General features: G+C 38.6%; 8 protein-coding genes across 14 annotated transcripts; 4 read left to right on the top strand and 4 right to left on the bottom strand.

Moving 5' to 3' along the window:
- Positions 1-67,277: 67,277 nt before the first annotated feature.
- cdk13 (cyclin dependent kinase 13) lies at positions 67,278-76,816 on the bottom strand. The gene is made up of 14 exons (XM_058060036.1): positions 74,928-76,816; positions 72,729-73,319; positions 72,491-72,649; positions 72,274-72,413; positions 72,035-72,205; positions 71,778-71,967; positions 71,645-71,701; positions 71,450-71,551; positions 69,925-70,002; positions 69,728-69,844; positions 69,522-69,653; positions 69,255-69,451; positions 68,684-69,169; positions 67,278-68,599 (listed from the first exon to the last, which is right to left on the bottom strand). Exons 1-14 carry the CDS (start codon positions 76,073-76,075, stop codon positions 67,953-67,955), a joined length of 4,215 nt encoding a protein of 1,404 aa, XP_057916019.1. The 5' UTR covers positions 76,076-76,816; the 3' UTR covers positions 67,278-67,952.
- Positions 76,817-77,212: 396 nt separating this feature from the next.
- ralaa (v-ral simian leukemia viral oncogene homolog Aa (ras related)) lies at positions 77,213-83,736 on the bottom strand. 2 transcript variants are annotated; one of them, XM_058060043.1, is made up of 6 exons: positions 83,530-83,736; positions 81,751-81,810; positions 81,470-81,668; positions 81,179-81,387; positions 79,197-79,371; positions 77,213-79,133 (listed from the first exon to the last, which is right to left on the bottom strand). In XM_058060043.1, the coding sequence occupies exons 3-6, from the start codon at positions 81,581-81,583 to the stop codon at positions 79,011-79,013; spliced, it is 621 nt and encodes a 206-aa protein (XP_057916026.1). In that variant the 5' UTR covers positions 81,584-81,668; positions 81,751-81,810; positions 83,530-83,736; the 3' UTR covers positions 77,213-79,010. The 2 variants fall into 2 exon arrangements, with proteins under 2 accessions (XP_057916026.1, XP_057916025.1); XM_058060042.1 differs by lacking the exon at positions 81,751-81,810 and having other exon boundaries at positions 83,530-83,734.
- Positions 83,112-89,064, top strand: zgc:111976 (mediator of RNA polymerase II transcription subunit 1-like). Of its 4 annotated transcripts, XM_058060038.1 has the most exons (17): positions 83,113-83,310; positions 83,941-84,080; positions 84,424-84,499; positions 84,560-84,614; positions 84,681-84,807; positions 84,878-84,906; positions 85,410-85,481; positions 85,559-85,633; positions 85,697-85,773; positions 86,792-86,845; positions 86,918-87,029; positions 87,096-87,220; positions 88,011-88,099; positions 88,173-88,374; positions 88,434-88,529; positions 88,597-88,699; positions 88,764-89,064. In XM_058060038.1, exons 2-17 carry the CDS (start codon positions 83,997-83,999, stop codon positions 88,975-88,977), a joined length of 1,590 nt encoding a protein of 529 aa, XP_057916021.1. In that variant the 5' UTR covers positions 83,113-83,310; positions 83,941-83,996; the 3' UTR covers positions 88,978-89,064. The 4 variants fall into 4 exon arrangements, with proteins under 4 accessions (XP_057916024.1, XP_057916021.1, XP_057916020.1 ...); XM_058060041.1 differs by lacking the exon at positions 83,941-84,080 and having other exon boundaries at positions 83,112-83,310; XM_058060037.1 differs by lacking the exon at positions 83,113-83,310 and having other exon boundaries at positions 83,660-84,080.
- A 3,526-nt stretch (positions 89,065-92,590) lies between these two features.
- On the top strand, positions 92,591-112,220 carry LOC131109137 (F-box/LRR-repeat protein 7-like). Its single transcript, XM_058060800.1, has 4 exons — positions 92,591-92,951; positions 99,205-99,294; positions 108,886-109,500; positions 111,156-112,220. The coding sequence occupies exons 1-4, from the start codon at positions 92,915-92,917 to the stop codon at positions 111,890-111,892; spliced, it is 1,479 nt and encodes a 492-aa protein (XP_057916783.1). The 5' UTR covers positions 92,591-92,914; the 3' UTR covers positions 111,893-112,220.
- Positions 111,035-116,563, bottom strand: LOC131109138 (TNFAIP3-interacting protein 1-like). The gene is made up of 8 exons (XM_058060801.1): positions 116,381-116,563; positions 115,765-115,833; positions 115,583-115,648; positions 114,300-114,386; positions 114,075-114,200; positions 113,922-113,999; positions 113,726-113,851; positions 111,035-112,421 (listed from the first exon to the last, which is right to left on the bottom strand). The coding sequence occupies exons 1-8, from the start codon at positions 116,420-116,422 to the stop codon at positions 112,347-112,349; spliced, it is 669 nt and encodes a 222-aa protein (XP_057916784.1). The 5' UTR covers positions 116,423-116,563; the 3' UTR covers positions 111,035-112,346.
- A 2,135-nt stretch (positions 116,564-118,698) lies between these two features.
- On the bottom strand, positions 118,699-124,030 carry LOC131108935 (ADP-ribosyl cyclase/cyclic ADP-ribose hydrolase 1). Of its 2 annotated transcripts, none has more exons than XM_058060383.1 (10): positions 123,186-124,030; positions 123,021-123,114; positions 122,825-122,948; positions 121,451-121,577; positions 121,241-121,376; positions 121,079-121,161; positions 120,174-120,247; positions 120,007-120,099; positions 118,926-119,012; positions 118,699-118,863 (listed from the first exon to the last, which is right to left on the bottom strand). In XM_058060383.1, the coding sequence occupies exons 2-10, from the start codon at positions 123,067-123,069 to the stop codon at positions 118,767-118,769; spliced, it is 870 nt and encodes a 289-aa protein (XP_057916366.1). In that variant the 5' UTR covers positions 123,070-123,114; positions 123,186-124,030; the 3' UTR covers positions 118,699-118,766. The 2 variants fall into 2 exon arrangements, with proteins under 2 accessions (XP_057916366.1, XP_057916367.1); XM_058060384.1 differs by having other exon boundaries at positions 123,021-123,041.
- Positions 123,808-136,420, top strand: LOC131108937 (inositol monophosphatase 1-like). Its single transcript, XM_058060387.1, has 10 exons — positions 123,808-123,883; positions 124,282-124,352; positions 124,468-124,575; positions 124,895-125,028; positions 125,164-125,268; positions 125,515-125,560; positions 125,657-125,765; positions 125,843-125,951; positions 126,099-126,250; positions 127,918-136,420. Exons 3-10 carry the CDS (start codon positions 124,513-124,515, stop codon positions 128,037-128,039), a joined length of 840 nt encoding a protein of 279 aa, XP_057916370.1. The 5' UTR covers positions 123,808-123,883; positions 124,282-124,352; positions 124,468-124,512; the 3' UTR covers positions 128,040-136,420.
- Positions 136,421-136,454: 34 nt separating this feature from the next.
- On the top strand, positions 136,455-140,032 carry LOC131108936 (inositol monophosphatase 1-like). 2 transcript variants are annotated; one of them, XM_058060386.1, is made up of 9 exons: positions 136,455-136,513; positions 136,786-136,874; positions 136,985-137,124; positions 137,192-137,296; positions 138,741-138,786; positions 138,876-138,984; positions 139,068-139,176; positions 139,466-139,617; positions 139,773-140,032. In XM_058060386.1, the coding sequence occupies exons 2-9, from the start codon at positions 136,812-136,814 to the stop codon at positions 139,898-139,900; spliced, it is 852 nt and encodes a 283-aa protein (XP_057916369.1). In that variant the 5' UTR covers positions 136,455-136,513; positions 136,786-136,811; the 3' UTR covers positions 139,901-140,032. The 2 variants fall into 2 exon arrangements, with proteins under 2 accessions (XP_057916369.1, XP_057916368.1); XM_058060385.1 differs by having other exon boundaries at positions 136,459-136,519; positions 136,794-136,874.
- The last annotated feature ends 4,147 nt before the right edge of the window (positions 140,033-144,179 follow it).

The following is a 144,179-nucleotide window of genomic DNA, read 5'->3' as shown; positions in this document are numbered from 1 at the left end:
AACCCATGTTGGTTTCATCTTGAGGTCACCAAATTATCTCCTGCAGGATTTTTTGGTAGAATTTTTGCAGAATTCATGGTCCCATTTATCACAGCAGCTCTTCTAGGTACTTAAACAGCAAAACATCCCCAGACAATCACACTACTATCACCATATTTTACCATTGGCATGGTGGTCGGTATGATTTTGGCTGAGGAAAATGAGGCCTGCAGTTCTTTGGATTTTGTTGTGGGGTCTTTTGTGACCTCTCAGATGAGTTATCGCTTTTTGGTAGACAGCAAAATTCATGGTCCCATTTATCACAGCAGTTCTTCCAGGTACTACAACAGCAAAACATCTACAACAGACCATCACACTACCACCACCATATTTTACCATTGGCATGGTGGTCGGTATGATTTTGGCTGAGGAAAATGAGGCCTGCAGTTCTTTTGATGTTGTTGTGGGGTCTTTTGTGACTTCTCGGATGAGTCATTGCTTTTTGGTAGACAGCAGAATTCATGGTCCCGTTTATCACAGCAGTTCTTCCAGGTACTGAAACAGCAAAACATCCATTGGCATCAATGCCACCACCGTATTTTACCATTGGCATGGATGTTATGTTGTTGTGGGGTCTTTTGTGACCTCTCGGATGAGTCATTGCTTTTTGGTAGACAGCAGAATTCATGGTCCCGTTTATCACAGCAGTTCTTCCAGGTACTGAAACAACAAAACATCCCCAGACAATCACACTACCACCACCGTATTTTACTTGGGGTCATTTTGGTTGGTTCACCATGGCTCTCACTGTGGTTTGCTGGAGTCCCAAAGCCTTAGAAATGGCTTTATAACATTTTTCATACTGATTGATCTCAATTAATCTCAGTTATGTTTCAATGGGGTTGTGTTGATGATCAGTGAGACTTTTTCATAAGCAACCAATCAGATTACGTCGAGGTTGCTCACAGCCACTAGGGGGCATATTTGCCCCTTCTTATTGAATATCGAATTCCGTTGGTCGGGAGGTCATACTATACCGTAAGTCCATTGCGGTTCCATCTCTTGTCTGTCAAAACAAGCTCCGTTTAGATTTGTCACTGCCATCTGTTTCAGGTGAGCCCTGAGTTTATTGTCACATTTCCCAACCCTGGTGATTTGTACACTAATTAAAACACTAATGAGCCTAGCATATGGCGTCGCCATGTTGTTAAAAGCGCCTCGATGTGTCTACAACAGCTGTACGGGCCTTCAAGTGAAGACAGCTGGATGTCACCTTGACACTTTTTGAACATTTTTGATGGTGTCATAAAGCAAAAACTCCAAAAAACGAGGCTGCTTTTGCCCATCATAAGGTTTAACAATGCTTCCAGTGACAATGTAAATAGAAATACTATTCTGCTTCTATTAAATATCACTGCTGATGTGCTGCTATCCAAATATACAAATGAAAAAAAAACCCTTCCAACATTCTGCCTGAGCCTGAAGAAGACTTAAAAGCTCCGACATGAGAGCGAACTCAGATAAGAGACGCAGGATTACGACGCTGACGGCCCAGAGAAGCTGTCAGCGCCATCAAAGGTCATCTTTACTGCAGATTAACATGCGGAGCAGATTACGACGCAAATATCGGCACGGCGGCAGGAGGCGCACACGCTGGCTTGTGTCCTACAATTAGAAATGGGCTTTTGGAGACGAGCACAATGTAGCCCGATGGGCATTTTCTGGATTTCCAATGAATGTCGTGACTCTATACTGCAAAAGTTGGAAAAATGTCGTCAAAACTGAATAAAGAGACGCTAGTTACCAAATCTAATTTCATTTTTTGCCACTTTTTATCGAACTATCACGGCTACAAAACCAACGTGAGAACTAAAAGGGGTTCAAACAGTAAATTAAGATTAAGATTAAGATATGCCTTTATTCGTCGGTCATATAATACAAATACACAATAACATTATGTTTACAAATTCGTGTTTATCATTAACCCTTTTTCTTTACAATCATGCAAATAAATTTGCCACATTACATACATTCAACATATATCAACAAACAACCATCACATGTGCAACACATTCATTATTAGCATTAGCTGGTACAGCAAACTAAACTAAAACACTAAAAGACTGAAACGAAAATAATATAAAACACATATACTGTACCTTAATGGCTGCACACATGCCTTAGTAGGGAATTATAGAGATTACCTTGAACCATTAGCACCTATTAGCATTTGAGCTCTAAATAGTGTGGTAACAACGGAGCTTATTTTCTATTGGTGTAACGACTAAATGTGCATGTGTGGAAACGACGATTCGACAGAAAACTAGTTCCGCCTCATTAACTTATATTATGCATCTAGGTAGGAACCAAAAACGACACACTCATGACTAAACATTAGCTGGTACAGCAAACTGTAAACTAAGACACTAAAAGACTGAAACGAAAATAATACAAAATACAGATACTGTATCTTAATGGCTGCACATATACCTTAGGAGGGAATTAAAGACATTATCTTGAACCTTTAGCACCTACGATTAGCCTTTGAGCTCTAAATTGTGTGGCAATAACGGAGCTTATTTTCTATTGGTGTAACGACTAAACGTGTACGTGTGGAAACGAGGATTCGACAGAAAATTAGTTCCGCCTCATTAACTTATATTATGCATCTAGGTAGGAACCAAAAACGAAAATAGTAGGAACTTAAAATGCTAAACATCGGCCTCCATAATGGAATACAGAAAGCTCATAATATTGCCCTGTGTGCCTGACTTTGCCTTCGCCCTTGATATTTACCACTCAAGACAGATGCTCACTACCTTTTGGTATCCCCCCCGTTACCGCACCGCTGCTTTATTTTAAGCCAATAACGCCCCTCGGCCAGAGCGAAAAGCATAGCACTCATTAACGTGAATAAGTAGAGGTCACCTCATTCAAGTCACATGACGTCCACCCCTCGTGAGGGCAAGAGGCGAAGGAGGCTAGGATATAAATCAAGGCGTGACTTTACAGCGGGATCGATTTTTCCCCATTTGCGCTCGGCAACATTTGCAACAAATAGGAGGAGCAGTCTTATCTTTTGTACAGGATAATGAGCCTCTCTCGACAACAACACATTCACTTCCTAAATTATATTTACACACTTTTTCAACAACATTGCAGCATCGGTTAATGTTCCATGAACACAGAAGATGATGGCAGTGAGGGCTCTTCTTTGACTATCGTCCATTTGCCATAGATTCATAGAAACAGTAAACCACATCTGTTATATAGAAGATCTTTGACTGCTGTTTTTGCTGACAATTCATTTGTGATATGAATCTTTGACCAGTGTTTTTGCTCTAGATTCCTCCATCCATCCATCTTCTGGCGCTTATCCGAGGTTGAGTCGCGGGGTGCGAAGGCCCCACGCAAGGAAGCCCAGACATCACCCAGCTCCTCCTGATGGATCCCGAGGCGTTCCTAGGCCAGTGGAGAGACATAATAATAATAATAATAATAATAATAATAATAATAATAATAATAATAATAATAATAATAATAATAATAATAATAATAATAATAATAATAATAATAATAATAATAACAATAATAACAATAACAATAACAATAATAATAATGTATTGTATTGTATTGTAATGTAAAAATAAGTATGAATGTGAGTGTGAATGGTTGTTTGTCTATATGTGCCATGTGATTGGCTGGCGACCAGTCCAGGGTGTACCCCGCCTCTTACCCAAAGACAGCTGGGATAGGCTCCAGCACCCCCACGACCCTCGTGAGGAAAAGCGGTAGAAAATGAATGCATGAATTAATGAATTTTTTTTTAGTTGGGAACTGATATTTTCCCAAAACTTCCAGATGTTCTACTACTGATTACTAAAGAACGGAAATAGGTAGAAACAAACTTTTTGTGATGAAAGAAGGGGGGCTGCACGGTGGACGTGTGGTTAGCGCGCAGACCTCACAGCTAGGAGACCAGGGTTCAAGTCTATTCTCGGAGTTTGCGTGTTCTCCTTGTGCATGCGTGGGTTTTCTCCGGGTACTCCGGTTTCCTCCCACATTCCAAAAACATGCTAGGTTAATTAGCGACTCCAAATTGTCCATAGGTATGAATGTGAGTGTGAATGGTTGTTTGTCTATATGTGCCCTGTGATTGGCTGGCGACCAGTCCAGGGTGTACCCCGCCTCTCGCCCGAAGACAGCAGGGATAGGCTCCAGCACCCCCGCGACCCTCGTGAAGATAAGCGGTAGAAAATGAATGAATGAATGAATGGTTGTGTTGTGTCGTGGGGTTTGACTTCTTTTTACACTTCACCATTATCACCATTAAGAATGTCAAGAAAATGACATTTTTTTGCCGTTATAATCTTCTTTTTACACTTAAATGTGGTTCAAATATCATTAAAATTGCCACACTTTGACCCAGGGATGGCCGTTATTATTTATGTTTGTATTTAGCATGTTTTTTTTTAACATTAATTATATGCTAAAATGAGGTGGTGTAATTGGTGTATTGTGTAATTCCACAATAGCTCAGTTCAGTGAGCTTCAAGTGACTTTTTTGTTGATTTTTCTTTGGCTTTTTGCATCACTCAACAACAAAAAAAAACTAAAACAATTGTCATAGCCACAGTTTGACCCTGGGACGGACAATTTTTTTTATTTTCTATGGGGAAAAGTGTCTCAGTCAGCCCAGCGGTAGAAAATGAATGAATGAATTTTTACTATATACGAAGATCTTGCACTGGAGGTCCATAAAAAGCTCATAAGAGGATCTTTGATGTGAGCCTTCCTGTTGTATAGAAGATCTTTGAGTAGCTGTGAGATCCTTTTTTTCCTTGTGTACGTTTTGACGTCATGTAATACTGTATAATATTCTGAAATGTGGTGTGTTGTATGATAAAAGGTTAAAAACTAGAACACATCAGTAAATGAGGACTATTGTTGGCTGTTTTTGTTGGGGAGGGAGAGGGGGGTTCTACCGAGGACGCTCGATCTGGTACACAGTCCCCATGTGCATGTGTTATCTTCCTGGTATTCCCTCCTGCTCCATCCTCAGTAATCCCTAGAGTTGTGTTGCCAGCATGGATCCAAGGATGGGCTTCCTCTTGATCCCAGTCTTGTATGTATTCCCATGATGATTCCGGAAAAAAATGTGCTGATTTCAGCATCATGTGTCTTGTCGGGATTGTGCACCGTTCCCCTTTCTCCTAGATTTGATTTATTTATTTGATCAAATCCATCTTTCTCCAGTAGCTTCTTCTTCTCCTTCTTCTGTTGCTTTATTCATGCACTTCCCTCACGTCACCTGCTTGGTGAAACATTATCCCACAGAGAGAATGTGCAATCCGCCTACAAGTCAATGTTCGCTAGCATGAATAAGTAAAACGCTCCGCTAGGGCTAATAGTTGAACGCCGACAATATTGCCGCCGTTACATTTTCAAGATGGCAGACGCCTTCCATCTCCAGAGCGTCGCATGTCAGCACCCTCAGCTGAGGTACAACTTGAAACTTACTAAAATAAAAACCGACATGGTGGGACGAAATGGGTTCGTCACGAGGCCCGGCGCCTAAGTGGGCGCCCTGTCGGGTCGCATCAAAACTTGTGATTTTGTGGTCCACGTGCTGTGAAGATTTTGCACTGAGGTCAAGTCAGGATCCTAAAGTTTTGAAGATGTCAGAAAACACCAAAGGCCCTTACTGACCTTTGGTCTTTACCTTCAAAAAATGCATCGGATTTGAGAGATGGCGGAACGAGATGGGTTCGTCACGCGGCGCATCAAAACTTTTGATCTTGTGGTCCACGTGCTCTGAAGATTCTGCACTGAGGTCAAGTCAGGATCCTAAAGGTTTGAAGCTGTCAGAGAACACAAAAAGCCCTTACTGATCTTTGGTCTTTACCTTCAAAAAATGCATCGGATTTGAGAGATGGTGGGACGAGATGGGTTCGTCACGCGGCCCGGCGCCCAAGTGGGCGCCCTGTCGGATCACATCAAAACTTGTGATCATGTGGTCCATGTGCTCTGAAGATTCTGCACTGAGGTCAAGTCAGGATCCTAAAGGTTTGAAGCTGTCAGAGAACACAAAAAGCCCTTAATGATCTTTGGTCTTTACCTTCAAAAAATGCATCGGATTTGAGAGATGGTGGGACGAGATGGGTTCGTTACGCGGCCCGGCGCCCAAGTGGGGGCGCCCTGTCTGGTCGCATCAAAACTTGTGGTCCACGTGCTGTGAAGATTCTGCACTGAGGTCAAGTCAGGATCCTAAAGGTTTGAAGCTGTCAGAGAACACAAAAAGCCCTTACTGATCTTTGGTCTTTACCTTCAAAAAATGCATCGGATTTGAGAGATGGTGGGACGAGATGGGTTCGTCACGTGGCCCGGCGCCCAAGTGGGCGCCCTGTCGGATCACATCAAAACTTGTGATCATGTGGTCCATGTGCTCTGAAGATTCTGCACTGAGGTCAAGTCAGGATCCTAAAGGTTTGAAGCTGTCAGAGAACACAAAAGGCCTTTACTGATCTTTGGTATTTACCTTCAAAAAAAGCATCGGATTGGAGATAGAATGAAAATTACGACGGCTAGAACACCGACTAGAATCAGACTTGTGTTGACCATCACATTTACCAACTTGCCTCTTTGTTAAAATCATTAAAAATTGATTATATCAGACCAAGCTCCTGTCACATAGAGGATCTTTGACTAGCGTTTTGGCAGTAGATCCCTAAAAACAGCAGAGTGCTCCGGTTGTATAGTAGATCTGTGACAGCTGTCAACTGTTTTAATTAGGACTGACAAAAATACAAGTACATTGACCTTAAATTACGTAATGTCTTTGAAAGCAACTTCTCATTGCTCACTGTTTAAAATGTGTGTCCAATGTTCTGCTATCATGAAATGAGATTCTTAGACTTGTCTGGTATCTTTTAGCTTGATTGACATATTCCGTTCACAAATATACACACACAAATATATACATTTTCATTAACTCATTCAATCCCAGACATTTTTCAAAAGCTGTCCCACTTGGTACCGGCCATTTTTGATGGTTTTGACTTGATTTTTCAAAGCACACAGAATATTGTGTCCTCGGGCTACATAGACATGGAATATACCAAAATAAAGATCAGACGCTCTTCTTTCATCAGAAAAGTTTCAGCAAAATATCAGTTAACTGAAATGTGTGTGTGCACGTGCATGAACATAAATAATAAATAATAAATAATAAATAATAAATAATAAATAATAAATAATAAATAATAAATAATAAATAATAAATAATAAATAATAAATAATAAATAATAAATAATAAATAATAAATAATAAATAATAAATAATAAATAATAAATAAAATACAATTCCGGTTTCCTCCCACATTCCAAAAACATGCTAGGTTAATTAGCGACTCCATATTGTCCATAGGTATGAATGTGAGTGTGAATGGTTGTTTGTCTATATGTGCCCTGTGATTGGCTGGCGACCAGTCCAGGGGGTACCCCGCCTCTCGCCCAAAGACAGCTGGGATAGGCTCTAGCACACCCGCGACCCTCGTGAGGATAGGCGGTAGAAAATGAATAAAAAATAAAAATAAAAATAAAAATAAAAATAAAAATAAAAATAAAAATAAAAATAAAAATAAAAATAAAAATAAAAATAAAAATAAAAATAAAAATAAAAATAAAAATAAAAATAAAAATAAAAATAAAAATAATAAAATAAAATAAAAATAAAATAAAAATAAATAAATAAATAAAAAAGTAAAAAATACATTAAAAAAAATAAATAATACATTACAAAAATAAATAATAAATAAATAATACATTTTAAAAAATAACACATACATAAATTATAAATTATCAATAAAGTGAGGGTGGAGTTGAAATTTTTTATATATGTATTTTGCAGATTAATCACAGATTCATCACAGATTAATAGAATTTACATTTCACAGCCCTAATTTTAATTTTGACTTCATCTATTTCTGACTAGCCATTAGTAAATGATAGCACCCTGGATCGATGTCCATCTGACTTCTGGCGGAAGGTGGGGTCCACCCTGGATTTTTCACCCGTCAATCGCAAACCACCTTGGATTGATGCTTTATATCAAATAATAATAGCGAAGGAAGACGTCAGGGCCCCTTTGGTTCTCAGCTTTCTGAAAATGTAGAATAATTGAGTTGAAGCGCCCTGTCAAATATTGAGCATAATTGGGCTTGAGAAAAATTGTCAGAGTGATTGATTTTTTTGCCAACATGCGAGTGAAGATTCTTAGTGCAACATTCCTCAGGTTCACAGAACTCCATTAACCTCTCAGGGAAGACCAACGCACATCAGCAGAACCTGGACAAGTTAAAAAGTCTGATTTTATGACTTTATATTAAAATAGCACATCAAAGATTTTTCACTCTTGGTTGAGTAAAGATGGACTTTTTGGAGTAAAAAAAAAAAAAAAGACATTATAACTTCTTTTTTATCATCTAATTGTCATCAATGTGAGTGTTTGTTGTCACAAGAAGCCCTTTGCATATTCAAACATGCAAATGAGGCCCAAAGACGGATTGTGCAGCGCGTCAGATTAGCACACGGCAACAAGGGAATGTTAGATGTGTTGACGCTGACTGTTTACAGTTCCATAAGCAAACATTTGCATCTGAATGATGTTTTCTCGACACTTTTTGGCAGTTTTTATTTTATTTACTGTCATTTGGAGATCTGCTAAAGAGCTTTGTTTCTTTTGTTGCTTGGTTGGGAGCTGCGGGAATTGTGAATTATCCGTGGTGTTAAAGTCATTTTAAAAAAGTCAAAAAAAATGTCAGAATCAACAGTTTAAGCACCAGTGAGTCTCACACACACACACACACACACACATTAATGCACACAGACGAGGAGGTCATCATTAATATTTGCCTGAGGACACGTCTCTCCAAAGCTGCTTTTCATTCAGGAGCACAGTGTTGCACTTATCTCTGATGGCTTCTTATCAAAACCCGGTTCTTTCGACCTTTAGCGGAAATGACTCAAAAACACCCGAGGAGAATAATGAAGATTAACTGCGTGTAATTAATCAACATTAGCAGATTGGATGAGCAATTAAGCGGCGTTCATAATTTTAGGGTTCGGTATTCATCCATCCGTTTTCTATATCGCTTATCCTCACAAAGGTCGCAGGGGGTGCTGGAGCCTATCCCAGCTGTCTTCAGGCGAGAGGCGAGGTATCAGCAAATGATTCATGGTGTCATCTAACAAAGAACATTGAACTAATCACACAGTAACTTAACACTCACAAGGTGCACCTAATAAATACACAAACATGCACCAATACGAGTTTCATTCATTCATTCATTTTCTACCGCTTTTTCCTCACGAGGGTCGCAGGGGGTGCTGGAGTCCATCCTAATTGTCTTCGGGCGAGAGGCGGGGTACACCCTGAACTGGTGGCCAGCCAATCACAGGGCACATATAGACAAACAACCACTCACACTCACATTCAGACCTATGGATAATTTGGATTTGCCAATTAACTTAGCACTTCTGCATGCGTTTTATTGTTATTTTAAAATCGGTCCCCGTCTTCAAAATGTGTAGCATCATGTCCTACCAGCTAAAGATGGCAATTTGACAAAGTATAGCAATTGAATGATGATTATTTTATGCTGGTAAATTGAAAATGTATGACAAATTTAATGCAGTTTATTCATAATTATGAAAAATATCGACTTTTAAATCATTTTTGGTAAAATGTTGCTACATCACTGTTCAAAAATCACTGTGCATGTAGAGAGTTCTCCCATTCCGTGTGGAAGTGGTAAAGTTTTGGCTTCTTATTTTGTCCTTTCAACCCCCAACCCCATTTGAAACACTTTCATAGGTTTAGAATACATAAATTGGAGAGGCTAACTCGGTAACTTGCTATGCTAGTGCTATGCTATCTTCAATGTGAACATAGACTAAGTCTTTTCACACTGGTCTTATTTTATTTCATTCATTTTCTACTGCTTATCCTCACAAGGGTGAGTCACAGAGATGGCCGAAGGTGGATTTGAACTCGGGTCTCCTAGCTGAGGCCTGCACGCTAACCACTCAGCCGCTGTGCAGCCTTCTTATTTTATTAAAAAAAATAAAACTATTCAAAATGCACTCATTGTACACTGTCGCCTCAGTTAACACCCGCCCCGGTTAGCGTGTTTTTCGGTTAACAGCCAAAATGTTTAAAATTTTGCCTTGCTTTGTGTTCGTCCACTTGTTTAATGTCCAAAATACCGTCCGATTTGTGTAGACCTCTATCATGGGTCACGCGCACAAGACAAAATTTAACGATCATGCATTGCATTGTGGGCCATGAGTGCCATTTTAGAGCATCGTATGTATTTTCTGCATTTAAAACTATCTTGTAATTATTGTCTCCAAAATGTGGGTGTTCGGAACAGATTCATTTGATTTACATTGTTTTCTATGGGGCGGCATGGCGGTCTAGTGGTTAGTGCGCAGACCTCACAGCTAGGAGACCAGGGTTCAATTCCCACCCTCGGCCATCTCTGTGTGTTAGCAGTTAGCATGTTATCCCCGTGCATGCGTGGGTTTTCTCTGGGTACTCCCACATTCCAAAAACATGCTAGGTTAATTGGTGACTCCAAATTGTCCATAGGTATGAATGTGAGTGTGAATGGTTGTTTGTCTATATGTGCCCTGTGATTGGCTGGCGACCAGTCCAGGGTGTACCCCGCCTCTCGCCCGAAGACAGCTGGGATAGGCTCCAGCACCCCCCGCGACCCTCGTGAGGAAAAGCGGTTGAAAATGAATGAATGTTTTCTATGGGAAAATTTACTTTGGTTAGAGTCTGTTTTGGTTTGAGTCAGACCTTCCAGAACAGATAAATGATGTTAACCCAGGTTGAGTAGTGTTGAGTGTTGTCACTCAACAGTTCTTAGGAATGGTAAAGACTTGCCTTAACCTGTCTGGTCTTGACTTGGAACTTGACTTGGACTCTTAAGTCTAAGATTAAAGACTTGTAAAGACCTGTAAAGCACTGACTTGCTCCCACTTATGTACTGGGAAAGCTGAATGTCAAAAGTGATGGAGTGGCTAAGTATGACTTCCACCAGCTCCTACCAGGGATCATGGAAGACTGAAACAGGATTCCAGTCACAACCTGTGCAACTATGATGAATTCCATGCTCAAGAGGTTAAGGCAGTGCTAGATAACAGTAATTGTTAGCATATTGGACACGATTTCAACAATTTAACGAGTCTTTTTTATCAAGCTACATGCTGATGGATGCGAGAATTAAAACATGGGGGATATGCAGATGTATATTTAGCTCCTGGAATGTATTTCCATGTTGTAATTTTCTTTTGATTTATGGCTCAGGCGATATGCCTGTCCCCCAGCTGCTTGTATTCGAACCTACAGCTAATTGAAAGCGCTGTAAATCATTATTTGCGACTGCGGCTGAGACCTCTGCGGTGGCAACTCCTTTTCTAAATATCGAAGGGGAAGTTGTGTCGGTTTTTTAATCAGTCAGGGTGAACGGGAGCAACGTTTTAGCAGGTGTGGAGTCGCAGTTTAATCACGCCGATGCGACTGATCATTGCGGAAATACGACAAAAAACATCCTGGTGGATTACAGGCTAAGGAAAGATAAGTAGGAGGAAATCACTTTCAGTTTACTAAGTGGGTTCGGGTACATGCAACACTTTTTTACTCTGGTCTAAAATAGGGCTGGGTTAAATGATTATTTCTGTAATTAATTAATCTAGAAAATAGTTTTTCGATTCACACTCACATTCATACCTATGGGCAATTTGGAGTCAATTAACCTAGCATGTTTTTGGAATGTGGGAGGAAACCGGAGTACCCAGAGAAAACCCATGTAGAGAATTATCCCATTCTGTGTGGAAGTGGTAAAGTTTTGGCTTCTTATTTTGTCCTTTCATTACGGATGAATCGATGCATCAATTAATCCCTGAAAGTCCCTGATTAGTCCCTGAAAACATAAACCACAAACACATGCACAGGTTAATAAAAATAGATATTTCTAAATGATCTGCACATATCAATAAAGTATAATAACATGAATAATACAAATAACAATAATAGAAATGTATTGTATGAAACTTGTTGCCGCGGCCGCCGCCATGTTTTGATTCTGAGTAGTGGTGTGGCGTTCGTGAACGAACGGGTCAAAAGAACGAGTTATTTTTTGCGAATGAATGAACCGCCCATAAAATACCCGTTCAGTTCACCGGGCTGTTTTGTTCATGACCGATGCACAGCACTAGTTGGTGAGCTGTTGAGTCGGAACGAACGTGAACATGAGTGAACGGACTGACTCGACACGCCTGACCGGGTCTATCACAGGGGGAGATCACATATGAGACATAAATACATTCACACATTAGCATTGATAGTTCTCATTGGGAGTGACCAGGATGGATAGGATCAGGAATGAGTACATCAGAGGGACATTACATGTTATAGAGGACTTGGAGATAAAGTCAGAGAGGCCAGACTGAGATGGTTCGGACATGTCCAGAGGAGAGATGGAACTTCTTGTTGTTCTTTCTCTTTGGGCTTTCCCCTTCGGGGGTCACCACAACAAATCAATCAAAATGAAACTAAAAGGAAAGGAAAGGTATATAAAACTGTGGTGAGACCAGCCATGTTGTTTGGTCTGGAAAAAGACAGGATGCAGAACTGGAGAGAGCAGAGATGAGGATGCTGAGGTTCGCATTGGGAGTGACCAGGATGGATAGGATCAGGAACAAAGTACATCAGAGGGACATTACATGTTAGAGGCCTTCAGGGGTCATCACAACAAATCAACCAAAATGAAACTAAAATGAAAGGAAAGGTATACAAAACTGTGATGAGACCAGCCATGTTGTTTGGTCTAGAGATGCTGAGGTGCTGAGGTTCTCACTGGGAGCGACCAGGATGGATAGGATCAGGAATGAGTACATTACATGTTTGAGGCCTTGGAGATAAAGTCAGAGAAGCCAGACTGAGATGGTTCGGACATGTCTAGAGGACATGCACAGGGGGGAGATCACAGGCTAATGACCAATTGACCGAAATGAACGGCTCTTTTTACTGAATGAAGCGGAATGATCCTGTTCACTGAAATGAACGGTTTTGTCCACCACTAATTCTGAGTGAAGGCGCATCGACATGCAGTTCTGTGTCAACGTATTTTTTGACTCATGTCCCTCAAATATTCACCTTCCAAGGGCTGGATAATATTAATAATGCGCATGTTCAGATCATACCTTTTCAAAAATTGCTGGCTTTTAAAAGACTCAACCTGTTATGTGAACCCACTTAGAACACATTAGCTGCATTTTTTTTTTTCCTCTCCAATCGACCGCCAGTCCCTAATTACAAACGGCATCTCATACGCATCTCCCAACCAAAGTTAGAAAATGGCAAACATTTTTCATTTTGCACAGATTCATCTTCCGATTTGGGCATTTTCACGGCGTCATCAGTCATGCGAGAACAGAGCGCAGAGACTCTTAATTGCTTTTTCAAATTGCCTCTTTGAGCACTCGCTGACCCAATTAGATGCAAAGATGTGTTTGTTAGCTAACTCATCCGGGTGAACATTTCACACCTACACCGGCAAGATGGAGATTGCATCCCTTTGATTTACAACAAGATGAGTTCATTGAGTTTTGCCGATGATGAGCCGTTTGATCGTCACAGTTGGATCGGCAATTTGGGGATTTAGTGCCTTCCTCGTTTTGGCTTAAGATAATCCCAACATGGGCTGCATGGTGGATGAGTGGTTAGCGCGCAGGCCTCACAGCTTGGAAACCCAAGTTTGATTCCAGTTTCGATACCAGTGTTACATTTATTTATATAAATGTTTTTAAAAAGTTGTAATGGTACAGTAGTTTTACTTTATTGTTGTTTTCTTTTATGATGTCAATTATCATTAAATAAATACATAAATTGCGGCTGCACGGTGAAAGAGTGGTCACAGCCAGGAGGCCCGGGTTCAATTCCACCCTGGGCATCTCTGTGTGGAGTTTGCATGTTTGGAGGTAAGGTTTTCGTGGGTTTTCTTCGGGTACTCGGGTTTCCTCCCACATTCCAAAAACATGCTAGGTTAATTAGCGACTCCAAATTGTCCATAGGTATGAATGTGAGTGTGAATGGTTGTTTGTCTATATGTGCTGTGTGATTGTATATAACAGTATAGTGTATAAAAATATTGTATATAACAATATAACAGTCACTAAAGTCATCATACAGCAACTTCACACTCAAATATACAATCATGTACCAATATGAGTATAAAAACCCAACTCCTTAAAAGTTTTCCCATACTGTATTGCATTTGAGCAACGCATTGATTGGGGTGCTGCAATGACGTTAGCCCCTCTCTGGGCTCCTCAAATTAAGACACACATCATCAAAAGTATAAGATGCAGATATATTTACTACACTAAAACGGTCTGAAAGTTTAGTAAATGTTAAGGAATGTTTCCTCCCACATTCCAAAAAACATGCTAGGTTAATTAGCGACTCCAAATTATCCATAGGTATGAATGTGAGTGTGAATGGTTGTTTGTCTATATGTGCCCTGTGATTGGCCGGCGACCAGTCCAGGGTGTACCCCGCCTCTTGCCCGAAGACAGCTGGGATAGGCTCCAGCACACCCCCTGATCCTATCCATCCTGGTCACTCCCAATGAGAACCTCAGCATCCTCATCTCTGTTATCTCCAGTTCTGCTTCCTGTCTTTTCCTCAGAGGCACTGTCTCTAGACCAAACAACATCATGCGTCCTCATAATATTCCAAGTTTATTCTCGTAAAATCTGACCTTTTTCTGACTTTTTTCGCCTTTATTGTCGTAAAATTACGACAATAAAGTCAGCTGGGATAGGCTCCGACATTACACCCTAGTGAGGAAAATGGATGGATGGATGATATTACGACTTAAGAACATCTTTAAAAATGTAACTTTATTCTGGTAAAATTACATTTTTTTAAGGATGTCTGATAACTATCAGTATAGATAATTATCAGCGCAATATCATCATAAAAATGCGATATCGATATCTGATTATTTTCACTTTTTTCCAGAATCATGAAAACCGATATTTTAAACATCGGTATCTGAAATTGACGGACAAAAAAAAAGTCGGAACATCCCTAGTCACAAATGGCCCCCTGGGTGCACTTTGGACACCCCTGTTCTCAACTGAGCTTCACCGTCTCCAAAATCGGTCGAGGATGTTTTGTCATTTTTAGTCATGCAAGTGAAGAAAAAATACTTTCTGAATTTTTCCACCAATTCAGAACTGCTGTATGTCATATCTTTGTTTGGTAAGTCGACTGCAGTTATGAAAAGGCAGCTGTTGCACTTGCAGTTGTCACTATCACAGCACAGGTGACAGACATCGTGGCGACGGCGGCGGCATCCAGCGCCTGCTGTCAAAACATCGAGTCAGTCAGATATGTCACGAAAGAATAAACAGCTATCCGTTGTTACTTCCTGCATTATTTATACACCCCAACCCCAAGTTCCTGCTGACGGATCCTCACTACTTCCTGTCAAAAGAGGCTACAGTTGTCATGTGTCTCAGCCGGCGTTCCCCTCAAGAGCCCCTGCAGTGTAAGCCTTAAACGCAACTGCTTAATCGGGCCTGTTAATGACCACCCGCGGGCAACTTGGGTGAGCTCCACACACAAAAGGACTGACACCTAGACACTACCGCCACCGTGCAACGGTGAAATTGATTCCGCAAAGTGAATCATGAGCTCATCTTAGTTCGCAAAAAAACAAGGTGGCTTGGTCTGCACATAAATCACCCCGACCGGCAACGCTCGCAGGAAATGTTCTGACTCTGGTCCAAAGCTATTTAATGACATCGTAGAAAGGCGTGTAGGCTTGGTTGGAACTCCACTGGTCTGCTAAATTGTCATTATGTGTATGATTATATCCGATGATCCACATTGGATCTTTTAATAACGTTCTCACTGTAATATGTGTCCGTAGAGGCTGTTTATGAGCACCGAATGTTCTAAAAATAGACGTCTGGAAGCACAGAATTCCTTCATCAGGCTTCGCTACACATCTTAAAGTAAAACCCGAAGCCCTGCTAAAACAAGTACCACATACATGAGTATTTTTGCTTGTCCAAAAGTGTATTTTTAACACTCTTCTGTACGTACATTTGAAACCCAAAGACCGTACCGTATAGAAAACGATACAAAACACAGTCGTCCCTCATTTAGCGTGATTAATTGCTCCCCGATTTTGACTGTGATAAGTGAATTTCCACAAAGTAGGATTCCAAAAATGGAATATTAACGTAATTAAAGCTTCTAAAATGTGTTTCGTAGCGTCTAATTGTGGTTTATTATTAGAGCCCACTACACATAAATAACACCCCTATAGTCCATTCATTCATTTTCGAGAGGCGGGGTACACCCTGGACTGGTCGCCAGCCAATCACAGAGCACATATAGACAAACAACCATTCACACTCACATTCATACCTATGGACAATTTGGAGTCGCTAATTAACCTAGCATGTTTTTGGAATGTGGGAGGAAACCGGAGTACCCGGAGAAAACCCACGCATGCACGGGGAGAACATGCAAACTCCGAGGTTGGAATTGAACTTGGGTCTCCTGGCTGTGAGGCCTGTGTACTAACCACTCGGCCGTTGTGCAGCTATATTGTATACATTCATTCATTCATTTTCTACCGCTTATCATCACAACCTTGTCACGCGGGGGTTGCTGGAGCCTATCCCAGCTATCTTCAGGCGAGAGGCGGGGTACATCCTGGACTGGTCGCCAGCCAATCACAGGGCACATATAGACAAACAACCATTCACACTCACATTTTGGAGTCGCCAATTAACCTAGCATGTTTTTTGGAATGTGGGAGGAAACCGGAGTACCTGGAGAAGTCTGTGGTTGGAATTGAACTTGGGTCTCCTGGCTGTGAGGCCTGTGTGCTAACCACTCGTCTGCAGTGCAGCTATACTGTATACAGTAAAGACATAATGTAATATCATTAATGTAACATTACTGACATCTAGTGACCAGTGTAGAGTACTACATGACATCTTTGAATGCGTCTTCTGAATTCCTTATGCCTGAAAATGCTTAAGATAGGCAACAAATATGTAATATTTGCAAACATTTATTGACTGATAAACCATAAAGCAGCATTTATGAATTAATACTGTATACAGTAAACCTCGGATATATCGGACTCGGATATATCGGAAATTCGCTCACAACGGACAGATAAAAAAGAACCAATTTTTCTGTAATGCATTTCCAATAAAAATTCATTGCATATATCGGATTTTTTATACCGGATTTCGCCTATTTCGGACAAAATCTCCAGTCCCGTTCCAATGCATTTCCATTAAATTTCCCTGGCATATATCGGATGGCCGCATCGTGGCGCTCCGATTCGCCGAATCGTGACAGGCCGCTATACGAAGTCATTTGCAGGGTTTGCAGCGTTGCCTGCGCGTCCAGGTACATTGGAAACATAGTCAAGGAAGTGCCTTTTTATAACGGATAAAATCCGATTTACGCATATACCGGATATAAATCCGATATATGCGTAAAACGGACATTTTCCGGTATACGCATATAACGGATTTCGCTTGTATCGGACAAAACCAGTGGGAACAATTGAAACCGATATATCCGAGGTTTACTGTATTTCTGAAAAAGCCGCCTAATTTGAGATCGGCGTGAAATTATTTTCCAGCATATATTTTGGTGACTTAGACTATTGTGGAACGTTTTCTCTTCTGGTATTGTCACCTTTGCCTAAAAGGAGGATAATCCACAGGGAACGTTGTGTGTTATGTTATGTCTGATGCTTAAGAAATGTGGACTGCGTGAACACAACACCTAGTCTGATTTGCAGCCCCGGCGGTGGATCCTCGCTCATGTTTTATTCAGGGGAAGTAAAGGTAGTATATGACCACACACACACACACACACACACATACACAAGCTATCGCGTTTCTCAGTGCTCATTTTTTAACGTAGAAGCCTGCCTGGGTCGTGATAACGGAGAAGCCACCTGGGGGGGCTCGGAGGGGTGGGTATGCGACACTACCCAAGGCCGTCATAATACCCGGCGAGCAAAGTCAACACTCTGTATCAAAACGCTGCACACCTTTTCACGGTGCTGAGTGAGGCTTCCAGGTGATCCGATAACAGCACAGGAAGTCCAGGAGATGGAGATATTTGGGCAGGAATTTCTACTTAGGTGGACGTGATTGTATCTGTTTTGCACGAGCACTCTTCTTTACGGCTGCACGGTGGTGGAGTGGTTAGCACGCATGCCTCACAGCTCAGAGACCCGAGTTCAATTCCACTCTCCACAATATGTCAGTATACAGTATAGAACTGTATAACAATATAACAGTCACTAAAGTCATCATACAGCAACTTCACACTCAAATATACAAACATGTACCAATATGAGTTTAAAATAATCCAAACTCTATTTTAAAGTTTCCTATTACTGCATTGCATCTGAGCTGGGGTGCTGCAATGACGTCAGCCCCTCTCTGGGCTCCTCAAAATAAAAACACACATTTTTTAATTTTCCCAAATTTTAAACACTTTTAACTTGGTGTAAAATTATGACTTTATTCATATCATATTATCATATTAGAACCTCATTTTCAAAAATGTCAACTTCATTTACTATTAATTTGTTTTTCATTATATTGTGATTTTTTTTAAATGACAGGATTTATTTTTTAGTTAATTCTCGTAAAATTGCAACTTTTTGTTTGTTGGAATATGACTTGTTTTATTAAAAATTTGCCTCTATTCTTGTAAACTTACAGCAATTTTTGTATTTTTTTTTATTGTTTTTGTATTTTTTGTAAATATTTTTATTTTGACCATAGTCCTATAATATTTGACCTTCCCCCAACCTCATTTACCAAAAAATACAACTTAATTTTGTTTTGTTGTTTCTCATAATATCATGACTTTAAAATAATTTTGAAATATTTTTCATAATATTAGTTAATTCTCGTAAAATTGCAACTTTTTGTTTGTTGGAATATGACTTGTTTTATTAAAATTTTGCCTCTATTCTTGTAAAATTACAGCAATTTTTGTAATTTTTTGTATTGTTTTTGTATTTTTTTGTAAATATTTGACCTTCCCCCAACCTCGTTTACGAAAAAATACAACTTAATTTTGTTTTGTTGTTTCTCATAATATCATGACTTTAAAATAATTTTGAAATATTTTTCATAATATTACAAAATTTTATCTTGTGATTATTTTGACTTAATTCACTGATGATTTTTCCATTGTTTCTGCTGTTTTCTTTTTTTTTTTAGTTTTTTTTTTAATTAAATTATATTTTAAAAATGTCCTGCGGCCCTAAATAAAAACATCGGCGGACCACAAATGGCCCCTGTGCCGCACTTTGGACACCCCAACCCACTTGGCTCTTTTGTAGAGACTGAATGGAGCTGTGAGAGAACGCTGAAGTCATTCTGCCTTATGCGGTGTACGTGTATGTGCTTTACGTCCGAGAAATAACAGCATAGACGACACAGCAGTAGGTGTGGATGTTTTGACAAGTTTCCACTCTTTTTGTGTGGAGCGGTTCAGGAGTGGAAGAGTTAACTCCCACAAACATATCCAGTGGTGATTGCCACTCGAGAGGATGCCTCATCACAATCCTGTCATCCCAAAAATGGGACACATGGGCCCTTGCAGCAATAAGTGGGTTATTTAGCAGCGGGTTCCATATTTTCCGCACCCACAGTAACTTTTTAAATCCCCCCCCCTGTCGCCTGAAGAAAAGTGTGCACCGGTCAAACACTTCCTGTTTGAACAGCTCCGACTTGACCTTAACATGCAAATGTCGACGTATCCCGTATTTGCCATTCCGCTAATATACTTTTCAAATATTAGCAAGCATATGTTAAGCAAAAGGGGCTCTCTCTGGCAAGGGTGGTCATTTGGAATGGCCGCCGCTGAAGGCAGAATTAGCCCAGTGGGTCGTCCCACAACCATCTGTCAACTTGAGTGGAGTACACAAGGTTGGGGCTGCCTTATTAGCCTGCAAATCTTTCACTGCGAGAAAGGGAAGTGTGGACTTGGCTGAATCGGACTCCTCATCCTGTTAAGATGTGCCACCGTGAGATGGTTTGGAATGGCACCGCGGCAGAAAAAAATCATTATAGAGTTGAATTTCATTCATTCATTCATTTTCTACCGCTTTTTCCTCACGAGGGTCGCGGGGGGTGCTGGAGCCTATCCCAGCTGTCTTCGGGCGAGAGGCGGGGTACACCCTGGACTGGTCGCCAGCCAATCACAGGGCACATACGTATAGACAAACAACCATTCACACTCACATTCATACCTATGGACAATTTGGAGTCCTTTTAAGGAGTTGTTTTTTTTTTAATATTCATATTGGTACATGTTTGTATATTTGAGTGTGAAGTTGCTGTATGATGACTTTAGTGACTGTTTTATACACTATACCGTTATATACAATCACAGGGCACATATAGACAAACAACCATTCACACTCACATTCATACCTATGGACAATTTGGAGTCGCTAATTAACCTAGCATGTTTTTGGAATGTGAGACGAAACCGGAATACCCGGAGAAAACCCACGCATGCACGGGGAGAACATGCTAACTCAGAGGTTGGAATTGAACTCTGGTCTCCTAGCTGTGTGGCCTGCTAACCACACAGGTCTAACCACTCGACCGCCGTGTAGCCTGGTGTTGTGGTCATTCATTCATTCATGTTCTACCGCTTAGCCTCACGAAGGTCGCGGGGGTGCTGGAGCCTATCCCAGCAGTCTTTGGGCGAGAGGCGGGGTTCACCCTGGACTGGTCACCAGCCAATCACAGAGCACATATAGACAAACAACCATTCACACTCACATTCATACCTATGGACAAATTTGGAGTCACTAATTAACCTAGCATGTTTTTGGAATGTGGGAGGAAACCCACTTATGCATGGGGAGAACATGCAAGGGTGGAATTGAACCCAAGGCTCCTAGCTTTGAGGTCTGCGCGCTAACCACACAGCCCATATTGTACAATAACAGACAAAATTTAGGTAAAAACTGACTCATACCCAAACTGGGGGTGTTGGAAAACCGAGTCCGATAATTACCGGTACGGATAATTCCAAACCAATGGTACGGTCCAATATGGATAAAAGTATTCCCTTGAGTATTTGTTCTTCATGATACTTTTCTAGCCTTTTTTTGCAGCCCCGCCGCCATCATTTGAAGAGGCAATGATATCCCATCAATCACATTTTCAGCCTCTTCACCTCCGCCCCCGTCTTCCCATCTCGTCTTGGACGTCCTCAGAAAGCATAAAGGTAAACACCGGTGGTGGTCTGGCGAGGAATGAGGAATAAATACATCTGAAAGAAGCTGCACACGTTCAAGACCGGTCATTGCCATGCCGCTCGTCCCTCTTGTTGTTCTTTTCCTCAAGAGCTCTGAGAAATCCAATTGACCTCGGCCGCCGCCTTAATGAGGAAGACACACAAATGGACTCCGCAAGCGCGGCACCGACCATTGTGCGATAATTACAACGTATAAAGCAGGGGTCTCAAACACGCGGCCCGCGGGCCAAATGTGGCCCGCAGGACACTAGTTTGAGGCCCGCGCAAGTTTGATATGGATGCTGTATGGTATCATGTACGCAGAAAAAATTATTACATTTGATTAATGTTCATGTTAAAGGTTAAATAACTGTTAATAGTTATCCTCCCTATCCGTGTGGAAGTGGTAAGTTTTTGGCTATTTAAGTTTAAAGGAAATAACTTGAAGGCTACCGTTTAGGTCGCTAGCTCTCTAGTTTACGAGTTAGCATGTGTCTTAAGACCCTGCAGTTGCGCAATATGTTGTAAATAAAAAAAGTATAAATGTGACTATAGTCGTGTTTTGTCATGTCTACAGGGCTCTAATAATGCTTTGTTCATTTTAATCTGAAAAAAAATAATTTGTCTACCCACCAACTATATGTGGTTTCTTAAGTTTTTATTATTTGCCGTTTTATTATTATTATTATTATTATATTTATTTATTTATTACTGATTGATTGATTTTCTTTATTCTTGATTTGTTTATTTATTTTTCATCTTATTTTGTGTAGAAAAATAAAAAGTAAGATATTTGAGAAGAGTGGAATGTTTTATCAGAGTTTTAAAAAAAAAAAAAATAATAAATGCGTTTTTGTTTTCTTTTTTTTTTTAAACCTGATGCGGCCCAGTCTCACCCAGACCCGAGCTCCAGTGGCCCCCCAAGTAAATTGAGTTTGAGACCCCTTGGTGTAAAGCAACCTTGATGCTTACAGACACAGATGGGCCTCTTCATTAGGTACACATAATGTTGTCTGTCAGTCAAAACTCGGGTCCTAGTCCGCTTTCAGGTCAACTCTGGTATGGTTTGAGCTCAAACGTGAACACTAGTAAGCAGTTGAAAGAACCTCCAGTCTCTTAAAATGAACCGCAACGATCTGGCAACTTCAGACTATGACACTAAAACCACCACCACCACCACGCAATTATCATTTTGCTCATTTGTGCAACAAAATATTCATCTCCATATCCTATCAGCGTCCCGCTTGATAAAGACCCGTCACAATGAACGCCTTTTAGTCGCCTAAATCATTAATTTGCTCCAATTAAAAAAGGCAAAAAAGACGATTTCTGTCTAGCGCGCTCACTCTTTGAAACAGCTGCATTATTAGTTGTTGATTAAGTTTGTCTGGGAGTCGCTCCTCATTTGCATATGTGAAGCTTGTCGCCATTGTCGGGGGTTGAATCCAGATCCGGCAGATGGCTGCTATTCAGTGTTTATCAAGCGACGGCGACTCCGATGTCTGCACGGAAAGTCATTAGCGATGCCGCATACGGTCGGAACCATAGCACACCTGGCAACAAACTTGAAGGATTATTGCATAGTATAAAGGGGGATTATCATTCATTCATTCATTTTCTGCCGCTTTTTCCTCACGAGGGTCGCGGGGGGTGCTGGAGCCTATCCCAGCTGTCTTCGGGCGAGAGGCAGGGTACACCCTGGACTGGTCGCCAGCCAATCACAGGGCACATATAGACAAACAACCATTCACACTCACATTCATACCTATGGACAATTTGGAGTCGCTAATTAGAGAACATGCAAACTCCACACAGAGATGGCCGAGGGTGGAATCAAACTCGAGTCTCTGAGCTGTGAGGCCCGTGTGCTAACCACTTGTCCACCGCGCAGCCGCAAATTGCCAAAAAAAGAGCAAAGAGAAACAATCACGTCCACCTCCAAATTCCTGCCCAAAAACCTAGCATGTTAACATGCTAATCTGCTCACATTTTTAGCATTTCCAGAGGTAGACATTTATACAAACACTTTGCACTATTATGCAAGGTGTTAGCATGCTAATATTAACATGTCAGCATTCTTTAAGTCATTCAAACCTTACCTCCATAATTAGAGAACATGCAAACTCCACACAGAGATGGAATCAAACTCTAGTCTCTGAGCTGTGAAGCCTGCGTGCTAACCACTTGTCCACCGTACAGCCGCAAAATGCCAAAAAAAAAAGAGCAAAGAGAAACAATCACGTCCACCTAAGTAGAAATTCCTGCCCAAAAACCTAGCATGTTTTTGGAATGTGGGAGGAAACCGGAGTACCCGGAGAAAACCCACGCATGCACGGGGAGAACATGCAAACTCCTTACAGAGATGGTCGAGAGTGGAATTGAACGCTGGTCTCCTAGCTGTGAGGTCTGCGCACTAACCACTAGACCACCGTGCCGCCAAAGGGGGATTAATCCTGTGTAAATAACCTGTTTATATATGCTTGATATATATGCTGATGACCTAAACAATCAGAATCTATTTTGACGATTGATTGACAGACTGAGGTTGTTAAATTGCCTCCGCTCATATTCATTTTTACAGCAAAGCACAAGCAGTAGAAGCGCCGATGCATGTAATTTCTTTTTGTTTTTGCCAGTAAAGTGAGCACTAAGTCGAGTAAGTGAACGCGTCTTGGGGAACATCTCCACAGGAACAGTGTTTACCCAATATTGAGACCACGATTGGATCTTGTCTCCTGAGTTGTATGAGAATAAATGATCTCTGAGGTTATAAGTCATATTTCAGTAACCGTTTTTATGACAGTGTATCTTCTCTAGGGATTATACTATAGAAAGTAAACTCAGGCAAAATGGTAATGGTTTTTATTTCATTTGAACGTGCATCAGATTACAATTGAATGCATCACAATCAGGTGACAGTTCCACATGTCCAAAAGGAGTAGGAAGAAGCAAAGCTTATTAAATCCTACCCCTCCATCTGGTACTTTTACAATCAGTAACTGTTACATTTGTTCACTTCCTGCTTTCCAAATATAATACATTTTTAGCATTTTCAGAGGTTGACACTTGTACAAACACTTTGCACTATTATGCAATGTGTTAGCATGCTGATCTTTGCATGTTAGCATGCTAATATAAGTCTGCCAACATTTTTAGCATTTTCAGAGGTTGACAAACACTTTCCACGATTATGCAAGGTGTTAGCATGCTAATGTTAGCATGTTACCATGCTAATCTGCTGACATTTTTAACATTTCCAGAGGTAGACACTTATACACTTTGCACTATTATGCAATGTGTTAGCATGCTAACCTTTGCATGTTAGCATTCTAATATAAGTCTGATAACATTTTCAGAGGTTGACACTTATACAAACACTTTGCACTATTATGCAATGTGTTAGAATGCTAACCTTGGCATGTTAGCATGTTAATATAAGTCTGCTAACATTTTTAGCATTTCCAGATTTAGACAGTTATAAAAAAACTTTGCACTATTATGCAATGTGTTAGCATGCTAATGTCTGCTAACATTCTTAGCATTTTCAGAGGTTGACACTTATACAAACACTTTGAACTATTATGCAAGGTGTTAGCATGCTAATATAAGTCTGCTAAGATTTTTAGCATTTTCAGATTTAGACAGTTATAAAAAAAAACTTTGCACTATTATGCAATGTGTTAGCATGCTAATGTCTGCTAACATTCTTAGCATTTTCAGAGGTTGACACTTATACAAACACTTTGAACTATTATGCAAGGTGTTAGGGGTGTTAGTTCATGTCTAGAGGTCTCTAATAATGCTATGCTGTAAAAATCCACCAATCCCGTACATTGCTGGAACTCATTAACCGCAATAAACATTGGCTTACTGCTAATCGGAGGCCCTGATTGGGTATTCATCCCAAACTAGCTGCATTAAAGTCAGTCATGTGAACCTACGAGACCACAAATGGTCCTCCACGCTGTTCGTAGTGGCGGGTCACTAACAGCCCACAAACACTCCCTGCAGACTACAGAGTGAGTTCAGGCCTCACGCGTCTAGCACGCCTCCCGGAGTCTCGCAATTTAACTAATGAAGCGCCTGATTTTTATGTGATTTTAAAACCTGCTTCAGAAGGATGGATGAACCCGTAGGGACGGCGCAGGAACGCAACGGGGCCTCGTCTCGCATACATTACTTTAAAATAAGAAGCCTTCCCTGCCCTCTGGTGGTGCTTGCTTAATAATAACCGCTTGATCACATCGGGTGTCTTTTTGGGTGAACACCCCTTCCGGAATAAAATCACTTTTGTCCCACATTAGGGACAGTCGTCGCCTGGAGAGGAACATTTCGCTCGTCAAGGTCGAGAGTTCGAATCCAACCAGCTCACTGAACAATGCGGGTTTGCGGAGGCAAGGGCTGCCCCTCGAGCGAGACATCACACTTGCTCCCGAGTGTCGATATGTGTAACCTTGCCACGGCAACCGGGTTTGTGTGCTCAGCAAAATCTTCACCCGACGTAATTAATGCTTGAAAACAAACAACCTTGAGGTGACGGCAGCCTTGGCGTTCCTAAACACACAAATCTTTACGTCCACAGAACCATCTGGAAACATGTCTCCTATGGTCTTTTGGGGGCACTTTTGCGGATTATATAGTTTAGGATTTCCTCAGAGGATTATTTATGACCCAGTCCATTCCAGGGTAGGCTAACTGGATTGGTGACGCCAATGTGGATCAGGCTAATCCTTGAAAATTAAAATCCAGGAACCAGGAACATCGTGGAAAAGAACGACCACCAATGGGTGAAGACAATTTGAGTTTTTTTTTATTATTAATGACATTTGTTGTCCCCCTTATGGGTTGTGCAAAAAATAATACTTATAATAATCCCTCGTTTAACGGTTAAGTGGTTCCAGACCCAACCGTGATAAGTGAATTTCCACAAGATTAGATTGCATTTATTGGTTTTTAGTGTTAACATGCTAACCTTAGCATGCATACCATGCGAATATAATTCTGCTAACATTTTTAGCATTTTCAGAGGTAGACACTTACTATACAAACACTTTGCACTATTATGCAAGGTGTTGGCATGCTAACCTTAGCATGTTAGCATGCTAATCTGCTAACATTTTTAGCATTTTCAGAGGTTGAGACTTATACAAACACTTTGCACAATTATACAATGTGTTAGCATGCTAAAATAATTCTGCTAACATTTTTAGCATTTCCAGAGGTAGACACAAGGTGTTGCAAGGTGTTAGCATGCTAACCTTAACATGTTAGCATGCTAATATAGGTTTGTGAACATTTTTAGCATTCTCAGAGGTTGACACTTATACAAACACTTTGCACTATTATGCAAGGTGTTAGCATGCCAACCTTAGCATGCTAATATAAGTCTGCTAACATTTTTAGCATTTTCAGAGGTTGACACTTATACAAACACTTTGCACTATTATGCAATGTGTTAGCATGCTAACCATGGCATGTTAGCATGTGAATATAAGTCTGCTAACATTTTTAGCATTTCCAGAGGTAGACACTTATACAAACACTTTGAACTATTCTGCAAGGTGTTAGCATGCTAAAATAATTCTGCTAATTTTTTTAGCATTTCCAGAGGTAGACACTTATACAAACACTTTGAACTATTATAGAAGGTGTTAGCATGCTAATGTTAGCATGTTAGCATTCTTTAAGTCATTCAAACCTTTCCATGGTATGTTTTCATGGTCCAGGAATCGTAGTAGTGTATTTGTCAGAAAACTAATAGCACAGGCAACACAGTAGGTGGTCAAGGTTGTGGCAAAATTTCATCATTCTCTATCCAGCGGTAAACGTGAGCATCTTCATATAACAAGACACCGGACATGTGTGCGCATTATGGGAACAGCATGGGGAAGGCCGTTTTCTGCTTGAGAATCCCCAAAGACCCAAATTTTATGCAGTAATGTTCCTGACAATTAATCCCGAAATCACCTAGAAGCGAGGCCGAGCCGCCGACTTTACTTTAATATCTGACCCATCAAAAAATGTAACGTCTGGTAAATGTGCTTTTTCCTCCCATGCATATGAAATCGTCAAAAACATATATTGATGCGACGCCAGGATTAGTTGCCCGCGGCGATGGCTTGAAGAAGCACTCTGAAAAGAAAATTGATGTGAAACTCACTTCTTAATTGGCTTTCTTGCCCAGGGAAGCTTCCATAATGGAAGCAGGCACCGGAATGCTATTTTTATTTTGATTGCTTGAAATATTTAAAAGGAAATCACACAACAAATGAAGGCATTTTAAAAGAAAACAGTCTGTGTAATATGTGGATTCGAAAGACAACATTGATGAGGGTACAAGAAGAATTGACATGATGCACCCCCCCCCCCCAAACCCCCTGGGAGGTACTGGTCACTATGTATCTCATCAGTCCTTCCTGAAAATGTCCTCACGCCTTTCATCAGCAGGATGTTCATTTTGTGACTCATTGAGGGGAGGGGGTGGCGGCTGATTGTGCCGTATTTGATGCTCGGGGGGGGGGGGGGGGGGGGTGGACGCATCATGTCAATTGTTCTTGTAGCCTCATCAATGTTGTCTTTCCTATTATATCCACATATTAGACAGTTTTCCTTTAAAATGCCTTCATTGTTGTGTGATTTCCTTTTAAATATTTAAAGCAATCAAAATAAAAATAGCATTCCGGCGCCTGCTTCCTGCTTCGGTGCCTTTTATTTTATCAACATAATTCGATTCCTGGACCATGAAAACATACAGTGGAAAGGTTTGAATGACTTAAAGAATGCTTACATGCTAACATTAGCATGCTAACACCTTGCATAATAGTGCAAAGTGTTTGTATAAGTCTCTACCTCTGGAAATGCTCATAATGTTAGCAGACTCATATTAGCATCCTAACACGCTAAGGTTAGCATGCTAACACCTTCCATAATAGTTCAAAGTGTTTGTATAAGTCTCAACCTCTGAGAATGTTAAAAATGTTCACAGACTTACATTAGCATGCTAACACCTTGCATAATAGTGCAAAGTGTTTGTATAAATCTCTACCTCTGGAAATGCTAAAAATGTTAGCAGACTCATATTAGCATGCTAACATGCTAAGGTTAGCATGCTAACACCTTCCATAATAGTGCAAAGTGTTTGTATAAGTGTCAACCACTGAGAATGTTAAAAATGTTCAGACTTATAGTAGCATGCTAACATGATAAAGTTAGCATGCTAACACCTTGCATAATAGTGCAAAGTGTTTATATAAGTGCCAACTTCTGAGAATGCTGAAAATGTTAGTAGACTTACGTATATTAGCATGCTAACACCTTGCATAATTGTGCAAAGTGTTTGTATAAGTCTCTACCTCTGGAAATGCTAAAAATGTTAGCAGACTTGAATTAGTATGCTAACACGCTAAGGTTAGCATGCTAACACCTTGCATAATAGTGCATAATAGTGTTACTTACATTGAAACAAGTCAAACTATGAGAAATAGGGATCTGTAGCTGATAGAAACAAAACCCGTGGTCACTTCCTGTCCTCCACATGTTACTATAGGGGTGTTATTTCATGTCTATAGGACTTTAATAATATTAGGAATCCTACTTTGCGGAAATTCACTCATCACATTTGGGTGTGGAAAGAATTAACCGTGATAAACAATGGTCATGGGGCGACACGGCGGTCGAGTGGTTAGTGCGCAGACCTCACAGGAGACCCTATGCTAGACACTAGGAGACCAGGGTTCAATTCCACCTTTCGGCCATTTCTGTGGAGTTTGCATGTTCTCCCCGTGCATGTTCTCTCCAGTTTCCTTCCACATTCCAAAAACATGCTAGGTTAATTGGCGACTCCAAATTGTCCATAGGTATGAATGTGAGTGTGAATGGTTGTTTGTCTATATGTGCCCTGTGATTGGCTGGCGGCCAGTCCAGGGTGTACCCCGCCTCCCGCCCGTAGACAGCTAGGATAGGCTCCAGCACCCCCTCATGAGGAAAAAGCGGTAGAAAATGAATGAACAATGGTCTTAGAGTCTCAGTGGGTGGAGGCGGGGCTGCTAGCATACACACAGAGTGCAGCAGAGCATAATGTAGTGAAAATTAAAATTTTATTTTTATCACTAATACATCTCTAATGAATGAATGACATCATTATCACTGAGTATTTTTATTCCTGTATACAGTTTGCTACATGTCCCTCCCGGTTGGTGATTCCAGCCTCCGTGATAGCACTGAATTCCCATTTTGTTCCACATTTGTCCTCTAATGGAGTCTGTGAGCAAAGAATACAGGTCATCAGTGACTGCCAGGTCGATAAAGGCAGCAAGCGAGATGTTTTTTTTTTTGTTGTTGTTGCTTTGTTCCTGGGAGACACACATAACCTTGGCAGAGGCGTGTCTTTTGGGAATTCTGCTCTTAAGTTAATTAAAAAGACCGCAGCTCAATTTGAGCGGCTGGAGTTTGCGGTGGTGTGCAGCTGTTTGGAATACTTGGTGTCAATCAAAAGATGAGATTTGAGGATGTTTTTATTACAGATGGGGATGGGGGTATAACCTAATGAAGTGTCAAGAGAGCGTAAATGTACGTCCTTTCATGCCTATCAAACAGACTGATCGGCCCGCAGCTCAATAAGTATCGAGTAGGGCGATGACTTTTTAATCATTAACATTTCAAAGGCTTCCTCAGGCGTGCCGCATTTTGAAAAAAAAAAAAAAAAAATCGTTGGCCAAAATCTGGCCTTGATGTTAGAATTTCGACAGCTGAAAGTGTTTCAGCAACTCAAATGGGAACGCATTTATCTCCGCATTGGTTTGAAAGTGATTTCCACTAACAATAATGACAAGTCCTACTTATAAATACTCAATTTACACAATTTCTTTTCACAAAGGCTTGCTTGTTGCTTAAAATACTGCAATCAAAGCCGAAATGGTCAGCCAGGAAAGGAACCTCGTTTAGCGTCCGCCCCAGATAGCGTGTTTTTCAGTTAACATCAAAAACTTAAGCCAAAACTTTGCCCGGGTTTGCGTACATTTACATTCTCTCAATGTATTTTTAGCATAAAACTTCCTTGATTGCATCCTTTGCTTGTTGGCCAACTGATGACGTCTCAAAAATATAAACATATAACATGTTTTTATAGTTTTACATGCATAAAAACAAAAAAACACCTTCTTGTTTTGCCATGAGTTATTTCTTGAATTCAATTTTCAGTTGGTTCTCGCCTTCTTTATCAAAATGCTAGCAGTTTCGATTTTCTTTGGCTCCAATTTAGGTTATCTAGGTGAGAAACACCTGAAAATTGAATTCAAGAAATAACTCATGGCAAAACCGGAAGGTGGTGTCACTGTGGTGTCTCAACTGTTTTCTACATGTAAAACTATAATTGTAAAACTATAAAGACACGTTTTGTGTTACCGCTGTCGTCTCAAAAATGTAAACACAAAACATGTTTTTATCGTTTTACATGCATAAAAACAAAAAAATGACAGTGACATCACCTTCTTGTTTTGCCATGAGTTATTTCTCGAATTCAATTTTCAGTTGTTTCTCGCCTTGTTTATCAAAATGCTAGCAGTTAAAATTTTCTTTGGCTCCATTTTGGCTTATCTAGGTGAGAAACACCTGAAAATTGAATTCAAGAAATAACTCATGGCAAAACCGGAAGGTGGTGTCAGTGTGGTGTCTCAGCTGTTTTCTACATGTAAAACTATAAAGACACGTTTTGTGTTAATATTTGGGGATTTTTGATTAATTAGATTAATTAGATTTAGATTAGATATTTATAAATTCGATTAATCTGCGATTAATCTGTAAAATACATATATAGAAAATTTCAACTCCCCCTTGCTCTCTATTATTTATTATTTATTATTTATTATTTATTATTTATTATTTATTATTTATTATTTATTATTTATTATTTATTATTTATTATTTATTATTTATTATTTATTATTTATTATTTATTATTTATTATTTGGATTAATTAGATTAGATTAATTGGATTTACATGATTTCTTATGGGAAACGTTAGCATCCATTTTGGTTAAACTGTACATTAAGCAAGGAAACATTGCAGTCCTCACAGCTACATACTAACTTTTAGCCACTTATTGAAAAGTTGGAACATAAACTTTTATGTTTTTTAAAGAGGCGACTCTAAACTTTTTAAACAAGGAAGTGTGAACGAGTGGAAAGGTGAACATCTTCACACGTAAACAAGCTGTGGCTTGGCCCATTAATAATGAGGAGTAACTCATTACGTTTGTGCATCGTGCTGAATAATTGAAGTGCTGCGCCGCTACAAACAAAATGTGAAATCTTTACTTGAATATTTGGTTGGAGTGCAGACGCATTAATGAGGCCGCAGAAACAACAACATGCTCTTAATTGGACGAGTGGTCACCTTTGCGCTGTAGCTGTACGGCTTAACAAATCAGACAAAGCAGGTTTCAAATACGAAAATTACCTTTACCAAATAAATATGCTCATGTCCTTCAGGCTATTGATGAAAAAATAAAGCTATTCTCAAGATAGAAAAGTTATTATTCATATGGCCTTTGCCCCGAGGCAGTGCTGCTTAATGTTGTTTGTCGATGTAAACAACCACATTCCAAAATACAACTTCACTTAGATTCCTTCTTTGCAAATGGGATACTTTCATAGTTGTAGCATAGAAAACCTGTTTACGACTTTCTACATATGGTTTTCAAGATTATTAGAGCTCTCAAGACATGAAATAACCACCTATAGTCACCTTTACACCCACCAAGGCCAAAAAACCTTCACCTGCATAAAGACACACCTTCTGCAAATGCCGGAATTTAGTTTTTAAGTCCAGAATATGTTGATCGATCTCACTCTACAAGGTAAAGTACACAAACATACAGTAGTTACTGAGGTACTAATGAGGAACTCATGTGTAGAATAGTTACCGAGAATTTAAGGCACATACATTTTGAGTAGTTACTGAGGAACTAATGAGGAACTGCGCAGATTAGTTACTGAGGACCTACGCACGTACATTTAGAGTAGTTACTGAGGAACTAAGGCACATATATACATTTAGAGTAGTTACTGGGGAACTAATGAAGAAGTGAGTAGAGTAGTTACTGATGACCGAGACACAACATTTTGAGTAGTTACTGAGGAACTAATGAAGAACTAATGATGTCCTAATGAGTGGAGTGGTTACTGAGGAACTAAGGTACATAGTATGTACGTACATTTAGAGTAGTTCATGAGGAACTAATGAGTGAAGTGGTTACTGAGGAACTAATGAGTGGAGTAGTTACTGAGGAACTAAGGGCACATACATACATTTAGAGTAGTGACTGGGGAACTAATGAGGAAGTGAGTAGAGTAGTTCCCGAGGAACTAGGCATTTACATTCAGAGTAGTTACTGAGGCATTGAGTAGAGTAGTTACACAGTAGTTGCACATGCATTTAGAGTAGTTACTGGGGAACGAATGAGGAAGTGAGTAGAGTAGTTCCTGAGGAACTGGGCATTTACATTTAGAGTAGTTACTGAGGAACTATTGAGTAGAGTAGTTACTAAGGAAGTAAGGCACATGCATTTAGAGTAGTTACTGTTGAACTAATGAGGAAGTGAGTAGAGTAGTTGCTGAGGAACTAGAAATTTACATTTAGAGTAGTTACTAAGGAACTATTGAGTAGAGTAGTTACTAAGGAAGTAATGCATATGCATTTACAGTAGTTACTAGGGAACTAATGAGGAAGTGAGTAGAGTGGTTCCTGAGGAACTAGGCATATACATTTAGAGCAGTTACTGAGGAACTACTGAGTAGAGTAGTTACTAAGGAAGTAAAGCACATGCATTTAAAGTAGTTACTGTTGAACTAACGAGGAAGTGAGTAGAGTAGTTCCTGAGGAACTAGGCATTTACATTTAGAGTAGTTACTGAGGAACCATTGAGTAGAGTAGTTACTAAGGAAGTAAGGCACATGCATTTAGAGTAGTTACTGGGAAATGAATGAGGAAGTGAGTAGAGTAGTTCCTGAGGAACTAGGCATATACGTTTAGACTAGTTACTGAGGAACTATTGGGTAGATTAGTTACTAAGGAAGTAAGGCACATGCATTTAGAGTAGTTACTGGGGAACGAATGATGAAGTGAGTAGAGTAGTTCCTGAGGAGCTTGGCATTTACATTTAGAGTAGTTACTAAGGAAGTAAGGCACATAAAGTAAGGCACAATAAAGAGAAACAACAACATTAAAACATCAGAAGTTGACATCAAAAGCTGTCAGGCAGGCTTCAAGACAACAGGACGGAGCTCAGCGGGGAAGATGACGATGGTTGCCGGCGACGCCGCGATAAACGCATCATCTGCTTTGACACCTGACTTGAGGACACTGCCGTCTTATTTTTGTCATTAAGTGTTTTTTTAGAAATGTTTGACTCCCCACTGTGCTACTTAGGACACCCAATGAGGGCCATGCTAGGACTACAGTATATAAAGTATAACAGTATACACACCCTAGAAAGTCAGTCAAGAGTCTATTTCAGCTACCTGCTTCTCTAATAAACACAGATTTAGCGGCTGATTTCACAACACAGCTGCTCAGCCTGACATCTTTCCTCCCCCCCCACCACCCCCTCCCCAGGCGCCGGCAATTACCACCCAGTCGCCTCTCCCGTAATTTCCCATCACTGTGCCGTCGTGATAGGAAGCAGTCTGATAATGCTCTTTTTTTTTTTTTTTTTAGGAGAGACAAAAAAAGAGCCAGGCTGACATTTGGACCCAGATGGCTGATATCTCGTTCAGCCATGTTCAATGCAAGACATATTTTCATAGCAATGTGTGACAGTAAATACAAAAAAATAAATAAATATCAGGCTTCGCTACACATCTTAAAATAAAGCTACCAGTCAGTCAGCTGAAGTTTTGATTGTTTGCTTTTTCTCCAGCAATTACACTAACCTACTGCTGTTAAAGTGTGACAACTTGACAAACTCCACGTATGACAACTTGCCGGGTGCCAGCGGTAATTGGCCCCCGTTGCTCGGTTGCTTTTTTTTCCCACACACACGCAGGACCATCTTGGTTTGGATTTTTTTTTTCCTCTCTCAACCATAAAAAAATTGTGTGTTCAGTTGTGTTGTCATTGACTGATATTGAAACATTTAAGTGTGCATTTAAGTGCATTAAAGGGGACCTACTATGTTTTTTTTTTCCACTTTTTTGACCTAAAAATGTAGTAAGAATGTTGTATTATCATGTTAAACGATGCTAAAGTTTCTGATAATGAGGTTTCCGCATTTGAAAGTTAGCCCTCAAAACGATCGATTCTATAGGGCGTTGCAAAACTGTTCCTTTGTGATGTCACAGAGGAGCAGGCTTCCTTATGGGCTGTGGCTGTAGGCGCAATACACTTTCTGTCCTCCCCCAAATTTTTATTTTATTTTTTATTTTTTTGAAAGGGGCAAGGCTTTTATTTTGCATTTAAGTAAATTTAATCAAATTTATTTAAATAAATAAATCATTTTAATTCTTAAAGACGATGCCAAGTGGTTCCTGATTCCTGATTGCTGATGGCAACAACCGAGTCATTGACCAATTGTCTCATCGATGAACCATCTCAGTCTGTGATCCTATCCATCCTGGTCACTCCCAATGAGAATCTCAGCATCCTCATTTCTGCTATCTCCAGTTCTGCTTCCTGTCTTTTCCTCAGTTGCACGGTCCCTAGACCAAACAACATGGCTGGTCTCACCACAGTTTTGTATACCTTATGCTTGATTCCCTATCGGCAAAAACGAAGGCATTTTAATCTGGACTAGCCGACAAACTTGCCGAAGCCTGACGCCTTTCCAACGTTACTTGGTCGCGTGAAAGAGTCAGAAGAGCAAGCAGGAAGTAACAATTTATCAGTGTTTATTTTGTGTAAGTCACATAGCAAAAGAACTTGTCTATGTAGCATTATAGAGTGTGCATACAGGGAGCGTTTTTTTATTTATTTATTTAAAACTGACATTATAAAGACATAAATTGCAGTTTATGATCAACTTTAATACCGTGTATCAGCTCCTATAAAGTTGGCAGTGTGACCAACCACAGTGGAGTGGGCGTATTCCTTTCTCAGGAATACATTAAAACAGACTGTTTCCACGGGAAGCATAAAATCCTAAGAAATACAGCTGAATAGGTGCAGATTCTGGAAGAACTAGAAAGCTTTCTGTGTTGGTTTTTGTGTGTTGCTGCTCTATAGGAGTCCATAACACCATAATAGGTCCTCTTTAAAGCTAAAGACAGTCTACTAACTGTCAACATTCCAGCATTAGCCTAGAATTTGGACAAAATACTTCTGATACACTAACTTGGGGTGATTTAAAATCGGTGAAAAATACTATAAAACAGGACCTTTAATCATGCCGACGTCTGTAAATGTGACTGGCATTGGACACCCTGAGGAAGTACACGCTAATTTGTGTTCAATGAAATTAGTCACGTTAGGCGTGTTACTTAATTACTCAACCATCATCCACCGCGTGCTAGCACTGTGGCCTACGGACATTTAGTCATTCAGTCAATTGCAGAAATGCTGTAAATTGTTCCAAATGAAGGAACAATGTTTAGTTCAAGGACGTACAAGGACTGCCAAATTGCGAAAACTGTGATACATGTATGTTGTACATTGTCCAAGTGTTTTGATGTTGATTTTTACCACTTCTGAGTGAATTAGATGTGTTTTCTGCAGGAAAAACAGACCAATTTTTTGATATTTTTTTTCTTTCATACCAAAAAGGCGGCACAGTGGTCGAGTGGTTAGCGCGCAGACCTCACAGCTAGGAAACCAGGGTTCAATTCCACCCTCGGCCATCTCTGTGTGGAGTTTCACAGAGCACATATAGACAAACAACCATTCACACTCCCATTTATTTGTATTGTTTATGTTTGTTTATGGTGTGTATCATGTCACTTAGCACTATCATGCTAGGTGTTAGCATGCTAATGTTAGTATGTTAACATTACTAGCATTTTTAGCTATTTTCATGGGGAGACACATATACAGTATATACACTTAGCATTATCGTGCCAGGTGTTAGCATGTTAACGTTTTCCTAACAGTAGCATGCTAATTTGATTTGAAATACGAGAGAAACTGATGATATTTATTCATTTATCTGTACTGTACAGGAAACGGGCTGCACGGCGGACGTGTGGTTAGTGTGCAGACCTCACAGCTAGGAGACCCGGGTTCAATTCCACCCTCGGCCATCTCTGTGTGGAGTTGCACATATAGACATTCACACTCACAGTTGAAAATGGGAAATTTGTAAGTAGTTCAAGGTGTTTAAATGGTTATTATCATTTAAAACAACCATTTATTTGTATTAGCAAATTGTATTATTATTTGTTTAATTATTATGTAATATTTGTGTTAGCATGCTAATGTTAGTATGTTAACATTACTAGCATTTTTAGCTATTTTCATGGGGAGACACATATACAGTATACACTTAGCATTATCGTGCCAGGTGTTAGCATGTTAACATTAGCATGCTAATTTGATTTGAAATACAAGAGAAATTGATCATATTTATTCACGGGCTGCACGGCGGAAGTGTGGTTAGCACGCAAACCTCACAGCTAGGAGACCCGGGTTCAATTCCACCCTCGGCCATCTCTGTGTGGAGTTTGCATGTTCTCCCTGTGCATGTGTGGGTTTTCTCCGGGTATTCCGGTTTCCTCCCACATTCCAAAAACATGCTAGGTTAATTAGCGACTCCAAATTGTCCATAGGTATGAATGTGAGTGTTAATGGTTGTTTGTCTCTATGTGCCCTGTGATTGGCGGCCACCAGTCCAGTGTGAACCCCACCTTTGACCCGAAGTCAGCTGGGATAGGCTCCCTCCCACATTCCAAAAACATGCTAGGTTAATTAGCGACTCCAAATTGTCCATAGGTATGAATGTGAGTGTGAATGGTTGTTTGTCTATATGTGCCCTGTGACTGGCTGGCGACCAGTCTAGGGTGTACCCCGCCTCTCGCCTGAAGACAGCTGGGATAGGCTCCAGCACCCCCTGCGACCCTTGTGAGGAAAAGTGGTAGAAAATGAATGAATGAATACCAAAAATTAAGGAATTTGCATGGATGTGAATTTTATTCCAAAAAAATTAAAAAAAATCGTCCGTCCTCTGACCCTTCAGGAGCAGTAGAATTTATGATGTTTGTGAAACTGTGCACCATTTTGGATGAACGTTCACACTCACATGCGAAAGCCATCACTTGCTCCTTCGGTGTCCAAAATCACCCAAATTGCAGCTGCTCGTGTCAGCAGCAAAAAAAAAAAAAGGTCCCGCAAGGTCCGACTTGACCGTGTCTTCATCTAAAAAGAACTTCTTCTCGCCTCGAACCGTCACTTTCACGCATGAGGTGCCATTGCGGCTCAGCGGTAAAAATCGAAACGGCTCTCGGCCGTCGTCTCGGAGGCTCGGACAACAGAAGCAATCACAGCAGCTCAGTGCTGGATGACTTCTGCTACTTTTTTCAAAAAGATCTATGTCGAGAATAAGAAAATCGGCTTCTTTTCAACTCTCGTGTTTTTTTTTTTTCCTTGATGTTGCAGTCTTCGTTCATTAAGTTGACATTACTGTGCAGGACTCGCAGGGAACAAGCGTCAACATCCTCCATTGACATTCACCGTCATGCTGCTGCTGTGTCTGCGGAGGAAGGACGAGGAGGAGGTAGCGGCCGGGTTCACTCAGAGTGTTACATCTTCAGAGTTTAACGACGTCTGTGAAATTTTTTACTTTCATTTTGGTCTCTAAACGGGGGCGGCTTCTCTGATTACGATCAGACGTTGTGATCATCATTAATTAGTGTGATAAAAAATTCGGTTTTTTAGACTTTATCCAATAAATTCAATGACAAAAGTCGTTATGAATAATTAAACAATGATTAGTCCTATAAGTATTGAATGAGCAAAAGAAAGATAGATGATAGATTGGTTTTAATTTTGCTTAATGGGCGTACCTCAGGGCTCCATTTCCAGCCCATTTGCATTTCCATGTTATTGTTGCACCACTGCAAATTAAACCTGATCACATTGTTTTTAATTTGATTGTGTTTTTTTTTTTTTACCAAATGAACAGCTTTTCCAATTACATCTTCAGAGTTTAACGACGTCTGTGAAATGTTTTACTTTCATTTTGGTTAATTAGTGTTACTCAAAATGTCATGAAACTTACTGCGGTATGATCATTTTTTTTAGACTTTATCCAATAAATTAAATGACAAAATTAAACAAAGATTAGTTCTGTCCTAAGTATTGAATGGATTGAGCAAAAAAAAAGCTAGATGATAGATTGGTTTTAATTTTGCTTCACGGGCGTACCTCAGGGCTCCATTTCCAGCCCATTTGCATTTCCATGTTATTGTTGCACCACTGCAAATTAAATTTTGGTCTCTAAACGGGGGCGGCTTCTCTGATTACGATCAGACGTTGTGATCATCATTAATTAGTGTGATAAAAAAATAGTTTTTTTAGACTTTATCCAATAAATTCAATGACAAAAGTCGTTATGAATAATTAAACAATGATTAGTCTTAAGTATTGAATTGAGTGAGCAAAAAAAAACTAGATGATAGATTGGTTTTAATTTAGCTTCACGGGCGTACCTCAGGGCTCCATTTCCAGCCCATTTGCATTTCCATGTTATTGTTGCACCACTGCAAATGAAACCTGATCACATTGTTTTTAATTTGCTTGTGTTTTTTTTTTTATTACATCTTCAGAGTTTAACGACATCTGTGAAATTTTTTACTTTCATTTTGGTTAATTAGTGTTACTCAAAATGTCATGAAACTTACTGCGGTATGATAATTTTTTTTCCTTAACCAATAAATTAAATGACAAAAGTCGTTATGAATAATTAAACAACGATTAGTTCTGTCCAAAGTATTGAATGGATTGAGAAAAAAAAAGCTAGATGATAGATTGGTTTTAATTTAGCTTCACCGGTGTACCTCAGGGCTCCATTTCCAGTCCATTTGCATTCCATGTTATTGTTGCACCACTGCAAATTAAACCTGATCACATTGGTAAAAAAAAAAAACACAAGCAAATTAAAAACAAATTAACAGCTTTTCCAATTACATCTTCAGAGTTTAACGACGTCTGTGAAATTTTTACTTTTTTTAATTTTAGTAAAGAGTAAAAAAAATATTTAATCAAACATTGAACTATATACTGTATTGCATGAAATACATACATTTTACCTGCAAAACTGGCAGACGCATCCCTCAGGGCTCCATTCCCAGCCCATGTTATTCTTTCACTACCAGCCAATTTGTATTCCAATTGCTCCCATGTTCTTTTTCCCAAAAACTGCACATTTAAACTCATCATTTAAGTTTTTAATTTGCTCCTTTTCCTCCCAAAACTGTCCAATTAGTCAAGACCTTAGTAAAGAGTAAAAATATATTTAATCTAACATTGAACCGTATACCGTACTGCGTGAAATACATACATTTTACCTACAAAACTGGGTGACGTATTTCATTAACCATTATGGGGCATCCCTCAGGGCTCCATTCCTAGCCCATGTTATTTTTGCACTGCCAGCCAATTTGTATCCCAATTGCTGCCATGTTCTTTTCCCAAAAACTACACATTTAAACTCATCATTTAAGTTTTTAATTTGCTCCTTTTCCTCCCAAAACTGTCCAATTAGTCTAGACCTTAGTAAAGAGTAAAAAAATATTTAATCAAACATTGAACTATATACCGTACTGCGTGAAATACATACATTTTACCTGCAAAACTGGGTGACGTATTTCATTAACCATTATGGGGCATCCCTCAGGGCTCCATTCTCAGCCCATGTTATTCATTCACTACCAGCCAATTTGTATTCCAATTTCTCCCATGTTCTTTTCCCAAAAACTGCACATTAAAACTCATCATTTAAGTTTTTAATTTGCTCCTTTTCCTCCCAAAACTGTCCAATTAGTCTAGACCTTAGTAAAGAGTAAAAAAATATTTAATCAAACATTGAACTATATACCGTATTGCATGAAATACATACATTTTACCTGCAAAACTGGCAGACGCATCCCTCAGGGCTCCATTCCCAGCCCATGTTATTCTTTCACTACCAGCCAATTTGTATTCCAATTGCTCCCATGTTCTTTTCCCAAAAACTGCACATTTAAACTCATCATTTAAGTTTTTAATTTGCTCCTTTTTCTTTCCAAAATGAACAACTTCCCAATTGTCTCCAATGTGCACAAGGGGTGATGAGAGTGAAAATAACAGAGAACCCAACAACTAAATTACTAAAGTCTCACAAGGAAGCGGCACGCAGGATTGTGTATGTGATTTGGGAAATAGACTGCCTCCAGCTTGTAAAGGGCATGTGTTAATGAAAATACGCGAACAATATACTCCAGTGACTGTTAAGAGCGCTCCGGGGATCCATAACCCCCCGCTCTCAGTGAGCTGGAGCTTCACTGCATACAAAACCTCATAAACATTTTTCCACCGTTCCAGCCTGTGAGGCATTGATCGCCACTCTCGGGGATTGTGGCGGGCCGAATAAACAGCCGATACTGTGCATTTCATCAAAAGCGAAGAGGCGGCTTGAAGAGAGGGGGTGGGGGGGTGGTTTTGGAGCGCACAAGTAAAACAAAACTATTAAAAAAGGTTTACATGACAAGCACTTAACACAGCAGTAGGATGTAACCATCTGTTGCAGACTCATATACTTGTTCCTATTTTCGGAGAAAGCTATGGAACATTCGGGGGGAGGGGTTAACGTGCTCACAATCACAGCAGTTGTAGTTACTGACGAACCAAACGTGGCGAGAGACTGCACCGCTAATGTCAGGTTAGAACCCGCGACTGACTCCAACGTCAACTTGAGAGACTGCTGCTCTCCAAGCCTGCAATTATCTACAAGTGTCTTTAGCCAAGAGACTGGCAGCTCACGAGGAGGCGGTTGGTTGGGGTTGGGGTGGGGGGGGCTTTGTCTCAGTTCATCAGCACCGAATCGAGAGAGACGTCGGTAGCATTTAGGCGACTTCCGAACGCAGAAGCAGCTGAGAAGTTGGACGGATTTAAACAAAAAAAAAAAAAAAAAATGCCAGCTGTCAAAGTTTTCCATTACGAGGCTGAACACAAAAAACGCAAGCACAAAAAAACACCAGCTGCTTTGTTGTCACTCATTTATCACACCGCTCTATAAAACACCCACTGTAACTTTTTACAGTGTTTAGTCAAATCAACACCAGACAATTTGATGCCGACAACCGAGTCATTCATCCATCTCAGTCTGGCCTCTCTGACTTTATCTCCAAGGCCTCTAACATGTAATGTTCCTCTGATGTACTTTGTTCCTGATCCTATCCATCCTAGTCACTCCCAATGAGAACCTCGGCATCATCATTTCTGCTATCTCCAGTTCTGCATCCTGTCTTTTCCTAGACCAAACAACTTGGCTGGTCTCACCACAGTTTTGTATACCTTTCCTTTCATTTTAGTTTCTTTTTGGTTAATTTGTTGTGGTGACCCCTGAAGGGGAAAGCCCAAAGAGAAAGAACAACAAGAAGTTCTATCGCTCCTCTGGACATGTCCAAATCATCTCAGTCTGGCCTCTCTGACTTTATCTCCAAGGCCTCTAACATGTAATGTCCCTCTGGTGTACTTTGTTCCTGATCCTATCCATCCTGGTCACTCCCAATGAGAACCTCGGCATCCTCATTTCTGCTATCTCCAGTTCTGCATCCTGTCTTTTCCTAGACCAAACAACATGGCTGGTCTCACCACAGTTTTGTATACCTTTCCTTTCATTTTAGTTTCATTTTGGTTGATTTGTTGTGGTGACCCCTGAAGGGGAAAGCCCAAAGAGAAAGAACAAGAAGAAGTTCTATCTCTCCTCTGGACATGTCCGAACCATCTCAGTCTGGCCTCTCTGACTTTATCTCCAAGGCCTCTAACATGTAATGTCCCTCTGATGTACTTTGTTCCTGATCCTATCCATCCTGGTCACTCCCAATGCGAACTTCAGCATCCTCATATCTGCTACGTCCAGTTCTGCTTCCTGTTTTTTCCTCAGTTGCACTGTCCCTAGACCAAACAACATGGCTGGTCTCACCACAGATTTGTATACCTTACCTTTTGTACTCCTTCCTGATCCTATCCATCCTGGTCACTCCCAATGGTCACTCCCAACGCAAACCTCAGCATCCTCATCTATTCCTGTCTTGATCTTTTCCAATGATAAAACAGTATTACAATATCTATTCTGGGGGTGCCCTCATTTTTTCCACACAACCAGTCACAAAAAAGTACGCTTTGTAGTCCATTAGTATGAAGAAACATCCCAAAAGACACAGTACAAATCACAAACAATATAAATATAGTAGCTAGCGTGTTCCAGCAGCTCAGCCCAGAGAACGTAAAGAGGGACAAATGTCAAAAGTGGAGTCTGTCACTAGCGGCAAGGTCTGACAGAGTTCTGCAGGGATTTCCATGACAGGCGAGAGGAGGAGGAGGGCAAACAGTGGCAGGTTTGACGGGAAAAATGCACTGGGAAATTTTCTCCTTTATGCTCAAATGCATCTTGGACATCGCAGATTCAACTGATTATTTTATGCAGATGTATTTCATCATGCTAGTGTAGCCTAATCTATTAAGAAATTTTATATTAATATTGACTTTCTATGCAAATAAGATGGAGTCATTGAGTTTAAAAATACTCACACTACCTGGGAGCCTTTGCTCATAAACACATTATTATGGGACTCGTCTGAGGGCACAGTGGGGTGGAATCTATAAAAATGACATGCACATGCATCATGGACAATTATGCAAATGTAACCCCCCCCTCCGCCCACTCATAGTTATAATGTAGTCCTGTGTAAAACACTGATGTGACAAGCTGGGGGGGAAAAATACGGTTATGTGAATACGCATTGAGGGCACGACGGGGGCACGGTGCTTTGTAATGTTTACGGTGTCTAATAGCTGGGCGGCGGGCCAAGAACGTCCACAATTGATGAACAACATGCACACAAGTGAGCGTAAATCCCTATAAAAGACTTCCCACAACCACTTGTCCCCCCCCCCCCCCCCCCACCACCCGTGCAGGTGACACGGCAAAGTGAGCGATAACTCCATTTTCTTCCTATAGCTAATTGGATTAGCGCTTAAGGCGCTACAATAGCGGCTGAATTGAGAGGTGAAGAGAATAGCGGAGGAGGAAAAGGGGGAGCCAATTTTCCAGCAAAATGAGTTTTGCTCCAGGTGGAGAATAGGGAAAAAATCCCAGGGAGGAAAAAAAAAACTATGTGTTGCCAGATTTAACGCACTAATGTGGCGTCCAAGCAGGTCCATTCAACAGCTAAAGCACATGTTTACGCAAAGAATACAGTCAATTAATTACATAAACAAGTGCTAATGGGAGGCGATTGCGTCCTTTTAGCTCAAGGCCGTGCAGGAACTTCAGCTTGAGAGCGTGCTTCATTTTATATAATGGCTTTACATTTGCACGCAGACATACTGTAATTAATAGTTTCAATTACCAGAACGGATTATGAGCCTATATTTAAAAAAAAAATAAACATTTTGAGAAGAACAACTAACATTTATACTACACTAAACCTGTTTACAACCTTCTAAATTCAACTTTTAACATTATTAGAGCTCTCTAAACATGAAATAACACCCCTATAGTCACTTGACACTTTGTAGGAGTCTTCATAAAAGTAAACAAACCATTGTGTGTGTTACTATAAATGTGTTCCCTGGGGTACATGAAAGGGAAACGGACAGGAAGTGATGCTGGGGGTTCAGATTTGAGTTTTAGCTTAGCATAGGTAACGGCCGCAAAAGTAACCCATGCTAGCCTGTGTTTTTTTTTTTTTGAGTGGTTATTGTGCTATTGAGAGATCATTAAGACCTGCAATAAAAATATTTTGTTTTGGCGTTCGGGTCTGGCATTTGTGTAGGAATACTACTGACACCTAGTGACCGGTGTACGATACTACACTGTATATATGTCCGATAATTATCAGTACAGAGAATTATCAGCCTGATAGCGGCATTAAAATGTATCACCTGATATCAGAAATTGAGAGTTTGAACCTCTGTTAGCATGTATTATGTAATAAAATGTATACCAAAATTTTGCCTTGGTTAGCATACACTCCCCAGTTAGTGTACAATATGGCTAATACTAGCTTAATAATACATGACAGTAACCTAAAGTCAGCTATTTTTGGCTTTCTGGAACTGATTAATTGGATTTACATTATTTCCTGTGGGAAAAGTTGACTTGGTTAGCATACATTTTGGTTAGAGTCAGACCTCTTTTGATTTCATTGACCAATGAAAGGGATAAATGAACATTTATAGGCATCATAAATTATAAAAACAGGTTTTGTGTCAACATTTTTGGCTTTCTGGAACAGATTAATTGGATTTACATGATTTACTATGGGAAAAATTTACTTGGTTAGCATACATTTTGGTTAAAGTTGGACCTCTTTTGATTTCATTGACAAATGAAAGGGATAAATGAACATTTATGGGTATCATAAAATATAAAAACAGGTTTTGTGTCAACATTTTTGGCTTTCTGTAACGGATTAATTGGATTTACATTATTTCCTAGGGGAAAAATTGACTTGGTTAGCATACATTTTGGTTTGAGTCAGACCTCTTTTGATTTCATTGAGAAATGAAAGCGATAAATGAACATTTATAGGCATCATAGACTATAAAAACAGGTTTTGTGTCAACATTTTTGGTTTTCTGGAACGGATTAATTGGATTTACATTATTTCCTATGGGAAAATTGACTTGGTTAGCATACATTTTGGTTAAAGTCGGACCTCTTGATTTCATTGACAAATGAAAGGGATAAATGAACATTTATAGGTATCATAAACTATAAAAACAGGTTTTGTGTCAACATTTTTGACTTTCTGGAACTTTTCTATGGGAAACCTTGACTTGGTTAGCATACATTTTGGTTAGAGTCTGACCTCTTTTGATTTCATTGACCAATAAAAGGGATAAATGAACATTTATAGGCATCATAAATTATAAAAACAGGTTTTGTGTCAACATTTTTGACTTTCTGGAACTTTTCTATGGGAAACCTTGACTTGGTTAGCATACATTTTGGTTAGAGTCGGACCTCTTTTGATTTTATTGACCAATAAAAGGGATAAATGAACATTTATAGGCATCATAAATTATAAAAACAGGTTTTGTGTCAACATTTTTGTCTTTCTGGAACGGATTAATTGGATTTACATTATTTCCTATGAGAAACATTGACTTGGTTAGCATACATTTTGGTTAGAGTCGGACCTCTTTTGATTTCATTGATAAATGAAAGGGATAAATAAACATTCATAGGCATCATAAACTATAAAAACAGGTTTTGTGTCAACATGTTTGGCTTCCTGGTACAGATTAATTGGATTTACATTATTTCCTATGGAAAAAAATGACTTGGTTAGCATACATTTTGGTTAGAGTCGGACCTCTTTTGATTTCATTGAGAAATGAAAGGGATAAATAAACATTCATAGACATCATAAACTATAAAAACAGGTTTTGTGTCAACATTTTTGGCTTTCTGGAACTTTTCTATGGGAAACCTTGACTTGGTTAGCATACATTTTGGTTAGAGTCGGACCTCTTTTGATTTTATTGACCAATAAAAGGGATAAATGTACATTTATAGGCATCATAAACTATAAAAAGGTTTTGTGTCAACATTTTTGGTTTTCTGGAACGGATTAATTGGATTTACATTATTTCTTATGGGAAACATTGACTTGGTTAGCATACATTTTGGTTAGAGTCGGACCTCTTTTGATTTTTTGCTATTCGGGATAAAGTTTTAGGGTGTGCCATGCCATGCCGTGCTTCCCCCCCTTGCTACGGCCCTGTCCATTCCAATGAATTGACAGAGGTTGTCAAAACACGAGGCGGAAATGTGGAAAAGTGCTGAGTGGCACCACGGAGGCCATCTGATTTATGGCAGCGGAGCGAAGGGGAGGGTAGACATTTAACACTTGCGCTGTGATTTGTGTCCGCTCCTCACGCCACGTACGCCAAGATCAATATGGCCGCAAGAGTTATGGCCACAAATTACTGTTAGCTCGCTCATTACCATCCGCAGATCGATAGAGTTTTCGCATGTCACCGTCGAGCACCTGCCAATAAAAAAAAATAAAATAATAAAAAAACCGCCAAGGCCGCGCGACGGCTTTTGAGGAGATTTAATCAAGCGCGGGCGTCGCGTCACCTTTTCGTCTTCCCCGCACGCTTGAGGACACGGCACGTAAATCTGCTCTGATGGCGCCTCCAGCAAATAGTGCTGGAGAGCAAGTAAACATGACCCCGCCTGTCCAGCGTGAAGCAATGGCGGACTGGGGTAAAAATAAAAAAGGAATAAAAAGGGAAGCATCTCTCCATCAGCGAGCACTGAGAATGAGTTTGAGTCTCGGGTGGACGTCTCGCTGCCTCACATGGATGCTCTCTGATTTACTGGACGAGTGGACAGCTTCTTCTTGGGAATAAACTCGCCTTAGAAGAAAGGTATTATTACTATTATTATTATTATCATTATTATTATGAATGTTCCAGTATATGTGGAAGTCAAAGCATCTTCTGAGGTAATAAAAACAATACATTTGATTAGTTTGCATGTAGTACTTCATGGGAAATGGTGCCATTTTTTTGCCATTTTTTATAAGACAACCCCTTCAGTATCGGCCATTTCAGAGAATTTTTACTGATATTTCAAGGCACACAGAATATTGAGTTATATGGGTACATAAATGAAAATAAAACAAAAGAAAGATTAGACTCCTGTCTTTCAGCGAAAAAAAAAGGTTGTTTCTACAGTTTTCCATTTGTTAGTAATCAACAGTAGAACATAGGAAAGTTTCAGGGAAAAGTCAGTTCCCGACTAATAAAATTGTATTTTAAACATAATGTCCACTTTGACACAAATATTTTTTGCTTTTGTGACAGTTTTACTATCTTGTAAAACTATTGGTACGTGACAAAAAATAAGAAAAAAATATATATTAGGAAAGCAGGAAGTGAACAAATGTACTAAATGATTGTAAAAAGTACCAGATGGAGGGGTAGGATTTAATAAGCTTTGCTTCTTCCTACTCCTTTTGGACATGTGGAACTGTGAACTGATTATGTGATGCATTCAATTGTAATCTGATGCATGTTCAAATGAAATAAAACCATTACCATTGTTTTACGTTAATCTAATTTATTTACAACTATAACACTATTTACTATTTACAATTTTCACGTTTGCAACTGAACTATGTGTGTGTACGTAACCTTCTGTTTCTTCCATCCACTTGATCTCTATTTGCAAATGCACTGCTGCCACCTTGTGGCTGTTTTTATGGCTTCAAACGGCTCTAAAAGTGACATGCAACAGTAGGGAGCTGCATCATCGTCTCTTTTTGCCTCTCGCTTTAAAAAAAAAACGTAAAATACATAAAATACAAGTTGCATTTCTTTGCTACCGCCGCACTTCCTCCACAAATTTATGGTTTATTCTACGGTATCTCTCCACACAATTATGTGTAAAATCTATAAGCACAACAATATGCTTATCATTGTACTTGATTGCTGTTAATATTATGGTCAAGAATGTGCAAAAAATAAAAATAAAAGGTGACAAAAATATTGTAAAAATTGGTACTAAATATATGAATTTTTTAAAAATTATATAAAAATTTCCTCCCCCGAATTCATCATCCAATCATCCTGTCCTGTCAATCATTGTCATTGCATTACTGTTACATGGATTGTTGTTAATACAGTATTATAATTAAAAATATGTAACTAATTTTTTAAAAGTTACATAAATATTTTTAAAAATGATACAAAATAAATAAAAATATATATATATATAAATATGATATGCAATAAAGTAATATGCAATTATTCCGACTATTCAGAATAGCTTAAATGATCCTATCCTGATCATTATACCATATGCATTACTGTTACAAGGATTGTTAATATTATGGCAAAAAAATATGGCATAAAAATAATTTAAAAAATAATATAAAAATTGCTGCAAAAAAGACGCATTTTTGAGAATTTTTAAATGTTTTTTTATTTTAATAATGCATGGAAAAATTCTGACTACGGCGCAAAATAAATAGTATTGTTGTGTTGTGTCTCATTAGATGAGGTTGCTTGGGTGTACCTTGCCAAAAAAATCATGTCAGCGTCAAAGACAGATCCCAGCGTGTCTCATGTGGGAACATTTCGGAGACGTAACCAGCGACACCCGCCAGCGCGCGTACGACTTAATTAGGATGTTTTGTTTGGTGGCGTCTCCAAAGCTTTGTGGCCCTTTGTGGGGGGATCCTAAACACAAAACACCCACACAAAGCAAAGCATACAAAAAAAGGTGGAAGGCGTGACTCCCAACTAATTGGTTCAGGGACTTTTCACGGCCGAAATCAATAAAGAAACACATGCATACACTGATTGCTAATGAAATAGGGTAGCGATAAAGTTACAGGAAGTAAAAGGCATGAAGGTGGAAACTGAATTTTTGCATTCTGAGTCAAATCCATGTATAATGTATAACGATGCATTCAATGACACGCTCATAACACGACCTTTAGGGAGATGAATATATAATTTCCTCCTTTAGGAGGGTTTTAATCACCGATTCTTATTGAGTAAGCAGAATTACCTGTTTTATTTTTTGTTTTTTTTTTAAAGGAACGGGCCAAAAAAGAAGCCTTTGAATTTTGTTTAAAAAAATTTCTATTTAACTTTGCAAGGAAGCCCATTTTCCTTCATTTCTCAGTATGAATAAATACATCTTAATGACAAAATTCACACAGCCTCCAATTATAGCCTCCATAACGAGGATGGGGTGATAATTGGGAGCAGGCTGGTGTGGCTGTTCATTACTGAATTATGGGCATTATATGGTCATTTTTTAAATTCCATAATGATAGCTAAAAATTAAATTAGTCGTCCTGTAGGTACAGGAATCCCTCATTTATCACAGTTTATTGGTTCTAGAGATAAGTGATAAGTGAATTTCCGCGCAGTAGGATTCCTTATTATTATTTTGTTTGTGTTCAAAATAAACTGAAAAGTTCTAAAAAGATTTGGATGAAATTTTCAGGAATTGTCGGAAATGGAAAATTTAATCTAGCTACTTTGGCATTTCTCAAACGATTCAGACCGTTCCATCGTAAAACTTCTCAACTCACTCGTTTTTTTAGCCTTGTGCTATCATGATAGGTATTACGATGTTCACATTGCTAATGTTAGCACACTAGCATTTTTAGTTATATTCATTTGTAGATACATTCAGCACTATCATGCTAGGTGTTAGCATGCTAACTTTGGCATGTTAGCATTGCTAGCATTTTAACATTAGCATTAGCATTTTTAGCCATTTTCATAGGTAGACACTGATTAAGCACACTATAATGCTTGGTGGTAGCATGTTAATGTCAGCATATTAGCATTGCTAGCATGTTAACATTAGCATAGTAGCATTTTTCTTAGGTAGACACTGATTAAACACTATAATGCTTTGCGTTAGCATGTTAATGTCAGAATATTAGCATTGCTAGCATGTTAACATTAGCATAGTAGCACTTTTAGCCATTTTCATAGGTAGACACTGATTAAGCACACTATAATGCTTAATGTTAGCATGTTAATGTCAACATATTAGCATTGCTAGCATGTTAACATTAGCATAGTAGCACTTTTAGCCATTTTCATAGGTAGACACTGATTAAGCACATTATAATGCTTAATGTTAGCATGTTAATGTCAACATATTAGCATTGCTAGCATGTTAACATTAGCATAGTAGCATTTTTAGCCATTTTCATAGGTAGACACTGATTAAGCACACTATAATGCTTAATGTTAGCATGTTAATGTCAACATATTAGCATTGCTAGCATGTTAACATTAGCATAGCAGCATTTTTAGCCATTTTCATAGGGTTAGGGTTTCCTCATATGAATCACTTGTTTGGGATACCGGCATATCGAAACAAAAATCTTAAATTAACATTAGTGTCTTGAAAAATCAGTCAAAAATCATAAAAAAATGGGATGGCTTTTGAAATATATTAAATATAAAAAATTATATATATATATATATAATTTAATATATAAACAATTTAATATATAATAATATTATAATTATATTATAATATATAATAAAATAATAAATATATAAAATATTTTTTTTGACCCGGCACTAATTAGAAACCCCGGCTTTATTTACACGGCAGTTAGTTGAATAGAAGCGTTAATCTACGCATTGACGTTTTGCCAAAAAGTAGGCGTCTCGGAGGGCGCTGATCCCAAATTAGCATCATTCTGCCTCGGTAGGCTCCCTGCGCATCGGAAGTAATTACAAGTAAGTATGATTTTGAAAGAAGTGGGTCACAATGGTGAAGGTAGAAGCCATTACATCTTAGCACGGACTCAAAAACATGTTTTTTCGTCTTGTTTGGCCTTGGTGGAGGTCTCCCATTTAGCCTGGAGTACTCCTTTCTAGTAATTGTGTTTTCCACTACTGTCTTTGCGATGCCAATCTCCAAGACTGAATGGAATGTAATGTGTGGTACAAACGTGCAATGCATTATGGGACATGCAGTAAATCCCCGAACCAATATGTGCCGTGGACCTAAACGTGTGGCCGGGGCCTAATGGAATCCGGTCGGTAAAGGCGATACCATCGCTGAGCCGCGCTGCCGCGCCTCGATAAGTGTAGCTTGCGGGCCTCTTTGAAGCGGTGGCAAGTGTCCTGGAGAGCCCTGCAGGATGTTACATATTAATGCTTCTCCGCCATTTCCTGGCTGATAAGCAGACGGGATATAAATATTTCTTTTTATGAAACCACTTTGGCGCCGCTTCCTCGCGGAGGACAATCTCTGGACGCTCTCAGCGTGATGATAGGGGGGGGGGGAATAAAACAAAACTCTGGACCCCCATCCCCCCGGAGGAAGGTTGATGCTTGACGGAAGGCACACAGTCACACTGAAACGGCATAGATATTAATCCATGATGGAGGGATGCTAATGAGCTGTGACGCACCGTCTGCACAAGTGGCCTCGTTGCCATGGACACCATCAGCACCACCATTTCTGATCCTTTTTTAATACACGCCGACACCTACTACCTGGCTCAACAAGTGGCGCTGAACAGAAAGAGCACTACAAGCAGAAATGTGGACTTTATCGCTTATGTCGCTAACAAAATGGCGGCAACAAAACCAATGTTGTAATGTTGCAAATTACTCAAATTGCTAGCATTGATGAGTTCATTGTAAACAACAGTAGGAACATTTCCTACAACCGCATTTTTTGTGTGTGTAGTACTCTACTGTGTGTCAGTAATGTTACTGTAAAATTCAGTAGACACACAAGCACCAGACCTGGTTATTGCAGGTTTGAATGGTCACCGAAAATGAGCTAAAACTCAACTCTGAACACCCGACACCACTTCCTGTCCACCCGCCACACTCATCTTAAGCACTATCATTCATTAATGAGACAACAGGAAGTACTGTACAAAACAGGAAGTAAAAGACAAGTAACTTTCACCATGCTATATATCAGAGGTAGGGAACCTATGGCTCGGGAGCCAGGTAGGGCTCTTTTGATGACTGTATCTGGCTCTCAAGCATTTCTTACCACAATAAGAATGTATGTTTGCTAACATTTTAAAGTAAACATCACAGAAATCACTGTTAAAAATAATATTAAAAATCAAAACTTTCTTATGCATTTTAATTCGTCCATCTATTTTCTACTGCAATACGGCCGACCACATCCATCTTTCTTGATAATATTTTCCAGGTCAAACACCAAAACTTGATTATTACTGGGTAATGCGGTAGTCTACCTCGGTCATTGAGATGTCAAAAAAACATGTAAATATAAACTTTCCTCCTTTAGTCAAATAGTCACCTAGCTAAAGCTGCAGAACCAAGCCTTTTGACGAAGATGGTCAAAAGAATGAAATACGTGTACTGAATACGGTTCAAAACTATGCAGCAGCAGAAGTTGCATTAATGGCAGCAAGTATTTGATTTATTATTGGACACTGCGCTGCTCACGAAAGTGTGCTGGCCACACCCCATTGGCGTGAGGTAGTGTGCCTGGTCTACATAATTAGAGCCCATTATATCTAAAACTGTTGGTCTTACATAAACATGCACACATTTTATTGCATTCAATGTTTAAAAAATGTATATGGCTCTCACAGATACACATTTTAAAATATCTGGCCTTCATGGCTCTCTTAGCCAAAAAGGTTCCCGACCCCTGCTATATATGGTCTTATATACGTATGTCTTAAATAACTTAAGCTAAGATTAATCCCTAAAATGAGCTAAAACTCAACTCTGAACACCCGACACCACTTCCTGTACACCACCCCCCACTCATTTTAAGCATCATTATTCATTACATTACATTAATGAGACAACAGGAAGTACTGTACAAAACAGGAAGTAAAAGACAAGTAACTTTCACCATGCTATATGATGTCTTATCTATGTCTTAAATAACTTAAGCTAAGCTTAATCCTTAAAATGAGCTAAAACTCAACTCTGAACACCCAACACCACTTCCTGTCCACCACCCCCCGCTCATTTTAAGCATCATTATTCATTACATTACATTAATGAGACAACAGGAAGTACTGTACAAAAAAGGAAGTGAAAGACAACCAACTTTCACCATGCTATATGATGTCTTAAATAAATTAAGCTAAGATTAATCTCTAAGGTGAGCTAAAACTCAACTCTGAACACCCGACACTACTTCCTGTCCACCACCCTCACTCAACTTAAGCATCATTATTCATTACATTACATTAGTGAGACCACAGGAAGTACTGTACAAAACAGGAAGTAAAAAACAAGCAACTTTCACCATGCTATATATGGTCTTATATATGTCTTACATAACTTATTATGTCTACTGTATTGGGTAATAGGAGTGTAAAAGTGACTATAGGGGTGTTACTTCATGTTTAGAGGGCTCTAATAATGTAAAGTATTTAGAACTACTCATTCATTCATTCATTTTCTACCGTCGCGGGGGTTGCTGGAGCCTATCCCAGCTGCATTCGGCCGAGAGGCGGGGTACAGGACTGGTGGCCAGCCAATCACAGGGCACATTTAGAAAAAACATTTAGAACTACTAAAATACTCAATTTATAAATATGGAATCCTACTAAAATCACTCATCAGGAGGGATTAGTGTATATTTATTTCCATTATTAAAAATTCGAACCCCTTCGAGGGCCTGATAGAAATGAATTGAGAACTACTGTGAATGTGTAGTATCTGTATTTAATGCTACTATGTATGTATATGTATGCGTATTTCTACACATTAATACTAAGCTGTTGGGCCTACCAATGATGCATTTGTGATGCATTCAAGTTACAACAAGAAAATGACTGACATTATTTTGTGTTTTTATAAACCCGCCTCCAAGAGTGCACACACACGCACAATTATACATGCATCCATGCAGTGTGTGTGTTTGTGTGTGTGTGTGTGTGTGTCCCCAGGTAGGCGTGCGTGCCAAGGTCGGTTCATCCGTCTGTCTGCGCTACACAACCTTGCAATCCAAAATGCAAAATGCATACACGCCACGGGGCCCCCCCGGCACAGGAGTGAAAAATATGTTCTATTACTCCATCAAATATGAATTGCAGTTTATGAGATTGCATTTGGAATTGAAGCTCACGGGCTTGTACTAAAATAAAAAAAAATGTAAAAAAAAAACAAAAAACATAATGATGTTCACTTTTCATAGTGTTAACGATATGTTTATGATGGTGCTTGTAAGTTTGTGAGCCGTCACCAGCTGGCATGAGGCACTGAGGCATGTGTCACATTTGGTTTAAGCCCAGCGCCGTGCACCCGATGTTTTCACTGGGCTCATATTGTGGAACGCCGCCTTCCTCCCGGCTTGAAGACTGTCGACATCCACGCACTCGCCATGTGGAGGTCATGTGAGCAGACAGTCACCCTAAGCTTCTGTGGTTAGCAGCCGCCACGGCCTGAAGCTAAGCATGCTAGAGTTTACAATGAGTGGTATTCATGCCTTGCTCTTTATGTTATTATAACATTGGTTCTGTTTTTGTTTTTTTTGCTGTGTTGTGCTATACACATGATAATAAACAACCATGTGGTCAAAAAAGAGCTACATTTTAGACTTTCTCATGCACTCCAAATCATTATTAAAGCTAAAAAATGAACTTAATAACTTTTCACAATAATAATATAAGCATTTATGACTAGCAGTTCCCTTAAAATATCCAATATACAACCGATGTCTGACTTTTTTTTTAATTTTGAAGTAAAATTAACCTATATTGTAGTTGTCCTTATCCTTGGTATAGACTCACTACACTGGTAAAAGTGAAATATATGCTTTTGTGGTCGTATTTAGTACAACATTGACATTAAATTTGAATTTATATATGACTGTATGCATGTTGTTATCATGTTTCTCCTTATTTCATAAAAATATATTCAGAGAAAATGCATTTTGGACATGTAGTTATGTGTATTCATGTTAAAAAGCAAAACTGTTTATCAAAAATAATTGCTAAAAATATTTAAAAAAATAAATATATAATATATATATATATATATATATATACATATATATTATTATATATAATATTGTTTATTGTTAATATTATATATATATAATATATAAATATATAATATAAATATATATAAATTGTTTCCCATTCAAAGCATGCAGCAACAATTACAATTACAATTTCCACTGAAATATTAATAAATTTGTATTATTATTAGTATTTTTAATAATAATGTTATTATTTATATTATTATTATATATAATATATACATAAATATGAAATACAACACATATTTATGCATTTTTTACAATTATCCAACATTAATAATATTTATTAATATTTCATATTTATATATCATTTATTTATTTTATTATTATTATTATATAATATATGTGAATATGAAATAAAACACATATTTATGCGTTTTTTTTACAATTATCCAACATTAATAATAATTTATAAATATTTCAGTAGAAATTGTAAAACCTGAAATTTTGCTGCATGCTTTGAATGGGAAACAAGTACTGCCATCTGGTGGACAAAATTATAAAAACTTGTTCATAAGAACTGCATTAGTTTATGTTAAAGGGGACCTATTATGTTCATTTTTCCAGTTGTGGACTCCTATAGAGCCGCTACACACAATAACCAGCACAGAAAGCTTTGTAGTTGAAGAGACACATACACACATATAATATATATTACTATTAATATTAAATAAAACACATAGTTATGCATTTTTTTTTACAATTATCCAACATTAATAATAATTTATTAATACTTCAGTAGAAATTGTAAAACCTGAAATTTTGCTGCATGCTTTGAATGGGAAACAAGTACTGCCATGAGACCTATTGTGTTCATTTTTCGAGTTTTGGACTCCTATAGAGCCGCTACACACAATAACCAGCACAAAAAGCTTTGTAGTTTTTCCAGAATCTGCACATATTCATCTGTATTTCTTTGGATTTTGTGCTTCCAGTGAAAACAATTTTAATGTATTGAATGTGGGGTTTTTAAAATCAACATTTTTGGTTGTGAGAAACAAATTTTGGTCTTTTTGTCTGTCGTCTCCATTTTATGCTATTTTAAAAGGGACACAGGCTGTAATGTATTGTTATACCATGACACCCCACCCACATAGCACAAATAAAGTTGTACACTACTCCGAGATAACTCGTGGAAAAGTACTGTGAGGTGAAAATAGTGATAATTTTTTCGATCTTCCTCGCTGTAACTAAATATATTGCTCATATTTTTGTGCTGACAACAACACAGGCCATAGGACCAGGAAGAAAATATGACTAATGACCATCCTCTGGCCTCTACACACACAAATGGATCGGGAATAAAAATCTGAATGGCTCAAAATGTCCTTTTTCAATCTCGTAAGTGTTAATAAAGGTTGAAAGGACCGATAAAAGAAGTCTAAATATCTGATATTATCTAGATTAACTCCACTATTTATATCTTAACTCACTCAAAGTTAGCATCATAAATCATCATTATTATTTCTCACCCTCACCTCTTTTCCAGCATTGAGTATCCTGATTCAAACCAGCTGAAGGATGGCGTCGTGGTCGTCCTTGGAGAGATCCAAGTCGCCTTCAGCTACGGGAGAAACAGGAAAGAAAGTATAAGAGTAAATGACTTGTGCTATAAGGAATGTGCGCCGCATGAAAGGAAGCAGGGATGCTATTAATTATTCATCATAAGACATCCACTATGGCTGATCTTGAGGATTTCTCTGGCAGGCTTTTAGGAATCACGCATGTCTTAAAACATTCCCCGTGTGATCACATCGCTTGAGTCGCCCGTCTCGGATGCGGGGCAGCGACTACTTTCTACTTTCATTTGTGTTTATTTTTACAACATCTCCACATGTATGAGCTTCAAACTTGGAGGGAGGATGCGAGCCGGTGATGGAGAGGCGTAAAGTTGTTTTTTTTCTGCAAATAAATAAAAAAATAGGGCGTAACTAAATCTGACGTGTTGGTATCACACTTGTTTTGATCATTATTAGAGCCCTCTCGACATGAAATAACACCCCTACAGTCCTCTTTCCATTCATATTACACAATATAGTACACATAATAAGAATAAATAAGCCATTAAAAAGTGTATGTACAAACTACACTGACTAGTGTACAAAAATGGCTATTTATTTGTGTTGGGTGAATGAATAACAAAGTTGCACAAACGTCACAAACACGGATGACACACAAATGTAACATGCATAAGAACATGCATGGTTGTCACAAAGTTGCACAAACGGGAAAAAAAGGAGACACGCAAATTTAACAAAAACATGCCTGGATGTAACAAATTTGCACAAACGTCACAAACATAAGGATACACACAATTGTAACAAGAATCATGCATGGATGTAACAAATTTGCACAAACGTCAAACATAAGGATACACACAACTGTAGCAAGAATCATGCATGGATGTAACAAAGTTGCACAAATGTCACAAACATAGGATACACACAAATGTAACAGGAATCATGCATGGATGTAACAAAGTCGCACAAACGTTGCAAACATTGGATACACACAAATGTAACAAGATTCATGCATGGGTGTAACAAAGTCGCACAAACATTTGGTGACACACAAATGTAACACAAAACATGCATGAATGTAACAAAGTCGCACAAACATTTGGTGACACACAAATGTAACAAGAATCTAACAAATTTGCACAAACATCACAAACATAGGTGACACACAAATATAACAAGAACCTGCATGGTTGTAAGAAAGTTGCACAAGCGTTACAAACATTGGTGACATACAAATGTAACAAAAACATGCATGGATCCAACAGAGATGCACAAATGTAACAAACATTGTTGATACACAAATGTAACAAGAACATGCATGGATGTAACAAAGTTGCACAAACGTCACAAACATTGGATACATACAGATGTTACAAGAACATGCATGGATGTAACAAAGTTGCACAAACGTCACAAACATTGGATACATACAGATGTTACAAGAACATGCATGGATGTAACAAAGTTGCACAAACATAGGTGATACACAAATGTAACAAGAACTTGCATGGATGTAACAAAGTTGCACAAACGTTACAAACATTGGTGACATACAAATTGAACAAAAAAACATGTATGGATGTAACAAAGTTGCACAAACAATACAAACATTGGTGACATACAAATTGAACAAAAAAAACATGTATGGATGTAACAAAGTTGCACAAACGTTACAAACATTGGTGACACACAAATGTAGCAAGAACTTGCATGGGTGTAACAAAGTTGCACAAACGTTACAAACATTGGTGACACACAAATGTAGCAAGAACTTGCATGGGTGTAACAAAGTTGCACAAACATTGCAAAAATATGACACACACAACTGTTACAAGTACATGCATGGGTGTAACAAAGTTGCATAAACATTGCAAACATAGGATACACACAAATGTAACAGGAATCATGCATGGATGTAACAAAGTCGCACAAACATCACAAACATTGGTGACACACAAATGTAACAAAAACATGCATGGATGTAACAAAGTTGCACAAACCTCACAAACATACTTGGGGTGTACAAAAACGTCTATTTATTTGTGTTGGGTATTTCTGAACATTGCAAGGTTAATATCATGTAGCTAGCTTACGCTGTTATCGCTACATCCTGTTTTGAAAAGACTTATTTTCCAACAAAAACGGGCCGAGACTAATCAACTCAAGGTTTAAAAATCAGGCTTTTTTTCTATATTTCACCTTGTTGACAAGCAGCATATGACTGGAAGACGAGGAAACGCACACCCTCTCTAGTGTAATATCGCTTAATTGCGACTCGATATCGCCGGCAGCAGCCGACGAGGGTGAGGACACATGTGATGAATCGGCGATGACAGCGGAGACAAATGGCATCACAAAGAATCGGGGGCGTGAATAACAAACTGAATCAAATATGAAATGCATTCAAAAGGGGATAACGTCGGGATGACAGCATAATCAATCCGCATTTAGGCCTGATCTATTGTGAGATGGCGGCAGAGTGTGGGACTCATCCTCATCTTCATCTTCACTTCCTCAATTCTTTACATTCGTCCACTTAAACTCCTCTTTCCTTTTGTTTTTGTTTTTTTTTGGTTGTTTATACTCTAGATGAGTCCGTGTCGATGACACATTTCATGGCGGACTTATCAGTCTTTCTTAGCAGCGAGGGCCACATTGCGGGTGGAATAGGGAGAAGAAGAAGGAAAAAAAAAAAAAAGGTCAGCGCGCTAATGCACAAAGTGACAGCAGATACATCACCTCAACCTACGCTGACTTTTGGCAATACATCCCTCACTTGGACACTCCATTTGTACTGGCAAGAAAACAGACGCCATGATGATGGGAGATTTGGGGGGGGGGAGCATGGCGGGGAAACAGAGGCGGAAAGTTTTTGGTGGCTGAGGAATGATTTACGTTCCGTCTCAACTAAACTGCCTTTAGATTTTGGTATTTGCTTCTAAACAAAAAACACAACATGCAGAAATGGAACTAAAATATGCACAAATGGAACAAACAATAAAAACGCAATGGAAAATGGAACAGACTTTCATGCATGTAACAAACATAAGTACACACAAAAAAATTTATCAATGTCACAAACTGGCACAACATGCACAAACAAACACACAACTGTAACACACACATGCATGCATACAACAAACAGGAAAAACACAGTAATGCAACCCCCATGCGTGTAACTAATTTGCACAAACATAAAAAACATAGAAGACACACAAATGTAACAAGAGCCTGCATGAATGCAACAAAGTTGCACAAACGTCACAAACATAGGAGACACACAAATGTAACAAGAGCCTTCATGGATGTAACAAAGTTGCACAAGAACAGGAGACACGCAAATGTAACAAAACCATGCATGAATGTAACAAACATACACAAACCTAGAAAACAATAGAAAACACACAAATGTAACAAGAACATGCATGAATGCATGTAACAACGTTGCACAAACGTCACAAACATACTGTAGGTGACACACAGCATGTGTGGATGTAACAAAGTTGCACAAACATCACAAACGTAGGTGACACACAAATGTAACAAGAACATGCATGGATGTAACAAAGTTGCACAAACATCACAAATGTACGTAGGTGACACTCAAATATAACAAGAACATGCATGGATGTAACAAAGTTGCACAAACATCACAAAAATACTGTAGGTGACACACAGCATGCATGGATGTAACAAAGTTGCACAAACGTCACAAACATACTGTAGGTGACACACAGCATGCGTGGACGTAACAAACGCACAAACGTAGGAGACACGCAAATATAACAAGAACATGCATGGATGTAACAAAGTTGCACAAACGTCACAAACGTAGGTGACACGCTAATGTAACAAGAACATGCGTGGATGTAACAAAGTTACACAAACATCACAAACATAGGAGACAGTGCTTTCCATCTGGATGATGCTAATAAGGAAAGTTTAACCATGCTAGCAAAGAGCAAAAATGTTTTTTCTTGTATTACAAAACCATCTTTTAAAATGCACAAACGTGTTCAAATGATATATTCAGTTAGTTCCTTGTCATTCAGTTGTTTGAGTCAGTGAATGGATTGTGGAATGAACCAATGCGCAAATGTTAGCATTAGCGTCGTCTACAAAAACCAGGAAGCAGTCTCACAAACTGTCTTTGTGCATTTTTGCTTTTGCTTCATCTCAAGCAGCCCCCCCCCCCCCCCCCCCACACACACACACACACACAAAACACACACTAAATGTTTGGTTTCAGATGTTCAAAAGTCAGAAGGACGACTCGTCTCCGCAGGAAGTGGCGTATCCTCGTGTGAGGTGGCGTGTTGTCGCTGACAGTCTGTTTGCTCTGAGCGGAAGCCCCGCGCTTCATCAGCATCGGCGTTGCGCTCTTTGAAAGAAACTCTCGTCGCTGAGAGCGACAAGAACGGGCTGCTACCGCCGCCGCCTGTGGGAAAACAACGTTTTGTGTGACAACCTCCGATGTTGCGGTGTGATGTTCCACAACTGCTGAGCACTGGGTTTCTAGTGCCGATATCACAAGCGAGACAAGTCTTGGTGACCTTTACACAAATCAAAAGAGCTCGTCGTTTCCCCGCCTCCTCCTTCGCGCCGCTACCTTCCACGCTATTTCAATTTGAGCCACAATAACATTTCACACTTCATTTCATATTTCTCTCCATACTGATGAAAATGGAGCTTGTCGTGGGCCGCGCTGAGAGCTCTGCAAATTCCTTAGTTAAGGCTTGAATGCGTATAAACAACCGCAACGTGACATAATGTAACATGAAGTCAACATAAGCAGAAGAAACATTTGGAATTGTTGCATAATAGTTGAATAAACGTGTATAAAATGGGCACAGACATGCACAACCTCAACAAAAACCATACATAACCCTAACCATGCTAATTAGCATGCTACGGATGCGTAAACGTGTGCATGTACTAACATATAGTGCCTTATCTTACCTATATGACATGACGTGACACTAGCATAAATACACACAGATGCAACACCATGTGTGAATGTAGCATAAATATGCACAAACGTTACACAAACAGAAATACACAATTGCACAAACGTAGCATGTATGCATAAATATAACGTAAATAAGGACACAATTATATTTACGTAACATAAATATGCACAAACATAACATAAATATGCACAAACATAACACAAACATGCACAAATGTACCGTAATATGCATGACTGTAACATATACGCACAAATGTCACACAAATATGCATGAATGTACCATAAATATACGTGACAGTAACATAAATACCAAAAATGTGCATAACTTAAATGTAGCATAAATATGCCTGACTATAACATAACTATGCACAAATGTAACGCAAACATGCGTGAATGGAGCATAAATAAGCACAAACATGCGTGACTGTACCAGAAATATGCCTAATTGTAGCATAAATATGCACAAACATAACACAAACATCCATGACTGTTCCATAAATGGAGCATAAATATGCGTGACTGTAGTATAAATGTGCACAAATCGACGCAAATGTAAACATTGACAACAAGCCTATGTACTGTATGAATGTAACAAACCTGCACAAATAGGCACAAAATGTACCAAACACATAGGAATGCAACATAAACATGACAAATTGATGCAAACGTAAACATCAACAACACGCTCATGTACTGTATGAATGTAACAAAACTGCACAAATCGGCACAAATGTATAAAACACAGGAATCCAACATAAACATGACAAATTGATGCAAACGTAAACATCGACAACACACTCATATACTGTATGAATGTAACAAACCTGCACAAATATGCACAAACGTAACAAACACATAGGAATGCAACATAAACATGACAAATTGATGCAAACGTAAACATCGACAACTCGCTCATATACTGTATGAATGTAACAAACCTGCACAAATAGGCACAAATGTAACAAACACACAGGAATGCAACATAAACATGACAAATTGATGCAAACGTAAACATCGACAACGAGCATGCCTTTATGTAGCGTGAAACAACACGCACATGTACTGTATGAATGTAACAAACCTGCACAAATAGGCACAAACGTATCAAACACATAGAAATGCAACATAAACATGACAAATTGATGCAAACGTAAACATCGACAACAAGCATGCCTTTATGTAGCGTGAAACAACACGCTCATGTACTGTATGAATGTAACAAACCTGCACAAATAGGCACAAATGTACCAAACACATAGGAATGCAACATAAACATGACAAATTGATGCAAACGTAAACATCGACAACACGCTCATGTACTGTATGAATGTAACAAACCTGCACAAATCGGCACAAACGTAACAAACGCAACATAAACATGACAAATTGATGCAAACGTAAACATCAACAACACGCTCATATACTGTATGAATGTAACAAACCTGCACAAATATGCACAAACGTAACAAACACATAGGAATGCAATATAAACATGACAAATTGATGCAAACGTAAACATCGACAACAAGCATGCCTTTATGTAGCGTGAAACAACACGCTCATGTACTGTATGAATGTAACAAACCTGCACAAATAGGCACAAACGTAACAAACACACAGGAATCCAACATAAACATGACAAATTGATGCAAACGTAAACATCGACAACACGCTCATATACTGTATGAATGTAACAAACCTGCACAAACCTGCACAAATATGCACAAACGTAACAAACACATAGGAATGCAACATAAACATGACAAATTGATGCAAACGTAAACATCAACGACAAACATTCTTTTATGTAGCGTGAAACAACACGCTCATGTACTGTATGAATGTAACAAATCTGCACAAATAGGCACAAACGTAACAAACACATAGGAATGCAACATAAACCTGCACAAACAAACATAATGCATACAATAAATGATAAAATGCAACATAACCATTCTGTGTATTGATCCCCACTAAGTAAATACGACAGAGAGATTTCATGAATCTAATTGGTGATGTCACAAATCCTCCCCTTGGGGGCCGGATCCTTTAGAAATCGGATTTTATTTAAATGCTTCGTCAATGATTGCGACTGTGTGTGTGTGTGTGTGTGTGTCACATGTTTTTCAGAGGCAACACTCAACTGTCGGAAGATGAAACCAGACATGTTTGTTGCCGAAGGGCAGCTGTAAACGTGATTTTAACAGACAAGGCCGAGCCAGCCGGAGAAGCACCAAGGGACGTATACGCTTCATCGCCGCACTACCCCCCCCCCCACCCCCCCTACACACCCCCCCTGCAGATTTTATGAAGATGATTATGACGAACCTCGCCAACAAACACCGTTTCATCAAAAAGTTGACCGCCGTTTCATCACCCCCCCCCTCCTTTGGGGGTTTTATGGACTTCTCCATGGAATGGTAGGTCAAAGGTCAGATAGAGAAAGAAGTGGCGCGTGACATTTAAACGGTCGGAATACGAGACAGGAAATAAATCACGTGCAGGCGCACGGAATGGACAATATGTTTGCGTAATGTAGGGAAATAAAAAAATGTCTCCCGCCAGGGGATCAAACCCGCAATCTTCAGGTGATGTGACGACGCCTTGACAAGCGGTATGATATAAAGGTCATCGTGGCGTGACCGTTGGGCCGGGGTGTCACCTTGCTGGGTGCCCTTTAACACGCGGTCGTGATTGATGTGCGGCTAAGGCTTTAAAGCTGGACTGAATGGTAAGTAAAACAACAACAATAGGTAATGCAATGTCGGTGATATGCTATTGCTAGCTGGCTAAACAGGCTACAGTCCATCATACAACATAAGCAACTTTATTTTAAATATTGCTAATATGAAGAATGGGCATAATATATTCACTGATGTTGGAAATTCTATTGAAACATAAGGTCAAATGTAGTGCAATACTAGGCTGCAACCAGCAAGGGCGCTGTTGAGTCAAGTTGCTCTGGTTAGTAATGTAGGAACAATGTCTATTCAGAATTATGTTACAAAGCTAAATAAAATTATTATTAATATTATTGAAAATATTGATTAAAATATTAAATATAATATAACATATTAAAATAAATTAAATAATAATAATTATTAATTATTTTATTTAAAAATACTAAATAAAAAATATATATTTAAGATAATAAATTTACAATTAATGAATTAAATTCATAAAATATGTAATTAATATAATACCTTTTGACAAGAATTCAATAGCTATTCTAACAGCTAAAAACATACATTTAAAAAATATATATACACTTTAATATGTATTATTAAATTACTTAACTGGTTATTTTATTAATATAATATAAATAAATTAAATTATAATAATAATTATTAATTATTTTATTTAAAAGATACTAAATAAAAAATATATAAGACCTCTAAAATATATATTTAAGATAATAAATTTACAATTAATTAATTAAATTCATAAAATATGTATTTAATACGATACATTTTGACAAGAATTCAACAGCAATTCAAACAGCTACAAAACATACATTGAAAAATATATATACACTTTCAAATATATATTATTAAATTAATTAATTGGTTATTTTATTAAAATAATATAATAATAATAAGTATTAATTATTTTATTTAAAAAAATACTAAATAAAAAAATATATAAAACCTTTAAAATATATATTTAAGATAATAAATTTACAATTAATTAATTGAATTCATAAAATATGTATTTAATGTAATACATTTTGACAAGAATTCAATAGCTATTCAAACAGCTACAAAACATACATTTAAAATATATATACAGTTTCAAATATATATTATTAAATTAATTAATTGGTTATTTTAATTAACTAGTCAAAAACACCTGCAAAAATTATTTTGAATGGTTAGAAAATCATTGGAGTTTTGTTTTTCCTGAGAAATGTAACATTTAGTCAAATATTATAAGATTCTATACAAATATTTTAGTACCAAAAAACATATAAAATAATTACAAACAAAAATAACATTTAAAATAATCCAAAAACAATATTTAATTAATAATAATTGATAAACTTGTCTATAAACTTGTCTACTCTTGTGTTTAGTGGTCCATGCATGCTAAACACCACAGCACAACCCTTCCACGACTCCTAATTCACATTTTAATTAACTTTACCAAGGGTGGCAACCCCCCTTAGGAGGAATTCGCTCACAAAAGCAAACCCACAAACAAATTGAACCAAAGCGAGGTGCAACGGGGCAGCCGTTAGCACTGCTGACTCGCCTCTTCTTAGCAGAATGTGGCCCCCCCAGGCACAGTAGAGGTGACATTACGGTTCACTTACTTATTGCTACATCTCCTAAAGGTTCATTCATTCAATTAAAATAAAAAAATCCCCTTTAAATTGTAATTAATGCTTTCACTTGTCACCTGTCAGAGTTCTAGAGGCACCTGGAGCAAGATGGCGGACAAAAGAGAGGAATCGGGCAACTGAATCATGTGAGAATTCCCCTTAAAATAGCAAAAATATACTTTAACCACATCTTCTTGCATCAATTTAGCTAATACAGATGTGTAATATTTACACTAAAGACATCATTGGTCATAGAGTACCGTTTTACTGATAAAAGGCTTTTGACACCACCCTGTGGCTAAACTAGGTACTGCAAATGGCATTAACGTAGTGGTGTACATTTTAGCAAAGCACTCGTATCCGAAATTCATTCATTCATTCATTTTCTACCGCTTAAATTATTTAATTAATTAATCTTTTTGCAAACATACACATATGACTTTGGGGCTTACCTTTATTTTTATGCAATAGGATAGCAATTTTTAATTTAAGGATAGAAAAAAAACGGTGCTCGATGCAGCTAAAAAGTTGTCCACATTGGAATGTTACAGGTCTTCTTTCAACTGTTTTATATGCGGGCAATTAACATGTAAGAGCATTAGCGCCACCTTGCGGTTCGGAGGGTATAGTTACACTTATGCATGTTAAGCGAGGTTGCTCTTGTTCGGCAATTTTGTAATTAGGGTTAAAAAAAACACACAATGGTGCTCTCTACTGGTTGTGAGGGTGAATTATATGTTGAAAATGTTTTATTTGTATAGACAAAGAAGCGTTGTTAGTTGAAGCTATTGAAGCTAGCATAGCATGCTTGGATTTGCTTCCTTTGCTTTAAATCGTGGAAATATAAGATACTAGTTCTAGTTATTTTATTAACCATGTTGAAAATGATGGCCTAAATAATAATAATAATACATTTTATCTGTATAGCGCTTTTAGGAATACTCAAAGACGCTTAAATGTGCCTGTTTTGAACAACCTTCAACGATAATGCTGCCCCCTACTGGTTGTATGTGTTAATGCTTTGATACAGTGTATGATTTATTTTTTTGGTTTGAAGAGATACACTTATCATAGTTGACATTAAGAGGGCAACAGCAAGACTCCTTTGTTATCTTTGACAAGCTCCTCGCTATAAGCACAAGTAAAAGCACTTAAAAGTGCAAAGCTGACATCCTCCATTTTGTACTCAAGGCGATGTTGTGTGACATTTGACCTTCTTTTTTTATGCTTCTCTTGATAAGGAAATTACAACCTAGCACCTTGTCATGCAAGTTTCCTGACTGGGAACGCACCCTTAAGTTTATGTGTTGTTGAAATGGTTTGCAATCATCACAGTGGAGGAGTCAAGAAAAATAATAATACTGTTTATAGTTTATATGAAGCAAAACAAACCCTGGAGGCAATAGTACACTATGGCATTTCTTTAATAAACATTTGCCAAAGGAAAAAAAAAAAAGGGGAGGGCAAAATATTTTTAATACAAAAAAAAAAGAACTTGGGTTTGTTCATTTTACACTTTTACTTCTATTTGCAAGAAGAAAAAACAGCTTCTGTCTGTCCAGAACAGATTAGCTCATCCAAGTGCTACCAGTCCACTTGTTTTGAGTGCTCATGATAACAGGCCCTCGATGTTCCAGCTATTAAACAACAAAAAGAAAGACAAAAAAAAAAAACAACAGGTCACCCTTGTAATTGTGCAGATAAATGCACACAATTTTACTCCATAGCTAAAATAGTTGAGCCTACTTCAGTCAGTAGTGCAAAACATAATACTACTCAGGGAGGACAAGAGTGTACCCGACCCAGGAATTCATTTTACAATCAGAGAAAAAACAAAAAACAGGTAAAAGTTTAATTTAAAAGACTTGTAGAACAAATTACAAAAAAATATGAAAAATGGTCCGAGCCAGAAAAGCTCCTCCGCTGTCCTTCAGCAATGTAGTCCGCAGTCCACAAATCAATCGAGGAGGGACACAAATGCGGACTCAGACCGGGGCCAAAGTGTCTCGTCTGGTCCAAGAGGCTTCAAGTCATGAAAACTTTGTTCGCTCCACCAACAATTTTTACGTTTTTTTTTTTTTTTAGAAGGGTAGACCTCGACCTCTGATGGCTGCGCTCGAGTTCACATGAGGGACAAAACCGAGTGGTAGCGGCGGTTGCCCCGGTGCCGGGATGGGCGGTGGAGGGGGCACGGCGTCCTTCCTGACCATGGCGTGGTTGTACAGGTGGAGGGCGCTCATGCTGGGCTGCCCCTCCACGGGCAGAGAACTGTATTCAAAGCGGTGGTCCTTGTCTCCGGTGAACACCATGCTGTTGGGACCGGTGGCGGCGACCCCCGGCAGGGGGAAAGGCTCCGGGTGGGTCGGGACAGGGGGTGCGGCATGGCCGGGCCTGCCGAAGACTTCTCTTAGAGAATGTGGTGGCAGGCCTCCGCCTAACATGTGACCCATGAAGCTGTCCCCAAACCCTGCAGGAGTGAAGGGGGGAGGCGGTGGGTGGCTGAAGTCACCCCCGTACCCGGGGCCCTCCGCGGTGGGGAGGGGCGGATAGTCGGGCTCGGGTGGGCGACCGCCGTCGCCTCCGCCCGCTGACGCTATAGGAGGGGCGTGGCCGGTTTTAGGCTCAGGTGGAGGCTGCCTGTAGTCCAGGTCTGCGTGTGGAGGGGGTTCTGGGGGCTCGGGTGGTCTCTGGTCCGGGGGCAAGATGGGCATGCTGCTTAACTTGACCGCTGTAAGACAAATGACATCATGCAGTTATGTATTTTCATATATTTTGATGTTTTCAAATACATGACAATATTAAAATAGTTGACCTGGAGAGACCGGACTGGACTCTGGAGGGTGTTTAACTTTGACTTCGGGAGGAAGTGGCGGCTGTCCTGCTGTGAGGTTGCCGCCCTCCACGGCATCCCCTCCATCAGTGCCCTCCGACCGCTGAGCTTGCAGTAGCTGAGCCAGCAGCATGGTCACGGCCGTCTGGGTGGCAGCCGCCGCGTCCCCTTCCGGAATACTGGTAGGGGGAGGCGGAGAAGGAGGCTTGGGCATTGGTGGGGTGCGGGGGACGCCTGGCGGAGCCGCGGGCTGCGGGGGCTTAGCGGGCGGCTGCTGAGGGGCGGTCTCGGCCACGTCGGTGCCGGGTGCTAAGACTTTGGAGAGCTGCTGCAGAGTCTCCTGGTTGACCTTTGAGCTCATGTTCTGAAAAAACTGCGTTGAGTTCACGGCGCTGTTGGCCGGACCCAGGAAGTTGAGCAGGACTGCCAGCTGCTCCTGGGTCAGCTGGGAGTTCGGACCTTTGGGATCTGCAGCATTCGAGCGCATGCCGTTTCAATGAATATTACCAGTAGGAGTTAATGAACGACTCCAAATGTTGAATCTGTGACTCACCCAGCAGTGCAGAAGCCGCTGCGTTCGGGGCTTTGATATTCCCGGACGCCGGAAAACCCTGAGGAGTGTTACTGCGGCTGTCATCCAGCCCCAGCTCCTTACGCGGCGCCTTGGGGGCGGCCAGTTCCTCGGGCATCTGCTTCTGACGCCGACGCTTCTTGCTCCACAGCTCGTGACAGTCTTGCCATAGAGGAAGACTACAAAACAGTTCAAGTGTAAGTTTAAAATCGGGAATTATTGATGGAGGGAAGATGGAGGGAAACATACTCTGGAGGGGGCATTTTATCCGGGTCGACGTCCTTGAGGAACTCGCTGGCCAACGCCTGCTCGGCCGCACAGCGCTTGCTGGGGTCAAGGTTCAGCATGTGGTCAAACAAGTCCAACGCAGAAGGCGGAATGCTGCACAAAAAAAATATTCAAATGATGCGTTCAGGGAGTATACACCCTTAAAAGTACTCGACTATCACACTTACAAGGCAAACTCCTCCCTCAGTCGCCGTCTGTACTGCTTCTTTGGTTTCATGGTGTTGAAGAAGGGAAGCTTGATGACGTCGGGCCACACCGCAGGACACGGACTACCGCATATCCGACTGGAAGATACCAAGATACTGGATGATGAGGACACTTTTCACATTAACGGGGCAAACCATTCATTTGGTCATAAACGTACCTGATAAGCTCCAACTGGGCGAGCTCCTGATTAGCTTGAAAGATCGGCTTCTTTGTGAACAACTCCCCAAGGATGCATCTGTAAGGATAGCATATCTTACTACGTATCACAATACTAGACTCACGATACAATATATCACAATAGATACTGTTAACAAGGCAATATTTTTTTTTGTTTTTCTTGTAGTTAAAGATTATTTCCTGGAAAAACGGAATTACACCAGCAATATGTACTTACTAAACACATTTTTTATTCCATTACAACAGTATGTTATGCTGTATCACAAACTTTTACTCTGTAAAAACTGATCAACCTCTCCACATGCAATATTAAGGCTCTAAATGCAATATATCAAGTTCTATGTGAAGTATTTCTATAATGCCTCATATTAACTCACTAGCAAGATCTCATAGTGTATAGAATTCCTCAGTGCCATGCCATGTCTCCCTACTGTGTGGATTGTGTGTGTGTGTGCTTTCTTTGTAATTGTTTTCTTTTTAATTGTGGTAATTGTTTTTAATTCTGTAAAGCACTTTGTGTTGCATGTCCTTGCAGGAAAAGTGCACTACAAATAAAGTTGATTTGATTTGATATAGAATGGTCAAATATTTCATCCCGTTTCATATTATCTGCATACTGTATTTGTATATAACTTTGGGTAAAACTGTTGATTTGTTAATACTTGGGTTGTTTATATTGTGTATTTTGTACTGCTTAACTGATTCTGTGGGCAATGCAAATTTCCCCACTGAGGGACGAATAAAGGCATATCTTAACTTGGATAAATAAAGCTTTAACATCCAGCTTTAAATTTACAAAAAAAAAAACAAATAAATTAAATTATGTTATTAAATAAATAAATAATAAATAAATAAACCGTAAATAAATAATAAATTACTTAATTATCCTGCTCAAATGTTCACATTCTACTAGCTGTGAAAAAATGAGAGAGTTTGTGGAACAAAGTAACAAAAATCAGTAAAAACTCCTTTTAGGATGCTTGAAATAACCATTATTTAACAAAATAGTGATATCAATTTGAAAAACAAAGTGCCTACAATATCACAGGACTACTTTTGTAGTATACAAAAGGACCTTCGCATTGCTCAATTTACGAGACTCTAAAAATTACAGGGGAAAAAAAGTAGTACATTTACAATAATGAAGTCGTAAATTTACGAGAACAATATCAAGAAAAAAGTCACACATTTACAACAAAAAAGTAGCAAATTTACAAGAATGAAAAGAATGAACTCACTATAACGCAAAGTCATACATTTCTGAGAAAAAAGTTGTAATATTGCAAGAATAATGTCATACATTAACAAGAAAAAAAGTGACAAATTTACAACACAAAAGTAGTAAATTTATAAGAAACAAGTTGCAAAACTCATGTGATAACCTATAAATATCGCACCTCATTTTTAACATGTTTATATATATATATATATATATATATATATATATATATATATATATATATATATATAAATAAAATGGGGTCTATTCCAATGAAAACTCTTACCCGCAGCTCCACACGTCGATGGCCGGTGTGTACCGTTCTTCACCCAAGAGGAGCTCAGGTGGGCGGTACCACAGCGTGATGACTTTGTTGGTGTACGGTCGACTGGGAATCAAACACGCACGGTGAATGTGTTAGCATTGCAACCACATGGGGAGGGGTTGTGTCGGTGCTTGTTTAAAAAAAGAGAAGGCTCACCTTTCTTCGGAGTTGTACAAGCGAGCGAGACCAAAGTCTGCCAGCTTTATTTGACCTCTGAGTAGAAGAAGATTGAATATTAGAAAAAAAATGCAACAAAAGGAAGTCAAGAAGAATAAACGAGCGTCCTGACTTGTTGTTGAGCAGGATGTTGGAGCACTTGATGTCTCTGTGCAGGAAGTTCTTCTTGTGGCAGTAGTCCAGGCCCTCCAGCAGCTGTCTCATGAAAGACTTGATGTGGCTCTCGTTGAAGTGCACCAGGCCGGACTCCAGAAGGCCCATCAGGTCGTGGTCCATGTACTCAAACACCAGATAGAAAGCACCTGCGGGGGGGAAGGAATATCGATGACATCGAAAGAGACGCCATAATGTTTATCACAATAGGCATACCCTTATCGTTTTTAAAGTCCAGAGCGTCCTCCTTGTCTGTGACGATCTCCTTCATGTTTATGATGCTTTTGTGGTTGAGCTGTCGTAAGATTTTTATCTCCCTGATGGCCGTGATGGGGAAGCCTTCTTTCTCGTTGTCCAGGCGTACTTTCTTTAAAGCGACCATCTCCGCTGCAGGACAGGAAGATGTGTTATGTGTTGTTTGTGTTGTTGGGGAGGGAATCAGTCATGTGTCTCACCGGTGTCTTTGTCTTTAGCTTTGTACACTTGGCCATATGTGCCTTCTCCCGTGATGCCAATGATCTCGAACTTGTCCACGCAACGTTTGCCCCAGTCGATCTCGGTTTCTTTGATCTCGCCGTATCTCGGGCCGCACATTCTGGGATTGAAATATAAATCATTTTAAATTTTGACAATAAAAGCAAAAGTGGAATTTGAAGCAAAGCCAAAACGTACTTCGGCCTTCTACGCAGCGCTTGGGTTTTTTTCTCCTCGGCCGGACTGTGCGGGGAAGACGTACGGCTGGAGAGAACCGGCGGGAGGGGGAGGTCGGTGAGAAGCGGTCGGCCTTTTCGCTCTGACTTCTTCTTCCCTGAGACAGAACCGTCCTTTGTGCTGACATGACAATGGGAAAGAATGGCAAAGTCATGAAGTTATTGTCGGATATTTGGGATCATTGGAATGCTAAACGTACCTCTCGCCTTTATTTATGTGTTCCAGAATATTCTGGGGCAGTGATAGGCCTGAAATACTCGAGGTGAGAGACCCGGCGGCTCGTTCCTTGTCTTTGCTTGGCACGGTTGCTTTCCTGTTATCCCGATGCACGGCGTCATCTTTTCCCTTTCCGTCCTTGTCCCGGCTGGTCTGCTGCTCCGTGGTCCTCTTTGAAGACCTGTCAGATGGCGACTGAGGCTGGCTTGACGTGGGAGTCCGTGGTCCTTTCTCGACTGCTGGTGGTGGCGGTGGTGGTGGTACGGGTGGAGATGGGGGGCGGCCCTTCCTGGCTGCGTGGTTGGTTTTGGGGCTGGGCTGGTGAGCGGCGGACGCCGCCGCCGCCTTTGTGGGAGTGGATGCGTTGCTGGTGGTCATGGCTTTGGCGGCCGCCTCGGCGGCCTTGGCCTTCTTTTGCTTGCTGAGCTCGGCGGCCAGGCTGCTTTTGAAGGTGAGCGTGCTGGGGGAGAGGCTGGAGGGGCGGCTGCGGGAGCGAGAGTGGCGGTGGCGGCTTCTGGAACTCGAGCGCCTGGCGGAAGAATAGGTGCTTCTGCTGCGAGACCTTGCGGATCGCCTGGAAGACAAATTACTATGGATTTCAATTACTTCAGCACTTTAAAATGCGGTCAATTACATAACTAAACTCTGTAAATCAGGGGTCTCAAACACGTGGCCCGCAGGACACTAGTTTGAGGCCCCCACCTTGATATGAAAGTTTAATGTTAGTGCGGCCCACGCAAGTTTGATATGGATGCTGTATGGTATCATGTACCCAGAAAAAATTACTACATTTGATTAATGTTCATGTTAAAGGTTAAATAACTGTTAATAGTTATCCTCCCTATCCGTGTGGAAGTGGTAACTTTTTGGCTATTTAAGTTTAAAGGAAATAACTTGGAGGCTACCGTTTAGGTTGCTAGCTCTCTAGTTTGCGAGTTAGCATGTGTCTCAAGACCGTGCAGTTGCGCAATATGTTGTAAATAAAATGAGTATAAATGTGACTATAGTTGTCTTTTGTCATGTCTACAGGGCTCTAATAATGCTTTGTTCATTTTAATTTCAGAAAAAAAATAATTTGTCTACCCACCAACTATATGTGGTTTCTTAAGTTTTTATTTTTGCCGTTTTATTATTATTATATTTATTTATTACTGATTGATTGATTGTCTTTATTCTTGATTTGTTTATTTATTTTTCATCTTATTTTGTATAGAAAAATAAAAATTAAGATATTTGAGAACAGTGGAATGTTTTATCAGAGCTTTTCTTGTAGAAAATCGGAACCAAAGCAAAGTTTATTCATTTTTCTGTTTTTAATAAATGCGTTTTTTTTTTTTTGAAAACCTGATGCGGCCCAGTCTCACTCAGACCCTAGCTCCATTGGCCCCCCCAGGTAAATTGAGTTTGAGACCGCTGCTGTAAATGAATTCAAGCCTGTGAAGCAGGAAGTGAAACAACACCTTTGCTAATCCCCAAGAGGAAGAGAAACTATCTAGACCAGGCTAGCTCAAGACCCAAATTCCAAATATGGTTCCGCCCTGGGTGCTAAACTTGCTAAATAAACAAGGCATACTAGGAAGCCAGAAGCATGCCTTACATCGACTTTTTCCAAGTACATGTTTAAATTGTGGATTATCCTCCAATAGCCATGTTTTTCAGACCATTTTATTTCACAGAAACAACATGTTTATCAGTCCCATCAAGGTGTGTAGCATATTTTGTGATGATTTGGCACAACATCCTCAAGTTTGAGTGTATTGAAAGTAAATCCCACTTATGGGATTTCATAAAGAGCACCACCATGTGGTGTATTTGTAAGCAAAATAACAGCACAGGCAACGCCTTAAACGTGCTGAACAAATATTCAACCTTTTTGTGCAGTTCAGGAGTCAGAAGAGTTAAACCACAAGGTGTCCTCATTTCACCTGTCCTATTTAACTACATAAAGAAAGTTATGGTCATGAATTATATCACTAATCAACAAATGTGTTGACAGAATTACACAATAAAAATGCGGAAATGTGTTCTGGATTAAGCGGATTGTTGATACAATCAGTGGCACATTCCATTTGAGCTTTTATAATCAGAATTGTATTCCATGCTGAAGGTCAAGTGTGTGTTCTGGCCATGATATCAATGTGTGTGTTGAAATCCACCTAACAATATTAGCCCGAGACCTCACCTGACATCTGGACTTGGGCTCAGGGACTTCCTGTAGGGACTCCGTGATCTCCGTCGACCTCCGTAAGGACTAGAACCAAACTCCCCCGGCTCGTACGGACTGCGGCGGCCATAACTCGGGGACCTGCGCCAGTTTGCTTGAGTCACCGGGGACCGCTTTCGCTTGTTACCAGAGTATGAGCTCGGCGACTTGGGCATGTTGTACGTTCCATACATGTCCACGTCTCGGCCATAATAAGTAGACGTCGGAGAGAGTCTTTTGCTTCCAAATGTCGGACTTCTTCTTGATATCATCTGGTTGTAACCTACTGGAGATTGGTAGCTGTATGAGCCGTAGGACGTCCCATAGGGACTCTCTGCTTTCAAGCCCGGGCTTCTCCTGTAGGCCCTGAGGTCTTCACGGTCATCCCTGTAAGACTGAGGAGCGTCTCTGTACGCAGACGGCGTCTCTTTATCCGATCTCGTTTTACTCCTTTGCCTATTGGAATCTCGTTTATCAACAGATTGCAAGGACCGACTTGAAGCTGCTTTTTTGCCGTTTTTGTCAGTACTCCTCGCAGTGTCTCTGTGGTTTTTAGAGCCACTAGGGCTAACTACGCTACAAACTTTGGAGCCTCTTTCTCGATTCTGATGGTCCTTCTTACGTCCGAGGTCTTTCCCTGGTTTGCTCCTTTCTGATGGTCCTCTGGGTTCCTTAACGAGGAAAACAGCCTCACGATCTCTCGGGTGACTTCTATGTGGAGATGCTGGTCCGTTATATTCTCCAAAGTCACTGAGTCGATCCACAGAAAAACCATCAACGTGGTGGTGGTGGTCCAGTTTGGGCGAGGGGCTCCCTGAGAAGCGCTCTGACTGGGAGCTCACGTCATCATACTCGACCAGTGTCCGAAGTTCAGACTCTTTCCCAAAAGTGCCTTGTCGGTCATTGACAGAACTTTCAACGGCACTCATATGCCACAAGTCTCTCTCTTTGGCCTGCCTGCGTTTCTTCCTCTTGGAAGCAGAGGGTCTTCTCTTGTCAGGGTGTCTATCCCGCTGAGCTGCACTGCTGCCCGGCTTACTAGCATTACGTCTATCCTGCCTGTTTGCACTTCTCTGTGTGGAGGGACTCCGGCCCCGGCCATCCCTAAGTACATCTGAATTAGGCATTTATCCACACAATGAAGCCTTACACCTGTTGAAAATTACCTCTAAATTGTGTACTCTATCCCAACTATGTTCCTGGGTGTGCAGTGGAACAAAACATTTGGGCTAGTTAGCATACTAACCCCATTCACATGAAAACGTTAGCTTAACAATAGCATCACAATGATAGCTTGATTGAAGTTTTGGTGGTAGCGGACATTAACGAATTCTGCCACATAAAACGCACAATATGACATTTAGTTACCAGTCGACTCCATCAGGTGCATATTATCGATTTGCTAGCAAGCTAGCCCCCAGCAGCTAACGGTATACAGCGACACATTGCATTCCAAACCGTAGACAAAAGGTAATAGCCTGGGGACCTTCCGGTTTTTAAGTCCTGCTCCTTTGACACGTACAAGTAGTATGAGAGAGTAAATCCATTCACAGGTTAGTGTTAAAAGTTCAGAACTTCTCGCCTGCCATTAACCTCAGAGGCGCAACAAGGAAGTGAAGCGGCACGCGAGCTCGCCCGTTAGCCACTTAGCCGCTAGCCAGCTAGCTGAAAGGTTTGTTTTCAACTAACAAGTGGTAAACAATACAGCGTCCCGCCGAGTGGTAGCTCCATTTCCTCTTGGCGTCATTATCCGAACTTTCCAAATTCCAAATCGCCAGTTGAATCGAACGTACTTCCACACGGTGTTAACTTTGTTGGCGGTGAGGAGGCTAACGGTGCTGCTGTCGCCGAGGCCCACACACAAGCTTTCAAACTACAGGCCTCGTGCGCAAGCGTCAGCCAATCACGGACAACTGCGTCATCACACTGTCTGGTGACGTCACCCGTGAGGGAACCCCTCGCCCTCACCGCCATGGCCCTCACCATAGGACGTGAACTTTAACCTTCTGAAAAAAATAACATATTTTTTGCATTAAATATATATTTTTAAATAAAAACAAATATATGTAAAGCAGCTAAAAGGTGTTATATTATCATGTAATCCAGTTTTTAATCCCCCTGAAAACCCGCAAAGGACCTTAAACATTGAGTTGCCAAGTGACAGCCTCAAAACCTTCTTTGGAAAGTACAGTGGAGTGGACCAAAACCCTTACCGTGATGTGTCTGTGCTTTTTAACAAGCAACCAATACATAACAGAAACACATTACCATTAGTAATATCAACTTTATTTGCCATTTCACACATACACACACACAAAATTGAAATGTAAGCGTCACCACCTCTTGCACTCACAGACAGGTAGGCTACATTAGTGGTTATGTTTAAAAAAAAAAAAAAAGTAAACATGAAAGTAGCATTTATAAATGATGGCCCACCATCCAAACAACCAAACATAAACTGTATAGATAGTTCTGTTTTTTTAGGCTATTTATATAAAAAGGCAACATTTTTATTATTATTTTTATTTCCCACAAGGGAAATTTGCTCAAATATGGAATTAATAGAATAAATTGTAAAGCAAATGTTAGCAAGCACTATGGCGAACAGTGTTTTTTTTTAGTAGCTTTAGCAATGAGAGCACACAGCACTTTATAAAGATGGAGGACTACTACGACTCTTCCAAAAGGGGGGGGGGGTGTCTGAATTGTGGCATCTTGTGCTGGAGGTTAGCCTTTAAATTAAATTAAACCAAAAACCAAAGAAAAACATTCCAATTATTTTGGCCTCGCCTCCAAAATGTCACGTCTCAACACCACCCTCACTACTGTGTGCTTTTCTTTTTTTGTCAATAAATAGTAAAATACCACAAGTATTCTTTTTGCATTAATGACTGTACAGTTACACATATAGGTCACCGTCAACGCCAGGAGAATCTGAGGATTGAAATGAAAACATGGATTAGTTTTGTTGCATAGAGTCCATTTCTGGGTGCCTTATTATATATCAGTGGCCGTAACATATGATTGCCTGTGGCTCAGTTGTTAGCAAAGAACGGAATGACGGGGTTACAATGTGTTTTGGTCGCTAAAATTGAAGTAAAGAATCATAATAGGCTGGTACCATTCAGATGTTACTGTGGTATTCTGACAGAGGATAACAAGGATGAAAAAAAAAAAAAAGGTCGGATTGGTAGAAAGCATATGATTGGCAGCCTCCAGGCAAACGAACGGGATGGCGAGACGGGATTGTTTCACATTCAACACGGACAGGTAGGCAGCGGCGTGCACTGTACATGAAATCTAAGACCTTTTGCAAGATTTGTGATTCACTTCAATTGAAAAATGGGCACTTGTTTTGTAGTAGCTAGCAGTTTTCTTTGGTGACTGAATCGCCCCAATTTCTATCTGGCCTTCCCTCCACGCAGTAGTGTTGTCACGGCAAACCAATTAGGAAACAAAGCAAAAAAACAAAAAAAAAAATTGTAAAAATTGGCATGTTTACACTTCTTTCATTTGTTGACTTCAAGACACCAGTGTAGTGTTTCTCCACTCACTTTATATGCAAGCACCAGAGATTACTTCATATTATAATAATAATTATTAATAGTATTAAAAAAAAGGCAATGACAAAAAAATTAAAAATGGAAATGTTTGACGATTTTAGGGTCATGCTCTGTTTGTGCGTTAGGGGTGGAAAGGGAAAATTTGTGCGTTAAAGTAAATTTGGGTTAATAGACGCGAGCCGAAAATGGGATCAAGGCTGTTTATATGTATATGTAATCCAATTAAGCGTTAAATCCTGACCTTCGCCTTTTTTTTTTATGCGGTATATTCATAATATATAATCTTGTAGTGACTTTTAGACACACTTGTCACCGTTATTGTTAGCGTTAGGCTTCATTTCAAACACTCAGTGGAATCATTTGGAGTGACACGCGGTCATGACATCCTGTTAAAAAGCAAGGGGGGGTCAGATTGCGGGAACAAAATGAAAAGTCTGAGAAATGTATATATGTACAATAAAAGCAGCTGTCTGGCTTTTTTTTGTTGTTTTTTTAACCACTATAAAATACAACATCTCTCTCGGATTCTCTTGGCCAAACTTTTGCTTTTCTTCTTCCCGTTTTTCTCTTTGCTGTCCTCCATCTTCCTCGCCCGGATCTCCCTCATCAGGTCAAAGAACACCTAAAAGGAAGAAACAGAGCTTGTATTTTTCTCACTTGCCAATTGTAGAAATGGCGGACACACCTTGTCAACGTTGGCTCGGGTTTTGGCCGAAGTTTCCACGTAGCACACACCCCACTGCTCGGCGCGGGTCTTTGCCTCGTCTGCGCTTACCTGCCGCCGGTCGTCCAGATCGGATTTGTTACCAACCAGGAGAAAGGGGACATTCTCATCCTCCTTCACCCGTAGGATCTGCTCTCTGGAAACATGGAGGTGGTCTGTTAACTGTGAGGAGCTTTAATTTCCCTAATTAAAAAGGTACCTTAACCACAACCTGGAGATGGAATGCCAATGATCAATCGTGTTTTTCTTCTTAATATTTAACGGAAACATCACAAATTATATGACATATATGACAAATGTCTGCCATACAACAGTACTGAATGGTTGCGTTGCTTTTGCAATATAGCAAGCGACACCGTCTGTGAGCGTACACCATTTTGTTTATATGAATTTTACCTTGTTCATTCTTTTTAACCTTCCTCTTGTGTTAGATTTCTGGTATCATGTCTTATATTAACGGGTCGGTTTTGACTGTATTTGTATTAAATCAGCTATAAAATACACTAAAGACAATAAGTTACCATCAAATTCCTCATCCATGAAAATATTGGTTTTAATAATTTTGGTGTGGGCATGTAGGCCTTTTTTTGTCACTATACTCCTCGATTTCAATTTCAAAAAATGGTAAAATTAACCTCAAAAGAATCATATTAATAAATCGAATTATTTTGTTACCTGGCTATTATTACTGAGAGCTATAGAACATATCTCTTAAATCAATTAGTTTTATTTATTTTCTCATTTTAGTATTAATCACTAAAGAAACATCTATGGTGTTCGGGTGAATTTTGACCCATTTATATAATATATATATTTAATGTCCAAAAAAAGGTAGAAAAAGTTATCGTTTTCAGCAACAGAATTTTAGTATAAACTGAAATCCAAAAGAAGAACAGGCCCAGATCTTGGTTCACTGTACTTCTTGTCATTCTTTCCATGATCTAAATTGTAAACGTGAAATCACCCACTCACATGTCTGGACATTGTTTTTCGACTGTTATATTGGAAAAAACGGTCAAAATGAGAACCCCCTGAAGCTTACATGATGAGAAGAGGAGCTGGTTGTCATTGTGTTGGCTAATTATACACTTATGATTTCAGTTTTGGCTCAAAATATTGCTTTATAGTCATATTATTATAACCGGGTTGAAACCGACCCTAACAATACAGTGGCCATAATTTCAACCAGACCATTTTAAAATGTAGTAAAAATTATTTTTTTTGGTTGTATTTTGTTAAAATAGAGCAGGAGTCTCAAACTCAATTTATCTGGGGGCCACTGGAGCTAGGGTCTGGGTTAAAAAAAAAAAAATAAACATTTATTAAAAACAGAAAAAATTGAAAAATTAAAAAACTGTCTTCAATGCTTTTGCTTGGTTCCGGTTTTCTCAGATATTTAAATTTTTATTTACTACACAAAATAAGATGAAAAAATAAATAAATACATCAATATAAAGATAATCAATCAATCAGTAATAAATAAATAAAATAATAATAAAACAAAATAAGTAAATAAGAAAAACTTAACCACATATAGTTGGTGGGTAGAGAAATAATTTTTTCAGATTCAATTATTATTATTATTTAACAGTTATTTAACCTTTAACATGAACATTAATGAAACCATTTTACCCAATTAGCAAGTTAGCATCGTTACATCTAGGAGCAAAATTGTGTCAATTTTGTCCAGTGTGTCCGGTGTGTGCACACAGCTTGAAGCTGTCGGGTCGGCACAAGAGGAGGGTTAAAACCCAAATATTCCCTCACTGGGGCTGTCGGCGATGGCATTTGCCTCAGAAACCATCACTTCTGTATCTTCAGTCATGCTAGCGTATGCTGCCTCAAGACGCTAACTGCTAACACTCTATCCATTCACTAGTAGCCCCGTCTCCACAAAGAGGCTGAAGGAGACGAGGGTGACTACTTATCAGTCGATGCCGTACCTGAAGTCTACTGTCGCCGCAAACGATTCCAACTCTGTGATGGAAAAAACGCAGAGGAAACCCTCCCCGCTACGGAAGTAGTTGTCCCGGATAGCGGCGTAGTCCTCCTGTCCGGCCGTGTCGAGGATGTCGATCTGTACCTCCTCGCCATCCAACACCACCTTCTTCCTGTAGCTGTCGGCTTTGGTGGGTTCGTAGTCCTCCACAAACTTATATACAAAGAGAGAGAGAAGAGGCACGGACTGAGCTTGTGGGGATTTTTAACAACGCGAGAGCGAATCACATGCTCACCTCGTCATACATGAACTGCAACGTGAGCGCCGACTTGCCCACACCGCCGCTGCCCACCATAATCACTTTGTGAAGGGCTAAGGAGTTCTGCCCTTTGGGTTTAGCAGCTGCCATGGCTCCGAGGAAAAGTCAGGATTGGGAATTGAAGGCCGTGTCAATGAGACTCCAACTGTAGCAGCAATGGTTTGATTTGTAATACCTGAAGAGGGGAAAAAAAAAATTATAATTAGGGTAATCTTTTTTTTTTTTAAATGGACTCCCGACAAGTGACTGTCTTGTACCTGGAGGAATTAGGTGTGACAAACAGCTTTTAACGGCTTGTTTATATAGTCACGCCTCCTCTGCAGTTGGAGATGATAAAAGTTAGTGTTTGTGTGTACACAAGCCACAAAGAACCTGCATAACCCATGAGGTCATAGAATGAATACTGCTTGCAGTGACACAACAGCAGCCTCCAAAAACACTATTATTGTAGTTTCTTTAGTAGCTGTAGCTAATAATAACATTGGACCGACAATTTTTTTCAAAAAGTTAAGACACCCTGGTTGTTAAATAAATTAAACTTGTCAAAATGGCCACCATACGCATCATTATAAGTAGAATGAGGAGATCGCATCAGCTTGAGAAAAATAAAAAACATTTTGACCAAAAATTACAAACATTTTACATTAAGGATGTTCTAAGTGGAGCTTCAAAAATGGGAGTAAGACATTTGAAAAACATTTTTGAGTAAGCTATGTATTGCCAACAAGCATTAAAGTGAAATAGGCTGTTCATCAGCTGATCAAAAGTTTAAGACTACAGCCTTTAAAAGGCAAAATCATGGCAAAGGCAAAAACACAACAAAAAAAGTCAAAGAAATGTCACCAGCCATGAGCCGGAGAATTCGATTGGCTGTCTGTCAAGACACAAGACGGTGCAAACTGCAATTTGTACAAGAGTACCAAACATTGGCTCTTCAAAAGTAGTGAAAGTTTGATTAAATGATGAGCAGAAAAAAAGTAACCTTCACGGTCTTGACGCTTCCAATGTTAGTGAGATCCCACCTGAGATGTTTTCCAGAGTGCTTTTCCCTTCGATGGAACAATGGCGCTTCAAGTTATGCAGGGGCGTCAAACGGCAAATGGCTACGTACAAAAATGGACATCAATTCCTGACAGTGGATGCCCTCCGTGAAGCCAACTTGACCGCCTGGAGCATCTTTCAGGTGATTATCTAAATTCTGGAGTCCACTTTTTAGGGTTTTTTTTAGCTTAAATTTTGAACAGCTGATGAACAGCCCATTTTTTTCTTTTTGCATTTTGAAGCAATAGTGAAAAATGTAAATTTATTACATTTTTCAGCTCTGAAAATGTAAATGTGTTACATTATTCAGCCGGTCATATGATTTTGCACAGCTATTCTATTCTATTCTATTTCTACAAAGGTCAGTTCACTGTAGACCAGTTACCTAACTTTATTAACTGTCTAGCCCACAATAAACAAGTGTGTCACATCTTTCAATGCCATAAATGAGAACATTTACTTGATTATGTCACCTCAGAACGGTTACGAAGCGTCAAAATGTTTTTGCTAGTCTAGATGTGCAATAAAAGATTAAAAACAAATTAACGGCACCGTTAAACGCCAGTAACCACTCAGTTAGATGACATAAATGATGTGGTGTCTGTTGGGTCAGTTTCTTAAAGAGTGGCTCGTTGTATTAAATTATGTACGTGGAAAAAAAAACAAAATATTTATTGATGGAAGCAACTTAGCAAGTGACTCACTGCTCGGCAGGTAATGGACAGGCTAGCGGTGGTGGTGTTGCTGACAGCTAACGACTAGTTTCTTTCTTACCGGTGAGATAACTGTTAATTGTTGTTATTAAACACTGAAAACAGAAGAGAAAATTCATTTAAAAAATCATATAAAACACGAAAAACAGCAACAGATGTTCGGTCTGATCCTCCCCGGTCAGCAGTAGCGGCAAGCTAGCAAGATGCTAATGATAAACGACCGATGCTATGCTAGCTGTCAAAAGATTACCAACGCCATTTATAAGGTGTAACATCACGTACCGGTTCCTTAGAAATGCTTCACGTCGGTGCTGCCTCGGAGAGCTTGGATAAACGACAGGAGAGATCTTTTTTCAGCTGCTGGTTAGCTCATGGCTAAGTTCCCCCCAAGCTAGCTCGGGCTGTGTTAGCACTTAGATGTGACAGACAGTAGGCTGGGCTGGTATCCGCTCAGTTTAGCTCCATTCGGATCCACTCGGCTTTTCTCGGCTATACTCGTAAAAAGCCTCCGCCCTGCCACCCTGGCTTTATAACGCTAAGGCTAACACATTTATATCTTATTTTAATACCTTTTCTTACGCCTTAGCATACATATTACTGGCTTCAATTGTTTTATACTTTAGTAAATTAAAGGTAATTATAATGAATGCACACCCATAATTGATTAATTGGCTCATGCACTTCCTTTAAAAGGCTTGCAGGAGGAAACCTTCACAGATCTTCACAGGGCAGACATTTTTTTTTTAGTTATGAGCGCCATTATACCAGATTTGCATTTAAAATATGCAGCAAAGACTTGGAAAGAGACTTTTCAGCTGGTCAGAAGATGCATGGTAAGCCCTTATTAGCTGTATCATTCAATTGGGAAGAAGATTTAATGGGGTGGAGATTGCTAAAAATGTGTGTAGCTACCATTTATTTGCATGTGAACGCACCACATTCAACTTTATCCCTCACAAATGAGACAAATTCCCTCAATTGCATGTAAAAAAGAGTGGAATCAGTCCAAGTACAACACACTATATGATGCATTAAGGCCCATCCCCATGTGTCAATATTGTAAGCATTATGTGGCGTACAAAGCACTGGGTGTGGGGGGGTGATGAATGTTTACACAAGAGGCGACTGTCACACATCTGCTCCATTGTTCACCCCCCCGCGCCCCATCTCATATAGGACAAATCCAGAAATGACTCCAACCCCTGTGAGCCGCTTATTAGGTCCCTGGAAAGGCTGCAAGAAGTCCTTAAAGGTAAATAAAACATACAATGGCTGTTAGAGCGAAAAGGGGGTAAAGGTGTTTTTGTTGCAGTGTCCTCTATGAATGCCATGCGGTCTCGTTTGGAGGTGATGGCCAAACAACACGGGTAATTAAAAAGTCACATGTCATAGTCACATGGTTCTCTGTTTAATGTTCTTCCTCATTTTTTAAGGATGGGCTTCCACTTTACTGAGGCCACCTGCTATCTGACGGCTGACCTGTTCTACCTGGAGGTGGCGCTGCTGCCGTGTGGCGGGGTGGAGGAGGTCAAGGTGGCGCCACATGGGGCGTCCCCTCTTGTATGTGACTCTTATAATCCTATATTTTATATTATGTACTCATTTTTACTAGAATGTATTTATGTTGCAGAGTAGTGAGGCCCTGCTTCAGCTGCTGAGGTATTTTTTTATTGTTATTTTTTTTAATGGTAATGGTTTTATTTCATTTGAACATGCATCAGATTACAATTGAATGCATCACATAATCAGTTCACAGTTCCACATGTCCAAAAGGAGTAGGAAGAAGCAAAGCTTATTAAATCCTACCCCTCCATCTGGTACTTTTACAATCAGTAACTGTTCCACTTGTTCACTTCCTGCTTTCTTTAATTTAATTTAATTTAATTTAATTTAAGGAGTTAATATGTTCTCTGTAGGCGGCATTATGAATTATCCTTACTGGCCTTTTTTGCAGTACATTTAGCGAGTGAAGATTGCTTTTATAGTTATTACCCCATATTTCCACACAATAAGTAAGACATGGTAGAACCAGAGAGCAGTAAATTGGGTATGAGGTACTTTTTAATTGTGCAAATCCTAATGTGTGTCATTCTCGTAAAATTAGCCCCCGTTTTTAAAGGAACCGAAGATGCTAATTGTTTTACGGTTGCACCCAACAATAGGTCAAAACATTTTGCAGAGTTCTCCGCCAAATTGAAGGACCTCTTCACCCAGTACAACATCCCCGGAGACAAGTACTACACAGTCCTATAAGCTTGTATCATTTTTAAACAAATCAACAACTAATTTCACCCATTCTGTCTTCTCTCAGCGATGTCAAATTCAAACTATTTACCGCTCTGCAACACCTAGCCAAAGACTTGCAAGAAATGTCTAATTTGCCAAGGTGAGTGACTTGAATGTCCAATTTTTGTTGTGCATGTTCATTTAAACATTTTTTTGCTTGCAGGCTAGCAAGCGATGATGGCCGCTGCCAGATGGATGCAGTAAACAGCACCATGCTGGGCTGTTTAATAGCTGGAAAAGGTGAATGCAGCCACAAAAACTGCATAGGAAATAAATAATATTATAATTTTACATGCAGAATAATGGTGCAAAATAATATGACAGATGGGTGGATCTTTTGTTTTGCTTAATTTTGGCCCCATGGTGTGTTATTTTGCAGTCTCAGACTCAATCCACTGAGTCTGTAATGAGTAGGAGGCTTTGTTTAGACCAGGGTTCTCAAACTGAATTTACTTGGGGGCCACTGGAGCTAGGGTCTGGGTAAGACTGGGCCGCATCAGGTTTTCCAAAAAAAATAAAAAACGCATTTATTAAAAACAGAAAAATATACAAACTTTTTCAGTGCTTTGGTTCCGATTTTCTACAATAAAAGCTCTGATAAAACTTCCATTTTTAATTTTTCTGCACAAAATAAGATGAAAAATAAATGCACAAATTAAGAATAAAGAAAATCAATCAATCAGTAATAAATAAATATAATAATAATAATAATATGGCAAATAATAAAAACTTAAGAAACCACATATAGTTGGTGGGTCAACAAATTATTTTTTTCAGATTAAAATGAACAAAGCATTATTAGAGCCCTGTAGACATGACAAAACACGACTATAGTCACATTTATACTCTTTTTATTTACAACATATTGCGCAACTGCAGGGTCTCGAGACACATGCTAACTCGCAAACTAGAGAGCTAGCGACCAAAACGGTAGCCTTCAAGTTATTTCCTTTAAAATTAAATAGCCAAAAACTCACCACTTCCACACGGATAGGGAGGATAACTATTAACAGTTATTTAACCTTTAACATGAACATTAATTAAACGTAATAATTTTTTCTGGGTACATGATACCATACAGCATCCATATCAAACTTGCGCGGGCCGCGCTAACATTAAACTTTCATATCAAGGCGGGGACCTCAAACTAGTGTCCTGCGGGCCACATTTGGCCCACGGGCCACGTGTTTGAGACCTCTGGTTTAGACACTCAAATTTTGAGGGACGGTACAAAAAAAACCAACCACTTTCATTCTAGATTGCCCTTTGACCCTCCAGTTCTACTCCGCCCCAATGGATGACACGACTACAAGTGAGATTCTGGTTTCCTAGCATGCTTATCCAGTTCAATTCCTCTTTAAATCATTTTTAATACATCCAACAGATATGGAACTAGCCCTGCAGGAAGCCCAGGTAGCTGTGAGCTCGAGTCATGTGACCCACAAGCTTCAGATGGCATCAGTGCTTCCGCTGCCGCTACAACTGGACACACAAGGGTAATGCCAAGGGTAATAGATTTCCCCCTACGAGACATGCTGGAATATTTATCGGTGTCCCAGCAGCTTCCCTGTCTTCACTCCGCTGAGTGATGTCCCACATGAGGAATTCCATGCCTGCTTTGTGCTCAAACTGCAGCCAGTCATACCCCTGATGATGCCTTTTGTTCACAAGATAAGCAGAATTACAGGTATTGTCAATATTATATTACTAAAGGTTTGATATTAGATTATACAAAGCCGGCGGCATGGTGGCCAGGGTTCAATTCCACCCTCGGCCATCTCAGTGTGGAGTTTGCATGTTCTCCCCGTGCATGCGTGGGTTTTCTCCGGGTACTCCGGTTTCCTCCCACATTCTAAAAACATGCTAGGTTAATTAGCGACTCCAAATTGTCCATAGGTATGAATGTGAGTGTGAATGGTTGTTTGTCTATATGTGCCCTGTGATTGTATATAACAGTATAGTGTATAAAAATATTGTATATAACAATATAACAGTCACTAAAGTCATCATACAGCAACTTCACACTCAAATATACAAACATGTACCAATATGAATTAAAAAATGTTTTCCCATACTGTATTGCATCTCAGCAAGGCATTCATTGGGGTGCTGCAATGACGTTAGCCCCTCTCTGGGCTCCTCAAATAAAGACACACATCATCAAAAGTATAAGATGCAGATGTATTTACTACACTAAAACGATCTGAAAGTTTAATGAATGTTAAGGAATGTTTCCTCCCACATTCCAAAAACATGCTAGGTTAATTAGCGACTCCAAATTGTCCATAGGTATGAATATGAGTGTGAATGGTTGTTTGTCTATATGTGCCCTGTGATTGGCTGGCGACCATTCCAGGGTGTACCCCGCCTCACGCCCGAAGACAGCTGGGATTGGCTCCAGCACCCCCCGCCTCCCTCGTGAGGAAAAAGCGGTAGAAAATGAATGAATGAATGAATGATACAAAGCCTTTTCTTAGAAATTGCAGTACCAGATGTTGAGCTACAGTGGGCGCCATTTCTCCAACTTCTTGCAGACAGCAAAGAGCAGGACTACATTTTCACTGTGGTATGTTCTTTAATCCTTCTAAGTAAGTTTTAATATTTTATATACCGGTGTGTGTGTGTGTGTTGTGAAACAGCATCTTCCGTGTGAGGCCATGCACACGTATGTTTTCCCTGTGGAGGCGTGGGAGTCTGCTACCCAAAGTGGGGCTGTGATGGACAGCATTTCCTTCACCCATCCTGTCCAAATCCCAAGGCTGGTGGAGGTGCTGCGGCATCAGTGTGTTATCAACAATCTGTTGCGGAGCAGCATATCCAAAGGGTCAGGTATCGGAATCGGTAATTAATAATTAATTACACAATCCTTAAGAAAATGTCTAATGGTTATTTTTGTTTAGTTTCACTTTGTGAGCAACATTTTGAGATCCGCCAAGAGGCTGACACTAGTTTCTCTGTGACTTTCCGTCGACCTGACATGGATTCTCTTGCAGTTTGTGAGTATTTGTTTTCCATCTTGTTGTCATATTTTTATATTATGATTTTTTTTTTGCTTTGTTGCAGTGTTGGTGGACATACCCAATTCTCACCAAATTCTATGCAGAGTATTTGGAGCAGGGATAGAGTCCTCCTCCCTGGATGAGCACGTGTCTGATGTCATGAAGAGGTGTGTATTTTGGTGTATAGATCACAGCTTCTTACAAGTTGTCACTTTTTTTTTTTTTTTTTAGATGCATGTCCATCCCTCCGACGCTGCAAGCTTTGTACAAAAAACTGGAAGATGCTGCATCTCCTGACCACACCCCTGAAATGGCTGAAAAAGGGCCTTCGACTCCCACGGAAGACTCACCCGCCACTTCTGTGCCGGATTGCCCCAAAATTAACTCAAGTCCCACTACAGTCAGTCATCAACCTGTTGCTCCTGTGGGTGTTGAACATGTTTAGTTTTATTACAAAACCTGCACTTTATAATGAATAAATTGTCACTAAAGCCAAGAATATGCAGTTGTTCCTCCTGTGCATCATTTGCAACATAAACTGGAGACGGGTTAAAACCAGTTTATTCACTGTGTTGATTGGGAATGTCGCCACAACTATTGTGTTCTGCGTCCTTGTTGTGTATTAGAGTGTCTTGTCAATGCCTGTCTGTGTCTGTTGTATTTGTAAGAGTTGAATATTCATTCATTCATTTTCTACCGCTTATTCTCACGAGGGTCGCGCGAGGGGTGCTGGAGAGAGAGGCGGTGTACACCCTGGACTGGTCGCTAGCCAATCACAGGGCACATATAGACAAACAACCATTCACACTCTTAATTTGGAGTTGCCAATTAACCTAGCATGTTTTTGGAATGTGGGAGGAGAAGTGGCACAGAGATGGCCGAGAGTGGAATTGAACCCTAGTCTCCTAGCTGTTTGGCCTGTGCACTAAACACTCGTCCGCCATGCAGCCCTTATTTATGTCTTATTTTCTATTATTATGTCTACTATATTGGTTAATCTCAGTGTAAAGGTGACTATAGGGGTGTTATTTCATGTCCAGAGGGCTCTAATGTTAAAAAGTGTATTCAGAAAGTTCATTCATTCATTAATTTTCTACCGCTTATCCTCACGAGGGTGGGTGGGGGGTGCTGAAGCCTATCCTAGCTGTCTTTGGGATGAGAGGTGGGGTACACCCTGGACTGGTGGCCAGCCAATCACAGGGCACATATAGACAAACAACCATTCACACTCACATTCATACCTATGGACAATTTGGAGTCGCCAATTAACCTAGCATGTTTTTGGAATGTGGGAGGAAACCGGAGTACCCGGAAAAAACCCACGCATGCAAACTCCACACAGAGATAGCCGAGGGTGGAATTTAACCGGGTTTCCTAGCTGTGAGGTCTGCGTGCTAACCACTCGACCGCCGTGCAGCCGAGTTGAATATGTGTCCAGTTAAGTTTAGTATGTGTTGCCGGCTAAATACAGAGTCCTGATTGGCTATCAAAAACCTCAGCCATTGTGTTCTGCATTCTGACAAGTTGGATACCACACTCAAGAAATGCAGAAGTTAGAAACCTGGAATATGGTAAATTAATCTTCTGTGTATGAAGGACAACTAGGAGTGTTTAACAAGAATACAAAAACGCTACAGCTCCAGGACAAGCAGCTCAGAATCCCGTAATTCTTTATGTCCAATCTTGAAAAATTCATTATTAACCACTGACTGTGAAAGCCTCGTGTCTCATCACCTGAGTTAGCTAAAAATGAGCAAACGGTTGACCAGCAACAATCAGTGCTGGTCTATTTTGACTCTCAAACCTGCACGTTCTAAATGGTCAGCTGTGTGCACAAAGCCATGAATGTGCAGCTGTTCCTCCTATGCATCAACCGCCACGTATTGTAGAACGTAGGTGGGCTAAAACCAGTTTATTGCACCGTGTGCATTGGGAATGTCACCACCAGACAACTGCTTTGCCGAGGTATCCAATGACCTGTATGGATGCTATTTATAGAAACATTCCAAAACGTGCGGTAAAACCATTCTCTCCTTACAGCAGGGGAAGAGGAGATTATGTGTCACCGCCTCTTTGTTGGCGAATAGGGATATTCAATGTTAGTGGCAAACACAGCAGGGAACGGACAGGGAGAGCCGACACAGCTAGAAGCAATATTGTTGCATGCATGTGCAACTTTTTTTCATTTTTCACCCCCCCCCCCAAAAAAAAAATGACTTTTGAAGATTGCCAGGTCAAAAAAAAAGTTCATGCCACGTCTCCCTGTCCTTTCTCTACTGCAAGGAAATATGCTACAATGGTATATAACTTGGCTGCACGGCGTACGAGTGGTTGGCGCGCAGACCTCACAGCTAGGAGACCAGGGTTCAATTCCACCCCCGGCCATCTCTGTGTGGAGTTTGCATGTTCTCCCCGTGCATGCGTGGGTTTTCTCCGGGTTTCCTCCCACATTCCAAAAACATACTAGGTTAATTAGCGACTCCAAATTGTCCATAGGTATGAATGTGAGTGTGAATGGTTGTTTGTCTATATGTGCCCTGTGATTGGCTGGCGACCAGGCCAGGGTGTACCCCGCTTCTTGCCCAAATACAGCTGGGATAGGCTCCAGCACCCCCGCGACCCTTGTGAGGATAAGCGGTAGAAAATGAATGAAATTAATGAATGAATGGTATATAACTATATACTGTGTAGTAAAGGTAGGCGATGATAATGTACACATTTTGGTCTGATAGCAGGCAGATACAGGGCCAGTATCAGCACTACTCATATACCGATACCAATACCAATACCCGATATCAGTCATACAGTGTTTTTTTTGTATGTTAGTTTTCATTCATTCCATACCATTCCATACCGCTTTTCCTCACGAGGGTCGCGGGGGTGCTGGAGCCTATCCCAGCTGTCTTCGGGCAAGAGGCGGGGTACACCCTGGACTGGTGGCCAGCCAATCACAGGGCACATATAGACAAACAACCATTCACACTCACATTCATACCTATGGACAATTTGGAGTCGCTAATTAACCTAGCATGTTTTTGGAATGTGGGAGGAAACATTCCTTAACATACATTAAACTTTCAGACCGTTTTAGTGTAGTAAATACATCTGCATCTTATACTTTTTTTTATACTACAGAGAGGGGCTAACGCCATTGCAGCACCCCAATGAATGCGTTGCTTAGATGCAATACAGTATGGGAAAACTCAAGTTTTTTTTTTAATATTCATATTGGCACATGTTTGTATATTTGAGTGTGAAGTTGCTGTATGATGACTTTAGTGACTGTTATATTGTTATATACAATATTTTAGCCAATCACAGGGCACATATAGACAAACAACCATTCCCACTCACATTCATACCTATGGACAATTTGGAGTCGCCAATTAACCTAGCATATTTTTGGAATGTGGGAGGAAACCGGAGTACCCGGAGAAAATCCACGCATGCACGGGGAGAACATGCAAACTTCACACAGATATGGCCGAGGGTGGAATTGAACCCTTGTCTCCTAGCTGTGAGGTCTGCGCCCTAACCAATTTGTACTTTTATTTATTGTATTTTATTTTTTTGTCTGTGCAGCACTTTGGAAACTCTGTTTATAAAATGTGCTATATAAATAAAGTGGAAGTCAAAGATCCTCTATTTTAGGGATGTACAGCACATTTTCTACCATCCATTATCATTATATGTTGTATTACTATCAACATTTCCTTTATTTTATTGCTGCACATGACTAAGGGAGCAATAAAATTGTGTCTAATTCATTTCATATTCTACAATGGCCCCTGGGCTACAGTTTGGACACCTCTGCCAGAAATTCGCGGTGGTGAGACCCTGAACACAGCACCATCTTCCGTGTTTGGTGATTTCACTGCCAGTCTATTTTGATATCCTTCACAAATGTAAATGATCAGTGTGCAGCCCCGGAGCTTGTAATTATGATGTTCGTCTATTGTTGCAAAAAAAAGGCCCGCTGGTGGTTTTGCTTTCTTTCTGGTGCTGCGGTCTCTTTAAATCCAGAGGAGCAGCAGCAAGTCTCTCTTCACGTCGTCTAGTCCAGCAGCACATTTATTATTGAGGCAGGCAGACAAACAGCTGCTTGCCATTTACAACACTTCCACAACGTTTTGCTACGAACCTTTTTTTTGTTCTGGAAGCGTAGAAAAAGAAGAGAAAGTAATCGAACACGAGGATAAAGAAGGATGTAGATACAGTATCTTGCACCGCTGGAATAAGAATAAGTCGTAGAAGAAGAAGAAGAAGAAGAAGGCCGGGAAGTGAAGCGTCCTCCTCTCGTCCACATCTGGATTAACTATTTGGACTCTCGGTTCTGCTTCGGATTTAGGTCGAGTTCTGTGCTCGACTATGTGTCCTTTCAAATGGGTGCCAACAACGGAAAACTGTATGGAAGCGAGGGTGAGTGCTGCGCAAATTCTAACGGTTTCTTATCTACCGCCACCCCCAAAAGAAAGAAAACTTTCCTCTTGAGTTTTCCTTACGCATTTTTTCCAATGCTTTGACTCACTTTGAAAGGTTATATTAACTTTAATGCAGAAAATAGTCAATTTAATTGATTAATAATACACTTAAAACACATTGAATGTGTGTTTTACCTCTTATAATGCAAATAAATCAATGTAAAACACTTTAATGCAGCACATTTTTCTGCTTTTTCTACTTTAAAAGTATGTTTATTTTGTTTTAATTCAATATAGCATCACATATATAACATTTAACTTCCGGAAATAGTGTTTAAAAAGATGCAAACAATGCTTTGACTCACTTTGAAGTGTTATATTAACTTTTATGCAGAAAATAGTCCTTTTCATTGATTAATAAATACACTTAAAACACATTGGATATGTGTTTTACCTCTTATAATGCAAAAGATTAATGTAAAACACTTTAATGCAGCACATTTTTCTGCTTTTTCTACTTTAAAAGTATGTTTATTTTGTTTTAATCCAATGGAAATAGTTTTAAAAAGATGCAAACATCAGTATCCTATCATGCAAACAAAGCTTTGACTCACTTTGAAGGATTATATTAACTTTTATGCAGAAAATAGTCAATTTAATTGATTAATAATGCACTTAAAACACATCGGATGTGTGTTTTACCTCTTATAATGCAAAAAAATCAATGTAAAACACTTTAATGCAGCACATTTTTCTGCTTTTTCTACTTTAAAAGTATGTTTATTTTGTTTTAATTCAATATAGCATCACATATACAACATTTAAAAAGATGCAAACATCAGTATCCTATCATGCAAACAATGCTTTGACTCACTTTGAAGGGTTATATTAACTTTTATGCAGAGAATAGTCCCTTTAATTGATTAATAAATACACTTAAAACACACTGAATGTGAATGTTTACCTCTTATAATGCAAAAAAATCAATGTAAAACACTTTAATGCAGCACATTTTTCTGCTTTTTCCTACTTTAAAAGTATGTTTATTTTGTTTTAATTCAATATAGCGTCACTTATATAATATTTAAACTGCTGGAAATAGTGTTAAAAAGATGCAAACATCAGTATCCTATCATGCAAACAACACCAAGTCACGTCATATGTCACCGAAAGTCCACCATCCTCAAGTCCTCAAGGAGGCGGGGTCAAAGGCCATGAGTCCTTCGCCGTGTGACTCACTCGGATCTTGATAAAAAACAATTCTTGACATTTTTGCACAAATACGTAAGATAAACGTAAGAATGGGTAGAAATACTTTGGTGGCCTTGCAGGATAGAAGTGTTCTTTATCTTTAGCAAGGAAACTGCTTCACCTGAATGGAATGTGGCCTCAAAATGGGGAGAAACCACTTTGTTGATAGGATGATAAATGAAGTCCACAACACTGATAAAATCTCCTAACTTGGAATCTCAAGACTTTTTTTTTTTTTAAATCATCTAAAATCCCTAATCTTCGGCGATTCACTCCCAAAATCTCTGGCCGCGTTATTTCTGTCTCCAGAGCCGAAATGTTTGGATAAATAACATTCCAGCATGATCCCATCCTAAGTCAATAACAGCACAGAGAAAAGATTGGAAGTTTAAAATAACACAAAACGAGGGCTCAGTGCAAGTGGACCCGCTGCTTGAGGCTCCTCAGGGACCTCCACAGAGTCCACTTTTGATTGTGGGGAAGCGCTACAGGGTTGACTTGTTGAGCCAATGTAGTGGGTTTAAAATCCAAGCCATCAAACCACATGGCAACAGGCGCAATAAAACGTATGCGGCGAGGAACATTGGCCACCTCGCAAGTCTAAAAATGAGTTAAACGTCGCTACTAAAACAAGACGGATGACGACGACATCGCTGCTGGTGCTCCAAATGTACTCAAACAGCAACTGAAGCATCATTAGTGTATATAGTTTTATGCCCATAATATCACCTTGACAGAATATTATATATATATATATATATATATATATATATATATATACATATATTTAAAAACAAACACTTTGTTTTATTATTTGTTATTGTTATTGTTCATTGTTTATAAGAAAACCACTGCTGAACAAAAATAACACTGAGGTTTCAATTTTTCCGGAAAAAATCCCGATGGGCTGCACGGTAGTCAAGTGGTTAGCACGCAGACCTCACAGTTAGGAGACCAGGGTTCAATTCCACCCTCGGCCATCTCTTTGTGGAGTTTGCATGTTCTCCCCGTGCATGTGTGGGTTTTCTCCGGGTACTCCGGTTTCCTCCCACATTCCAAAAACATGCAAGGTTAATTAGCGACTCCAAATTGTCCATAGGTATGAATGTGAGTGTGAATGGTTGTTTGTCTATATGTGTCCTGTGATTGGCGTGTACCCCGCCTCTTGCCCGAAGACAGCTGGGATAGGCTCCAGGACCCTGGACTGGTCGCCAGCCAATCACAGGGCACATATAGACAAACAACCATTCACACTCACATTCATACCTATGGAAAATTTGGAGTCGCTAATTAACCTAGCATGTTTTTGGAATGTGGGAGGAAACATTCCTTAACATTCATTAAACTTAAAAATATTGTATATAACAATATAACGGTCACTAAAGTCATCATACAGCAACTTCACACTCAAATAAACAAACATGTACCAATATGAATTAAAAAAAACTTTCTTTGTCTATATGTGCCCTGTGATTGGCTGGCGACCAGTCCAGGGTGTACCCCGCCTCTCGCCCGAAGACAGCTGGGATAGGCTCCAGCACCCCCGCGACCCTCGTGAGGAAAAGCGGTAGAAAATGAATGAATGAATGGAAAATCCTGATGATCCTTTCTGGAAAATATGTGGTCTGACAAGACAAAAATTGACCTTTTTGAAGGTGTGTGTCCCTTTACATAACACCTCATTTCAGAAAAAGAACATCCTACCAACAGTAAAATATGGTGGTAGTAGTGTGATGGTCTGTGGCTGTTTTGCTTCTTCAGTACCTGGTGTGATAAATGTAACCATTCGCACAATAGCATGTGAATTCTGGGTTATGATATTCATTCATTCATTCATTTTCTACCGCTTATCCTCACAAGGGTCGTGGGGGTGCTGGAGCCTATCCCAGCTGTCTTCAGGTGAGAGGCGGGGTACACCCTGGACTGGTCGCCAGCCAATCACAGGGCACATATAGACAAACAACCATTCACACTCACATTCATATCATTTTTTTTAATTCACATTAGTACATGTTTGTATATTTGAGTGTGAAGTTGCTGTATGATGACTTTAGTGACCATTATATTGTTATATACAATATTTTTATACACTATACTGTTATATACAATCACTGGGCACATATAGACAAACAACCATTCACACTCACATTCATACCTATGGACAATTTGGAGTCGCTAATTAACCTAGCATGTTTTTGGAATGTGGGAGGAAACATTCCTTAACATTCATTCAACTTTCAGACCGGTTTTGGTGTAGTAAATACATCTGCATCTTATACTTTTGATGATGTGTGTTTTTATTTGAAGAGTCCAGAGAGGGGCTAACGTCATTGCAGCACCCCAATGAATGCGTTGCTCAAATGCAATACAGTATGGGAACACTTTAAAGGAGTTTTTTTTTATTCATATTGGTACATGTTTGTATATTTGAGTGTGAAGTTGCTGTATGATGACAATAGAAAATAGTAAAATAGAAAATCCATGCATTCACAGGGAAAACATGGATAAATATTTATTTTGCCAGTCAAAAGTTTAGAGACACCTTTGCTTTGTAGTAAATGAGAAAGTGTCTCCAAACTTTTGACATGCATTGTACAAGGCTGTGTAATGAGCAGACAGCCTGTTACTATGTCAGCAGGCTACTTCCTGGTTCATGGAGGATGATAATAACAGTGACTCAAACTGTGAAGGCACCTTTACCCAGATCCTCACCAAATATAGTACCTCCATTCCATTTTCACTTTGTCGCGTGTCCACTTTTAAAAAAAGTCCACTTCTGCTTGTAGGCCATCCGTCCAAACATCTGTTTCCAAGTGTGACTCGGCAACTAATCCACCGCTTCGGTCCCAGCTATGCAGGAACACATCCACCAGACCGGCGTATTATATAAGCAGACGTCAGGAAGCAGGCGGCTTTTCTCCATGTTACTTTTTTTTCCAGGAAACAATCGGCCTCGCACGAATCCGCAAGCCGCAGAACTCCATCACACGCCGGCTCGGGTGGAGAAAAGACATATTAGAATAGTTTTCTCTCGGGGAGGGGGTTGCATCATATTTGCTTTGATATGAAAACAGCATGTGTGAGTCACTGCTGGATTCAAGTGGAAGCCACAGCAGATGTTTGCTGCTTGGTGACATCATGAACACTTGCACCTTGGGGTGACTTGCTGGGTACTCGGGACGCATCCTATTCTTCCATATTGATGTATTTTTACGGTTTAAATGTGCTTTTGTACGCCCGACTGAGACTGCTTTGTGTGTCGCTATTGTGTACATCATATCCACTTTGCATTTGTCCCACATAATAAATGCCATACATTACACATATTAAGGAGTGGGACAGATGGACACATAGAGAAAAGCTTTGGGACTTCAGCACAACAACATGAGAGCCATTATCCAGAAATGGTGACGGCTCATTTGAAAAAAAATGCAGGCCTAACTGGCTGCATGGTGAGAAAGTGGTTAGCGTGAAAGCCTCACAGCTTAAAGACCCGAGTTCAATTCCACCCTCAGCCATCTTTGTGTGGAGTTTGCATGTTCTCCCTGTGCATGCGTGGGTTTTCTCCAGGTACTCCGGTTTCCTCCCACATTCCAAAAACATGCTAGGTTAATTAGCGACTCCAAATTGTCCATAGGTATGAATGTGAGTGTGAATGGTTGTTTGTCTATATGTGCCCTGTGATTGTATATAACAGTATAGTGTATAAAAATATTGTATATAACAATATAACAGTCACTAAAGTCATCATACAGCAACTTCACACTCAAATATACAAACATGTACCAATGTGAATAAAAAACAACTTCTTTAAAGTGTTCCCATACTGTATTGTATTTGAGAAACACATTCATTGGGGTGCTGCAATGACGTTAGCCCCTCTCTGGGCTCCTCAAATAAAGACACACATCATCAAAAGTATAAGATGCAGATGTATTTTCGACACTAAAACGGTCTGAAAGTTTAATACTGGCACCATGTAAAAAAAATAAACAAATACAATATTAAATAAAAATACATTAACTGTTGTCTGCACGGTGGCCGTGTGGGTTTTCTCTGGGTACTCTGACTTCCTCCCACATTCCAAAAAACATGCTAGGTTAATTAGCAACTCCAAATTGTCCATAGGTATGAATGTGAGTGTGAATGGTTGTTTGTCTATATGTGCCCTGTGATTGGCTGGCTGGCGACCAGTCCAGGGTGTACCCCGTCTCTCGCCCGAAGACAGCTGGGATAGGCTCCAGCACCCTGCACGACCCTCTTGAGGATCCCCAAGAACTTTTTGGAAGATGTGTGTCCCATTATATCTGGTGCAAAAAAAACGCAGCAGTTCATAAAAAGAACATCACAACAACAGTAAGATATGGTGGTGGTAGTGTGATGGTCTGGAAGACTTGCTTGTGTTTGTAATCCATTCCATTCCCTTCTGCTAGCTGTTGACATTCATGACACCACACATATTGACTAATCACATATGTCGTTCACTTCAAAGAGCCAGCTCTAAAAGCTGTCATGTTTGTGAACGACCCATCACTACTAGGGATGCATATTACTGTAAAAAAAAAAAAATCAACCAAAAAATGTAACTTCTGTAGAATTTGGGACCTTTTAAGGTTCTTGTTTGCGTAAATGATCTTGGCTTTTTGGGACAACCTCTCAGCAGGCACCACATTCTTTGTCTCAGGAAAGCCACAGAGCTGCATTTATGATCTGCCAGAGGAATGAAATCCCATAAACAAGCAGGCAGACAGGGAGTCACCATGGTGGACGAATCTTCTTCTCATCCTAGATGTTAACTCTACAAGCTTAGCTCGTTGCCGCATGCTGTAAATCCACCAGGAATTTGATCGGGGAAGCACTTCGGCATATGAAGTAAATTGACTGCTGCTGTTTTTGAAAGCTGAAATGCTTCAAAGTGTCAACATTTTTGACATATTGCAGGTGTCATAATAATGATGAAACATGAAAAAATATGATGTTGCTGTCTTGTCCTCCTCCAGGCAAAGGGAGCTCCAGCATCTCCTCTGACATAAGCTCCAGCACCGATCACACGCCGACCAAAGCGCCCAAGAATGCGACTCCCAGCGAAGGTAAAGCATCTGGTGCTCATTAACTCCCCTCCTCTCCTTTTTTCTCGTCTTCTTCTTCTTCTGCTTTGTCTCCTCCCACCACCCCACTTCCTAACTCGTTTTTGTGCTTGGAGAAGAACATGGGTGTTCCTGGGACACCCCAAAAGTAATGGTAGTGGTTTAATTTCATTTGAAGATGCATCAGATTACAATTGAATGCATCACATAATCAGTTCACAGTTCCACATGTCCAAAAGGAGTAGGAAGAAGCAAAGCTTATTAAATCCTACCCCTCCACTGGTACTTTTACAATCAGTAAATGTTACATTTGTTCACTTCCTGCTTTCCATAATACAGTTTAAGGTTTTTTTGTTTTTTGTTTTTTTTTTTTAATAATGTACCTCATACTGAAGTACGAGGTAATATGACCATCCAATGACATAATGGGTACCATAGTAAGTGTCAATATAGTGATATGTATAGCACATCATGACTGGTTCAAGACTCCTTTAGAAATAAGGAGTTAGTATGTTCTCTGTAGGCGGCATTATGAATTATCCTGACTGGCCTTTTTTGCAGTAGGTTTACAGTGTACAACATTTGGCTTGATGGCGGCCTTGTTTTTCGACTAAACTTCCTCAAATTTCACGCATATGTGCTTATCGGTCCCTTAAAGGTGTGTACCAAATTTGGTGTTGATTGCGCGAAACACGCCAAAATTACAGAGTGTGTTTTGTAGAGCAGCTCTGTATGGGACGTAAAGTTGATGTATGGGTTTGATAACAGCGCCACCATGTGGTGTATTTCTCAGCAAAATAATAACACAAACAACGCAGTCTTGGTGCATGTTTTGGCAAATTTTCACTTCTTTGTGTGCAGCGGTTCAGTAGAAGAAGAGTTGTTTGAGTGGCAGAATTTAGTCACATGACTATGTCAATGTAAATCCAATGCTACATACGTGTCCATCAAATCAACAAGAATGTTAGTCCTGAGTTATGACTGAAAGTGTTATTTTGTCCTCCACGCTAAGTGGCAGTAATTACACGGTCTGCAACCACCACAGCCGCAGTCAAACTCCCACCAACCCCCCCACCCCCCTCCCTTGTTAAAAACACTCACTCACACACACACATAGTGCTATAGTAAGTACACACAGTAGTCGCCCACCCGGTCCTGTCCTCCACTAAACTAATCAGGAAGCAGTCTCGGCTGTTTCCATGCCTGCCTGCCCGCCACACACTGGGAGTATTCACGATCTTAAACCGTGAACTCCCACCCCCCCAAGGTGGTTTGACCCAGTAGCGACACTTAGCAAGACATAAGGAGGCCACCTCTGGACTCAAGTAACCCATAGTGCTCATTATTATCGGACCCCAAGGTAGCTGTACCTTTTCCAGGTCTGGACACGTACACAAGTCTAGGATCAGTGGTGCATAAGTGGAACGTTTGGGAGTACCAGACCGAGGACCAATATCACTGAATTTATGGTTTGGTTCAGTCGACTATGGTACTTTATTTATATGCTGCTACAGTATACTATTTGTGATTTTCCCTGCAAATCCAGGAATCTGGGAATAATTTATTAAAACGTGATCATGCCATGTTCAGCATCCATGTACCACTGTAAGAAAACCAACCATTGAGGAAACTGTAGTACTTTCTTTGGCAAGAGCCAATCAGTTCCTTTACAATTAGCTTGTCAACTCGCTCGGAATTGCATGTCAGTATAGAGTATAGAACTGTATAACAATATAACAGTGACTAAAGTCATCACACAGCAACTTCACACTCACATATACAAACATGCACCAATATGCACCAATAAAATAAAACAAACTCTTTTAAAGTTTCCCATTACTGCATTGCATCTGAGCATTGGGGTGCTGCAATGATGTCAGCCCCTCTCCAGGCTGCTTAAATAAAGACACATAATCAAAAGTATAAGATGCAGATGTGTCAACCCCCTCGAAATTGTATGTCAATATACAGTGTAGAATTGTATAACAATATAACAGTCACTAAAGTCATCATACAGCAACTTAACACTCAAAAGGTGCATCTGAGAAATATACAAACATGTACCAATATGAGTTTAAAATAAAAAAAACTCTTTTAAAGTTTCCCATTGCTGCATTGCATCTGAGCAACACATTAATTCGGGTGCTGCAATGATGTCAGCCCCTCTCTTGCATGTCAGTGTACAGTATAGAACTGTATAATAATATAACAGTCACTAAAGTCATCATACAGCAACTTCACACTCAAAAGGTGCATCTGAGAATATACAAACATGGACCAATATGAGTTTAAAATAAAAAAAACTCTTTTAAAGTTTCCCATTACTGCATTGCATCTGAGCAACGCATTCATTGAGGTGCTGCAATGACGTCAGCCCCTCTGTGGGCTCCTCAAATAAAGACACACATCATCAAAAGTATAAGATGCATGAATGTGAGTGTGAATGGTTGTTTGTCTATATGTGCCCTGTGATTGTATATAACAGTATAGTATATAAATATTGCATATAACAATATAACAGTCACTAAAGTCATCATACAGCAACTTCACACTTAAATATACACTGTGTTAATATTGTGATTTCCCTTCACAAAAACCTCCCTCCTCATCTTTAAGGGGACTCCTTTACCCCAGCGACCCATTTTGTCGTGTTTACTCCAGCAGATATATCACCTTTCACACCGTTGACGATCTAAGCATGGTGCCGGGTTCCGCTGAGTCACCGACCACTGCTGGGAAAGTCGTTCCGTTCCGCTCCAAATATGTTGGAAATGCGACGCTTTCAACATCGTTCATCCCAAATGGCTCTTGGGAGCCGGCGTGACAAATGTGTCCTGAGTGGAACTTAATGTCGCTACAGATTGTGATGAAGTAGCTGTTGCTGAAAGACGCATTTGCCAGCTGATTCGGCAAAAAAGGTGAAGCCAAAATAACTTTCTTACATTTTTAGTAGTATTGGCAGTAGTCCCGTTCGTAGTAGAGTTACATCATTGTTGGATATTATTATTTTGTACTGCGATACTACCGATGAAGACAGCAGCCAATGTAATATTGCCCCATTATACCAAAGAAGTAGTTCCCTGGAAAGTTTGCATCAACGGAATTCTGAAAGGAAATGAAAGCCAATGCCATAATGCCCTAGATCAGGGGCCTCAAACTAGTGTCCTGCGGGCCACATTTGGCCCGCGGAGTAGAACTGGAGGGTCAAAGGGCAATCTAGAATGAAAGTGGTTGTTTTTTGTACCGTCCCTCAAAATTTGAGTGCTTAAACCAGGGGTCTCAAACACGCGGCCCGCGGGCCAAATGTGGCCCGCAGGACACTAGTTTGAGGCCCCCGCCTTGATATGAAAGTTTAATGTAAGTTTGATATGGATGCTGTATGGTATCATGTACCCAGAAAAAAATATTACGTTTGATTCATGTTCATGTTAAAGGTTAAATAACTGTTAATAGTTATCCTCCCTATCCGTGTGGAAGTGGTAAGTTTTTGGCTTTTTTTAAGTTTAAAGGAAATAACTTGAAGGCTACCGTTTAGGTCGCTAGCTCTCTAGTTTGCGAGTTAGCATGTGTCTCAAGACGCTGCAGTTGCGCAATATGTTGTAAATAAAAAGAGTATAAATGTGACTATAGTCGTGTTTTGTCATGTCTACAGGGCTCTAATAATGCTTTGTTCATTTTAATCTGAAAAAAATAATTTGTCTACCCACCAACTATATGTGGTTTCTTAAGTTTTTATTATTTGCCCTTTTATTATCATGAACCCAGAAAAAAATATTACGTTTGATTCATGTTCATGTTAAAGGTTAAATAACTGTTAATAGTTATCCTCCCTATCCGTGTGGAAGTGGTAAGTTTTTGTTTTTTTAAGTTTACAGGAAATAACTTGGAGGCTACCGTTTAGGTCGCTAGCTCTCTAGTTTGCGAGTTAGCATGTGTCTCAAGACCCTGCAGTTGCGCAATATGTTGTAAATAAAAAGAGTATAAATGTGACTATAGTCGTGTTTTGTCATGTCTACAGGGCTCTAATAATGCTTTGTTCATTTTAATCAGAAAAAAAATAATTTGTCTACCCACCAACTATATGTGTTTTTTTTTAATTTTTAATTATTTGCTGTTTTATTATTATTATATTTATTTATTATTGATTGTTTTTCTTTATTATTGATCTCTTTTTGTGTAGAAAAATAAAAATTAAGATATTTGAGAACAGTGGAATATTTTATCAGAGCTTTTCTTGTAGAAAATCGGAACCAAAGCAAAGTTTATTTATTTTTCTGTTTTTAATAAATGCGTTTTTTTTTTTTTTTTGGAAAACCTGATGCGGCCCAGTCTCGCCCAGACCCTAGCTCCAGTGTCCCCCAGGTAAATTGAGTTTGAGACCCCTGCACTAGATTTTCTTCAACCAAAAAAAGTTTCAGTCTTGACTGTACTTGTGTACTACTAGCAGTAGTACTATACTGTATACAGTCGGGGTTGTAAATTGTGTGGCAACCACATGTTTCTGTGTTGTCACCATAAGAAGAACAAGCAGACATTTGTCCCTGCTTTGAAGAGGTTCGTCCCCATATCGTGATTGATTGACACCTCTGGTCTGTTTGGCGATGTGACAGGAGCTATATGTTGTAATTAGTGTTACACACAACCCCCCCCCCCTTAAAACAAGCATTCAAAACGGTTATGAGTTAAGTCCATATTCAATCTTTTTACGGTTTTAGCAGAACCGCTGCGGGGCTGTAATTAGACACAGTGAGTGCTAACATGTCATTACCTCCACCAAGGAGGTTTTTTGGTGCCGTTTGTCTGTGTTGTCGCGGAACCGATGCAAAGCAGGCATTATTTTCCTCCAAAAGGATGTGACATCACGGAGACAGAAGGATTTTTTTTTTCGGAATATTCATGTCAGCATGGATGTGAATGTCGTTGTTGGAATGGAAGGTCACTTGTGGGAGTTGTGTACAGCCGAATAGTCGCGGCTTCCTGGCACTAGCCGCGGCCTATTGTCTTCGAGATTATTGTGTCATGACGTCAGCGCTTCCTGTAGTGAAGGCTTTTGCTGATAGCGCCCACTACACTGGACGCTAACATCAACTTCCATGTATTCAATGAAACCCTGCGGTATTTGTTGCTAGTTGGTTGTTTTTATTTCAAAAGCTAAGAGAAATTTTGTGTTTTGATTGTGTTGCCTATGAACCTATACACCATTCACACTAAAATGAGCAAGTTGTGTGTGATCCCTCCACAGGATAGGAATAACCTCAAAGGAGTGCTACCTTGCTTCCTGTCAAGACTGCTGTTCATGATATCAGGGAAGTGGGTCGGCCTGCACAAAAACTTAGTTATAAGTTGGTACTCTTATACCATTTACTCAGAACTAATGACTCCGAACTTTTTTTGTCCACTCACAACGACTATGTTTGGAACTCCAATATAAATTAAATCAAGATTAACACACTTAATAAATCAATTTCTAAAACTTTAGGACTCCACCAAACCACAGCGAGAGCCATTAACCACAAAATGTGAAACCTCGAGGTCACAAAAGACCCCACAACAACAACTGTCGACCTCACTTGCCTCAGTTAAGGTTAGTTTCCATGACATAATAAAGACACTGGGCAAAAACCGGCCTGCATGGCAGAGCCTCAATGCTCGTCTAATCATACCAATAGTAAAATATGGTGGTGGTAGTGTGATGGTCTGGGGCTATTTTGCTGCTTCAGGACCTGGAAGATTTGCTGTGATAAATGGAACCCTGAATTCTGCTGTCTACCCAAAAAATATGTAGGTGACCTCAAGCTAAAACCAACTAGAGACCGTGATCCAAAACACACCAGCAAGTGAAGAAAAAACAAATGAAGACTTTGGTCGCCAGCCAATCACAGGGCACATATAGACAAACAACCATTCACACTCACATTCATACCTATGTACAATTTGGAGTCGCTAATTAACCTAGCATGTGTTTGGAATGTGGGAGGAAATCGGAGTACCCGGAGAAAACCCACACATGCACCGTGCAGACAACAGTTATTTATTTTTATTTAATGTTGTATTTATTAATTTTTCTTACATGCTGCCAGTATTAAACTTTTAGTGTAGTAAATACATCTGCATCTTATACTTTTGATGACGTGTGTCTTTATTTGAGGAGCCCACAGAGGGGCTGACGTCATTGCAGCACCCCAATGAATGTGTTGCACAGATGCAATGCAGTAATGAGAAACTTTGTTTTATTTTAAACTCATATTGGTACATGTTTGTATATTTCTTAGGTGTACCTTTTGCGTGTGAAGTTGCTGTATGATGACTTTAGTGACTGTTATATTGTTATATATAATATTTTTATACACTATACTGTTCACCAGTCAATCACAGGGCAAATATAGACAAACAACCATTCACACTCACATTCATACCTATGGACAATTTGAAGTCGCCAATTAACCTAGCATGTTTTTGGAATGTGGGAGGAAACATTCCTTAACATTCATTAAACTTTCAGACCGTTTTAGTGTAGTAAATACATCTGCATCTTATACTTTTGATGATGTGTGTCTTTATTTGAGGAGCCCAGAGAGGGGCTAACGTCATTGCAGCACCCCAATGAATGTGTTGCTCAAATGCAATACAGTATGGGAAAACTATAAAGGAGGTTTTTTTTTAATTCATATTGGTACATGTTTGTATATTTGAGTGTGAAGTTGCTGTATGATGACTTTAGAGACTGTTATATTGTTATACAGTTCTATACTGTATACTGACATATTGTTATATACAATATTTTTATACACTATATGTATATATGTCCAATCTTATAATAAGCGTTGTCTTTTATTTGGGTCAAACCTGGACTTATATTCTGTTAGGTTGGTAACAAACAGACGTAACCTCCCAACTTGCGCGTTGTGCACCTGGTGGAGGTAATAAACCTTCTCCTTCATTGTGCAGCCTTCAAAAGAATCCCTGCGGTTTTAACTCTCCAGCCTGCCCGTGCACTTGTCTCCATCTCCGCTAAAGTCTGCAAAGCCCCCTTTTGCCAATTTATCTTCCTTTCCCCCTTTTTTGTGCCTTCCTCACAAGAAAACCCACAAACAATCCCATCAATTGCGGCACTTCTTCTTTAATTCTGGGCATTTAAAAAGACATGGGTTCTGAAGTCGCAGCTGCACTTCTTCCTCAGTTCTCGTCATTGATTTACACCCTCAAAAAGCTATCAAAGCGCCCTCTCAACAGTTGATGTTAATTCGATCCTGCTGCCTGCCGCGGATCAGATTTTTTGGGGTATTAGTGGCGAATGATTTCAGTCGCGGTTACATTCACAATGCATGAGTCGCGCTTTCATTCCACCGCTGCCGCGGCGTCCAAGGTAAAGACCAGATGTTCTTCTCCGATTTCCTGCAGCACGTTGAGTCTTCCAGCATCTGTGCGCTGGATAAAGTAAACACGCTATTTGTTCCTCTTGTGACAGCTGTGCACCGATTCCTCATGTAGGCAGTTGTCTCAAGTCGCGTCACATGGTCTTCATCAGTGGTCGCGGTTGTTATGGAGACGTAAAGTGTTGTCGTGCAAACTCTGGGTGTTTTTTTGGCTTTTGATCGGGGTTTTCATTCTAATGTAAATACGCTGCAAGTACAAACGGAACTTATTGAAAACCTCAAAAGAGCAGAACAAAATGTTCACATGCTAGCCAGTTGGATAGTAGCTAATATATTTATTTGTTTATATTTTTATATATATATTACAGGAACAGTAACTGTATCTGTACTGAATGGTCATTGCATATTTTGTAGCCAGCTTCATGCAAAACCCTCAAAATGTTCCGTTGTTTGACAGTGATGTCTACACACTGAAGTCCATTACAGAAATATGTTTTCTACACTTACTTCTTATTGTTGCGATTACTTTTTTATGAATTGGAAAATCCTCTTGTGGCTTAAGTGTTTTATTTGTTGCCTTGACTTCGGCTATGTTGTCATTTTGATCATGGTTTTTATTTTATAATTATGAACGAAATGTTCACATGCTAGCCAGTTGGATAGTAGCTTATATATTTATTTGTTTATATTTTTATATATATATTTCTATAGTACAGGTGCAATAGTAAATGTATCTGTACTGAATGGTCATTGAATATTTTGCAGCTAGCTTCATGCAAAACCCTCAAAATGGTCCATTATTTGACAGTGATGTTTACACACTGAAGTCCATTACAGAAATATGTTTTTCTACACTTACTTCTTATTGTTGCGATTACTTTTTTATGAATTGGAAAATCCTCTTGTGGCTTAAGTGTTTTATTTGTTGCCTTGACTTCGGCTGTATTGTCATTTTGATCATGGTTTTTATTTCATAATTACAGGCACCGGAAGTGTACTGTAGAACTAATGAACGCTACAGTAGAACGGTATTGTGGAACGTAAGAGAGAGAGCGAGAGAGAGAGAGTGAATCCTTGCCCCAGTACATGGAGGCGGGGCTATGAGTGAGTGGATACGCAGCAGTTAGCAAGATAGCAAGAAAATGCTAATATGAATGAAGTCACAAAAAATGTAGATATATACAAAAGTGCTGAATATACAAACATGTACTAATACTAGTTTCATTCATTCATTTTCTACCGCTTATCTTCACGAGGGTCATGGGGGGTGCTGGAGCCTATCTCAGCTGTCTTCGAGCGAGAGGCGGGGTACACCCTGGACTGGTCGCCAGCCAGCCAATCACAGTGCACATATAGACAAACAACCATTCACACTCACATTCATACCTATGGACAATTTGGAGTCGCTAATTAACCTAGCATGTTTTTGGAATGTGGGAGGAAACCGGATTACCCGGAGAAAACCCACACATGAACATGCAAACTCCACACAGAGATGGTTGAGGGTGGAATTGAACTCGGGTCTCTTAGCTGTGAGGCCTGCGGGGTAACCACTTTTTCCGCTGTGCAGCCATCAATACTAGTTTCAAATAAAATAAAATAACTCTTAAAGTTTTCCCATGATGTATTGCTTATAAGCAAAGCCTGCCGGGGTTCTGCGATGACTTCAGCCTCCCTTTTGGCTTTATCTAGTGGACAGTGGAAGCATTGCAGTGCCATCATACATCCATCCATTCTCTATTCTGCTTGTCCTCTAATGAAATGCTTTGCTAAAACAAAATGCATTATAGAAAAACTTAAAAATATCTAAACTCGTATTGGTGTATGTTTGTATATTTATTAGTTATACCGACTACAGGAAATGGCAATAAATCTCAAACTGTACAATTCCAGCATGGCGAAAGATGTCTGATTTTGGACACACGTTTTAAGGCAGACTTTTCAAGCGAATCGGGCGACTTGTTCCTAAGAGAGAGTCTGTCAATGTCATCACAAAGTCTGGAAGGCTGAAGTCTGGAATACACATCTGTAGATGGGAATGTCGCTGTCCCGCTGACATTCCCACCACACAAATCCCCATTAGGGACAGCATGGCGTCCATTAGTCAAGCGGACGTTGACGTGCGGCGTACAACCGGTTGATGGACGACCTCCAAGCGTGATTCTGATGTCGTAGAAACCGCAAAGTATTGAATTTGTTTGTTGGTGGATTTGTTCAGGATTGGACTCCAGTACAAGGACTCTGAGCACGCCCAGTCCAGGTCTCATCCTCCCGTCCAAGTCTTCGTCGCTCTCATCCCCGGCGCTCTCCAGCAACGGCCATGACACTAACTCCACGTCGTCTTCTTCATCCGCCGCCGCCGAAACCGTCGCCGTTGTCCACCCTCAGCCCGGCACTCACACACGCTCACGTCCACCCAAAAGCCACGCCCCGGTGGACCTCCTCCCTGACCACGCCCTTTTGCAGATCTTCTCCCATCTCGCCACCAATCAGCTATGTCGCTGTGCTCGTGTGTGCCGACGATGGTACAACTTGGCGTGGGACCCGCGGCTTTGGAGCGCCGTGCGTTTGACGGGGGAGCTACTGCACGCCGACCGCGCCGTCAGGGTGCTCACTCACCGTCTGTGTCAGGACACGCCCAATGTGTGCCTCACCCTGGAGACGGTGGTGGTCAACGGATGCAAGAGGTTCACCGACCGCGGGCTGCACGTGCTGGCCCAGTGTTGCCCCGAACTGCGGCGCCTGGAGGTCGCCGGATGCTACAATATCTCCAACGACGCCGTGTTTGAGGTCGTGTCCCGATGTCCCAACTTGGAGCACCTCAACCTCTCAGGTACACCCACATATAGGGATGTAGGAAAATATTGTTTTGGCGATATACGTATATCACGATACAAAAGTAGTACTGTGATATTGCAGGTATTATTTATTTATTATATTTATATATATATAAATAATAATTATATATATAGGTATATATATTTATTATTTATGTATATTTTTGGATAGATGGATGGATGGATAGATAGATAGATACATGGATGGATGGATGGATGGATGGATGGATAGATAGATAGCTACATGGATGGATAGATGGATAGATGGATAGATACATGGATGGATGGATGGATGGATAGATAGATAGCTGGATGGATGGATGGATGGATGGATAGCTACATGGATGGATGGATGGATGGATAGCTTCATGAATGGATGGATAGATAGATAGATAGCTGGATGGATGGATGGATAGCTACATGGATTGATGGATGGATGGATAGCTACATGAATGGATGGATGGATGATAGATAGCTACATGGATGAATGGATGGATGGATGGATAGATAGATGGATAGATGGATAGATGGATAGATGGATAGATGGATAGATGGATAGATGGATAGATGGATAGATGGATAGATAGATAGATACATGGATGGATGGATGGATAGCTACATGGATGGATGGATGGATGGATGGATAGCTACATGAATGGATGAATGGATGGATGATAGATAGATGGATAGATGGATAGATGGATAGATGGATAGATGGATAGATGGATAGATGGATAGATGGATAGATGGATAGATACGTGGATGGATGGATGGATGGATAGCTACATGGATGGATGGATGGATGGATAGCTACATGAATGGATGAATGGATGGATGATAGATAGCTACATGGATGGATGGATAGATGGATGGATAGATAGGTACATGGATGGTTGGATGGATAGATAGATACATGGATGGATGGATGATAGATAGAGATACATGGATGGATGGATGGATAGATACATGGATAGATGGATGGATGGATAGATATGTACATGGATGGATGGATAGATGGATAGATACATGGATAGATGGATGGATGGATAGATATGTACATGGATGGATGGATAGATACATGGATGGATGGATGGATGCATGGATAGATAGAGATACATGGATGGATGGATGGATAGATACATGGATAGATGGATGGATGGATAGATATGTACATGGATGGATGGATAGATACATGGATGGATGGATGGATGGATAGATACATGGATAGATGGATGGATGGATAGATATGTACATGGATAGATGGATAGATACATGGATGGATGGATGGATGCATGGATAGATAGAGATACATGGATGGATGGATGGATAGATACATGGATAGATGGATGGATGGATAGATATGTACATGGATGGATGGATAGATACATGGATGGATGGATGGATGGATAGATACATGGATAGATGGATGGATGGATAGATATGTACATGGATGGATGGATAGATAGATACATGGATGGATGGATGGATGCATGGATAGATGGATGTATAGATGGATGTATATCCTTTATTGTCATTGCACAATAACACACAAAATGTCGTCTGGCTCCCGTATAATAATAATAACAATGTGGAGAATAAATAACTGCAGCATTAATCGTGTTAATCGTCGATTAATCTTTGCCCCATGCAGGCTGCTCCAAGGTGACGTGCATCAGCCTGACCCAGGAGGCCTCACTTCATCTGTCGCCGCTCCACGGCCAGCAGATCTCCATCCACTATTTGGATATGACTGACTGCTTCTGCCTGGAAGACGAGGGCTTGCGGACTATTGCCACCCACTGCCCCCGCCTCACGCACCTCTACCTGCGCCGCTGCACCCGCCTCAGCGACGAGGCCCTCCGCCACCTGGCCCTCCATTGCCCGTCCATACGGGAGCTCAGCCTCAGCGACTGTCGCTTAGTCGGCGACTTCGGGTTGCGTGAGGTGGCCCGCTTGGAAGGCTGCCTACGCTACCTTAGCGTAGCTCACTGCACTCGAATCACCGACGTGGGGATGCGTTACGTCGCTCGCTACTGCCCTAAATTACGCTACTTGAACGCTCGTGGTTGCGAGGGGCTGACGGACCACGGTTTGAGCCACCTTGCCCGCAGTTGTCCGAAACTCAAATCTCTAGACGTGGGTAAATGCCCGTTGGTGTCGGATAGCGGCTTGGAGCAGCTAGCGATGTACTGCGGCGGCCTGAGACGCGTTAGCCTACGGGCGTGCGAGAGCGTAACGGGGCGGGGTCTCCAGGCCCTTGCGGCCAATTGCTGCGAACTCCAGCTACTCAATGTTCAGGAATGCGAGGTGTCGTCAGAGGCGTTGCGTTTTGTACGGCGCCACTGCCGCCGTTGCGTCATCGAACACACGAACCCTGCTTTTTATTGAAGCTCCTCTGACAAACGGATGTATTCCTGCTAGGTGCGTGATCGGGGGGGGCGTACAACGTATTTAACGTATTTATCTGGGATCAGGACCTTTTTTTTTTTTTTATAACAACACATTCATCAGCGGCTTGCTCGGACACATTTGTAAATTATTATTATTTTTTTTATTTTTAATTAGCATTCGCCTCTGTGCTATTTATAGTGTCTCACAAAGCTACAACAAAAGGCTCACTTTAATCACATGTGTGCTCAAGTACACGACTGACAGTTATCATCTGATTTAAAAAAAAATGATATGTGTCAATAAAGTCCACCAAAGCCTTTGCAAACTGTTTTGGATTGTTTAGAATTTCATACACTTTCATACTAAGTTGATATTTAGTAATGTTGACAATAAAAAGGTTAAAGTGACTACAGTACAATAATAATAATCTATGCCAATGTGGCATCTTCTATCATGGGTGTTGCCGCTGCTCGGCCTGCTTGCAGTTGCAGTCCACGACGGGTCGTGCGAGGCGGGTCCAAGTGGCCTTATAAAAACACAAAAAAAACGGGATAAATAAGTTGTTTTGTAGCTGGTTGCCATGGTAATAATGTATGGCTTCTCCTCTGAAGCCGTGTAGCAGGGGTGCCCAAAGTGAGGCTTTTTTTTAAAAGTTATTTTATATCTAAAAATATTTAAATATAATTAAAATTATAATAGTATAATATAATATAATATAATATAATATAATATAATATAATATAATATAATATAATATAATATAATATAATATAATATAATATAATATAATACTACTTATAATAGTAATAATAAAATAATACTACTTATAATAGTAATAATAAAATAATTGTAATAATAAATATAATTAAAATTGAAAAATCTGCAGTAATTTACAAGAATAAAGTCAAAATATTAAAAGAAAAAAGTAGCACTCTAATAACATTATAATATTAATATTATGAATACATTCTTATATTAATTTAACTATTTTTATATTTTAATTTTAGTAGCATAAAGTTGAAGTATTTTTTATTTTTTAGTTATTATATTATATATATATGTATTATATTATATATTATTATATTATATTGTTATAAACAAAACAACAAATAAGGTTGTCATTTCTGGAAAATTTGGTCACTGAAAAAGTTTTGTTTTGAGAATTAAGTCAAACTATTATGGGAATAAAGTCAGAATTATGAGGAAAAAATTTACAAGAAGCAAGTTCAAATTAAAATAAATTAAATTAAATAAAAAAGTATAAATTATAAATGGAAAAAAATGCTGTAATTTTACTAAAATAAAGTTAAAATATTAATTGAAAAAAAGGCAAGGATTCTAATGAGAAAAAAATAAAAATAATGTCATTTTAGTAGCACAGAGTTTGAATTGTAAAGTTGTTTTTAATGTAATAATGTGTAATTATTAGGAGAAACAAACAAACAAATAAACAAAAAAGAATACATTTGTAATTTGGGGAAAATTAAATTACGTAAAAAGTCATAATAATACAAGAAAAAAGTACAAATATTATGGGAATAAATTACCAGAATAAAAATGCTAGAAAAGACTAAAGTTCATGCTAATAATAATCTGCCATATACTGTCATCATCAAATTTAAGGTGTAATGTCGCCCCCTTGTGTCCATTCACGCGCCATCACTTTACTTGTATGTAATTGGCTCGTGCCCCCTGAAAGGGTGAATGACTTATTTCCACATAAGAGCACCGATACAAGTGTTGTTCCACCTGCCTACCACTAGATGGCACCAACGTACCACAGTGTAAGCTACTACCTACATGACTTGGAAATCAACAAAATGTTAATACCTGAGATTTGAGGTAGTGAAGCTCGTCGTGGGTTTTCGTTAACTTCTTCTCCAGCTCCGCGTACTTTTGCTGAAGCTTCTCCCTGTCCCCTCGCTCCTTCAAAAAGTCCTCCTTAAAAACCTCCGCCTGTAAAAACACAACATGTCATGAAGACACACAAACATAAAACCAATGTCTGTGGTGACTAAAACCGGACCTGGTGTTTCCAGACGTCCTGTAACGGTACAAAACTGTCCTCAAGGGGGCGTGCTGGCTGAAGTCTTTCCTCCAAAGCCTGATAAAACCCAACAAAATATGATTTTTTAATAGATCTGCTCCATTTTGTGTGTTTCTGAACGATTGTGTTCACCTTATTGAGTCGGTGGATCTCCTCCTGCTGGTGCTGCCCTCTTCTGGTCAGAGTGCTGTTCTGCAGCTGGAGCTCATTAGCTTTGGTCAGAGCGTTGAGGAGCTCAGTGTGTACGTCGCTGTTGGTCTTTATAAAAAACAGTCACAATGACTCTTTTTAATTGGAAATTATTATTATTATTATTATTATTATTATATAACTATGTTCAAGTATGACTGAATTTACCCGACTATTTTCTTTTTCTTTGGCCGTCTTACATGTTTTCTTCCCAATGTCACTGCCATCTTGTAGTGATGCTTGTAGACTTTGAAGCTATTAAAAACAGCAAAATCACAAGAATAAAGTCATAAATTTAGAAGATTTAATTCAGAAATTTGTTGAAAAAGAGTAGTAAATTTACCAGCATTAAATCATAATATTATGAGAAAAAAGTAGTAAATTTACAAGAAGGAAAAGTCGTAATATTGTGAGAATTACAATTACAATACAATTACAATTTACAAGAAAAAAAATGTGATATTAAGTGAATAAAGTCAAAAATTTACAAGAAAAAGTCGTACATTTACAAGATTAAAGTCTGAAATTTACGACAAAAAAAGCAGTAAATCTATTGTAATTAAGTCATAATATTACGAGAAGAAAGTCATAATATGAATATTGACTTAATTAAGTCAAAATATTATGGGAATAAAGTCAGAATTAAGAGGAAAAAAATTACAAGAAGCAAGTTCAAATTAAAATAAATTAAATTAAATTAAAAAAACAGTATAAATGAAAAAAACTGCTGTAATTTTACTAAAATAAAGTTAAAATATTAATAGAAAAAAGATTCTAATGAAAAAAATGTCATTTAATTGTTTTTTAAATTGAAATAAAAAATGTTTTTTAAATTTAATTAAAAAAAGTATTTAAAAAAATTTTCATCAAAATTTTTTTTAATTGAAAAATGTTTTTGTTAAAAAGTTACGAAAGATAAAAAAAATTAACAAAAATTAAAAAGTTTGAATAGTAAAGTTTTTTTTCTTCAGTGTAATTATTAGGAGATACAAACAAACAAACAAAAATAAATAAATTTGTAATTTTGGGGGAAATTAGATTTAATAAATAAAATAAAAATAATGTCATTAAAAAAATTTTTTCATTGAATTAAAAATGTTTTTCTTAATTTAATTAAAAAGATTTTTTACTTTCCTTTAAAAAAATTGTAATCAAAACATTTTTAAATTAAAAAAATAGTTAAAAAAGTTAAAAAAGTTTGAATAGTAAAGCTTTTTTTCTCAAGTGTAATTATTAGGAGAAACAAACAAACAAACAAAAATAAATAAATTTGTAATTTTGAGGGAAATTATATTTAGGAAAAAGTCATAATGATACAAGAATAAAGTACAAATATTATGGGAATAAATTACATTTTAAAGTTCATTCTAATAATAACCTGCCATATACTGTCGTCATAAAATTTAAGGTATAGAAAAAAATTTTTTTGTTATGTTATGTTATATATTTACCTTCTGTTGGTAATGCGCCACCATGGTTCTATACTCCTTGGCCCATCTTTCATTGATGGTCAGCAGCTGCGTGAATATTTTTAAAATAAATATTAAAGTAGCAAACACACAGTAATCGCTAAAAATGCATCATTCGAGCATAAAATCCGCCATTTATAAACAAATCCCAATAATACGCTCACTTCTTGTCGTTGCCTCTCCAGAATAAATATCTGTGCTTGCATAGCGGTGTCAGTGTCGGCTGCTCCACTCTAAATGAAAATGTACAAAAAAAGAGGAAGAATCATATGCAAAGCGACATTGAACCTGATGAAATCCGATCCGTGTACATTACTTCCTTTTACACACTCTTGGAAGTTCTGTTCAAGGTGCTTTCCAGTAAGACGAGAACAATGTTATGTCATGAAGAACATACTGTACGCTACATATCAGCATCATATTACCTTATTATATTATATTACCTTACATTTATACACAATAATAGCCAATGACTTACAGGCAGATGTACATTTTTCTTAATAGCAGCCATATATTTCAATTAATTTTGATCAAATTTTATATATTTATCCTTGTCAGTCCCATAAAGGTGTCTACTAAATTTTGTACTGATTCGGCAAAACATCGGTTGATTTAAGCTGTGTGCAAAATTTCAAGCAAGGGTAAGTAACAGCGCCATCATGTGGTGTATTTGTTGGAAAAATAATAGCACAAGATAAGGATGCATATTTGGGCTAATTTAACAAAAATACTAAATACAAAAATAAAATAAAAAATACTTCCAATAAGTCCAAAACTCACCATGCTGTTACAGTCCAGCTGCTCCACACAAGCTGCTGACATCGTAGCCGACTGGCTTTTTATACTCAGGATTTCCTCCTTGACTTGACACACTTTTTTTTTTGTTTAAAAGGAAAGTACAAACAGCTGATCAACAAGCGGTAATAAACGTCTTTTTATGGGAGGACGCATGACTAAGAAACAAAGTCACCGCTGCAAAAAGTTCCTATCTGGTTTTGGTTCGTCAAACCACAAAAAAAAAAAAAAAATCACTATTTTACTGTCACAATAAAAAAAAAAAAAAAAAATACATATACTATACATGTCAATAAATCATAAATAAATTGAAGTGAAACTAAAATGATGTCAACTTAAATTTGAAAGAATAAAAATGTCAAAAATACTTCAATACAAAAATAAATGCAGTAAATAAATAAATATAATTCAAAGAAATGAATAAATACATACATACGTCACAAAAAATATAGAAAAAAATTACGTATAAAAATGTTAAAATGAGGAAAAAATACAAACAAATAATAAAATAAATTATAAAAAATTCAATACTTATTAATACATTTATAAAATTATAAATAAATCCTGGAATTTTCTCTTGTGGGACTAATAAAGCCATATTTTATCTTATCTTATTAAGTTATAAATGAAATTATTTTATAAATGCTAAAAATAAATGACTGAAAAAAATTCAGTGTTAATAAATATTATACTTGTGATGTTCTAAGATTGATATAATTAATAATAATAAATCCAAATAATTAATGTAAATGAAAAAAATTATAAATACATGCATACATAACAAAAAATATGGAAAAATTTAAATCGAAAAATTAAAACTAATAATAAAATAAATATAAATAAAAATTAAAAACATAGAACTACATTAATATAATTATAAGTTTTCTCGAGTGGGACTAATAAAGTCATATTTTACCTCAATTTATTATGTTATAAAAACAATTATTATTTTATTATAATTCCATAATTACAAATGATACATTTCTAAATTAATGCAAAAAAATTAATGAATGGAAAAAAAATATTCTGCGCTAACAAATAAAACGGCAAAAATATTGAATAAATAAATAAAACAAAATAAATAAATATATAAATAAAAACAAATGAAGTTTTATGCCAAACTACATCAAGAAAAAAATAAAAACAAATACATACTTAATACTTAATGAATAAATTATTGCATAGAAATAGTACAGCAGAAATGTTCTTTCTTTTTTTTTTTTACAGCGGACAGGATCTTCCTGGGTGTGTTAAAAACGTGCCGGGTTGTTCCGAATGGAGTGTTCCTCTTGCCCGTCGATAGAAGACAGCAACACGGTGTTCTCTGATGTTTACGATGGGAAAGTCACACATTAGCTTGTCACCTTTCACAATCTTCTCTTCAGAAACGAGATGACTCACGGCCTGCGCACGCTTCCAGGAAGTCGAGAGGATGAGGACTGATGGGGGTTGGAGGGGGGAAACACGCAAAGAGGCTAACTGGCAGCAGAAAAAAAAATTTAAATGGATTTTTCAGAATTTGCGTCAGGACTGGTTTGAAAAATTGATGAACATATCGAGCACTAGGACCATGGAGTACAGTGACTTCCTGTATCTCATACTGAAAGTCATTCACAAGCAATAATGCTTGGAGGATTATTTTTTTGTCATAGTATCACAATGTAATACTTACTGTATTAATACTGTAATACTGTAAAATGTTGTTATATTAATATTATGACTTTATTTTAATATTTCTACTTGATTCTTGTTGCTGTTTTTGTTACTTTTCTTGCTTAATTGTATTTTTTACATGTGCCCAGGGCAGATAAATGGCCCCCAGCTACACTTTTGACCCCCCTCCGCCAAAACCATTAAGGGAAAGTAAAAAAAATACTAATTTTGTAATTATTTTTTAAAACTGAATTAAAAAAGATTTTTTTGTTTAATTAAATTTTTTTTAATTAATTTTTTTTGTTTACTTTCCCTTAATTTTTTTTAATTAAAAAAACGTTGTTTAGTTTAAAAAGTTGAAAAAGTTAAAACATTAAAAAAGTTTTAAAAAAGTTAAAAAGTTAAAAAAAAGTTAAAAAAAATAAAAAAGTTAAAAAAAAATAAAAAAGTTAAAAAAGTTAAAAAAGTTAAAAAAGTTCAAAAAGTTCAAAAAGTTCAAAAAGTTCAAAAAGTTCAAAAAGTTCAAAAAGTGTAAAAAGTTTTAAAAAAGTTTTAAAAAGTTTTAAAAAGTTTTTTAAAAAGTTTTAAAAGTTTTTTAGTTTTTCTTTAATTAAAAAATTGTTTTAATTAAAAAAAAATTTGTTTAAAATTGGTGAAGTAGTTTTTGCGTAATCTTGGAAACTAACCAAGCACGGGTGAGTTTGGATAACAAAAAAACTCATCGGAATGTCGTATTTCTGTGTGACAGGCTATCCGCGCACATCCTGCAGGATGAGTGTTCCGGGTTCTGGACGCACTGCAGGATCATCAGGATCCTGTGGACACATTGGACGTCGCTTTAGATCTGATCTGTGTGTCTTTCCAGAGTGTCACTTACTGGTCGTTGTCCGAGCAGGTCCAGCGAAAACCTCTGAAGCGGAGTATGTGGATCAGGTCCACAATGGAACCTCGATCACAGGATTCTCTGTGAAGGAAAAAAAAAATTGGGAAAAAACTTCTTTCTCAGGTTTTGCTACAGGTCTTACTGAATAGGTGCAGATTCTGGAAGAACTAGAAAGGTTATTGTGTGTAGCTGCTCTATGGGAGTCCACAACTCAATACATTCATTTTCTACCACTTTTCCTCACAAGGATGGCAGGGGTGCTGGAGCCTATCCCAGCTGTCTTCGGGCGAGAGGTGGGGTACACCCTGGACTGGTGGCCAGCCAATCACAGGGCACATATAGACAAACAACCATTCACACTCACATTCATACCTATGGACAATTTGGAGTTGCTAATTAACCTAGCATGTTTTTGGAATGTGTGTTTTTGGAATTTTTGGAACCCGGAGAAAACCCACGCATGCACGGGGAGAACATGCAAACTACACACAGGGATGGCCGAGGGTGGAATTTAACCCTGGTCTCCTAGCTGTGAGGTCTGCGCGCTAACCACTCGACTGCCGTGCCCCCCTGAAAAAAAATTTTGCGGAAAAAAAACTTCTTTCTCAGGTTTTGCTACAGTTCTTGCTGAATAGTTGCAGATTCTGGAAGAACTAGAAAGGTTATTGTGTGTAGCTGCTCTATAGGAGTCCACAAATCAATACAATGGGATGAAAATTCACATAATAGGTCCCCTTTTTGAAAAATATTACAATATTAATTCATTCATTTTCGACCGCTTTTTCCTCACAAGGGTCGCCGAGGGTGGAATTGAACCCTGGTCTCCTAGCTGTGAGGTCTGCGCGCTAACCACTCATCCACCGTGCCGCCCTGAAAAAAATTTTGGGGGAAAAAAACTTCTTTTGCTACAGTTCTTGCTGAATAGGTGCAGATTCTGGAAGAACTCGAAAGGTTATTGTGTGTAGCTGCTCTATAGGAGTCCACAACTCAATACAATGGGATAAAAATTCACATAAAAGGTCAACTTTTTGAAAAATATTCCAATATAAAAGTTTAAAAAGGTTGCCATTCTTACATAAATGGTCCGTCCAGGTTGGCCACCACCTTGATGTTGACATAGTTGACCCTGTGTGGATTCAGACCATCCAACTCCACACTTCCAAACATGCTATAAAATTAACCAAAAAACAGAAATCATAGCCAAATATATGATATTATTAAAGGTTCCACAATGAAATAAACCTGTTCCTGTTGAAGGCGTTCTCAATGGATCCATTGAGTAAGACGGTGATGTTCCCACAAGCCATTTCTGCAAACTAGTATTAGAAGATGAACAGCAGAAGGTTGATGGTGCAAATACAGTACAGTAGCACTCACATTTTTTGAAGCTTGCCTCCAAAGAGAGTACACGGGATGATCTATACACTAATAAAGGCATATTTTTATCTTATCTTATTAAGTTATAAATGAAATTATTTTATAAATGCTAAAAATAAATGACTGAAAAAAAATTCAGTGTTAATAAATATTATATTTGTGATGTTCTAAGATTGATATAATTAATATTAATAAATGAAAATAATTAATGTAAATGAAAAAACAAATACATGCATATATAACAAAAAATATGGAAAAATTGAAATAGAAAAATTAAAACTAATAATAAAATAAATATAAATAAAAATTAAAAACATAGAAATACATTAATATAATTATAAGTTTTCTCGAGTGGGACTAATAAAGTCATATTTTATCTCATTTTATTATGTTATAAATACAATTATTATTTTATTATAATTCTATAATTACAAATTGAACTGAATTCATGCTAAAATAATTAATGAATGAAAAAAAAATCTGCGCTAACAAATAAAATGGCAAAAATATTGAATAAATAAATAAAACACAAAAAATAAATATATAAATAAAAACAAATGAAGTTTTATGCCAAACTACATCAAGAAAAAATTCAAATAAATACATACTTAATGAATAAATTATTGCAAGCGGAAGCTTGTGTTGACGTGCATGGCGTGTGTGTGTGTGTGTGTGTATTTTCCTGGGTGTGTTAAAAACGTGCCGGGTTGTTCCGAATGGAGTGTTCTCTGATGTTTACGATGGGAAAGTCACAGTACAGTAGCACTCACATTTTTTGAAGCTTGCCTCCAAAGAGAGTACACGGGATGATCTATACACGCCGACCACTGAGGACAGGAGCCAAAATCGAAATCTGGGATGATAAATAATCCCGATTGAGTTCAGTGAACGTAAACGGATAAAACAAGGAAGTAGCGGCGTAATACGTATACCCCATTCTTCCTGTTGACCACACCAAATGAGATCGTTGAACATGTAACCAACCAGCGTGTCCTCCAGTGTCCAAAACCGCCGCATCACCGCTGCATAGTCGTGTATGAGTGTTCTGGTCTTACTCCAGAAAAGGAACTGATTAAAAACAACAAGCGGATATTAATTAGGCCTCCTTCCAAATTAATCGTAACCAGTTAACAGCCCGCTACCCGGTCGCAGGCCCAAGTTTGCGGTATGGCTTGGAACATGTGTCGGTAGTCCTCCACGGCAACGCCGCAGGACGCCTGCTGCACCACCGCCTCCTCAAACTGTCGCCAGATCTCCTCACAGTCATACCTATGTAGAAAGCCACTGCAGCGTTAGCATGGAACCATATTTGGTAACTTGGTGAGGAGCTATCATGTCATTTATTTATATTTAGCAAAAAAATAACACACACTAAGCAAAAATAAATGAATGAATAAATAAAAATAAAAATAAAAATAAAAATAAAAATAAAAATAAAAATAAAAATAAAAATAAAAATAAAAATAAAAATAAAAATAAAAATAAAAATAAAAATAAAAATAAAAATAAAAATAAAAATAAAAATAAAAATAAAAATAAAAATAAAAATAAAAATAAAAATAAAAATAAAAATAAAAATAAAAATAAAAATAAAAATACAATAATTGTAATTAAAACAAATATTATAATATTAATCGTATAATATTAATAAAAATGTTTGGGGAAAAAATCAAATCCAATTTTTGGATATATAATATATAAAGAAGGATAATATAATAATAATATAATATGAAAATAGCTTAAAAATAATAATAATAAAATAATAAAAAATACAAAAGTAAGTAAAATAAAAATGTTTGGGGAAAAAATGAATAATCAAATACAATTTTTGGATATATAATATATAAAATAAAGATAATATACTAATAACATAATATAAAAAAAGGAAAAATACAATAAAATAGCTTGGATATAATTGACTAATTAACTTACTCACATACTGTAATAACAAACAATTACAATAAAATACAACTGATATACTGATATGATACAATAACCTATAATTTAAACAATCATAATATTAATAATTAAAAGGAACAAAAGATAGGCAACATTTTTCTCTAATCAAGTTGTTAATTAATTTATGCACATAATCATAAACAATTACAATAAATATTGACACACTGATATAATGAAACACAATACAATAACCTATAATTACAAAAATTATATTAATCGCTCAAATCCAACAAAAACTTATGCGTATTTGAGTAAAAAAATACATTAATTTAGTTGCACAATTATAAAGCGAACATAATAAAATGAGACTAATGATATCATGCAATACAAAAACAATAGTTTAATAATTATAGAATATTTATGATTAATATTAATAATACAAATAAAAATGTTACAGCAAAAAATATGACAAAATGGTTTCACGTTTAATCTTGAATTATAGCTATCACTTCCCCCTTTAGTGTCCTGCATGGCCTATGACCTCCAAATACTACAAAATGTTGTTTTTACATCATAAAATCAAATTAAATTAAATTTATGGTTAGATAATGCATTACCTAACGCCGGGGTTGACGAGTGTGATGTAACTGAAACAGCGTCCCACCACGATGTGCTTGATGTTGGGGGTCGTGCCGAAATGAGCTGACAGTGGACCGGGACTCATGGAAACCACAAGTAGACCTTTTGGGAACGGACAACAAGTTCATTGTCTGAAAAAAAAAAACAAAAAACGGACAGCACACCAAAACTTACATGCCGCAACGCTGATCATCACTGAAGATGTTTTGGGGGTGGTTGTCATGGTGACAGAGAGGCCTTATTGTTAGTTTGGCAGAACTAGAAGACACTGTACATGCAACGTGATTGATTTTGCACAAAGTTTTTCAGTTTTTTGGGGTAATAAAAGCACATGCTTACCAGTATTCCGTCTTCTCAGGGCTGGTGGGCGACAATGCTGAGTGTCAAAGCAGACGCTCCCTGGTGAAAAAGACAGATGTTTTCCCCCAAGGCCCCTGTTGCAAATAGTGCCTCCGCATGACTCTCATTATTTCACAGCACAACATGAGGGTTGTCTTTTGGGAAAAGGCAAAACAGCTTAAGGAAAACTGATGCTTATATTTTGAGACGGTAGGAAAGCCTGCAAGACAACCACTGGGAAAAAGTTAATTTCGAATTTTATTATTTAATTATTCAATTTAATCTTTTTGTATCACTGTATTTTATGTTCTTCATGTGTCCTGCGTTAATTTAGAATTTATTACTGCTGCCAGAAAGTATATTTTTGGTGCAGCAGGTGAGAAATTATTTTAAATACATTATATATTACATGTAACATACAAATAAAGCCTTCTAGCCAATGAAAATAACGAATCAAAATCATGTGACCTTCAGTTTCCCAATAGAAAATGCTCCGTTATATAGTTGCAGAATAATGTTAATAAGATTGTTTGAACAGTATACACTAAGTACACTAAAAATACACTGGCAGCGGTCCTACCAATGAAAAGCCACACCAAAATCACGTGACACAAACTGATCAATCAGAGCCCTTGCGTTCAACCCAGTCGTCTGTTTGCTAGCAACCCTGCTAGCTACAGTTCAAACGCCAACGTCTGGTAAAGAAAATGTTTTTATGTTTAAATATAAATATGTCTGGAATTATGTTGTTATCGTTAAGCTCTTCAGGGGTTCATTTACTTGTTTTTCGTCCTATTACACGCTCAGACTGACCGCTAGCTATGTGGTTAGCTGCTTAGTGTTAGCGGCTAAGGCGGAAGTTGTCAAAGTTGCTAGCTTGTTAGCGTTAGCGGCTCAAGCGGAAGTTGTCACAATAATAAAGTACGCGTGACTGAATGCCGCATTGAAATATCATCTGTTTTAACACTACCACTAAAGACTGTTTTGCTAATCAATGTCTGTATTAGTTTGTGTAATGTCTTTAGATAGACGATTATAATAACAATCGTGTAACGGAAATATGAATGAAATTGTTGACACTTTTAACGCCCACTAGGTGGCGTCACAGCTTCGTTGTGCATTTGAACGCATCACCCCTCCAGGCAACAGCTTGCAGTGACCTGACAGGTTTGTCCTGCTTTTGTCTCATTTCATACACTCTTCTGCTCCATGTAGGTTCTTATCACAGCCTGTCATCATGTGACTGCGTGTGTTTATACAAGTTTTTTCTTTTGTCTCATAGGGAGTCCTTTTGTTGGATTTGTGTGTAGTTTTCTCCGTGTGAACAATGGGTGATCCTTGGCAGGAGTGCATGGAGCACTGTGTGGCGGTCACGAAACAGGCTGGCAAGGTAATTTATGAATACAAACATAAATATTGTAAAAGAAAAATGATATGTGGTATGGACATAGGAAAAAAAACAGTAGTTGGTTGAGCACCCAGCTTTAAGATGTGTAGTGAAGCCTGAAGTTGGACGATTTTCTCTTCACGACATGTCATGAAAAGCCACAACTTAAAAAGCAAGCATTTTACTACTTTTTTACTATTTTATCTGGGATAGTCGGCTGTATTTGAAAAAAAACTTGCCTATATGACCTTGGATACTATTTACCTTATATAGCTAACATTGAAGTAACTGAAGAACCCATTTTTTTTTCAACCCTCGCTAGATGATCTGCGAGGCGCTCCAGAAGGACATCGCCGTCATGCACAAGAGCTCGCCGGTCGACCTCGTGACCGAGACGGACCAGCGAGTGGAGCAACTCATTATATCCTCCATCAAGGCCAAATTCCCCACACACAGGTTGCTGCACATGCTTTATGTCCAAATAAGGTCATGAAGTCACATATGAATTAGACCTAATGTCAGATAACAACCAGAATAGCTGTTTGCAGTGTTTAGGTGTACCTAATGATGTGACCTTGTGGGGTTTTAAAGCTTCATAGGTGAGGAGTCGGTGGCAGCGGGCGCTCCGAGCGTTCTCAGCGATCACCCGACGTGGATCATCGACCCGATTGACGGCACCACCAATTTTGTCCACAGGTACGAACCCCCCCCCCCCCCCCCCCCCCCCCCCCACACACACACACACACAGCTTTTGGTGTTTGTTTTATTTCTGTCTTGTCTATTTTGGTCTTTTAATTGCCTGTCTTCTCTGTCTACTCTAATTAGACAGCCTTTATGAGACTGAACATAATAGAAATGCATTCCTATGAGTTTAAACCTAAAGGGAGTTCATTAATTAAACAGTGGCTTTCTATTGTATGTTTTTTTTTTTTTTTGCACAGATTCCCATTTGTGTCAGTGTCAATTGGCTTCACTGTGAAGAAAGAGGTTTGGGAGTGATTTGTAATAAAGTACTGTAATTATCACATTCGCAATTTATCTCAATCATACAGTTTTTTGATTGTGATGCATCTTGTTCTTCAGATAGAGTTCGGGGTGGTGTACAGTTGCATAGAGGACAAAATGTACACCGCCCGCAAAGGGAAGGGCGCCTTCTGCAACGGTGTCCCCATTAAAGTGTCAGGACAGGAAGGTGACTTTTCCGTGGTTCATCCAGCAGGTGGCGTTGACAATCTTTACAAGCTTCACCTCCTTTTGTGTCGGTGTCAGATCTCAGGCGCAGCCTGGTGCTGACTGAGGTGGGCTTCAAAAAGGACCCTGAGCAGTTCACAACAATGATGGCCAACATCAAGAGCATCCTGACCATCCCTGTGCACGGGTAACTCAAGGTTTCATTGCAGTTTGTGTGTTAGTTAACATCCCTACACAAACAATTACTGATATTTGACTCTTCAATGGTGAGGAGTGGGGGGGGGGTGTGGAAGTGGTTTGTCAACTTTAGTGTTAATGACATGTTTCGTCTCAGTATTCGCTCACCAGGCAGCGCTGCCATCAACATGTGTCTGGTCGCGTGTGGCTCCGCCGACGCTTACTACCACATGGGCATCCACTGCTGGGACATGGCTGGAGGAGCCGCCATTGTCACAGAGGCGGGGGGAGTTATCATGGATGTCTCAGGTGAGATGATTGATTTGAGGCGCATTGATGCTTCGTTCAAAGACTGGACTAGAGTTGTCCTCATCAAATGTTGTTCCTCATCAATTGTATGCTCCAGGCTTTTCATTTTAATAACAAATAATATAAAATATTAATATTTATAATATTATTAATTAATTATTAATTGATTGTATTATTTATTATTAATTAATATATTATCAATAATATTAATTAAAATAAAAATGTTTAGGGAAAAATAAAAAATCTAATAAAATTTTTGATATATTTTTCTATAATATATAAAATAAGGATAATATAATAATAATAATATAATATATAAAAAAGAAAAAATACAATAAAATAGCCTGGAAATAATTGACTAATTAACTTACTCACATACTGTAATAATAAATATTACAATAAAATACCACTGATATACTGATATAATACAATAACTTATAATTTAAACACTTAATAATATTAATAATTAAAATGCAAACAAACAAAAATGTGAAAAAATAATACATAAAAAATATGGGACATTTTTCTCTCAAAGTTATTAATTAATTTATGCACATAATCAGAAACAATAACAATAAAATATGATTGATACACTGATATAATGAAATACATACAACATACAACAATACAACATACAACAATACCCTGTAATTTAAAAAGATATAATTATATTAATCACTGAAATCCAACAGAAATATGCATATTTGAGAAAAAAACAATAGTTTCATGATTATAGAATATTAATGATTAATATTAATCATACAAATAAAAAGTAAAAAAAATGATTGAGTGAAATATTCTTGGTTTTGCATTTAATCTTGAATTATAGCTATCATTTCCCCCTTTAGTGTCCCGCTTGGCTTATGTAGCGAAACCTAAGGAAGGTGTTTCCCACACAGGCCCGCCACAAATACATTTTAACCGCCACAGAAATAGATACACCGCCATACATTATCTCTTAAATATTCTATATATTCTCTCACAAATGGTGAAGTATTCCCGCAAAAGTACTCCCAAAATCTGCAACTTATTCTGTCGTACAGAATGTATTAGAGCTAAATCAGCGCTGTCACATTATATAAGCTACAAGTCGAAACAAGAGTCTTTTCAGCTTGGCTGCGAGTTCTGCTCTTCTCAAAACAGGAAGTGGAAAGGTTTGAGTAATCCAATCTTCCTCAACAAGACTGATATTGCTCATTCACGTGAAAAAAGATTACATGTTATATTCATTAATTAAAATTTCTGCAAGGTTTGTTAATGTCTGTATTCCTGCTTGAAGGATGCTGGTTGAAAAGCGCTGTCATCGAGCAAAACATGAGGGGGAAGCATATCGTCAACACCTTTCAGAGTGTCCTCACTTTACATACTCTGTCAAGGACGTGTCGCTTTCAGACTTAATTCTGATGTCACGTATCATATTTGCTGATTTTTTTTTTTTTAATTCAAATTTGACATGCCGGGGAGGTGACTTTACAAGGAGGCTCCAGCATCATGCGTCATTTTTGCACGATGAAGGCCAAACATCTTAAGAAGATGAAGCATAACGACATAACTTGAGGCGTGCACACTCAGTCAAGACGACGCACGGCGTCTTGAGTCCCATGATGAACATATGCGACATGAAATGCTAATGCGTAACGCTTTATGTCCTCCTTTCGCTCATCCAGGTGGGCCGTTTGATCTGATGTCCCGCCGGCTCATCGTGGCCAGCAGCAGAGCCGTGGCCGAGCGCATCGCCGCACGGATAACCGAGTTTGGCGTCGGCAGGGACGACGCAGATGGCTCGTAAAAAAAAAAAAAAAAAAACGGCAGCCTCATGAAGGTAGAGAAACCTGAGGCGTCGGGCTAAAGTTTTTCAAATTGAAATACACAAGCCAAGTGTGATAATTTTAAAGTAATACCAGAGTGTTGTTGTGAAATACGGGATAGGCTAACTTCACCAGCCTGGTGAACCTAGCACCAGTACCTGTGCAGTACAATGCATTATGTCACTACCTTATTCCAAAATGGAATAAATTCATTTTTTCCCCTCAAAATTCTACACACAACACCTTGTAGTAACAACATTAAGAAATATTTAAAAAAAAATTTGCTAATTTATTAAAAATAAAAAACGAAGAAATTATGCTCTACAATTATTATATCTAGTAATAATTGCAGCTACATTTCTTATCCATCCCGAGCGCATCGCCGCACGGATAACCGAGTTTGGCGTCGGACGACGCAGATGGCTCGTAAAAAAAAAAAAACGGCAGCCTCGTCCGCCAATTTAACGGGTATTCACATATCTAACAAGCCGTGAGTTTGTCTCTTACCTCCGAGGGCCAGCATTCCTTTTGAATTTGAGACAGGAACACTTGTATTTGTGTGGCTAGCATAGAAGTAGCACGCCATCAAGGGAGTTCACCTGTAAGTACACTCGATGCATACAAGTATCGGATGCCTGCAGGGAGTCATCATGCATCTTTAACGGCCCAATAATTCAGTTGGAAACGTGGGAGGGACTAACATAGCTGCACCAGCGCACTCGTGTATAAAAATACAGCCGAATAGTAAAAAAATGGCAGCAAAAATACATTTGAAATATTATCAGAATAAATGTCATTTTATGGGAAAATAATCCTAATTTTACTAGAATAATGTAATAATATTATTAGGAAAAACATGTCATTTTTAAAAGCATAGTAATCATATGCAAGAATGCAAACTTTGGACAATTAAGCTGGGGAAAAAGTTATAATATTCATTCATTTTCTACCGCTTATCCTCATGAGGGTCGCGGGGGGGGGGAGGGGTGCTGGAGCCTATCCCAGCCGTCTTCAGGCGAGAGGCGGGGTACACCCTGGACTGGTCGCCAGCCAATCACAGGGCACATATAGACAAACAATCATTCACACTCACATTCATACTTTCATACATACCAATTTGGAGTCGCCAATTAACCTAGCATGTTTTTGGAATGTGGGAGGAAGTCGGAGTTCCCGGAGAAAACCCACGTGGCCACCGTGCACACCGTTGTATTTATTAATTTTTTTACATGGTGCCAGTATTAAACTTTCAGACCGTTTCAGTGTAGTAAATACATCTGCATCTTATACTTTTGCTGTGTTTTTATTTGAGGAGCCCAGAGAGGGGCTAACGTCATTGCAGCACCCCATTGAATGCGTTGCTCAAATGCAATACAGTATGGAGTTTTTATTTTATTCATATTGGTACATGTTTGTATATTTGAGTGTGAAGTTGCTGTATGATGACTTTGGTGACTGTTATATTGTTATATACACATATAGACAAACAACCATTCACACTCACATTCATACCTATGGACAATTTGGAGTCACCAATTAACCTAGCATGTTTTTGGAATGTGGGAGGAAACCGGAGTACCCGGAGAAAACCCATGCATGCACGGGGAGAACATGCAAACTCCACACACAGAGATGGCCGAGGGTGGGATTGAACTCAGGTCTCCTAGCTGTGAGGTCTGCGCGCTAACCACTCGACCGCCATGCAGCCATACCTCAAAATATACACCAATATTAGTTTAAAATAAAAAAACAACAACACATTTTAAAGTTTTTTAAGGCATTGCATCTGAGCAACACATTCATTGGGGTGCTGCAATGACATCAGCCTCCCTCTGGGCTCTGTGCGCTCGGGCTCCGTCTGGTGGACAAAATCAGTATTGCGTATATGTCGCTTATCCTCCACGGAACTGCTCTTCTGGCAGTAACACATAATAGGTAGATGTTGTTTGTTATTTAATACTTGTATTGGTACATGTAATATATATTTCCTTTGAGTGTTAAGCTGCTGTGTAATGAGTTTAATTTTTTTTGTAAGATCAAATCATTAGTCAGAGATGGCCGAGGGTGGGATTGAACTCAGGTCTCCTAGCTGTGACGTCTGCGCGCGAACCACTTGACCACCATGCAGCCAAGTTATAACATGAATATAGTCAAAATATCATGGAGATAAAGTAATAACATTACAAAAAATAAAAAAACAAGCAAAAAAAAACAGTAATTTAACACTAAATATACTATATATTGATGGTCTGAATACCTTTTGTCCATATAGTGTAGATTTAGATGTTGTGTATGTACTGTAAGTAGTGAGCAAACACACAAAAAAACCCCCATTACATAATCATCACATTGTGTGCCGCCTTTTGACGTATGCCACTTCCTTCTGGATTGCTACATATGTACAAGCGTGTGTCATTCATAGAAGATGATTCAACATCTGTTAGCCCTGAGGAAAATGGCAGTCACGACAGCAGTATTTCTATTTGGCACTGATTTATATCATAGTTTAATTTAAGGTGGATAAACATTCTGTACTGTATACACAAACTTGAAATATTAAACACCTCCCGACAGATTGTCTGCTCTCCTTGTTGGGACATGGTTGATGGAGCAATCAGGAGACCAAACAGACACAACCACACAAACCGCTTTTTTTTGTTTTTTTAATTATTTCGCCATCCCAACCTGTCCGTCACCTGCTCTTTTATTCAATGTAAGCACCACGCCTCCACACCCTCCAGCTATAGGAGGACAAACAAACAAAAAAAAAAAGGCGGAACATGAAGGTAGAGAAACCTGAGGCTCCGGGCTAAAGTTTTTCAAATTCAAATGCACAAGCCAAGTGTGGTAATTCTAAAGTTATACCAGAGTGTTGTTGTGAAATAATAACTAATAATAAATAATAACTTCACCAGCCTGGTGAACCTAGCACCAGTACCTGTGCAGTACAATGCATTATGTCACTACCTTATTCTAAAATGTCATAAATTAATTTTTCCCCTCAAAATTCTACACAAAACACCTTGTAATAACAACATCAAGAAATGCTTTTTTTAATTTTTGAAAATTTATTAAAAATAAAAAACAAAGAAATTATGCTCTACAGCTTCATGGGAATGCATGCCATAGCACAAGCCAGGCATTCCTGGATGCACTGCATACATTAAACTTGTTTGTCAATCCATCCATTTTCTATGCTGGAGCCTATCCCAGCTGAAGCAACCACTTATCCACCGTGCGGCTAAACGTATTATTTCTCCATCCCAACCTGTCCATCACCTGCTCTTTTATAATACCAGAGTGTTGTTGTGAAATTCGGGATAGGCTAACTTCACCAGCCTGGTGAACCTAGCACCAGTACTTGTGCAGTGAAACGCATTATGTCACAGGCTTATTCCAAAATGTAATAAATTAATTTTTCCCCTCAAAATTCTACACACAACACCTTGTAATAACAACATTAAGAAATATTTTTAAAAATTTTTTGCAAATTTATAAAAAATAAAAAACGAAGAAATTATGCTCTACAGCTTCATTGCAGTGCATGCCACAGAACAAGCCAGGCATTCCTGGATGACTGCACACTTGTTTGTCAATCCATCTTTTTTCTATGCTGAAGCCTATCCCAGCTGGAGCAACCACTCTTCCACCGTGCGACTAAACATATTAGTAATAATTGCAGATACATTTCTTATCCATCCCTTGTGTTTAGTTGCAGTTTCAGCACTTCTCTAATGACTGAATGAGGTTATTTGTCAAGGTTGAGGTGCACCCGTTGACCCGGCTCCACTATGTTGGCTCCCGTCACACTACTATTTAGTCAGTGGTATGGAGAAACGGTTATAATTGGCAGCTACCACAGGGCTAATTCCTGTAGTTCTTTATAGCAGGGGTGCCCGACCACTATGACGAAAGGTGACACCCAACAAGGCGTGGAAAACTTTTATGTGCAATGATTTAAAAAAAAAGCAGTCAGACAAGATGTAGGCTTGTGTTGGTGGTAGTCCTTTTTCCTTTATATTAAGTGTCATATAGACGTCATATTTGGCGCTTAGCCGTCAAAGTCAGTGCAGCATCAGGACCAACTTGGCATTGCAGCCTGTTAAAAATGATTAGGAAGGAAAACAAAACATTTAATAAGTGTTCCTGTGTGTTCTTCTTGGCCGTGAGGAAGTGTGTGACCATTGTTCTGCTTCCGACTTTATTCCAACATGTTGGACACGATCCTGGGTGTACATTTTTCAACCATTTGTTGTCAAAAAGCCAAAATGTTGCCCTTTTAGTTTTGTTCAGCTTCAAGATTACCAACAAACAGACTTTTTTTTAATGAACAGGCATCTTGAAAAGGTGTCTTTGCAGCACTTCCTGTCCGGGTTTCATCAGAGCACATCCTGTCCTTGACTTTGCCCTTCAGTAGTTTTAGATCACTCACAGAAAAATACATGATTTTGCCCACCCTTTTATAGAAATGTAAAATATTTACATGTTGTGAAATATTGCCCTAAAAGAAATCCCAATGGTAAGTCATGTGATCATAATTATGAGGTAAAAAGTCTAAATTATGAGATGAAAAGTGAAAATTACAAAATAGTCACAAGGCAAAAAAGTCAAAATTCTGGGAAAGTCAGATAAAAAGTTGACATTCCGAAAATATGAAATTATTAAATAGAAAGTCGGAATTATGCAATGTTGAAATTATGAAAATAAAACTCTTAAAAACTTGACATGTTTTAAGCAAAAGTCGAAATTATGAGAAGTTGAAATCAGGAAATACGTCAAAATTACAAGAAAATTAAATTATTAAATAGAAAGTCGAAATTACGAGAAGTTGAAGCCATTAAATAGAAAGTCAAAATTATGAGAAGTTGAAATTAGGAAATATGTCAATATTACGAGAAAATTAAATAGTTAAATAGAAAGTCGAAATTACGAGAAGTTGAAATAATGAAATCAAAACTCTGAATTACAAGAAGTTGAAATTAGTAAATATGTCAAAATTACGAGAAAATGAAATAGTTAAATAGAAAGTCGGAATTACGAGCAGTTGAAATTAAATAGAAAGTCGAAATTATGCCAAATTGAAATTATGACATTAAAACTCAGAATTACAAGAAGTTTAAATTTGTAAAGAGAGTTGAAATTACGAGAAGTTGAAATTAGGAAATACGTCAAAATTACGAGAAAATAAAATTAGAAAGTCGGAATTACGAGAAGTTGAAATTAAATAGAAAGTCGAAATTATGCGAAATTGAAATTATGAAATTAAAACTCGGAATTACAAGAAGTTTAAATTTGTAAAGAGAAAGTCGAAATTACGAGAAGTTGAAATTAAATAGAAAGTCGAAATTATGCATGGTCTGCAGAAATGCTAACTATGCTAACGGCTAACATATTTTACCTATACCAAGCTACCCACATGTTGGTAAAAACGCTGAGCTTTGCGAAAGGTTAGCACAGTTTTCTTATCATGCTAAGGTACTCTTCTGTTCAACAGTTGGATAAAAATACTAAGCTATGCTATAGTTAACATAGTTTTCATATCATCGCTTATCCGAGAGTCACAGGGGTGCTGGAGCCTATCCCAGCTGGGGTGGGGCGGGTATGAATGAATGATTGTTGAACATAGTTAGCTAAAAATGGTAATCTATGCTAATATTCAGCATACTGTAACTTGATCCAAATGCTAATATTCAGCAAATCTTTGCTAACAAATTGCTTCAAGCTAGCGTATGTGACTGGCTCATCATAAAAAAAGCTAAAGAAAAACAGTTTTGAAAGTTAGCGCCCTCTCGGCAGCCGTGTAACCGTGGCAAACAATCACTTTAACATGTTAAAACTCCTTAAACCAGATAAACCAAACAAATGAAAGTATAGTGATGTTTATTGTTCTATTCTTACTTAGCCTAAGGTGTTAAAATGATATAGTCAACTCTTCCTGTCATTGCCAGCATGTTAGCATCACATGTATAGCTACTAGCGTCTCACTATGAAATAATACATTAAAAAAAAAGTACTCTAGACAGGAGAAAAACGGGAAAAATCCTGCACATCTTTCAAAAAACGCACCGTCGACCTTGACCAACATGAGTTTTAGTTGCCTTCACTTCCAGCTGTGAATCCCGGGAGGTCAGCATCCAAAACATTTGTCATTCGGGATCAATTATTCATATTAGAGCTGCCAGGAAGACAGCAAGACTGATGTATTTGTTTTCCTCGTTCTATTACCTCCCTCGGCTTTTATCTCCTGAGCGTTTTTACAGCGCACCAGCCCAATCTGCTGCTGCTCTCGGCCCCGGCGGAACTTTCTAGAAATCTTTTTCCATCTTAATAGCTCAAGTCAGGTGTCGTAGCCGAGGTTTTCTTAATGATCGCGCCAAATCTAAACTAATATGAACTGGAAACCTCATAGTACAAATATACAACATGAAGTGGCCAGAAATATTTCAATATTGAACAAAGCAAAACTGGTTCAACCATATCTTACTTATTGTGTGGAAATATGGGCTAATAACTATAAAAGCAATCTTCACTCGCTAAATGTACTGCAAAAAAAGGGCAGTAAGGATAATTCATAATGCCGCCTACAGAGAACATACTAACTCCTTATTTCTAAAATCACTAATACTTAACTTGCTGATATAGTTCATCTTCAAACAGCTAAAATAATGCATAAGGCTAAAAATAACCAATTAGCTAAAAATGTCATCCAATACTTCTCTACAAGAGAGGAGAAATATGATCTCAGGGAAGAAGTACATTTGAAACACTTATATGCTAGGACTATATTAAAAAGCCATAGCATTTCATAGCATGTCATTGTTTGCATGTTATCCTCATTAAAATATGAAAACCTATAAATGTTTGGGCGGTTTTAGTTAAAGCAGACACTGTTTTTTCATCTGTGTGATTTTGACAAAGATCAGATCACATTTGATGGTGATTTTATGCAGAAATGTGAGAAATTCCAAAAGGTTCAGATACTTTTTCATACCACTGTATGTACTTCGGTATGTGACAAAAAATATATATATAAGTGTGTAACATAAGTGCCAATAAAAATAAAAATAAAAATAAAAATAAAAATAAAAATAAAAATAAAAATAAAAATAAAAATAAAAATAAAAATAAAAATAAAAATAAAAATAAAAATAAAAATAAAAATAAAAATAAAAATAAAAATAAAAATAAAAATAAAAATAAAAATCATCTCGTCTCATAGGGTGAGGAGCTCAAGTACCAGATGGAGGGGTAGGATTTAATAAGCTTTGCTTCTTCCTACTCCTTTTGTAAGGTCATAATCACCTCGTACTTCGGTACAGGACAAAAAATTAAAAAATTAAAAAAACTTAAAAACCTTAAACTATATTAGGAAAGCAGGAAGTGAATAAATGTAACAGTTACTGATTGTAAAAGTACCAGATGGAGGGGTAGGATTTAATAAGCTTTGCTTCTTCCTACTCCTTTTGTAAGGTCATATCACCTCGTACTTCGGTCAAAAAATTGGACAAAAAATTAAAAACTAAAAAAAAATTAAAAACATTAAACTATATTAGGAAAGCAGAAAGTGAACAAATGTAACAGTTACTGATTGTAAAAGTACCAGATGGAGGGGTAGGATTTAATAAGCTTTGCTTCTTCCTACTCCTTTTGTAAGGTCATATCACCTTGTACTTCGGTACAGGACAAAAAATTTAAAAATTAAACAAAAATTAAAAACCTTAAATTATATTAGGAAGGCAGGAAGTGAACAAATGTAACAGTTACTGATTGTAAAAGTACCAGATGGATGGGTAGGATTTAATAAGCTTTGCTTCTTCCTACTCCTTTCGGACATGTGGAACTGTGAACTGATTATGCGATGCGTTCAATTGCAATCTGATGCATGTTCAAATGAACTAAAACCATTACCATTACCAATATTAGCAACAGAAGGCCTCATAGGACTGGATGTAACATTCACGGCTGTCGTGTCAACTCGTGTTAGATGACAAGCGGCAAAAAAGCGCCCATCAAGACGGAGTTACGCAAGGTGTGACAAGAATGGCATGCCTGAACGAGCCTTTCCTGCCTCTGATGCATTCAAGTCTTTCACCATTGTTACTGCATGCTTTATCGGAATATGAAAAGTGAATAAAAATAACTTGTGCTACAGAATTTTATAGTAATTTATAAAGACTGCATTTCTTCTTGCATGGGTCGAAGTTGCAAACAAGCTAAAACATGCACATTAGCATACCGATTCAGGTGAAAATTTTCCACTTGCTTACATTTAAATGTGCCATCATGCCGTTGCATGTTGTCATGAGGTGGATTTTTTTTTTTTTTTTTTGAGGCGGTGCTAGTACTTTTCCAACAACCACCCTCGGATGCAACACCTTAAGGTTCATTTTTCACAGGACGGAGCGCCACAAGTCAGAAGGTTTCCATTGGGTGAACCATCACATCGCTTCTCAAGGTAAAGTTGATACTAAGTTTTTAGTCTCGAGAGACTATTTTTAAAGTTTTGACTTCATTTGTTTAAGCTTGTAGAGTTTAGTGGGTGTGTTATTGCAAGCTTTCCGTGGCAGGATGTCAGTCTGTTACACAATTCATTCTTTTGTGACAGATCAGGTGTCTTTATGAGCCTCGGCGGACGGGGGGGCCCACCCAAATGTTCATCTGGTTTTGCATGCAGAAGTTTGCTTTAGGGTATCCTGCACCTAACAAGTTTTGTCTATTCCCACGCAGGTAAAGAAAAAAAAAAACGATAAACGATGGAGGACCCGTGGCAGAGAGCATACGATTTTGCTGTAGAAGTGGCGAGAAAAGCCGGAGCGGTACGTTTTGAGTCATTTTTAGGAATCGATTAACGACAGGAAATTGTGACACAAGTTGCTATTGTGCCAACAAGCGGTGAATGTGTCAACGGTCTTGTGTGTGACTTCAGGAAATTAGGAAAGCCGGCGAAAGTGAAATCAAAGTGATGACCAAGAGCTCCACCGTGGATTTGGTCACCAAAACTGACGAGAGGGTGGAGAAAATTATCATCAACTCCCTCAAAGAGGAATTTGGCGCCGACACCTACAGGTGAGTGTTTGACGGTTTTGCGTTCCCGGAACAGACTGACTGATCCGTTAATTTGTCCTCGCTGCAGTTTCATTGGAGAGGAGTCGGTCGCAAACGGAAAACCTTGCATTCTGACCGACAAACCCACGTGGATCATTGACCCGGTGGATGGAACCACCAACTTTGTCCATGGGTAAGACATCAACGGGATCTGGAATTAATGAACAGATCCATGATGAAAAGTGAAAATGACAAAATAGTCATGAGTTAAGGTAAAAAGTCAAAATTCTGGAAAAGTCAGAATTATTTCATAATTATTTCAAATTATGAGAAAAAGTACATGATAAGAAATCATGAGATAAAAAGTTTAAATTCTGAGAAGTTGAAATTATTAAGTAGAAAGTCGGAATTATGCGAAGTTGAAATCATGAAATTAAAACTCAGAATTACAAGAAGTAGACATTTTTAAAGAGAAAGTCAAAATTACGAGAAGTTGAAATTAGGAAATACGTCAAAATTACCAGAAGTTGAAATTTTTAAATAGGAAGTCAGAATTACGAGAAGTTGAAGTCATTAAATAGAAAGTCGGAATTATGCGAAGTTGAAATTATGAAATTAAAACTCGGAATTACAAGAAGTAGACATTTTTAAAGAGAAAGTCAAAAGTACGAGAAGTTGAAATTAGGAAATACGTCAAAGTTACAAGAAGTTGAAATTATGACATAGAAAGTCGGAATTACGAGAAGTTGAAGTCATTAAATAGAAAGTCAAAATTACGAGAAGTTGAAATTAGGAAATTCATCCAAATTACGAGAAAATTAAATTATTAAATAGAAAGTTGGAATTACAAGAAGTTGAAGTCATTAAATAGAAAGTCAAAATTACGAGAAGTTGAAATGAGGAAATTCATCAAAATTATGAGAAAATTAAATTATTAAAAAAAATCAGAATTACGAGAATTTGAAGTCATTAAATAGAAAGTCGAAATTACGAGAAGTTGAAATTAGGAAATACGTCAAAATACGTCAAAATTACGAGAAAATTATTAAATAAAAATTCAGAATTACGAGAAGTTGAAGTCATTAAATAGAAAGTCAAAATTACGAGAAGTTGAAATTAGGAAATTCGTCAAAATTATGAGAAGTTGAAATTAGGAAATTCGTCAAAATTACGAGAAAATTAAATTATTAAATAGCAAGTCGGAATTACGAGAAGTTTAAGTCATTAAATAGAAAGTCAAAATTACGAGAAGTTGAAATTAGGAAATGATTCAAAATTACGAGAAAATTAAATTATTAAATAGAAAGTCGGAATTACGAGAAGTTGAAATTATGAAAATAAAACGCTGATTTACAAGAAGTTGAAATCTTTAAAGAGAAAGTCGAAATTACGAGAAGTTGAAATTAGGAATTTTGTCAAAATTACGAGAAAATCTAATGATTAAATAGAAAGTCACCGAATGAATGAAGAATTCCATAGACTGATTACATTCAGTCTATGTTGGTTTCTCTTATAACTGACGGTGGGGGAGCCGATCGCTTTACCTACCGGACAGGTCTACATTGTGCAACCTCCCTCAACAATGCAAACAACAAAATTCCTCGAAGATTCCCTCTCATCTTTCATCACATCCACAGGTTCCCGTTTGTGGCCGTGTCTATCGCCTTTGCGGTGAAAAAAACGGTATGCACTAATCCCGTTCAGATAACCAGATACCTTGTCCTAATACCGGTCGGTTGTCACGAAAATAACGACAATGATCCAATGTCCAGTTGGAGTTTGGCGTTGTGTACAGTTGCTTGGAAGATAAAATGTACAAAGCCAGGCGAGGTCAAGGAGCCTTCTGTGACAACGAACCCATCCAAGTATCGGATGTGAAAGGTAAACCCACGGAAAAACGCATGATGGTACGGTTTGTACTCGTATTCTGCTTAACCGGAACATCCGCGTTTTTTTTACGGCAGATATTCATAAGTCCATTATCATCTCCGAACACGGGACGGACAGGAATCCAGAGAAGGTTACTAAGATCTTTTCCACCATGCAGAGGATTCTCCGCATCCCAGTGCATGGGTAAGTTCGTAATTCCAGGACTGGAAAATCACAGCTAACTTCCTGTGTGACTCATGTTTTGACACACAAGATCTTGATTCCGCGTTTTGTGTGTGTTTTTTTGTGTTTTTTTTGTGTTTTTTTTGTGTTTTTTTTGTGTTTTTTTTGTAAGTATACATCACCTCGTGGGAGTAATTGCTTTTGTTATTTTTCCCTGCCAGTCTTAGAACAACAAAGCTTTCACTTTTGCTTTCTTTATCGCTTCAGTATTATGTTAGCCAATTTGTACCATCCGCTAATGTACCTGCAGGCTCCGTGGGTCGGGGACCGCTGCCACCAACATGTGCCTGGTGGCGTGCGGGGCGGTGGAGGCCTTCTTTGAGATCGGGATCCACTGCTGGGACATCGCGGCGGGGGCGGTTATAGTGACAGAAGCGGGAGGAATTCTGCTGGATGTCGACGGTGCGTAACGCTTTCAAAAACGTGATCAAAGAGCACGTCGCCGCCGCCGCCGCAACACGGGAGAGCGGCAAGGTTCCCCGCCAATAGATGAAAGGGGAGATGTATTCTTTTGAAAGCCTTTCATAATAAAAGCTTCTTTGTGTGGGAAAATTTAGGGGGGCCATTCGATTTGATGTCCCGGAGGATGGTGTCGGCAAACAACAATATTATCGCTCACCGCATCATTAAGGAAATCGACATATTCCCCGTTGAGAGGGACGACGCAGAGGTGATCAAGAAGTGAGAGGATCCTTGCACCTTGTTTTCAAACACACACACACACACACACACACACACACACACACACACACACACACACACGCACATGGGTGGAGATGTCTTCTGTATTTTAGCAGAATAAAATAACTACCTTGCATCACCAGTGGCTGCCTTCATTTGCATGGTGTCTGTTTGATTAATAACCGAACTGTCAGTACTTAACTGTGTATTTTCGGGTTTTATGCAAATTAGTATGACCTCCTGAAGTCATATACTGCATAAAAAATTGTGTAGGTTCTTCCATTTTTGTCAGTTATAGCCACTGTCTCCTACAATGGTAGTTAAAGTCATGAGTCTATGCGTTTACCGGCCACTAGAGGTCGGTAATGCACCAACAATGAAGTGGTAATTTGCATGTATCTGTCATGATTATTATAAATGTGCGTTGTTGCAGTCATAAAGCACCGAATGCAAGGTGGTCATTTTTATTTTTCATGTCTGACCCCTTGGGCTTACAGGAACATTTTTTTTATTTTAGTTTAGGTTTCGGTTCTGGAATACTGATATTTTAGATATTTTTTTTATTTAATTTATTGTTTTTATTACTTTTTTTAAGGTTTAGGTTCTGGAAAGTTGATATTTCTTATTTAATTTATTGTTTTTATGTAATTTTTTTTCGGTGATTCACCATAATATATATATATATATATATATATATATATATATATATATATATATATATATATATATATATATATATATATATATATATATATATATATATATATATATATATATATATAGTATTTTTTTTTTTTTCAGAAATTGCTTTCTTCCGGCCCAAGATTGGCTATAATAGCGCTACAATAATTTTTTTTGTTAGTTTAGGTTCTGGAAAACTGATATTTTAGAACATATCGGCTCTCGTTTTTTTATTTAATTTATTGTTTTTATTAATTTTTTTTTAGTTTAGGTTTAGGTTCTGGAAAGCTGATATTTTTTATTTAATATTTTGTTTTTATTTAATTTCTTTTAAGTTTAGGTTTAGGTTCTGGAAAGCTGATATTTTTTATTTAATTTATTTTTTTATTTTAATTTTTTTTCTGTGATTAATAGTGTGTTTTGTTTTTTTTTGTTTTTTTTTTCCAGAAATTGCTTTCTTCCGGCCCCAGATTGGCTATAATAGTGCAACAATAATTTTTTTCTTAGTTTAGGTTTAGGTTCTGGAAAACTGATATTTTCGAACATATCGGCCACCGTTTTTTATTTAATTTATTGTTTTTATTTAAATTTTTTTTCTGTGATTCACCATAATTGTGTTTTTTTTTTTTTTTTTTTCAGAAATTGCTTTCTTCCGGCCCCAGATTGGCTATAATAGCGCTACAATATTTGTTTTTTTTTAAGTTTAGGTTCTGGAAAACTGATATTTTTTATTTAATTCATTGATTTTATTTTATTTTTTTCTGTAATTCACCATAATTAATAGTGTGTTTTTTTTCCAGAAATTGCTTGTTTTCTGGCCCCAGATTGGCTATCATAGCGCTACAATAATTTTTTTTTTTAGTTTAGTTTTCGGTTCTGGAAAACTGATTTGAGTTTGAGTTTGAGTTTCTATTTAATTTATAGTTTTTATTTATTTATTTTTTCTTTGATTCACCATAATTAATAATGTTTTCTTTTTTTTCCAGAAATTGCTTTCTTCCGGCCCCAGATTGGCTATAATAGCGCTACAATAATATATTTTTTTTAGGTTTAGGTTCTGGAAAACTGATATTTTAGAACATATCGGCCACCGTTAAGATTCATTTGAGTGACTTCTTCTTTAGTTTGTTTATTTTTTTCATTTAATATTTTTGTTTCTGTGATTCCCCATAATTAATGGGTCTTTTTTTCCCCAGAAATTGCTTTCTTCCGGCCCCAGATTGGCTATAATAGCGCCACAATAATGCACCAATTGTGGAAAAAAGCTTTATTATTAGTCCAAAAGTAAGATTTCCCTTTTTTTCCCCTGAGAATGACTTTCTTCTGTCTCCTGATTGGCTTAAATTGGGTTCCTTTGAAGTTAATTACAGTGCATTGCTGATTTATGCCATAAAATACACGTGTTCATGCATGCCTTGACACTTAAGCTTTGTTTTCCAGCAGTCCCAGGCTGTGCATTGTTATGTGCGGAGTGTTCAGTGTGTTGCAGTAGACCTTGGCACGCAATACGCACAATTTAACATTTGCTTGACTTTGCCTGCAGGAGGAGAAAAAGGTGGCATCAGCCGCATAGTAAATGCCAAAAAAGGTTAGGGAGCCACACACGCGAGGTCACCGCCGTTCATTTAGCATGTCCATTCCCCATACACACACACACACACACACACACACACACAAGGTATTTAGTTTTACTTTTATGTCCGTTTTGTCATCCAAGGCAATTTGATCTCAGTTGGAAGTTTTATAACCCACTGCTTTTGTCATCTTTTGGTCAGTGTGCATACCAAATAGTCATGAGGAATTAATTGCAAACAACGTGGGCAGCATATTGTCATCCCCCCCCCCCCCAGCCAGCTCACTACTACCTTTTGGTTATTTTCCTCCACTATCTTTTTCTATTATTTTTTCTCTGCTACACTTGAATATGCTGAATATTTTCAGTTAAGGTTGTGATTGGTCGGCTTCTAGACCAATATTTCTTCAACCCAGACAAAGAATGATAAAAGCAACCCCCCCCGGGTCCATTGTGTAAATGGATTCACCCTAAAAAACCTGCAAAAAATTGAAAAATACAGCAAAAAGGCACAATATAATAAGAAAAACTATAAATATTACAGCAGTTGGCCCTCATTTATCACGGTTAATTGGTTCCAGACCAGACCGCAATAAGTGAATTTCCACTAAGTAGGATTCAATATTAATATAAAGTATATTAGAGCACCTGTTTTATTTTTGTAGTATAGATTTAACTGTTATTAGAGCTCTGTGGATATGAAACAACACCCCTATAGTCACCTTTGCAAATAAAATATAATTAAAATAGCATTTTAATGAGTTTTATGCTTGACTGAGTGTTTTTTTAATTTAAATTTTAATTTACATTTAAATTTAAATAATTTAATAAAAAAATACAATTAAAATTTAGCATTAAAAAAGCATTTTATTGAATTTTATACTTGACTGAGTGTTTTTTTAATTAAAATTAAAATTTAGAAAACACTCAGTCAAGAATAAAATTCATTAAAATGCTATTTTAATGCTGTTTAAATTAAAATGTAAATTAAAAATTAGCATTAAAAATATACATTTTATATATATATAATATACATATATATATAATATACATTTTTCCACACAGAATGGGAGGGGATTTTTTTTCATTCTATCATGTCAAACATGCCATGGCTCTCGACTCATCAACTAATTTTAATTTTAATTTTAATTTTAATTTTAATTTTAATTTTAATTTTAATTTTAATTTTAATTTTAATTTTAATTTTAATTTTAATTTTAATTTTAATTTTCTCCAGCAACCTGGAGGAAAATGGGGGCAAAAACTTACCACTTCCACACAGAATGGGGGCGGGGGGGTCATTCTATCATGTCAAACATGCCATGGCTGTTGACATGCAGTATTAACATAATGTCTCATCAATGTGACCAGAATACTACAAATAACTTTCAATATAATTTGACTAATAATAGATAAGTAGTAGTAAAACCACTACAGAGCGATGGAGTGACGTTCCAACTCATATTTAGTACTCCTGTCGTCAAGGTTGGCAGGTCTGAAGTTCCCAGGAAAAGCCGGCAGCTCATTTAAGATGCATATTAGTGTGCATATTATATGAGTGATGAGAGGGAAAATATTGCCTGTCAACCTTGCTTGAGTGCAATTATCTGGTATTGTTATAAAGTATTTAAGAAGTTGATATGTTTCCGTAAATGAGGTTATGATTCACGGAATACTGCACGGAAAAGCATCTATGTTTATGAATATGTTTCATGTGTTATTTTAAAGATAGAACTTTCTGGAGGAAAAACTGCACAGGGACATTATTTGGGATGTTCAGTCCCCGAGGAATCGGATCTGTGAGCTCTGCTGTCTTCATCCAAGCCGACCACAATCAGCGGTGAGAAGCGCTGATTGACAAATTGCCTCTCGACTCGTTGAAAAACTGCCATTGTTCAGTGCCCTTCAATTGGATATGAGGACACAAGTGTGCAATCAGTTCAGACACAGTCGCTTTTCTTCCAGGGAACTTGATGTCATGTCCTGTTCGGAGAAATGATGGGATGGTGCATTCTAAGGAGGAAAAGGA

Source organism: Doryrhamphus excisus, chromosome 21 (genome assembly GCF_030265055.1).
Source record: "Doryrhamphus excisus isolate RoL2022-K1 chromosome 21, RoL_Dexc_1.0, whole genome shotgun sequence".
In the NCBI taxonomy this organism is placed as follows: Eukaryota; Metazoa; Chordata; class Actinopteri; order Syngnathiformes; family Syngnathidae; genus Doryrhamphus; species Doryrhamphus excisus.
The sequence above is the reverse complement of the archived record's forward strand: the minus strand, read 5'-3'. Positions and strand labels throughout refer to the sequence as shown.

Coding starts and splice junctions, on each gene's coding strand:
- zgc:111976 (XM_058060038.1), top strand. CDS start 83,997: ATGAGCGCCATTATACCAGATTTGCATTTAAAATATGCAGCAAAGACT. Junction 84,808..84,877: donor CACATGGGGCGTCCCCTCTT/GTATGTGACTCT, acceptor TTTATGTTGCAG/AGTAGTGAGGCCCTGCTTCA. Junction 85,482..85,558: donor TACAACATCCCCGGAGACAA/GTACTACACAGT, acceptor GTCTTCTCTCAG/CGATGTCAAATTCAAACTAT.
- LOC131108935 (XM_058060383.1), bottom strand. CDS start 123,069: ATGACAACCACCCCCAAAACATCTTCAGTGATGATCAGCGTTGCGGCA. Junction 120,248..121,078: donor GGAGGCAAGCTTCAAAAAAT/GTGAGTGCTACT, acceptor TTCTAATACTAG/TTTGCAGAAATGGCTTGTGG. Junction 120,100..120,173: donor AACGCCTTCAACAGGAACAG/GTTTATTTCATT, acceptor TTAATTTTATAG/CATGTTTGGAAGTGTGGAGT.
- ralaa (XM_058060043.1), bottom strand. CDS start 81,583: ATGGCAGCTGCTAAACCCAAAGGGCAGAACTCCTTAGCCCTTCACAAA. Junction 81,388..81,469: donor TGCAGTTCATGTATGACGAG/GTGAGCATGTGA, acceptor TTTGTATATAAG/TTTGTGGAGGACTACGAACC. Junction 79,134..79,196: donor CCCGAGCCAACGTTGACAAG/GTGTGTCCGCCA, acceptor TCTTCCTTTTAG/GTGTTCTTTGACCTGATGAG.
- LOC131109137 (XM_058060800.1), top strand. CDS start 92,915: ATGGGTGCCAACAACGGAAAACTGTATGGAAGCGAGG. Junction 99,295..108,885: donor GAATGCGACTCCCAGCGAAG/GTAAAGCATCTG, acceptor GGATTTGTTCAG/GATTGGACTCCAGTACAAGG. Junction 109,501..111,155: donor GGAGCACCTCAACCTCTCAG/GTACACCCACAT, acceptor TGCCCCATGCAG/GCTGCTCCAAGGTGACGTGC.
- cdk13 (XM_058060036.1), bottom strand. CDS start 76,075: ATGCCTAATTCAGATGTACTTAGGGATGGCCGGGGCCGGAGTCCCTCC. Junction 70,003..71,449: donor ATCGACGTGTGGAGCTGCGG/GTAAGAGTTTTC, acceptor CTATCCTTACAG/ATGCATCCTTGGGGAGTTGT. Junction 69,452..69,521: donor GATAAAATGCCCCCTCCAGA/GTATGTTTCCCT, acceptor ACTGTTTTGTAG/TCTTCCTCTATGGCAAGACT.
- LOC131108937 (XM_058060387.1), top strand. CDS start 124,513: ATGGGTGATCCTTGGCAGGAGTGCATGGAGCACTGTGTGGCGGTCACG. Junction 125,029..125,163: donor GCCAAATTCCCCACACACAG/GTTGCTGCACAT, acceptor GGGGTTTTAAAG/CTTCATAGGTGAGGAGTCGG. Junction 125,561..125,656: donor GCTTCACTGTGAAGAAAGAG/GTTTGGGAGTGA, acceptor CTTGTTCTTCAG/ATAGAGTTCGGGGTGGTGTA.
- LOC131108936 (XM_058060386.1), top strand. CDS start 136,812: ATGGAGGACCCGTGGCAGAGAGCATACGATTTTGCTGTAGAAGTGGCG. Junction 136,875..136,984: donor TGGCGAGAAAAGCCGGAGCG/GTACGTTTTGAG, acceptor GTGTGACTTCAG/GAAATTAGGAAAGCCGGCGA. Junction 137,125..137,191: donor TTTGGCGCCGACACCTACAG/GTGAGTGTTTGA, acceptor TCCTCGCTGCAG/TTTCATTGGAGAGGAGTCGG.
- LOC131109138 (XM_058060801.1), bottom strand. CDS start 116,422: ATGTCAGCAGCTTGTGTGGAGCAGCTGGACTGTAACAGCATG. Junction 114,201..114,299: donor AAGAAAAAGAAAATAGTCGG/GTAAATTCAGTC, acceptor TTTTTTATAAAG/ACCAACAGCGACGTACACAC. Junction 114,000..114,074: donor AGATCCACCGACTCAATAAG/GTGAACACAATC, acceptor GGGTTTTATCAG/GCTTTGGAGGAAAGACTTCA.